General features: G+C 37.7%; 12 protein-coding genes, 5 long non-coding RNA genes and 3 other non-coding genes across 35 annotated transcripts in view; 10 read left to right on the top strand and 10 right to left on the bottom strand.

The window, feature by feature from the left end:
* LOC103452481 (protein NEOXANTHIN-DEFICIENT 1-like) overlaps positions 1–1,958 on the top strand; it is a 3,356-nt gene extending 1,398 nt beyond the window's left edge. For 6 of the 9 annotated variants that reach the window (XM_008391968.4, XM_008391971.4, XM_008391967.3 and 3 more), the window contains 8 exons: positions 186–249; positions 453–499; positions 626–680; positions 776–814; positions 924–1,092; positions 1,213–1,273; positions 1,369–1,425; positions 1,553–1,958. In XM_008391968.4, coding sequence (XP_008390190.1) covers positions 186–249; positions 453–499; positions 626–680; positions 776–814; positions 924–1,092; positions 1,213–1,273; positions 1,369–1,425; positions 1,553–1,808 — 748 coding nt within the window. In that variant the 3' untranslated portion in view covers positions 1,809–1,958. Of the gene's footprint in view, positions 1–185; positions 250–452; positions 500–625; positions 681–775; positions 815–923; positions 1,093–1,212; positions 1,274–1,368; positions 1,426–1,526 lie in introns of all 9 variants that reach the window. The other 3 variants (XM_070811046.1, XM_070811043.1, XM_070811045.1) reach the window with 1 other exon arrangement.
* Positions 1,949–4,957, bottom strand: LOC103452480 (serine carboxypeptidase-like 45). Its single transcript, XM_008391966.4, has 10 exons — positions 4,577–4,957; positions 4,361–4,462; positions 4,187–4,282; positions 3,585–3,677; positions 3,379–3,452; positions 3,023–3,304; positions 2,801–2,925; positions 2,603–2,695; positions 2,399–2,516; positions 1,949–2,297 (listed from the first exon to the last, which is right to left on the bottom strand). The coding sequence occupies exons 1-10, from the start codon at positions 4,830–4,832 to the stop codon at positions 2,148–2,150; spliced, it is 1,389 nt and encodes a 462-aa protein (XP_008390188.3). The 5' UTR covers positions 4,833–4,957; the 3' UTR covers positions 1,949–2,147.
* A 20,513-nt stretch (positions 4,958–25,470) lies between these two features.
* LOC103452479 (coiled-coil domain-containing protein SCD2) lies at positions 25,471–30,908 on the bottom strand. Its single transcript, XM_008391965.4, has 17 exons — positions 30,280–30,908; positions 29,620–29,795; positions 29,090–29,165; positions 28,913–28,954; positions 28,758–28,820; positions 28,617–28,666; positions 28,505–28,532; positions 28,226–28,300; positions 27,862–27,972; positions 27,715–27,775; positions 27,280–27,399; positions 27,043–27,164; positions 26,773–26,842; positions 26,622–26,663; positions 26,473–26,513; positions 25,939–26,065; positions 25,471–25,807 (listed from the first exon to the last, which is right to left on the bottom strand). Exons 1-17 carry the CDS (start codon positions 30,643–30,645, stop codon positions 25,686–25,688), a joined length of 1,692 nt encoding a protein of 563 aa, XP_008390187.2. The 5' UTR covers positions 30,646–30,908; the 3' UTR covers positions 25,471–25,685.
* Positions 30,909–33,037: 2,129 nt separating this feature from the next.
* On the bottom strand, positions 33,038–33,973 carry LOC103452477 (uncharacterized). The gene is made up of 2 exons (XR_011574854.1): positions 33,834–33,973; positions 33,038–33,374 (listed from the first exon to the last, which is right to left on the bottom strand). It is a non-coding gene; the product is annotated as an uncharacterized protein (transcript).
* Positions 33,974–35,066: 1,093 nt separating this feature from the next.
* LOC103452476 (RNA polymerase II C-terminal domain phosphatase-like 3) lies at positions 35,067–41,959 on the bottom strand. The gene is made up of 12 exons (XM_008391963.4): positions 40,893–41,959; positions 40,626–40,758; positions 40,471–40,526; positions 40,320–40,377; positions 38,799–40,232; positions 37,938–38,534; positions 37,709–37,855; positions 37,351–37,613; positions 37,136–37,247; positions 36,755–37,012; positions 36,418–36,464; positions 35,067–36,318 (listed from the first exon to the last, which is right to left on the bottom strand). The coding sequence occupies exons 1-12, from the start codon at positions 41,603–41,605 to the stop codon at positions 36,255–36,257; spliced, it is 3,882 nt and encodes a 1,293-aa protein (XP_008390185.2). The 5' UTR covers positions 41,606–41,959; the 3' UTR covers positions 35,067–36,254.
* A 4,181-nt stretch (positions 41,960–46,140) lies between these two features.
* LOC103452475 (transcription factor BC1-like) lies at positions 46,141–48,302 on the top strand. The gene is made up of 7 exons (XM_008391962.4): positions 46,141–46,351; positions 46,598–46,753; positions 46,931–46,996; positions 47,102–47,170; positions 47,333–47,416; positions 47,526–47,665; positions 47,878–48,302. The coding sequence occupies exons 1-6, from the start codon at positions 46,340–46,342 to the stop codon at positions 47,655–47,657; spliced, it is 519 nt and encodes a 172-aa protein (XP_008390184.2). The 5' UTR covers positions 46,141–46,339; the 3' UTR covers positions 47,658–47,665; positions 47,878–48,302.
* Positions 48,303–48,585: 283 nt separating this feature from the next.
* TRNAK-CUU (transfer RNA lysine (anticodon CUU)) lies at positions 48,586–48,658 on the bottom strand. Its single transcript has one exon. It is a non-coding gene; the product is annotated as a tRNA-Lys (tRNA).
* A 3,952-nt stretch (positions 48,659–52,610) lies between these two features.
* LOC114820681 (uncharacterized) lies at positions 52,611–56,618 on the top strand. Its single transcript, XR_003768116.2, has 3 exons — positions 52,611–52,884; positions 52,968–56,068; positions 56,211–56,618. It is a non-coding gene; the product is annotated as an uncharacterized lncRNA (long non-coding RNA).
* LOC139190691 (uncharacterized) lies at positions 55,783–59,116 on the bottom strand. Its single transcript, XR_011575037.1, has 2 exons — positions 58,424–59,116; positions 55,783–56,610 (listed from the first exon to the last, which is right to left on the bottom strand). It is a non-coding gene; the product is annotated as an uncharacterized lncRNA (long non-coding RNA).
* A 1,284-nt stretch (positions 59,117–60,400) lies between these two features.
* On the top strand, positions 60,401–62,163 carry LOC139187568 (uncharacterized). 2 transcript variants are annotated; one of them, XR_011574595.1, is made up of 4 exons: positions 60,401–60,736; positions 61,275–61,339; positions 61,466–61,763; positions 61,873–62,163. It is a non-coding gene; the product is annotated as an uncharacterized lncRNA (long non-coding RNA). The 2 variants fall into 2 exon arrangements; XR_003768154.2 differs by lacking the exon at positions 61,873–62,163 and having other exon boundaries at positions 60,424–60,736; positions 61,466–61,863.
* A 310-nt stretch (positions 62,164–62,473) lies between these two features.
* Positions 62,474–65,434, top strand: LOC139190384 (uncharacterized). 2 transcript variants are annotated; one of them, XM_070810600.1, is made up of 3 exons: positions 62,474–63,381; positions 64,839–65,087; positions 65,191–65,434. In XM_070810600.1, the coding sequence occupies exon 1, from the start codon at positions 62,749–62,751 to the stop codon at positions 63,301–63,303; it is 555 nt and encodes a 184-aa protein (XP_070666701.1). In that variant the 5' UTR covers positions 62,474–62,748; the 3' UTR covers positions 63,304–63,381; positions 64,839–65,087; positions 65,191–65,434. The 2 variants fall into 2 exon arrangements, with proteins under 2 accessions (XP_070666701.1, XP_070666700.1); XM_070810599.1 differs by having other exon boundaries at positions 64,839–65,434.
* Positions 65,408–71,160, top strand: LOC103414494 (probable disease resistance RPP8-like protein 4). Of its 3 annotated transcripts, XM_070810597.1 has the most exons (5): positions 67,092–67,740; positions 68,372–68,980; positions 69,125–69,955; positions 70,496–70,557; positions 70,688–71,160. In XM_070810597.1, the coding sequence occupies exons 3-5, from the start codon at positions 69,186–69,188 to the stop codon at positions 70,738–70,740; spliced, it is 885 nt and encodes a 294-aa protein (XP_070666698.1). In that variant the 5' UTR covers positions 67,092–67,740; positions 68,372–68,980; positions 69,125–69,185; the 3' UTR covers positions 70,741–71,160. The 3 variants fall into 3 exon arrangements, with proteins under 3 accessions (XP_070666697.1, XP_070666699.1, XP_070666698.1); XM_070810596.1 differs by having other exon boundaries at positions 65,408–67,740; positions 68,372–69,955; XM_070810598.1 differs by having other exon boundaries at positions 65,408–67,740; positions 68,372–69,955; positions 70,624–70,911.
* LOC139190778 (putative disease resistance protein At1g50180) lies at positions 65,983–67,465 on the top strand. Its single transcript, XM_070811251.1, has 2 exons — positions 65,983–66,056; positions 66,784–67,465. The coding sequence occupies exons 1-2, from the start codon at positions 65,983–65,985 to the stop codon at positions 67,463–67,465; spliced, it is 756 nt and encodes a 251-aa protein (XP_070667352.1).
* LOC139187542 (uncharacterized) lies at positions 71,158–74,769 on the top strand. The gene is made up of 2 exons (XM_070810595.1): positions 71,158–72,425; positions 73,880–74,769. Exons 1-2 carry the CDS (start codon positions 71,443–71,445, stop codon positions 73,893–73,895), a joined length of 999 nt encoding a protein of 332 aa, XP_070666696.1. The 5' UTR covers positions 71,158–71,442; the 3' UTR covers positions 73,896–74,769.
* A 1,468-nt stretch (positions 74,770–76,237) lies between these two features.
* Positions 76,238–85,980, bottom strand: LOC103452472 (protein LAX PANICLE 2). 2 transcript variants are annotated; one of them, XM_017336905.3, is made up of 4 exons: positions 84,458–85,980; positions 84,194–84,244; positions 84,000–84,072; positions 76,238–76,751 (listed from the first exon to the last, which is right to left on the bottom strand). In XM_017336905.3, the coding sequence occupies exons 1-4, from the start codon at positions 85,378–85,380 to the stop codon at positions 76,560–76,562; spliced, it is 1,239 nt and encodes a 412-aa protein (XP_017192394.2). In that variant the 5' UTR covers positions 85,381–85,980; the 3' UTR covers positions 76,238–76,559. The 2 variants fall into 2 exon arrangements, with proteins under 2 accessions (XP_017192394.2, XP_028947756.1); XM_029091923.2 differs by having other exon boundaries at positions 76,238–76,748; positions 84,458–85,760.
* A 19,277-nt stretch (positions 85,981–105,257) lies between these two features.
* Positions 105,258–111,981, bottom strand: LOC103452471 (putative pentatricopeptide repeat-containing protein At5g13230, mitochondrial). Of its 3 annotated transcripts, none has more exons than XM_008391954.4 (4): positions 109,171–111,981; positions 107,903–107,954; positions 107,739–107,788; positions 105,258–105,896 (listed from the first exon to the last, which is right to left on the bottom strand). In XM_008391954.4, exon 1 carries the CDS (start codon positions 111,751–111,753, stop codon positions 109,252–109,254), a length of 2,502 nt encoding a protein of 833 aa, XP_008390176.1. In that variant the 5' UTR covers positions 111,754–111,981; the 3' UTR covers positions 105,258–105,896; positions 107,739–107,788; positions 107,903–107,954; positions 109,171–109,251. The 3 variants fall into 3 exon arrangements, with proteins under 3 accessions (XP_008390176.1, XP_070667042.1, XP_070667043.1); XM_070810941.1 differs by having other exon boundaries at positions 105,352–105,896; positions 107,903–108,649; positions 109,171–111,965; XM_070810942.1 differs by lacking the exons at positions 105,258–105,896; positions 107,739–107,788; positions 107,903–107,954 and adding an exon at positions 108,566–108,697 and having other exon boundaries at positions 109,171–111,965.
* Positions 111,982–129,947: 17,966 nt separating this feature from the next.
* On the bottom strand, positions 129,948–131,220 carry LOC103452469 (small ribosomal subunit protein eS27y-like). The gene is made up of 4 exons (XM_008391953.4): positions 131,032–131,220; positions 130,665–130,766; positions 130,524–130,552; positions 129,948–130,404 (listed from the first exon to the last, which is right to left on the bottom strand). The coding sequence occupies exons 1-4, from the start codon at positions 131,032–131,034 to the stop codon at positions 130,278–130,280; spliced, it is 261 nt and encodes an 86-aa protein (XP_008390175.1). The 5' UTR covers positions 131,035–131,220; the 3' UTR covers positions 129,948–130,277.
* A 129-nt stretch (positions 131,221–131,349) lies between these two features.
* LOC103452468 (uncharacterized) lies at positions 131,350–134,679 on the top strand. The gene is made up of 2 exons (XR_531759.4): positions 131,350–131,481; positions 134,436–134,679. It is a non-coding gene; the product is annotated as an uncharacterized lncRNA (long non-coding RNA).
* LOC114820776 (small nucleolar RNA SNORD36) lies at positions 131,585–131,674 on the top strand. The gene has a single exon (XR_003768254.1). It is a non-coding gene; the product is annotated as a small nucleolar RNA SNORD36 (small nucleolar RNA).
* LOC139190727 (uncharacterized) lies at positions 132,458–133,304 on the bottom strand. Its single transcript, XR_011575084.1, has 2 exons — positions 133,109–133,304; positions 132,458–132,949 (listed from the first exon to the last, which is right to left on the bottom strand). It is a non-coding gene; the product is annotated as an uncharacterized lncRNA (long non-coding RNA).
* Positions 134,680–140,485: the final 5,806 nt, after the last annotated feature.

The raw sequence follows: 140,485 nt of genomic DNA, 5'->3' as shown, positions 1-140,485 counted from the left end.
CAAACTCAGAGATCACTTTTATCGATTTTTATTGTCGGGACCAAAGTGAGGAGTTATACGAATCTTGGAGACCACCTTTGATAAAAAGCCTTAAATGATTGAGCGACAAAGGAGAATAAGGTTGATAGGATTCGGGATGGTCAAAGAATCCGATCACCAAATATGTGTTGGATTACACTTTACAGGTACACTCTTGGTGGCTTCTTTCTTGCCAAGTATGATGACAGTCCAGTTGGAATCTTTGATGAGGTTCATATCTTCTGCATAATCATCACTTTACAAAGTCATACTTTTTCGGGCCTCGATCCAGAAAGCTAATGAACAAGTTTTTGTTCACTACTTTTGTTTATCGCAGGAGTAATCCATGTTTGCTTTAGCAAAATATAGATAGGAATTCTTCTGAAGTTTCTTCAACCACTCACTAACAAGACTCTTTATGTTCTCCCTCTCAGCTCGTTGTGATCGCTGGACTTGTTTGGAGCCCACCAACATCTTGCGCGTATGTTTCCTCAATCCTTTCTTTGTTCGTAATAAGCCGAAGAGCATGTAATCTTTGGGAGAGAGACTTGTTCTAGACCCTAAACCCTAAATCATAAGCATTTTTACTTCTTTTTTTGTCAAACAGCTGGGCAGCTAAGGTGCTTGTGAATAGTGATGAAGCTTGTGACCATGGACGAAAGGTGTGAGGCTGCATAAGGCACTCTGCCGCAGAGCTTGTCACAGTTTCTTATTTTTCGTATGTAATTCTCATGCTGGTTGCAGTCCCCTCTTGCAGGAAGTAGGCCTTCCAAGTCAAGTTGCGAGGTTTTCGAAGGTATGATTTGCATTTGAATTATAGACATTTTTTTGCAGCTTGCATATGGTGAACTATTCATCCTAAGGTGGGCTACAGCTTACGAAATTCATTTTTCTCTACAAAACAGAGGATTACAGCAGTTTCAAGGCAACCAAAGAGCAAAAACATTGGATTTCTTAGTGTAATTGGTAGCAGTGCTGCTTTCTGTGATCCAAAAGATTGTATGGAAGTTCAAGTGACCGAAATCAAGGCTTCATCGGTTAAAGATTCCTTTAATTTCAACCTTACTACTTTCGGTAAGTTGGTTAATCCAAATATCTCCTGTCACTAGTATACGTTGGATGTTTTTCTCCTGATTTCATCCTTTGGCGTGATTCAACCATCGATATTCCTAATTACGAGTTTGACGATGGCAGTGCCTGAATCGAATGGTGGGTGGAGGGGGCCGGCGATCAAATTGTCACTTCCAAGTTTTAGGTAAGGTTTCTCCGTTTGTGTTTTGTGCACATAATTATCTATGCTATTAGTGTATCTTTTTCCCTTATTTACTTCCTTCTGTTGTGAAATTGTAGCGGTGGCACAGAATATTATCCCAACCTTCTCAAGTACTCTTGCCGGATTGAGTGCAGGTTTTCTTTGTTTCAGTTGCTTTTTATGTTCATCAAGCTTCATAAATGTTAAACTCGCATGCTTCCATCGTTCTCCACCTAACTCAAGTGTTAATTGTTAGTGTGCTACCTGATCGATTTCTGATAGGGTACGAGCAGTGCATCCAGCAAAAGTATCAGGACCATCTCCGATGCCAAAGACCGAGACAAGACAATCATCAGAAATCCATACTAGCAGTACAAAGAACCACGCAACTGAAGAACTCGGGGATAATGGCAAGAACCTCTGTGAAGCTGTGATGTTATCAAAGCCTGTATTGGCATTGGAGTTCAGTTGTATGAAAATGCAGGTTGAAGCTCCAGTTGTAGTTTCCAACTGCAGGAACTCTTTAGCAACCTCTTGATCTTGTGTTCTTGTGTTGAGTTATATAATATTCCAACTTTTATCTTTTGGAGTGCTGTAATTTTTTTTTTTTAATATCAAACAGATCAATTATTTGAAACTATTATAAAAAAATGAATTAAATAAAATGGAAACTTGGGATTTTACAAAAGCACTTTCTTTCTTTCATTTTTTTCTTGAGATGTTTACAAAATTCTTCTACTTTCCACAGCATGGACAAACCCATGTAACCTGTTACAAATAACAAACAAATGCAATTTTTTTCATGCTCAGATGATTAAACCTTTGCAACCAAACTTCTTACAATCTCAATCTGGTCGCTATCTAACTGATCAGTAGATCAGAACACTTCTGGCAGAGGCCGGCCCTCCAAAAACGACTTGAATAGCACGAGTGATCTCTCAGGCTGCGAGAACGGCGCTTCGTGTGATGCTCCTCTAATGGTGGCAAAAGAAAGCATATTACCGTAAACTTGAGTCCATCCACCAACCTGCAGGTGATAAAAACATGAAACATGCATTCATCGCGTTACAATTTATAACAGAAGCAACCAAAAATTCTTAGATTTTAGTAATCTTGTAGTTAATTCACCTGTTGTCCTTCAAACCAGACTCTATAAGGCACAGTGGTGTTTAGTCTTAACTGCTCTGCAAGTCCATGAATTAATGTTCGACTTCCAGTCAACGGGATAACAGAATCTTGGTCGCCACTGAGTTTAAAACTTGAAAGTTTAGTCCACTGCAATAACATTTAAGATGAAACACGATGTTTTGATGCTGTCTAAAATTCTTCTACCTGTAAACTAAGACCGGTATTCCTGCTTTGATAAGTTTGCCTACGATTGTGATCGTTGGTATCTCCACATCCAGCACCTGATAACCCAGTATGCTGCCATAACACAGAAGATATTTTCATAAGCAAAACTGTTGACATGAATACTACTTTGAGGCGCATTCGAATTTTTTTAAATGTACATCTTCAGAAGAGAATTACTTGCTGCAAACTGCCCAATGCCGAACTCCAACAAGACGAGCATGAAGCGCCTTCTGCACGTCTGGCCTGTTCAGATAATTAACTACTTCATCCTCAACACATACATCTATTGAATCAGCAACTTGCTGCAAAAACGAAGTTCAATCAATTAGAAGATGGACACGAACTTTGTGAAACCAAACCAAAATTTCATGCTGCAATGGAGCAATAGAGGGTATTCACCTGAGGAAGGAGGGCTTTGGATTGGGAAAACACAGATGATATACAAACATCAAGGGTGACATCATACTTGTCAACAAATTTACTGGTTTCTCTGCTCACTTGGCTCATCACCCTCGAACAAATAGGCGAAACTGAGCCTCTGTAATATTCACTCACAAACCGCGAGTAGTTGCAAACGGAACTGAACATTTTGTAAGTTGAATCCGATATCAATCCATGAGACCAGAAGAACTCAGCTCTTGAATTGAAGTCAGTTGCATATTCCAGGACTGGATTACCCAACTGCAATGAAAACGAAAAATTTAGACCACAATCTAGACGACGAAAAGCTGGTAATTTGAGATTTTATAACTCACAGCAATTCCTTTCAAATTGAAGTGATGTTCCTTGAACTGGAGCATGAGTTCTGCTAGCTGAGGAACATAGTGACCTACAAATAAATAGATAAAATCAGTACCTCCATTTCTTATTGGGGTATTTCGTTTGAAGTCGAAAATATTTTCAACATTAGGATCGAGTCAATCAACATCGAGAAATAATCAAAAGTGACATGATGATATACCAGCATAGCTTTCTCCAGTAATATACAAGCTTCTATTTCTGTATTGTGGGAATTTTTCAAACCACTTTTGCAAGAACAGAAGATTGTCCCTGGCTGTAGATAACAAGGACAAAATTCAGAATTCACACATAGCCTGTAAGGAGTAAAGGTGAACTTTTTGTCAACCACAAGGATAGTTACAAAACACCATCACACAAGGCATATCTGTAAAGTGAATTTTTCGAAATTAAACAAAAAATGAAATTAGTGCAAACCCTGTCATGAAATATTCTTTTGAATATTTGGTGATCAAAGGAAATTAAAAGATTTCATGTGGAACTTTTGAAGAAATAAAAAGAATACTTTGTTCGTCTTTGGGAAATGAACAAAGGAAGATGATAGGAAGACAAGTTGACTTGAATGTTGGGTGCAGACGATTTTATTTTATTTTTTGTTTTTTGCTTAGCAATATTTTCTGCTTGCTGAGAAAATTTGGAAGAAATTTGGAGGACGGAAGGTAGATAAAGATTTAGGATCCGTCTTATAACCATTTCGATTTTAGTTTTTATTATTTGACCGAAAAATAGAAAATCAAATGTGAAATTGGTGATGGTGAGTCATGCCTGTGATGTGATCGGTTACAGCCTCATAGGAAGAAGTATCCGTTGAGTAAGAGAACCCCACTCCAATTGGTGTCTCCAAGTACAGCATGTTTGCTTCTGCAAATGAGTGAGCATGTCAGCAATCTGCACCGTTGGATTGTTTCGCAAAACCGCATTGATCAAAAAAGATCTCACCTCTATTCCAGCTATGCTCATTTCGAACCAAGACTTCTCCTTTAGGCCTAAACGGTCCGTTCTCAGAAAATGCTCCGACTCCAAGAGATGAACAACCAGGACCTGGAAAAATCACAACCCATCAAAAACCAAGAAGTAAAACCTCTTTTTTTTTTAAAACCCAGGTGGTAAAAAATAAAAAGATGGAAAATTTAATGGTGGGTAAGAAATGGGGACCTCCATTGAGCCAGAGGACAAGAGGCTTGGAAGCTGGATCTATTTCTGCTTCAGCAAAATAGTAAAACAGAGCTCTCTGTTTTTTCGCATCAACGGTCACATAGCCAGAATAATGCTGGAACCCGACCGGGGGCTGACCCGGCAACCCGGTAATTCTGTCGAGCAGAGAAGGAGAAGCTTCTGCTTCAATGGAGGAAGAAGTTACGTGGAAGAGAATTAGAGTGAGTACAATGGTTTTCCATGGTAGGGAAATCATGGGTTGAGTGGGAGGAGAGAGCAAAGAGCCCAGAGAGAAGGAAGGAAAGGAAGAGTGAATGGAGGTCAGCTGGGCTGAAATGTTGGCCGGAGTGGGGGCACTATATAAAGATTAAAAGAGAGGGGATATCTTGTTTGAGAAGTGTTATTCTCACTCCAATATCTTATCTTCCCACCCATCTTTTTATGAATTTTTTAATTACAAATTTATCCATTTGTAAAATGACTTAGTTACCCCCTTTTGTATTACTTTCTTCTTCTTTTTTTTTATAAAAAAGAAAAAAATAGTTTAGGAGTGATAACTATCACACTATGTTTAGAAAATTTATCTCCCTTAAACCCTAACTCATCATTCCACCAACGACGTCACAATCTTGCTAGCGCTGCTGCATTGCAGCGACGATCGCGATTCGTCTCTCGCTGCTGCTATTCTTTTTTGCTGACAGCTCACCATTTCTCGGCGGGGTGGTTCTGCTGCTGCTGTATCCGAGTGGCGGCACGTAGGTTAGCAGGCTTCAATGCAGCTATTCTTTCATTGACAGCATCCATGCCCACATCTATTAGAAGCATACAACATCCACATGATTAAAGTTGAAAATAGCGGACAGATAAATTAATTGATGCTGAGTAGCTAAACAATATTATACGTCAATGACAATGCGAATTGCTATGCATCTCAAAAAGGACGCTCAAATTGGAATTTGGAAAGGAAACATGGTTTTTTTTTCTTTTCTTTTTTCCGGTTTTTAGAAGGTTTGGTTATATTCTTTTTTTTTCGGTTTTTAGAAGGTTTGGTTATATTCTTTTTTTAAGAGAAATTTATCTCTAATTATATATATGGTTATTATATGAATAATAGTGAGTGGAAAAATAACATTTTAATTTTTTAACTTTTTATAGTAGGTGTAGATATAACGTAGGTGGGGAAATAAGACAACGAAATAGGCTTAGCAGCTCTCTCTTGTTTTTGTAATTATTATTATTTGAACTTTTGTCCCTTCAAAGACTCTGGGCCTGAAACAGAGATGTGTGTGATCATGTGTGTGAACACGGAAAATTCCTGAAACGAAAGAGACAAGAACAAACGTGCACAAACAAATATTTGTATTTTTTTGATTTTGGGTTACAATCTCTCTCTATTTTGATCCTCTGATTCGATCTCCGTAAGGTGTGTATTTGTGGATGTGCGATTGATCCAAAGGGCCGTTGGGCTTGATCTAAGGATGAACGTTCTTCAAGGGCCGTAGACTTGATCTTGAAGGTGGATTTGAACGGATCTTCAAAGGGGCTTTTGGGCTTGATCTTTGAAGAACAGTGATGAACGGATCTCCAAGGGCTTTTGGGCTTGATCTTGAAGAACGGTTGGATGTGTGGATTTGTTGATGTTTGTTGATCCAAGGGCCGTCGGGGCTTGATCTTGGATGAACGGATGATGAACGATGAACGCTTTCTTCAAGGGGCCGTTGAGGCTTGGGCTTGAAGGTGGATGATTGTTGATCCAAGAGCCGTCGGGCTTGATCTTGGAAGAACGATGAACGAAGAATGCTTTCTTGATTCTTCGGGAACCTGGATGCTTGAGAGCTTCGGAGTTTCAGAGCTTCAGAGCTTCAAGAGTTTTGCCTAATGATTTTTGGTTTCCCTTGAATGAATGAAATAGGCTTGTATTTATAGAGATTTCCAAGGCCTAATTTTGAATATAATATTCCAGATAAAATAAGTTGTTTCTGCCAGGTGTTGACACGTGTCCTATTTAATGACTTTTCCAACTTATTTCAATTTTCGTTGAGTCGCACGCTACGTGTAAAATTTATGTAATACATGAGCGTTGACACTTTAATTTATCGGTCAACATTTATTTACCGAAATTTCGATGTCTACAAATGCCCCCACTTCAAGGCACGTCGTATACATGTGCTTGTCACGTGTAGGAGATGCGTTTTGAAGTCCCTTACTGTAGATGTCGATCCAAGGGCCGTCGAGGCTTGATCTTGAATTCGGCTGGAGATTTCTTCAAGGGCCGTCGAGGCTTGTTCTTGAACTTTTATTTGAAATTTCTTCAAGTGCCGTCAAGGCTTGATCTTGAAGGTTGAAATTGGACCACAAGGAGCTTCATGTGGTAGATGATCTTTGGCTTTGGTAGTGGGTGAATCGGCACGTGTTTTGTTGCGCTTGTTGACTTTCCACAGCTTTGATCTTGAACTGGGTTGAAGGATTTTCTGGATTCCTCCAATTGTTGATTTTCCACAGCTTATTCTTGAACTAGGTTTTTGATTCAAGAGTGGTGGACACTTGATCTTGAATCGGACTTGTGATTTCCTCAAGGGCCGTCGAGGCTTGATCTTGAAGTTGGCTGGAAACTTCTTCAAGGGCCGTTGAGGCTTGATTCTTGAAGGTTGACTCGAACACATGGCAAGCAGGCACGAGGTAAATGTGACAACCTGTTTCTTTGTTCAATCTTTCTAATTCACACCTGAGCAGTTTGGTCAACGGTATGATCTTCAAGATTGATGAACTCTTCTTCCAGTTGGTGACTTGATCTTTAAGGATTCGATTTAAGGGTGGTGAATCGGCATGTGTAGCTCATAACGCCTAGTAAGCCGACCCAAGAATTTGAGGGTCAAAACAAGTTCACCGTCCTCAGGCAGATGCAGCATCTTCTCGAGTTCTTCATCTCAGACTCTTTCTGCTGAGTTGACTGTGCATGCTGCATTCTTCTCTGCTTGTTTCTTTAGGCAGATGTGGCAGCTTCTCGAGTTCCTCAGTTCGGACTCCTTCTGCTGAGTTGACTGTGCAGGCCGCATTCTTCTCTGCTTGTTTCTTCAGCACGTTGTCTCCACATGCTGCAAGGTATCATTTTTCACTTGCCTTATCTGTTCTCCAGACAGATGTGACAGCTTCTATGGAAGTACAGCAGCAGTGGGAGACGAGTACTCGAGAGCAGTGCTAGGCAGGCAATCAGGGAAGGGTTCCAAGCAGTCGGTTCCTTACCCGAGTTTGAGTGGAAGTTCCGGCATATTGTTTTCTTTATCCTTGTCTTTGTAGGTAGGAGCAAGGACAAAGGAAACGACAGGGAGAACGCATGATATGAGATACTCTTGCTTTCTACCCTGGTGATATGAGATACTTTTGCTTTGAAGTTATTGGCTTACAGAGGTACCCCAAGGAATAAGGAACACTGAATGACTCGAGAGGTTTCGTTGGGAAAGCATTTTTGGAGATGAAGAAAGGCTCTGTATGTCTGCCTTGCTATGGAAGGTGAAGGTGGACAGTTATAGGAGATCCCTTAATACCTGTAGAGGTACTATTCTTTCACTCGTGTCGGCAACTAATGCGTGATTGAACAGTAAACTTCACGTGCTTTCTCCTTCACCGAAAATCTTCGACAAATTGCCCGTGATTTGCGCAAAGTTGAGTGTGCATATGACAGGTGATGACGCGGCTGAAAAAGACTGGCGCCACTTCGATATCTGGGATCAGCGCTTCGACAAATTACCCGTGATTTCCGTAAAGCTGAGTTTACGTGTGACGGGTGCCGACACGTCTGGAAAAGCAAGATGCTTCTCCGATTTCTGAGCTTGCCTCTTCGATTTTTGAATGGCCTCTTCGAATTCTGAGCTCGCCTCTTCGATCTCTGAAATCCCGTCGAGTGCTGATTTTTTTATAGAGGCAAGCAGTTCATTTCAAAGCACACTTGAATTTTTGCTTGTACCTTCTTGCACTTCTAAGATCTCGATTTGTCCGATCTCTTCTTCCTTCAGTACTTTGAAAATGTCTGGACCCTCCGACCGTCGTTTTGACTTGAATCTTGGTGAAGAGGCAGTCCCTTCTTCTCCAGACAACATATGGCGCCCATCCTTCATATCCCCCACGGGTCCTCTTACCGTTGGGGATTCAGTGGTGAAGAATGATATGACCGCTGCGGTGGTGGCCCGGAACCTTGTCACTCCCAGAGATAACAGACTACTTTCCAAGCGGTCTGATGAACTGGCTGTCAAGGAATCTCTGGCCCTTAGTGTGCAGTGTGCGGGTTCTGTGTCCAACATGGCCCAACGCCTATTTGCTCGAACCCGTCAAGTTGAATCGTTGGCGGCTGAAGTGATGAGTCTCAAACAGGAGATTAGAGGGCTCAAGCAGGAGAATAAACAGTTGCATAAGCTCGCCCATAGCTATGTGACAAACATGAAGAGGAAGATTGACCAGATGCAGGAATCTGATGGTCAGATTTTACTTGATCATCAGAGCTTTGTGGGTTTGTTCCAGCAGCATTTGCCTTCGTCTTCTGGGGCTGTGCCGCGTAATGAAGCCTCAAATGATCAACCTTCGATGCCTCTTCTTCCTGGAGTTCCGCCGAGTGGTGTGACTTCAAACAGTCAACCTCCGACGTCTCTTTTTCCTAGAGCTCCGCCGAGTACTGAGACACCACCTGAGCAATGAAGACTCCTTCCCGTTTGTTTGCACATTTGTAAATTTTTTTTTTTTTTTTGTATGCAGAATGCAATTTTATGTAATCTTTCTAGAGAAATAAATAAAAATTCTCTCAATGCAATTATTATATATATAATTTTTATACATATTACATTATATATATATATGCACACACCGCACCATCATGACCCTTTTTTTTTTTTTTTACTTTCGGTGCTAGCCACAACCACTTTCTTTTGCCTGCACCATTCTATATCTTTTCATTATTTTTTCTTTCATGGTGCCGGCACCACCTTTGCTTTTCCCCTTTTTTTTTATTTTTTTATTATTTTTTTTTTATATTTTTTCTTTGCTTTCGGTGCCTGGTGCACCATGTCTCTTATTTTCCCTTTTTTTTTTTATTGTAATTTTTTATATGCACATATACATACATACGTACATACATATACATACATATATATATATATATAGGATGCGGGATAGGATGGAGAGAAGGCAGGGAGGAGCCTGGTGGATGAAGATGGTGGCTTTGTGGCTGCGGAGGATTGCGTGGGCGGCCATGGAAGAGCGAGGCCCTGTTGGTGCAGCTCCGTGAAGAACGCCCCGCCCCAACACTCGATGCCACGCTCACCGTGCACATGATGTTCCCTCTCATGCCGCCATCCCGCGGTCGTTGACCGCCATGAGCTTGTCGTAGTTGGAGAGGGAGGGAGCGACGATATTGGAGATGTCAAGGTGGTCCAAAGCCGAGCAATGGAGAAGTTGCTGGGGGACAGGTCCAAATGTTCCGGTTTCTGCAAGTGGAGGAAGAAGGAGGAGCACACTCGCTCGACACGGTGTTGTATCGTGAGACAACCAACGATCTGACGGTGGAGAGCAATCGGGGATTGCAGGTGTGAAACTGAAGTTTGAAGATGGTGATGGTGAGGAGGAGGTCCGATCTGCCATTGATTCTCTCGCGGTGGTTCCACGCTTCGTCGTCCAGGGACCACGACCGCTACCTGTAGAGCAGAAAAGGTGGCGTTGAGGAGCTTGGTGGAGATCCTGGTGTCACGTTGCTTGGGGCGCGTTTCCTGCTGTGACGGCGTCCTCGCACTCGGCGCTGCTGAGCCGGGTCTTCCCGAGAGATCCGTCGCTGTCGCTGGCTCTTATGGTGGACAGGCGCTGTGGCGGGTGGTCTTGATTTGGATCCGACTTGCTGCAACTTGAGAGAGGAAAGAAAGCCGGAGCGGACACCGAGGGAGACGATGGTTTGGGATATTAATGGCGTCGGCAGAGGATTGGAGGACCATGACGGGCTCCTTTTAGATCTCATGTTGGAGAGCGTTGGGTCGACCAAACCCGAGACCAGCAGCGGCGGAATCTCTTCAGGGCTGCTTGCCGTCATCTGCGAGACCTCACCGGGGCCAGCTTCTGCTTGGGGACGATCCTGCAGTGATGAAGGTGCACTTGGTAAGGCGGAGTGCCAAGACCGGCTAGTTGTTTTGACAGCAGTCAGGCGGATGATGCAGAGTTGAGATGCCTGAGCAGGTTCGAAAGCAATGGAGCTTCAGCAACGGAGGGCACGGCCATGAAGTTTGGATGGAGAACATGACGATGGAGAAGAAGATGGCTGTGGAGATGGCACGACGTGGCGTAGTGGAGTGGAGAGAGAGAAAGAGAGTGAGGGTTTGAAAATTTGGACATCGGTTGAGAACATGATTTCGATCAGGTAAGGGCGGGTGTATTTTAGCTTCTTCTTGTGGAACTGTTGCCACCAGAACTCGCCCTGCCCATCAATTGTGCCATTGTCACCTGTAACAACGACATCAGTGAGATTTGTTCCCCATATGAGACTGGTGTACCTTCCAGCTGCCGTGTTTCTTCCTCAACCGTAAGATGGGAGGGCTTTGAGCACATGCCATTTTCATTAATGTCTTGGGAAGCGAGGAGAACAGCACCCTTGTGGAGATAGAGAGTGAAGTGGCTCCGGGGATCTGTACTGGTAGAGGTTGATGGATTTGAGCCTCTGCAGCATAGACGGAGATCTGGCGAGGCCTCCGCCTTGGTGGTGGTTCTGGCGTCGCGGTCCAAGCAATGAAAGGGTTGGAGTGAATTTGGACCGGCTTGGAGTCGAGTGAACTGGAGCTGGGCCCTGATTTGTAGGTGGGCTTGCTAGGGAGAAAGAGCTGCGAGAGATTTCGGCTTTGACAGCCGGGCCTGGGCCTGGAGTTTGGGCTGTTTTTTGTTTTTGTTTTTTTTTTTGTTTTTTTTTTTGTTTTTTTTTTATTTTTTAATAATGTTTGTAATAAAAATTGACTTTCATCAGTCAAACATTTAATACAACCCTTATTATTATTATTATTTTTTTTTTTATTTTGATGTGACTGTACTTGAAGTTTTGAGGTTTCAAGTTGCCTACGTACTCTTCCAAAAAAAAAAAAAAGAGATCAAGTCATAACGTAGTTCAAATGCATACATTTTTTTTTTTTTTTTAGCGCCGTTTGCAGTTTCAGCTCATACAGGCAAGGAGCGTTTGGTGCCGTGTTGCAGTTTCAGCTCGTGCAGGCAAGGAGCTTTGAGTTGTCGCCTTTTATGCTCGTGCAGACCAGGAGCGTTGGTGTTGCCTTTTATGCTCGTGCAGACTATGAGCATTGTGCCATGCAGTTTAGGCTCGTGCGAACAAAGAGCATTTGTGAATTTTGTCAAGCAATCCGGGAGAGGCGTTCCTCACAATCTTCATAGCAAGGAGCTTTGACCGCGTGATTGAAGAAGTCTTCGGGAAAGAAATCGCGCATTGTGATGGCAACAGACGATCTTTGTGTCGTAATTTCATCATCCTCAACACTTTCACGTTGCTTTGAAGGTTGACAAGAGCTGCTTTGCCCCCTTTCCGATTGGCGGACTTGTGGAGGAGACGTATGCTTCTTGTGCAATTTCTTAGGAGTGACTTGAGTCCATCCTTCAATTTTGCTTGTCTTGGACGATGCCCCCAGCGGTTGAGGTGAAAACTTTGAGTCGGAAGAGCCAGAAGTGAAGGTGGTATAGTTTGACTTCGCCACTTCGTCAAGATCTAGCTCGATGATTCCTTTCTGAGCCAACTTCATGATGAGATCTTTCAGCACGAAACACTTTTCTGTCGGATGACTGATGAAGCGATGGAATTTACAGTATCTTGGACTGTCAGTACGATTCATCTCTTCCGGCCGTCTGCACTCAGGCAAACTGATCACCTTCTGGTCCAACAGGTCATCTAGCATGGCAACCATATCATCAGTCATGCCTCGTGTGGATATTTTGACGGGAGATGTGTTGACCGTCATCGCTTCCTTGGTGGGTTTCCATGCAGCCTTTTCCACCTTTGTCCCAAGAGCTTTGTCGTTCTTGTAGTCGGCGATCGGTTCTTTCTTCCCATGATGGGCGATGCTCAACTCCATGTCATGGGCGCGAGTGGCCAACTCCTCGAAGGTCCGTGGTTTAATGCCTTGAAGGATGTATTGCAAACCCCATTGCATGCCTTGGATGCACATCTCGATTGAAGAGGTTTCCGAGAGCCTGTCTTTACAGTCGAGGCTTAGAGTGCGCCACCTGTTGATGTAGTCAATGACTGGCTCGTCCTTCCACTGCTTTGTGCTCGTTAGCTCTAGCATGCTCACAGTGCGGCGGGTGCTGTAGAAACGGTTAAGGAATTCCCGCTCTAATTGCTCCCAACTGTTGATGGACTCAGGCTCTAGGTCCGTGTACCACTCAAAGGCATTTCCTTTCAGCGAGCGCACAAACTGCTTGGCGAGGTAGTCCCCTTCGGTTCCTGCGTTGTTGCAAGTTTCAACGAAGTGGGCAACGTGCTGTTTCGGGTTTCCCTTTCCATCAAATTGCATGAACTTTGGTGGTTGATAACCCCTTGGCATCTTTAGGGCATCAATCTTCTTGGAATAGGGCTTCGAGTAGAACAAGGAGGTATGTGAGCTCCCTTCGTATTGTGCCTAGATGGTGTTGGTGATCATCTCCTGCAGCTGCTGGATAGAAAGAGATCCCATGAGTGCCGCTGCTTGGTCTGGCTCCGGCTTCCCATCGATTTTCTTCACCGGGGGTTCTTCGTCTCCGCCAGCTCCTCCCTTTAGTGGATCATCCTCTGGGTCGGGTTTATCGCCGTCTTGTGCCTCCAATCGGTTGACTAGTGCTGCAATTTGCAAGTCTTTTTCTTCCACAGTTCGGGTTAGCCTTGCGATTGCTTCATTCATTTGAGCCAGCTGCTCATCGATTGAAGTTGCTCCAATGGTCATAACTTGCATGGCTGAACTGTCGCTTGAATCGGCATCGGAGAGCATGGATTCGGAGTATTTCCTTGGGCTTTCCCCCCTTGGTGCCCTTAGTGAGGCTAAGGTGATCAAAGGCTCGTGCCTTGGGTGTTTTTGTTCCCTTGGCAGAGTTGATGCAGAGGTGAAAGAGGCGGCAGAAGTAGCTCTTGCCATGCTTCGAGTCGTGATGCCCAAAGTGACACCAGTTGCGACGAGGACGCTTTTGTTCTTTGCGCCGGTTGCGGGAACAGTTTGAGCCTTCCTTGATGCCATTAATTTTGGAAGCGCGCTTGAATTTCTTGAACGGAGAAAGAGATGAGAGGCAGAGATTGTCCCACTGGGCGTGCCAATTTGTGAACACGGAAAATTCCTGAAACGAAAGAGACAAGAACAAACGTGCACAAACAAATATTTGTATTTTTTTGATTTTGGGTTACAATCTCTCTTTATTTTGATCCTCTGATTCGATCTCCGTAAGGTGTGTATTTGTGGATGTGCGATTGATCCAAAGGGCTGTTGGGCTTGATCTAAGGATGAACGTTCTTCAAGGGCCGTAGACTTGATCTTGAAGGTGGATTTGAACGGATCTTCAAAGGGGCTTTTGGGCTTGATCTTTGAAGAACAGTGATGAACGGATCTCCAAGGGCTTTTGGGCTTGATCTTGAAGAACGGTTGGATGTGTGGATTTGTTGATGTTTGTTGATCCAAGGGCCGTCGGGGCTTGATCTTGGATGAACGGATGATGAACGATGAACGCTTTCTTCAAGGGGCCGTTGAGGCTTGGGCTTAAAGGTGGATGATTGTTGATCCAAGAGCCGTCGGGCTTGATCTTGGAAGAACGATGAACGAAGAACGCTTTCTTGATTCTTCGGGAACCTGGATGCTTGAGAGCTTCGGAGTTTCAGAGCTTCAGAGCTTCAAGAGTTTTGCCTAATGATTTTTGGTTTCCCTTGAATGAATGAAATAGGCTTGTATTTATAGAGATTTCCAAGGCCTAATTTTGAATATAATATTCCAGATAAAATAAGTTGTTTCTGCCAGGTGTTGACACGTGTCCTATTTGATGACTTTTCCAACTTATTTCAATTTTCGTTGAGTCGCACGCTACGTGTAAAATTTATGTAATACATGAGCGTTGACACTTTAATTTATCGGTCAACATTTATTTACCGAAATTTCGATGTCTACAATGTGAGGAGGAGACTCTTGGTGTGAATTCACCGAATTGGTCACTTTGGGGTCCTCACAACTCACAAGAGAAATTCTTTGGTCCGACTGGTGTACCGCATCATCCGTCAATTTCAATATTTAGTACTTTACATCTTTATACGTTTAATTATTTTATAAAATTGACTGTCAACATGAAATGTGATTTAGTATTTAGTCGATGAAATTGACGGAAAAGTTAAATTGGTGCAATTCAAAAACCAAGTAGTGTGAAATGCAAAAATTAAATCTCATAGCTCATTTTCCAAATAACTCTTAAACCTTGTAATGGAAAGTGCAGTGAATCCAAAATTGAATTAAATAAATCTTTTCTATATGGAAAGGAAAAGGAGCCATAAGCATGGCATCACTCAAGAGTTGAAGGTGACAACCAACCAGAGTAATTGATAATTTTGTCTCTACGGAAATGCACTACAACTTTCTAAACTTCTAAGAAATAGTGAGGGTTGAAATGAGTGATGATTTAGGTGGTCAATGCCAATAGTAAGGGGTCAATGCCAATAGTAAAGACTTATCGCATCGTGATTCATGAGCTACAATAAAAAAAAAATGCATTGTGCATTGACGATCTTAACATAAATCATACTCCAATCTATATTTGACTGCATTGAAGATTTTTAACGTAATCCAATCTATATTTAACCAATTCTCTAAAAACATACACACGTATAAACGACTGATCTTAGTACAACATGCAGTTTTTCAGCAATAACTTATTCAATTAGTTATCCTAATAAATGATATAAGATTGTATTTGCGCGTGGGCCGTACAGCACTCAGCCGCTGCTGGCTAAGCTCCTTTTTTCCACGGTTGATGGTTCTGTGTGACATCGGACAAAACATACTCCATGTCTTGTTTGCTTCTTCTTAGCCATCGAGCTCGACTTAAGGTAAGGTCTCAATCTTTGCTCGTGACAACTTGGAAACTGGTCCAACTTATCATCCATTTTATTTTTCCACACAAATTAAACCCTAGTTAATCCGCATGCAAATTTTTGTTTTTATCGTCGCCAAACAAAATATGCTTACTTGTTGGCTGTCGCAGCAGCTAGCATCTCTGCAATATTTAGGTCACTTTTGAAGAAAAAGAAAATAGGGTTTCAATGAAAAGTGCATGTGCCAGTGCTCAACTTTGGTTGGGAAATGTGCCTAAAAATGGAAGTGGAGCAATGAGCATTCTGTGAGTCTTCAAATGGAAGCAAAGGTTTACCTTGATGGGTTTCTTTCTTTTGATTATATTTTAGTTGTTTACAGGTGGAAAAGCTAGCCAACTTTCTGGGTCGATATTATCTATTTTTTGTTTCTTAGATTGGCCTAGAGGCTAGACAAGCATGGTTAGAACCCATAAATTTTGGTTTCATATTCGATTAGGGTTTCTGTGTGTGGACAAGTAAATGACAATGGATTGAGTTTTTCATTTCTTATTTGAAACCCTTCAAAATTTCAATTTACATTATTCTAATACTTAGAAAATGTAGTTTATAGATGTATACAAGTCGTTGGTAGTTAGTTTGTCTCAGCAATACGTGTATTACAAGTAGAGAATTCCTAAAGCCTATTATGACAATTTCTTATCTAGCAAGTAACCTACTACTTATTATACTGATATTGTACATATTGTCCTAAACTTAAGCCTATTACAAGGATCTTGTATCCAACAACTCAACCTTTATTTGTGCAATCAATAGGTGTTAGATTTTATCATTAAAAACATCGGTATTATTAAAAGTTGAATCAGTTTATATGTTGTAGTTTATTTAGTTAATACTCCAATATTTGGCCTAGACACACATGTTAGAACCCATAAATGCTGGTTTTCACATTTGAATTGGTTTTCTGTGTGTGGATAAGTGAATGACAATGGATTGAGATTTTGGCCTCTTTACTCCATTTATTTTTATTTATTTAAACCCATTCAAAGTTTCAGTTTATATTCATTCATTCTAATACTTGGAAAGCTACTTTATAGATGTACACAAGTCGTAGTTAGTTGGTTTGTCTCAGCAAAAATATGTATACAAGTCAGAATTCCAGAAGAAATTGTGAAACCCTAAAGCAAAATTTGTTAACTTTGTAAAAGTCAGACCAGCTTTTAACTTGACAAAATGGATGAATTATTGACACAGGTGAAAACTATAAAAAAAAGAAAGATCTATACACTGAAAATCTCTCTCTATCATGAGTGTTTGTGTGGTGATGATGGGGTCAAGAGGGAATGATTTTCACTCGAGCACGTTGGAGAAAATATTTGCGGTTGACATGCCTTCAGGCAAAACATGCTATGTAATGTCACATTTAATTTTGGGAAAATTTGAAATAGATCTAATTTTTAGTTACTTTAGACCCATATCAAAAGACCTCTTTAATTTTTGAATAATGGTAGGAAGATTAAATTTATAGACAAAGTTTTAAAAACTAAAGGACGTAGAAGTTGATGATTGATTTATTACTTACACGTCGATAAACGTGCTTATTATTATTGGTGACACATCATTTAATTTGTAAATTTAGTTTCCAAGTTTGATCTCCTTAGCATTATTCTTAATTTTTTTTTTTTACCAACCCTAGACCACCCGTTTTGTAGACACAAAAGGCAAACCCTACCAAAAGCCACTACCTTGCGAGAAGAGATCCTCTCTGGATCTCTTCCACTAAGATTACCGGATCAAGTGATCCGAGCCTTTGAAATTTCATCCTACGGTAAAAAATTATTATAGCTTTTAAAAAGTTAAAATAGGTAGGCCGTTTGGTGAAATTTCAAAGATCCGAATCATTTGATCCAGTAACCTTGGTGGAAGAGATCCGGAGAGGATCTCTTCTCCTGCCTTGCCGCCCACAGTATGTCTCTACATTTTCATCTTGGAAACCTCCTCCCCCCACCCACCATGTTTGCCTTTTCTTTTATTGCGGTCCCATCTCAAGCTCAACTACCTTCCAAAGCAATTGTGGAGAGAAAAGTATGAGAGTTCCAACTCCAAGCCTCTTAACCAAGCATAATCTAATCCAGTGTAATGATTTCAGTGTAATAATTATGAGGAAAACCATGATAGATATGTCCATTTGTAGGCTAATCTTTAAATTTCAAGGTGAGTTTACACTTTATCCTTCTAGTTTTGGATCAATGACAATTGTGATCATATTGTTCAAGGATGCTTTTTGATCTAAACCCAGTCAATGATATGATATGTGATGAAACGAAACTTGCATATCTACACTAGCAATATGATCCATTTAAGCAACCGGATGATAAGAAAAAGGATTCAGATAAGCAAATTATAGCTCAATACTTTTTGTACAAAATACAAGGATTGTGGTCAAATAAACAATCGGTTCCATTTTTCAAAACTTTCCATGCATTTTCAATATTTGCTATAAACATGTTTATCAATTAAACTTTTAATTCAAACAAGCAAAAACATGACCTAATATAAAACTCCAGCTAACAAAACAAATTCCATAAATTATATATGGACCATTTTTTCCTTGTACGGATGTCAAAGATAATATGTAGACTAATAGAAATCTTTATGAGCAAGAAAATAAGAGCCTTTCCAAAGAAAGAATTAACTTTATAGATATAACGTAATGGACATTGACTTGTGTGACATTAATTTGGCGTCCATGTAAGTTAATATTAAGTCGATTAAATGCTCAAAAAAGTATCGACTTAACAGTTTGACAGATTGATAGCCCAAGGTAGATCAATTTGTAATTTTAGGGTTGTTTTTTTGCTAATTTTTGTAAGGCAATGCATGTTGATTATTGACTCAAACATGTAGTCAAAGTCCAAATCTTTGGGCTACTTTTGTGGTCAAAATTGTTGGATGGCATGCTACATGTGGGAAACCAAAATTGGATGCACTTATGCCTAATTCTTTTTGACTTGATGTTAGGCCTTTGGCCATTGATGTCTTTGAGAAGCTTTTCTTTAGCTATAAAAGGAGAGCAAGGTGTAGCTCATAAGCATGGAGAAGTAGAGAAGAACAAGGAAGAGAGAAAAATAGCAAGAAGCCATTTGGCATAGAGAAGAATTTTCTCAAATTGTCTTGTTTTGTATTTTTGGTTTTCTCTTCCTATTGTAAGTGTGAGAGCTTGGGGTTATTTGGGTCTTTGGGAAATTGAGTGATAAACACTATTGTATGTTCTCATTGATTATAGTGGAATACTCCGTCGTCTCCAAACTGGATGTAGGCATTGCCGAACCAGTATAAATCTTGGTGTTCTTGTTGGTGTTGGTTTTATTCTGTTCTGTTTTACTATTCACTTACAGTCGTACGCCGCTTCCGCACAACAAGTGGTATCAGAGCCCAGTTCTGTGAATAGTGTTGGTGCTACAGTTCTGTGAACAGTGAACTGCTACAGTACCTGTGAACAGTGCCGTATTTGTGAACAGTGCCGAGTAGATGGCTGGAGATAAAGACGAATCTGTAAAGAAGGGGTCAACATCGTCTTCGTCTACATCCAATAGACATCCAACCACTACTACAAGGTTAGAGGTTGATAAATTCAATGGCTCTAATAATTTTGGTATGTGGCAATGTGAAGTTATGGATGTGTTGTATCAACAAGAGTTGGATATGGTTCTGGAAGATAAACCAGAAGATATTGATGACAAGCAGTGGACGCGAATTAATCTTCATGCTTGTGCTGCTATTCGATCGTTCCTTGATAAGGAGTTGAAATACCCGTATATGAAGGAAACTTCAGCTAAGGAGTTATGGACGAAATTGGAGGATAAGTATATGACCAAGAGCGCAGAAAATCGTCTCTTCTTGAAGAAGCGACTCTTCCGATTTCAGTATCGTCCAGGTATCTTTATGCACGAACACCTCAATGATTATAATAAAATACTTGCTGATTTAGCAAACCTTGATGTGAAAATTCCTGACGAGGACAAGGCACTATGTTTGTTAAATTCATTGCCTGATGATTATGATCATTTGACAACTACTCTGTTGTATGGAAAATCCGAGGTGAAACTTGATGAGGTGTCTGCGGCATTGGTGAATCATGAGTGTCGTAAGAAGGAACTGAAGACTCACAATTCACAAATCGAGGCATTTGTTGCAAGGGGTCGAATAGAGGAAAGAAAATCTGGGAAGTGGGGAAAATCTCGTTCAAAGTCACGAGGGAAGTTTCCTGCTAAAGATGAATGTGCTTTTTGTCGCCAAAAGGGGCATTGGAAGAAAGACTGCCCCAAATTGAAGAACAAAGAGAAGGAGAAAGCGGGTTCTGAAGCAAATATTGCAAAATCTGAAGATGATGATTTCGAATTTGCTTTGGCTAGTTCATATGCTGATGGTCACTCAAATGAGTGGATTTTGGATTCAGGTTGCACCTATCATATGTGTCCCATTCGGGAATGGTTTTCTAATTTCGAGGAGCTGGATGGTGGAGTTGTTTTGATGGGTAATAATAATGCCTGCAAAACACAAGGGATAGGCAAAATCTGTTTGAAGATGCATGATGGAACAGTCAGAGAATTAAGTGATGTTCGGTATGTACCGGATATGAAGAAAAATCTTATCTCACTGGGTGCATTGGAATCCAAGGGTCTCAAGATCACCATGGAGGGTGGAGTTCTTAAAGCTGTGTACGGGGCACTGGTGGTGATGAAAGGTACAAGACGAAATAACTTGTATTTCTTGCAGGGGAATACAGTTATTGGTGGAGCAGCTGTCACCGAAGCTGCTGACGCAGATAGCACAGACACCACGAGGTTATGGCATATGCGTCTTGGGCATGCTGGTGAAAAAGCGTTGCAAGGATTGGTGAAGCAAGGCTTATTGAAAGGTGCAAAGGCATGCAAATTGGAATTCTGTGAGCATTGTGTGTTGGGTAAGCAAACTAGAGTAAAATTTGGCACTGCTATTCACCACACTAAGGGCATTCTTGATTATGTTCACACTGATGTTTGGGGACCTTCCAAGAATGCATCTTGGGGAGGTAGCCATTATTTTGTCTCCTTTGTTGATGACTTCTCTAGAAGAATATGGGTGTACACCATGAAGCGTAAAGATGAAGTCTTGAAGATATTCCTGAAGTGGAAAAAGATGATTGAAACGCAAAGCGGTCGAAAGATCAAGACTCTCAGATCAGACAATGGGGGTGAATATAAGTCTGATCCTTTCTTGAAAGTTTGTCAAGATGAGGGTATTGTGAGGCACTTCACGGTTAGGGAGACACCGCAACAGAATGGGGTGGCGGAGCGCATGAACCGTACTTTGCTTGAGAAAGTTCGGTGTATGTTGTCTAATGCTGGATTAGGCAAGGCGTTTTGGGCTGAGGCACTCACTTATGCAAGCCATCTCATTAATCGATTGCCAGCTGCTGCGAATGAGGGCAAAACGCCCATGGAGGTATGGTCTAGTAAACCTTGTACTGATTACAAGTTTTTACACATATTTGGTTGTTCTGCTTACTATCATGTCAGAGAAAGCAAGTTGGATCCAAGAGCAAAGAAAGCTCTATTTATGGGCTTTAGCATTGGCGTGAAGGGATACCGACTCTGGTGTCCAGATGAGAAGAAATTTGTTGTAAGCAGAGATGTGACTTTTGATGAGGCTGCTATGGTTAATCAGAACAAGCATGAAGGTGAAACTGAAGCGACCAAAACCATGAGGAGCTCAAAGCAGGTGGAGTTACTGAAGACTCCAGTTGTTCCAGTAAGGTCTGATGTTTCAAACACTAGTCCTACAGTTAATTCTGATGATGAGGACGAGGATGATGAAGAGGAGGCACCTACCCAAGAGCCTCCACAGCAACAAGACTATATTGCAACCAGAAGATCGAGAAGGGAAATCCGAAAGCCTGCTCGATTTACTGATATTGTGGCATATGCACTTCCCGTTATTGAAGATGATATTCCATCCGCCTACAAAGAAGCTGTCATGAGTTCAGAGTGCGAGTTGTGGAAGAAATCTATGGATGAGGAGATGAAATCTCTTCATAAAAATGAGACTTGGAAGCTGGTTCAGTTACCAAAGGGGAAGAAAGCAATTGGTTGTAAATGGGTGTATGCCAAAAAGATGGAATCTTTGGGAAAAGACAATGTAAGATTCAAAGCCAGATTGGTAGCTAAAGGCTATGCTCAGAAGGAAGGCATTGACTACAATGAGGTATTTTCTCCTGTAGTAAAACATTCTTCTATTCGTATTCTGTTGGCTTTAGTTGTGCAGTTTGACCTTGAGTTGGCCCAACTTGATGTCAAGACTGCGTTCTTACATGGTGATTTGGAGGAAGAGATTTATATGTCTCAGCCAGAAGGTTTTAAGGTTGCTGGAAAGGAAAATTGGGTTTGCAAATTGGAAAAATCATTGTATGGCTTGAAGCAGTCTCCAAGACAATGGTACAAGCGATTTGATAGATTTATGATCGGGCAGAAGTACACAAGAAGTCACTATGACCATTGTGTATACTTTCGCAAACTACAAGATGGAACCTTCATTTATCTGCTTTTATATGTTGATGATATGCTTATAGCATGTAAGAGCAAAGTGGAGATTACAAGGTTGAAGACTCAACTAAGTAATGAATTTGAGATGAAGGACTTGGGAGAAGCTCGGAAGATACTAGGTATGGAAATTGAAAGAGATAGAGCGAAGGGCAAGATTAGTCTGTGTCAGAAGCAGTATTTGAAGAAGGTACTACAACGTTTCAGGATGAATGAAAATTCAAAACCGGTTAGTACACCTCTTGCCTCTCATTTCAAACTTAGCGCTTCTATGTCTCCTAAAACTGTTAAAGAGAGTCAGTACATGGCTCAAATTCCTTATGCAAATGTTGTTGGTAGTTTGATGTATGCTATGGTGTGTACTAGGCCTGATATTTCACAAGCTGTTAGCATTGTCAGTAGATATATGCATAATCCAGGAAAAGGGCATTGGCAAGCTGTGAAATGGATTCTACGGTATATTCTGGGTACTGTGGATGTTGGTTTATTGTTCCAGCAGGATAAAGTTACTGGTAAATGTGTTGTTGGATATGTGGATTCTGATTACGCAGGTGATTTGGACAAGCGTAGGTCCACTACTGGTTTTGTATTCTCTATTGCTGGAGGTCCAGTAAGTTGGAGGTCGATTCTGCAATCTACAGTTGCTTTGTCGACTACTGAGGCAGAATACATGGCTGTGACAGAAGCTATAAAGGAAGCCATCTGGCTTCAAGGGTTGCTTGATGACTTAGGGGTTCAACAAGACCATGTGGATGTTTATTGCGACAGTCAGAGTGCTATACATTTAGCAAAGAATCAAGTTCATCATGCACGTACGAAACACATTGACGTGAGGTTCCATTTTGTTCGTGAGATTATTGACGAGGGAGATATTCTTCTTCAGAAGATGGGGACCGCTGACAATCCTGCGGATATGTTAACGAAGCCAGTTTCGTTGCACAAGTTTAAGCACTGCTTAGACTTGATTGGCGTTTGTAAAATTTGTTGATTGCCCCATGGGGGATTGGGAGACGACTATTTGGAGTTCTACTTAGAGGGTTTGAGTCAAGGTGGAGATTGTTGATTATTGACTCAAACATGTAGTCAAAGTCCAAATCTTTGGGCTACTTTTGTGGTCAAAATTGTTGGATGGCATGCTACATGTGGGAAACCAAAATTGGATGCACTTATGCCTAATTCTTTTTGACTTGATGTTAGGCCTTTGGCCATTGATGTCTTTGAGAAGCTTTTCTTTAGCTATAAAAGGAGAGCAAGGTGTAGCTCATAAGCATGGAGAAGTAGAGAAGAACAAGGAAGAGAGAAAAATAGCAAGAAGCCATTTGGCATAGAGAAGAATTTTCTCAAATTGTCTTGTTTTGTATTTTTGGTTTTCTCTTCCTATTGTAAGTGTGAGAGCTTGGGGTTATTTGGGTCTTTGGGAAATTGAGTGATAAACACTATTGTATGTTCTCATTGATTATAGTGGAATACTCCGTCGTCTCCAAACTGGATGTAGGCATTGCCGAACCAGTATAAATCTTGGTGTTCTTGTTGGTGTTGGTTTTATTCTGTTCTGTTTTACTATTCACTTACAGTCGTACGCCGCTTCCGCACAACAATGCATTGTTACATACTATAAATCACAGATATGCAAATGTAATTAATCACCATAAACTTTAATTATAAAAGAGGAAGATTCTAAATGATGTAAAACATGTAGGGTTGTGTGTGTAATGTGTGTAGGGTTCATAGATTAGGGTTTATAATAATCCTAAATTAGCAGATAAGGGACCCATTGCACAAAATGGGAAAGGGAAAAACCGATAGGGTAGGGGAATTGGGTCAAAATTACCTTTAGAATTCCAGTGTCTTTACTCTTTCTTTCGTATGTATGCGCACCTTTTCACCAAAAGAATGCTTTGTTTTTTTTCTTTTTTTTTTACTGGGGTGGGGGTAGGCAATGGGGAGTCCACCAAGAAGGCCATGGCCCCAATGGGGGGCACTACTTACTATCATATTCAAGTGCACATGCTGCCTATCCTGCTAAGTGCCATCCAATCCTCCACAATACAATACAAATTGTAGACATCTCTCTCTCTCTCTCTCTCTCCTTTGTTAATTTGGTCCCAGTTGGTTGATCAGTTGCCCATACTCTCTTGTGGTAAGCTTATGTTATGGCCCCCCCGGTGGACGCTTGTAATATTTTAGTTACAGTGGACAGTGGCCAGTGGCTTCAGCAAAACTTGCAGAGCGTGCTAAGTGCCATGGACCGCGTGACAGAGACTCCAGTGAGTGAGAGAGAGATTAGGAATATTTATTATCCTTCAACGGCCATTTTACAACGTTCCATCTGTGAGAGGACAAAACCATTTTCCTATTGTTATTCTTTCTCAAGACCCAAAAATGAAGTGAATCATCAATCATGTAAACAGGTATTTCACTATGACCATTGCAGGTCTTGTGTGGAAAATATAATTCACAAAGTTAAATTTTTTTAGTCCAGATTGCCTAATCACGTGACATGTTTAACCACTTAATATCAACAAGCGTATTGTCATATTATCGACCTTGATTACATAATTGTCAATATAAGTTGTTTGCACATTTCACTATTCACAAACATTATTTTGACAAACAATAGAATAATTACAATAAATTATTTTTAAATTGCAAGATGAGAGATTCAAACTTTGTTGTACAAAATGAAAGACACTGCAGCACTTGGCCTACCTGACAAAATTCACACATATTACCATTATTACTTGGTCCAAGTTTCATCTCATAATTCTGAGAAGGGGTGGTTGTGGGTGGTTGTGGGAAAAAGATAACCATAGTCAGCAGAAAGAGCCGTTGAAAGATAGAGTGGACTTTTCTGTATTGCTTCAAAACTACATACACAAACATACACAGAAGCATCGGAACGGACGATAGGAATCATTGTTATACCTATCAAATACTGGCATGAAAATTGTTGGTGGACAACTGAATGCCGGAAGGTAGGAACCAACAACAGTAGATGGTGATGCTCCGATCAGCTCCGATGCGTTCAGAATTCAGAGTAGGAACTTAATTGGGTAGAATTAAAAGAAAAGAACTTCAACGAAAAGCTCACAGTACTGTTCACTTTAACGAAAAACCATATTTTTACACTAAAAAATCAATTATAGTATTATTCACTTTACCCTTTATTTTGTCCTTATCTTTAAAACTCAAAGTTTTCAAGTCATTTTCATTAGTTTTTCTTTAAAAGAAACGTAAATAGCGTATTTGAATTTCGATTTGTACAAAAAAGGAACTCTTTGATCGTGATTCGTGACCATATAGACGTATTACAAGGGAGGAACTCACTTCTCATGTGTATTAAGCAGAAGCTCAGATGGAAATTGCTACAACAAAACCAGTTAACACAAATAAATGAAGTAAACGTAAAATCTCTTGCAATAGGTTATACATCAAAGAGATCTTTACTTCCAGAGTTTCAAGCACAGGTTTTTCACCGTGGAGCAGATTTCTGTGCAACAGACACGGAAGAGTCTTGATCAATTGCTTTGCGGGATTCTTCCCACAGCCGGCTCTCAATTCCCAACTTCCTGAGTTCCATCAACCCTTCCTCAACTGATCAAAAACACGGGCATAAAAAAAACCCCATAACGCTGTAATACTGAATCTCAAAAAGAATGCAATAGTTTTGTGTGCAAGGACCGAGTGAAACGTAAAGTTTTGAGGAAAAAATAAATAAAACTTACCATCGACAGCATCATGTGAAGACGGTGCATGCCCACTTCGGTTAATCCAAAACTGAACTCTTTCCTTGGCAATGTCCTCCTCTATACCAAGAACTTTGGCTCTTCTCCAAAAATAAGTAAGCCATGCCTGTGACGGTTGAATATGTTTGATATCATTACACTAACAATAATTAATATCATGTCCTTGTGAAAAATGATTTGTAACAAAGAAACGCATAGACAAGTATGTTTATTAGACCAAAAATGAAACGACTAATAAGTTTGAAGATTATGACAAGTAATTACCTGAACTTTTTTTATTGAGTTGCTATAAATCAAATGTATGTGGCAGTTGATTAACAAGCTGGTATATTTTTATGGATAGAAACCATATTATTACGTTGAATATTTAGCCACAAAGGTAGGTCAACATAGTATCCGTTAAATAGAATTTCAGCAATTGAAGTGTACATGTAATTACGTAAATGCGTATATGGAAAGAATGATTTTGTATGAATGGGACACAAATACGTAAAAAGAAAGGAAATTTCAGACCTCTTTAAAAAGAACATCCTCTGACTCCTCGGGACTCAATTCTGCAAGAAACCATTAAGTTAGTAACAGTACCAAATTTTATTTGTTTATTTTCAAATATGGCAAACTATGGATCACCCAAAGACTTGATATATAAGAAAAATGCATACCAATAGCCTCCGTAAACTTTGGATCAGCAGGTGATTTGATATCTGAAAATACCCGTATGTGTCAAAAGACAGTAGGAACTTTAGATGATAACAACTACCAGAAGAAAAGCCAACCAGCCAAGCCAACATGATATAAAAACACAATGCATACCCGAGAATGATAATCGAACAGAGTTTGGACGCCGTTGTTGAGCCAATGCAAGCACAATTTCATTCTCAACCTTCGTTGAACAAAACATCGTATATTAGTGAGAAAAAGAAAAAACAGCAGATTACCGCAAACAAAACACTGAAGCAACCTAATAAAGACTGTAAAAAAGAGACAAATGCTAATCTAACATGGTGAGTCTGAGTCGGAGAATAACAAAAGAAAATAAAAAGTATGAGAACAAAATAAGACGGCAATGCATCAAAAGTGCACCTTCAAGGAAGAAAGTTCCTTCAATCCCATTTCAACTGCAAGCATACTCTCAATGTTTCCTTCTCCAGTAAGATCATTCAAGTCTTGCACCAGTTTGTTTCTCTTCTCAAGACCACCATTACCTGTTCAATATAAAACGAATTAGAAGCATGCCATAACTACAACGAACTACTCTTGTCACGGAACCGAACAATACAAAAATATATACTAAACAAAAAACTCTGCAGTGATGATTACTAGCTTTTTCCCAAAGTTCCTCCTTAGCCCTTTGTCCTGCAGAAATGACGACCTCAAATGGGAGAGGAGCTAATGATGACCAGTATTCGTACTTAGCAACTGCAATATCTGCACATATACCTACAAGGCACAACAGAGATTGAGTAAAATTGAGTCATACGAAGGGTGGGCATCATGAAATCCTATTATGCTGGTAACAGCTCTGACTACTTAAGAGATTGCCCTCTTTTTATTATCTTGTACAAGTTTTCATTTTCATTACCGAATTTAGTTTATTTTCTATAACATAAAATGCAAGCAAAGGCAAACAAAAGCAGATATCAATGGGAAATTAATTGTCAGAATTAACGTAAAAAGAAAATAAAAACATATAAATGTATAATGAGTTCCTTGCCAAATGCTAGAAATTACGACATAGCATATCATGTAGAATACCAAGCTTTGCAGCTAAACCCCAATTGCGTGCAAGCCAACACCTCTTGAGGACTACTTCTTCCTGAAATATGGATATGCTAAATAATCAGAGTCCCCAGATGGCTACTAATATGCTCTATCAAGTGCTTATAGTATGTGTATACATACCATTTCTTCCTGAGTCAATATCATTCTTTGTGTCATTGACCGTAGAGATTTCACTTCAGATTCAGCTCCATGGAGTTGTCTCATAACAACTGCACTCGCTTCTTTTGCTTTCTGATCCAAGCAATTAAGTTAAAGACAAAAATTAAAAGATGTTGCAGTAGTAGCAACAGAAAATTCCTCAAAGATCCAATGTGCAATAAATCATACTCTCAAAATACTAATCAAAGCACTTTCCCGAGTACTGTTTCCTAAAGTTATATATTTGTATATTGAATCTATATATTTAAAATTTTGTTATGCTTCAGACTTGAATTTAGAAACTCTTTTTGGCAGACTGACAATGACCTAATGGTAGCATGCTTACCTCAACTTCCGACCGAAGGGATGCAACCTCCTTTTCGGCCCCATCTTTTGATTGTTTTGCATCTTTTAGTGCAACCTATAACAATAAAAAGTCTCTTTAGCTTTATTTGTTTTGTTTTCTCTAAAACAATTCATGTGAATTCTGGTTTAGCAAACTCCAGATTAAAGTCAGATAAAAACAAAAAATTTCAACCAAGAGAGTCACCTATGAACAAATTTTAAGTAGGTTTGACTTGTAATTACGTGGAGCAAACATAAAACATTCAAGTTTCCTAATTACCTCTTTTTGCCGCAAGGCAGCTTCCTTTCTGCACAACAATGAGAAAAAATGTCATTAAAGGAAAATGAGAATGAAAAAGGCAGGCGAGAAGGTTATGTGAACTTTAGTACACCTGCTCAAGAATTTAGCATCCAAAGACATGCCTTCTCCAAATGCAGCAACCTGAAGACTCACAAACATATAGGCAACTTTGTATTTAATAAAAGCACACTCTCAGACATTATGCAGCTGATTATTGTATTATAGAACTTACCTGTTTTTCAAGTTCTCTAATTCTAGCCTCTGTCTCATCGCATTTCTCTTCTTCATGTCTAAGCTGTAAGATAAATTTCACAGTGGAATCAGTCACAGATAAGGTCGGTTAAACTAATTACTTAATTAAGAAAAGGAAAGGATGACTTATGGTACCTTATCAAGAATATTCTCATTCTCTTCTTGTAGCATTTCAAGCTGCATTTTAAAAAGTAAATAAATACCAATAGGAAATAGAAAATAATACCATATTTATCTAAAGTAGTATAAAAATGGCACATATTCAGATGTTAGGGGCAAATAAACTGAAATAGATGCAATTCATTGGCATACTTCATCACGGAGTGCAGAAGCATCACGTTGATCTCCTGGATCTTTTGATTTGTAATTTCCTATTTCTGATAAGAATCTGCAATTCGTGCACATCCATTAGCTTCACTTGTTGTATTATTCAATCAAATTGACTGTCCCACAGTCATAGAAGTGAACACATAAATCTATTTAAAGTACGAAATAAGTTGCAAAGATTGGCATATATGCATAAAGTATTAATTTTTTAGAAAGCTTGTTCACGTGTAATGAGGCCACAATCGCAAAAGCCCATAGGAAGTTCAGTTTTCCATCCTTGTTTAGGGTTATATCAACCATAAAAATGACATTGTTAGCAAGATATTAATCGGATTCCTTACATAGTATGTATACATTTGAAATCCCAAAAGAGAATGATAGTCAAAACCAAGGTAAACTATGATATGAGCAAGGCATTGATAGAATTCAAAAAAATTATCCCTTTACTGTATTCCTAAACCTCTGAAACACAGAGTTCAACTATATAAATGACAGCAGAGAGAAGATTTTTTTACCGATTCTCTTTTTTGCTATTAGTGATGGGAGGGTCCAGTGGTGGCATGGAAGTTGCTGTCCTCGGTGTTGTTCTATTGGGTGGTACCAATGGAGGTGCTGCACGAAGAGACATTGCTGGCCTTCCCGTTGATGTTGAGCGAACCTGTGGAGTTTCGTCCAAAGAGGTCCGAGCTAACTAATCAAAACATCCAAAAATTCAATTAGCCATCTGCATTGAAGCCTGAACCTCCCCATCCATTCACAATACCATTCATAGACACACACACACACATTCCTTGCTAAATACAAAAAAGTAAATTTCTACTAATCTAAGCTGTGTATGAACAAATCTAGACGTCTTAGTTTCTGGTCAACTCACTCACAGTCAATCAAACTTTCCACTCACTGGTCTAAATCCCCACAAAAGGCAGCCTTTTTCAAACAGAAGACGGCAGAATTTCACAAAATTCATAGTAAATTAGAGTACACAGAGCAATGTGCAACCAGAATTCAAATACAACGAGCAACTAAATCCAAGTTCAGTTCCCTTCCTCTCAAATTCAAGCACGATCTGATTGCATTTCGACGAATTCATTCAACCACTCAGCACTCACAACCGGCAAATTTCAAATTCCAAAATCTCAATAAAATTTTTCAATTGGGAAAGCTCAGAGATTTACCGCGGGCGAAGGCGATCTAGTAGTGGCCCTCAAAGACGGAGCCGCAGGCTTAGCACCGGGACTGTTAGCATTCCTGGAAAGAGAGAGCGGTGGGGGAGCACTGTACCGGAATCCTAGATCATCATCTTCGTCGTCGTCGTCGTCGGCGGTCTGAGAGGCCATGACCTGAGCGAGGCGCTGGGCCGCGGCCTTGGCGGCAAAGTTCTGAGTGCGTTTGATGTTGGAAACTCCGCTGGCGGAGGAGGACCGCGCGTGGTGGCCACGAACCGGCGACATTGCCGGAGATGTAGCTCCGCCGACAGTGGTGGCGGACTCGCTCGTCCACTGGCGGGCGTAGACCGGGCTGTCGGTTCGCCTCCGGTCCATGGAGCGGTAGTTAGTCAGTCAGTTAGTTAGGGGCAATGGGAGGCCTAGATCGTCGTGCGGGAGGTAGGGGTGGAGTTGACACGAAGGCTCCAAGGTCGGAGCTTTTTTCAGCTGAAGACTGAAGAGAGTGGGGTGGGAGATATTTGGGTCTTTGGATTGGAGACCGCTGTCTGTAAAATCTACCATACCATACGTTAGTCGGACGTTGCATTACGTCACGTGTACTCTGTAAAAGTAGAGTGATAATTTTGGTAAAAGATAAACAAAATGTCACTTAAACAAAAGATGATGATATATACACATCTATTTTTACTTTTTACATATTATTTTTACTTTTTAAATGTCTAATCGAAAAATTTAAAGATATCAATAAATAAAAATTAACAATAGTGTATAGAAGGTAAAAATAAATACGTAAATAGAACTACCCTAAACAAAATGTCTTGCCAATTTACTATCTTAATTCCACTTTACCCCTCTTTGTTAAAAATTCTATCAAAACAAATCATATGCTGCTCATTTGAGAAGAGATTTTTTAATGTGTCAAAAATATGATCTAATATACCAAGTGTTATAACACAAGTAGTTGAATACTTATATATCGAACTGTGTTCTTGGCACACTAAAAAACTTTAGTCCACTGAATTTTTACCCCAAGCCATAAACTTGAAAAATGGGCTCACGTGATTTTAAAAAAAAAATACATTTTGACCAAAATTTGACAAAATTAATAGAGGTGGGTACACTAAAACATGAGTTTGGTGGAAAATTTGCAATTTTTTTTTTGTTTGGATGGTGAAATTTTCTAACCATGAACAACTTTTCTAGGGTTAAAATTCACCCCGAACAAAAATAAGTAAATTATTTTGATCTCTAAAACCAATTCGTTAACAACTTCATGTGTATAATGATAAGTTAACAGATACATTAATACATTTGAAATTTTCTTAAACGCTACTTAGTTAAGTTGAAAAACCGGTTAATCAAGATCAGTAACCAGTAGTCCATCCAATGAACATTCCAAGGATCGATGCCCCCCCATAGATTTTGACCTTGACAACATATCAGATCTTGCATGATCGGCGTTACGGCTTGCCAGATGACTCTTCAAAATTCTGTTATCATTCCTTAGCCTATGTACCTTGGACGAAAGCCGCTCAATTATTTTACTCTTATCCATGTTTCTCTTGATCAACTCAGCATGGGTCTGCATAGTTTCGTCGATGAGCTCCAACATCTTTTCGTTCCACAAATTTTGTCTCACCAACATTAGCATAAGATACTTCGTGGAATTCTTAGTCTGTCTCAAACCATGTCTTGAGAGCCTTACGGTCCATGGTCTCAGCAGCGGGATGACCTCTCGAGATTGTCCTCCAAAGCCCTAAACCCTAAATCAATCAAGTATTTTGAGACAAAGTGTATAAGAGAGCTCGAGTGCTTAGAATTAATTGACCCCCTCGGCCATGAGGCCTTTATATAAAGAGAGATCCAATAACCCTTATAGAACTAGGATCCTTTGGATCTCAGCAGGTACGGGATGACTTAGCCTATTTGGGTCTATAACTCTTTTTCGGGTAACTAAACTTCATACCTTAGCAAATCTGAAATATCTTAGCCTTTTCAGGACGGGGAGGAAAAATTCTAACTTGAGACCTTTTCCAACATTGACAAGGTAAGTTCCACTAGACTACTCCAAGTAAACTTCGACTCCAAGCTATCATATTTAAATTTAGGGTTTCTAGCTACGGTGGAAAAAGTCTTATCAAACCGACGCTCATATTTATTAGTATTTAGCAGTATACAATACCACATGTTATAACTGGCGTGAAAAAGTACACCACATGAAGGTGTTACTGTTACCACATTTTTCTCATAAAATGAAACAAGTAAACATTCCAGCCCTCTAAATCAAAATATTAACAAATTCTTTATAAGGTGCCAAAATCAAAACAATTGTCATAATTTACTCGGAATATTCATATGTATTATGAAAACATATAAATAGATACATTTGAAAACTTAAAACGCTACTTAATTAAGTTGAAAAGTAACTAATTAAGATCAAGTTCCAGTGCATCCAGTGAGCCTACCAAGGAAAGATGGCCCCTTGGATTTAGACCTTGAAAACTGAGGCTTGTTTTGCCTTGTAATTGTATGATCATTAGCATCCTTATGGCTGCCCAGATGACTCCTTAAAATTCTGTTCTCATCCGTTAGCCTATGCACCTGGGACAAAAGCCGCTCAATTGTTTCACTCTTCTCCTTGTTTCTCCTTATCAACTCAGCCCGCTGCTGCATATTTTCGTCAATGAATTCCGAGCTCTTTTCGTCCAACATTTTATCTTTTCCACCCACATTACCATCAGATTCTACACCCTGCTCAATATTCTCCTTTTCCATATGTGTTCTTCGAAGGATTCTCGGTCTGTCTCAACCTGTGCCTTCAAAGACTTGGCTTTCAAGTAAGTTGAAATTTCTTCTTCACATTTCTGGATGGTTTGGACTTTCAAGGAGTTTAACGAAGAAAATGATCTCAGATGAGAGACTTGAATCAGTTCAGATCTAAGCTGATCATACTTCTCGGCGAGCGAACGGTACGACTTGTAAAAGTCCTCTAACATCTTTATGAGCTTTAGGTTTTCTTTTGAATAACATTTCAGCCCTCTTTGCAAATGAATCTCCATCTTCTTCTATTATATTTAGCATTAGTTTGGTCTTCTGGTTCAACTCTGCAACAATAATAGCACATCTTTGGTTAAAAAACCAGTCCTTTGTTGGAAGTGAATAATTCAACTCATGTACTACTTTTCTTTTCATATTTTCTTGTGATCCCAAAAAATAATATTAGTACGGATACTGAATCCATATATATATATTTAGGGATTTAAATTGTGAAAAATTTTGTGCTGAGAAAGAGTACCAAAAGATACAAAACCTAGATTCAAAATGTTATCATGCATTTTTTCTTATTAATTTCTAGATTAAAGGGAGTGCACGACGACAATTTTAGAATGCCAACAACCGTACTCTCTAAACCCTTAACCCTAAACCCTAATCCAGCAACGAAAGGAGTAATTATGCAATAGTATGGTGATATACCACGCAAAAGCTGATTTACTATTAACTGGGTTGGTCATACTCAAAACCCTAGATCAGGAAGATGACATGAAGTAGTTGTATTACTAAACCTGAGAGAGTAGCTTCAAGCCACTGAGATTGATTGGGACGATTATGGCTATCCCACCACCATGAAAAGGAGGCAGCCTGGTCTTCCTGCTTCTTCACCATCTCTTCTGAAATCGAACCCATCGTCTTCTCCACCGCTATATGCTGGCACTGTTGATTGAAGCTATGAAGCCAGAAACCCTCCTCCCTCTTTTACACGCTTTGTCAGTATCCCTCCTGATTTTAAGGACTTTAAAATAAAATATTTTCGAGAATGTGACGCATCTTAACTCTTAATAAAGTTTAAGTTTGAAATTATATGATTTTGTGACCTTTAAAATATTCGCCATGCATTTTAAAAAAAAATAAAAAATCTTATATTTTTACTACGTTATTCCTCCTCACTGTAAGTTAGAGGTTTTTTAATCGATTATCATCAGAGGCGAATTTGAACCACATTATTAATAGTTCATCGTGAAGCAAAACTCATCCCATTCCGTTAGAGTAAATAAATATTTTTTGTTCAAAAAAGGAAATTACGGTATTAGGTTGAATGTGATAGAATCAAAACCGTAGTTTCAAAATAATTATTGAATCAAAGGTTCTTATTTAATGTCTATAATATATTATATTATTATTTATTTTTTCAATATCAAATTCGATAATGTAATTAATTTGGGATGATTAATGTGAAATTGACCGAAATTGAAAGAGTCGAGAGAAATCTTGTTAATTTGGGAAGTCAATCTATCGATTTAAATATGAATCCCTTAAATAGTCACTGCAAATTTATTATATTTAATTTTCACTCAGTACTACGACCTAGTTGTATTTCTTTTCGCTTAAAAATGAGAAATCTTAATGTTCAAATTTCGTAGATGGAGAATTCGATACTAAATTAGGTTGCCCAATGTGTGGCTTAACCGAATTCCCCCTTCCTCTAATCTAAAAATATCTATGTACTAAAATAAATAAATAAAAAAGATCAAGCCAACAAAGAGACTCTACCTCAAAAAACATCCTTCATAAAAAGGTGGGTTAAACCAATTGATAGGGACAATGCATCCGTCTTTTACACGCATATTCGACCCTCTCCCCAATCCTCACAATTTTTTTCGTTTATTAGAAGTATTGTGTTAAAAATTAAGAGGAGGAAGATTCAAACCCAAAACATAGTAAGTTAAATAAGAAGACCATGATCACCAGTTCAATTTACCACTTGCAGTTCAACATCTTTTTTTTTTAAATATAACCACTTGTCATAAAAATATGGATTTGGACCATTGCTTTTGCATCAAATAATGTTGCTTTAAAGTATAGGCAACCATCGCGTTTGCTAAATAATAAAGCTCACGTCCACATTCCCTACATAACCATGCAGAAGTGCTAAAAAATGTAATCTCATTGAATTCTTGACAACTACTCGAAATAGCCTCCTAAACTTTAATGCACCAGCAACCCCTCAACCAAAAAAGATTTCTGAATTAGCGGACATTCCTCCCTGCAGAATACAGATAGTAGTTGTCCTCCTTAGGTTTACCAAATTCCATATGTTAAGGGTTCAGTACCGTTAGTGTGTATGTCACGTGAGAAGAAAGATACAAAGAACGGGATTTAGTATCGAACTATATGTTAAAAGTTAGAAAAATATAAAAGGTGAATTCAGGCAGAAAAATCTTCTGCAACATACTTCGTGTGCATGAAAATCCGTTAACTCGCTTATCCTCGATGTTTTCTTTCTTGGAAAACCAATTTTAATTAGGAGGTGAATGCGATAGCTAAATCATAAGTTAGCTGATTAGGGACAAGGATTAACTATAATCAGGCACCATCACAACCAGCCCAGCCATTTTTCCCACCGTACCAATATCCAAATGCTTGCCTCAAGCTTTGGATGACCACTTTCTCCCTTGCCAGACTTGGTCTTTCGTACCCCATATATACAGTTTTGTATCCCCGACAACCCCCCACCGCCACCTTTCCCTTCATACGCTCATCATCCTTTACCGAAATTTACCTCCTAGCACAGCCAATTTGCTCCATCACTAGGTTTCAATCTCTTATTTTACGTTTTGGATCTAGAAAACTTGGCATTTGCAATCCTTGTCCCCGAAGCGACCATGTCTGGCAACCAATCTCTTACTTGATCAGGAACAAAATGTGAGACAGGCAATCCTCAACACCCAACCAGAACCATCGAGCCCAAACAGAGCCACTAAAGCTCGACCAGAGTTTACCACCTCATTCCTCTTCTCACAATGAAACCGACCATGAAAGCAAAACCTTGGGGGGTGGAAAACACGAATCAAAACGACGCCGACCAGTGTCAGGCCTAGGGCTTAGCTGCTCCCAGCATGATCTAAGGTTTCCATCCCGACTCCAATGCGACACCTGATCCTATGTTAATCAGTTTTAGTTATCAGAAGGGTTAGGGTGCTGATTGTTTATGGTTTAATGGCAAAATCCTGCTCATTTGCCCTCCTGTAAAGCAAAGCTGATGCTTCCACCCTGGTTAATTAGGAGAGGGAAAACCATGTCGAACTCAAAATCCAAAGAAATTAACAAAGACGAAGAAAACATATGAACAAACAAGATATAATTTCTCACCAGCCAGGATGGACAACAAATTTCCCCGAAGAAATAGCCCAATTCACCTGCTCAAACAATTAATGTCATGCCTCAACGCAAAAGAACGTAGCAGAAAGGAAAGCTGAGAAAAACACTGAAGTAAGATTTCTAAAAGTTAATTTTTTTTTCGGTTTTTTCAAGGCTTTTCTGGCAGAGGCGTCAGAGTTTTGGGTTGTTCTCTCTCTTTGTTTCTTTCTTTCTTTTTTTCTTTTTCAGGTAATCAAGAGTAGCTGGGAAGGCCCGAAAATCATATTTCTAAATGATATCAAGTCTTAGTAATTCGTTCTCATGGCATAGATTATGGGAGAAACAATACCTTGTCAGTCCCGAGGGAATTGGCAACTACATGGGTGACCTGGTCATCTATATAGTTGGTGCACACAGCACCAAACTGTTCAGCTGTCTGCCACAGCGGATGTAGGTGAGGATTGACCTCACCAACTGGAAATACCCTGCTAAATACTATACGACAACCGTTCAAAATCTTCCGCTGCTCAGAGGCTAGAATATTTCTAACATCTGCTTCATCTAGGGAGGGATGGGAGAAAAAGATCTGATGCATCTTCTCAATAACCTGTACAGACAAAATAACAGATTATTGATTACTCTCAATGAACCAGAGAAGCAAATGAACAGATAATCAAACAGAAACATGCAAAATTATCTGCAGTCTTAGAAAGTTGAGCGGCATCCTCACCGACAATGAGGATGCCAAAGTCCCATCTTCTTGTCTCTCATCATGGTCAATCTCGAGCAGAGAGGGACCTAAAAGTCCAAATTGTCGTCTGCTACAAGGAAAGTACGTATACCTGCAAAAGCATTCATACATAAGCATTAGGTAACAAGGCAAGCAAGCCCATCAAAGTACAGAGACAGTAAGGATTATTATATCTTAAATTGAAGCATGGTTACCGTTCCACAACTATCAAGTTCATTTTGTTATGCGGCCAGACCCTCACAGAATCATCTATAATCACAACAGCTGATTCCATACCCAAAACTCCTTCCAGATCCTTACTCTTCGGAGCATCACCATCATCAGGATCTCCATCGTCGCCTCTAGAAATAACTCGTCCAGCAAAAAGTACCCCTGTTGGATCTAGCACCTTTGCCATTTCCGTTGCATATAGCTTGTTCCCCATTGTGTAAAGATGCAACTCAAAAAGTTGACTAGCCTGATGTCCAAAGAGGCAATGCAATGAATTCTCCACTTTCAAATAAACCACAAAATGAGAATTTATGCCAAAATAAATTTTATATACAAAATTACCCTCTCCAAAAAATTCCAAACCCCAGGACGTAATTTGGTCCACATTCCCATGTGATGGAATCGAAAGAGATGTCGCTGTGGTTTTTCACGATCCTGTTCCTCTTTCTTTCTCAAAATCTCATCATGCACTGGGTCTACTTCAATAAACTGAAAAGGATAATATAAGTTAGAACAAATTTACAGAGGAAACGGTCCCTTATAATCACTGGTCACAAGGACCAAATCCTACCTTAGCTGAATTAAGAAGTGTGTGATCTAGATCCAAGACGAGGCAAAGCTTGCGAGCTGCAAACATTTTCTTCTGTTCTTCTATCCTCCTTGCTCTCTCTCTCTGGATAGCGGCTTTTTGCTGGTCATCATATCCTTCAAACAGATGTTCAACATCTCCCCACATGGGGGCAGAAGGAGAGGGACATGCTGCAGCTGCTTCAGAAGCAGAAATACTTCCAGTACCCTGCTCCTCAGTCTTTGGATCTATTCTCTCATTCTTGATTGGAACTGGTTGGGAAGAAACACTCTGAGAAGCGATTGCTGGACTCGTTGATCCATTAGAAACAGACATGATATCAGCAATATTTTTCAGATTCTTTGTGAATTGGCGAGCAATGTCAGGGGCCTCTACTGATTGAGAAGTGACTAGCTTCATATCCGCCTGACCATCGTGCTCTTGGCCATTAAGATTATCCTTATTCCCCTGGCTGCTTGACAGCGGGGTTACAATATTTCTGAACTGCTCTTGTCCCAGACTCCCATTCTTTTGAAGTGCATTAGCATGGAGAACACGGCGAGGGTCACGGGGTTTCATGCGGACTTTCCCTGACTCATCCTGCAAAATTTGCAACGCTAAGAGTTTTTATAACTTGTAACATGACTTATGGATCTAAATAGTACAAAAGGTTATCCAACAACCCATCCGTTAAAAACAGAACATTAAAAAAGAGAAGATAAAAAATTAAACTAAATCAATAATTAGGAAAACTGAAATATATCGGGGCAATCATACAGAATAGGAAGAAATTGCAAAAAACACATGCTTTAGTCCATTCTAAAACAACAGTTAGGAAAAGGATATAAGTACACAAGCACTAACCGTCGGAGCTTTTTGTGAACTAACGGGAAGTGTTCCTGCTAGTGTCTGCAACATGGCTGTGGTCTTTGAAGGAACACTCACCGATGCATTTGATCTTAGTATTGAACTTGAGCTTATAGGATTTGTCATGCTTTTTTCAGGATCAGCAGCCTTCTGCTGGGCTTCTGCAGCTAACCTTTGCTGCTGTCCCAGCTTAAGTATGTTTAACAGCATGGTTGGATTCACAGCAATATCTTTAAATATTGCAGAATTCACAGCAATGTCCTTAACTAACGCAGGCAGGGAAGCCGTGCTTAAATCCATCACCGACAAAGGCTCATTTGAACTGTTTGGGCCATTGGAGTTTCCATCAGCAGTACTAGAACTACTTACATCATTAACCACCTGTCTGGGATCAGACTGTGTGTTCTCCACTGTCTGATTCTTGCTAATTAAATGAGGTCCAACACCACCAATGTCCTCCAACCAGCCACCACTTCCAGAAGCAGTTTTTGGATCTTTAACAAAACCTGAGTTATCCAATGTATTCCTTTGCCTCTTTAATGCAGGACCATCAAATTTAGAATCCTCAAGGGGTTTTTGCTTTCTCGAGCTTAACGTTATAACTGAATCTACTTTAGGTGCACTATGCACTGTCAAGGGCTGTGGGTTGAGATTCAAGGCACCCATATCAGAATTGGACAACCGAAGCCTAGGATCTCTATTCCTAGTTGGAGCTTTTATGGTGATATTAGATCCAGAACTTGCAGGGGCAGCACTTTTACCTGTAAATCGTTCTTGCATGCTGGAGCTACCCACAGGAATAGGGAAGGGAGAAACAACTTGCTGTCCCGAAATAGGAGGACCTGTTCTTAAATTACTAGCACAAGAACTAGAAATCTCTCCAACAGTATCATCATCCCCATTATCGCCGTCTTCTGATGGGGTTGGACTTGGAAGTCTTTCGCTCATGAAAAAAGAAGTCCGATTAATTTGTTGATAAGTGGATACAGCTTTAAGAGCATCAGTATCATAAGGATGCAATCCAGAACCTCCAGCATTTGGCGTCACCCTAGAGGTATCAGGCTGTGGTTTTACCATCCTATCAGTAACAACCAATGTGTTCTGAACAGGAAAACATGATGGGGATTCTCGTGTTGGAGAAGGAAGGCTATCTGCATCATGATCCTTGTGAGTGTCTAACAGGGGAAGCACGACCCTCCTACCCTTCAAAATAGATACTCCTGGTCTTGGTACTTCGGACAACACAAATGGATTGCTATAAACCCCAGATACAACAGTGTCTGAAGCAAAATTAGCTGAAGAACCAGCATGTACAGCTTCAGAATTCTTATTATTAACCCCACCAATAACCTGTATCTCATTATCTGTAATGGCTGCTCTAGTTTGGAGGAAAACATCAGGGGAATCCACAGAGGATATCATGACCCCTATCTGGGAGAAATTAGAAACCGTGTCAATACTTTATAACATCAACTAAGTATACTAAACTGATTACACTTAGGACAGCAAAAAATGCACCTCTTTTATCTGCTCAGGGGCAAGAAGAGGAGGATCATTCTTCACAGAAGAAAGTACCCTGTTACCAAAAACAAAACAAAGGAAATAACTCCACTATCGACGGGAATAGAAACTCTAATAACAAAAAAAAGAGCATCGGACTCATAAGAACCTTGATATAATATCTTTGTTTTGTTCCTTTTGGTCAGGTCTCATTGAGCAGAACACCTGCAACAAACAGCAATCAAACCTCTACAACTTCAATAACCAGAATCTGGAAATATCGGGACAGAACAACATCAATGTGAGCAATTCTTAGTGGCTTACAGAGCTGATAGCTTGTACTGCAGTGAAGGACGGTTGAACAAGAGCTTCCTTTGTGGAAACATTAGTTTCCGAAAGCACTCCGCGCAAGCTCTCCAAAGTGTTGAGTAACTGGAGACAAACATCCCCAAATGATCTACAAAACATAAACCAAACTGTAAGAAAACATTGTCTAACAGCTACAGAGCAAATTACTCAAACTGGGCAATCATCATTTCACTCCCACAATTCACCAATCAATCGGATTTCGACAGCAATCAGTTCACTTACTTCTCTGCTTCATTTACAGTAACGCTTTCCAAAGCCTCCCGAATCGAGCTCACTCGCTTCTTCAAACCAGTCTCGGAATTATCAACATCCATATCATCACAAACCAAAACACCATCTCTAGCCTCCTCAGCTGCCGCCGTGTTTTCGCCATCGGCAGGCTCCGAATCCAAATCAATCTCGCCCTCCTCCAACTCCCCTTCCTCCTTCTCAGCATCCATTTCATCACCACTATCAACAATCACCACTCCATCCACTTCCTTCGCGTTGCTCCTTTCGGACGAAATCAACGACGGCGACGACGACGATCGCTTCAATTTCTCGTCGGGGTCATTCACCTGCAGAAGCTGATTGAGCGGCTTATTCTGTACGGCCTGAGCCCAAGCGAGGTTAACCAAGCCGGACCTGTACCCCCGAAATCCCGGGTAGTTGTAGATGTCGCGCATCGTCCAAACCCTAGCATCATCTCCGCCGTTGGATTTAGACTGATCCTTGGGTGGCGGCGGCAGCGGAACCACCACCTTAACTTCCTGCTGCTTCTCCTGCTTGACAAAATCTTCCTCACTGATCTCCTCCACCGAAGTCGAATCCGAAATTTCCCCTTCTTCTACATCTTCAACCACTTTCGCACTTTCATCGTCTTTCCCCATCACACCACCCCCTAAAATTTCCTCGATTTCTATGAAATTGTTCCACCCAAATCCACCAGCGACCATAAATCGCTAAAAAATTATCCAAATTTTCCCACCACCAAAATAATTTCCACAGACAAATTACATAATATCTTTCGCTTACACAAAATTGACTTTTAGGGTTTAATTTTTCCTCTTTTTATATTTTTTTTTTCCAGAATATGGAAATTTAACGCCGTAAATTACGATCGGATTCAAGAAATGAAAAGAATCTGAATCTTTCGTAGAAATTTCTGGGTTTTCAGATCTGTTTGGCGGAGTTTTGAGATCCCGATCTTTGGGATTATTTACGCTTTCCGATCGGGAGAGGAAAAAAATATTACAGAAAAATAAGAGAAAAGGACGAGATGAGAGATGAGAGATGAGAGATTAAAGAGCAGAAGAGGCGAAGGGGAGAGAGTTTATAAGGACGAGGGAATCTAGTACACGCAATGAGTTTAAATCTGGACCGTCCACGTTATCAATCCGGAAAAGCTAGGTGATCCTTTTTTCTTTTTGGTCGTAAAAAGCTAGGTGATCCAGGTGAGGGATTTAAATGACAAAAGCAAATTGGCTCCATTAGGAATAAATTGGTAATTTTGTCTCGGTGGGAGTTTGTTTCATTTTGGATTCTTTCCGGATCCATTCTTTTAAATCTATCAAATCTGAATATCCGAATCGTTGAAATTTAATCTAATTTGTAATCTTAATTTGTACCTGTTAGATCAAATTTTAACGATCTTAATTTTCGAATTTAATGAATTAGAATGAAGAAATCCGAAAAAGATCCTTTCCTCATTTGACTAGTTGTGGGTTATGACCTGGACGCTTGGATGGATCGCCGCCCAAACACTATTCCATTTTCTTTTTCGCCTCTTTTGCCGTCACATCAATTCATAAAAAATTATTAAAATTGATGTAATAAAATTAAGAGTAAACTTTTGAAATATCATATAAACTTGTATTCATATTTTTAATTTATCGTATAAATTAAAATTTTAAGCGATTTATCGTATTAAGTTTCAAAAATTATTAATTGGTCATCGGATCCTATCTGTATTAAGTTTTCTATCTAAAAATTAAAATAAATCATGTGCAAGGTAGATGACTTATTTTCAAGATTATTTCAAACATTTCAACTTTTCATTCTGGTCACTTCCAAGATTATTTTAGAGATTTTAAAGTTATTTCGGATATTTCAACTCTCGTTCTTTTTAATGAAAATGATCAGCCTTGATGAATTTTCAAAACTTGTAATTAGTTAAACTCTATGTTAGTGAGCTTAATATACATTTTAGTAGTTCACCATAAGTTTTAATAATTTGAAAACCAAACTTAATCGAACCAAGTTCCATTACAAGTTTTACACTTAACCAAGTTCTATTACAAGTTCTATTATAAAGTTTTACACATAAAATGTTGTTGCTGTTTGTGATTCGTATTTTCTTGCTATTAGTGATCTTTGTGTTCATTAAGGTATCGTTTGGTATGCAGACGGGACAGGACAAGACAGGACGGAACGGAACGGAGAGGGAACAAATATACCCTCAGATGAAAACAAAGGAAGAAGAAGGAGACGGAGAGATTATAATTTTGTGTTCCGTGAGGCGGAACGAAAATTCACTCAAAATTCGTCTTGTGGAACATCGCGTTCCACCCGTTTTAGGCGCACCAAACATAGAACGGAACGCCTCGTCCGACTCCGTTCCTTCCCGTCCCACGTACCAAATGGTACCTAAGTAGTCGGTTTTTTCCATTGTTTTTGGTGTTTTGCTTTTTCGGCACCAACATTTTCCCGGTTTTTATTTTGCAGCAAATGTGATTAACTATTTGTAGTATTGAACGCACTTGGTCTAGCCAACTATTGTGGGTGCAAATATATATCTGTCACAAAGCTTTATGATATGTAGCCAACTCAAAGTTGAACAACTTGAATTTCAAAGGCAACATGGAAAACAAAAGTACACCAACTTCATATAATCTTTTTGGGATAAGTCTTCAATAGCATATTCATAAGACTAACAAGTAAGCAAAAACAATATTTTCTCAATTTAATCATGACGGTTCATTTTCGTATTATTGAGAAGTCCGAACTATTGAAGAAAATTTGATTTTTTTTTACCGATGGAAGAAAATTCAAATTTGTAACGCTTCTAATTAGTTGTAAAAATAAATAACTCGAAATCTGATGTGAGTTACAAATTCTTAGGAAAATGCATGTGCTAATGTCATTGGACAAGTAAGCATTGCTTCCTCTAGTGGTAAGCTGGGTGTCGTTGTACATTACACTCCCCGGCTCCAACCACATCACTACCACTTTGAGGACAACACAGCCAACACTTGAACATGGTACACTCCCACAAAGTACACACAACCACTTCAGTGTTCAGACCGAAGAAAACCAATGTAGTAGATGGAGGAGAATTATCTCCCTTCCTATTTTTATTCTCGCTTACCCTCTTTTTTTAATCTAGATTGTTCAAAATAAATCTGATGGCATGGAATTGTGCCGCATATTTGATGAGGCTCTTTAAATATGCGGTAAAATTTCAAACGGTCAGATTTATTTTAAATGCTCTAAATTAAAAAGGGAGGACGGAAGGGGACATAAATGAAAGCAGAGAATTCAAGCTCGTAGTAGATGGAGAAGAGATGTTTGAGCCCATAGTTATGATGAAATGAACAAATGGGGCTCCAGCTGAGACGATTTAATCTCTCCTTATTGGACCGATTATTACTGGGTTGTTTGAGTTTGAATTATGAGGTCCCTAAGCAAAATTCATCTCAAATACAAAAATAAAATAAAATAAACTAATCTCTACTAATTAATAAAACACTCATTGTCAACCAAAATTTTATGAAATTATCAGTTTATCATTTCAATTAAAACAGAACATGAATAAGAAATATGGGATAGAAATGTAATTTCACACAACCAAATTTTGTTGTTTTTTTTTCAAAGTCTCACATACATATAATCATAATATATCTCTAATTAAAAAAAAAAAAAAAAACTTCTCACTCCCACATTCTCTATCATTCTCTCCCTCTCTCCTTCTATTTCAAAAAATAAAAAATAAAAAAATTTCTTACACGCTTTGTGTGTGCCCATATTCTAGTAATAATATAATATAAGAAATAAAAAGGTTTATATTGGAAATTCGGTTACTAAAAATTCGACATTGTATTGTATTGCTTACATTGCATTGTGTGATCTTTTAAAGTGTCATATATGATAGTTTTATATAAATTTATTTAACATAAATGTTAGCATTTTTCTCGTTCTATCTTCTGATTTCTTTTATGATTTTATTAGCAATTGCCCACATGCTATGCGTGTATAGAGCATTTGAGGGGAGTTATTGCAAAGAAAACATGTGAGGAAAAAATGAGAATTGGAGATTGTTTTATATTTTAATAATTCATTTGCAGTTTTAAATGAATATCATTGATAATTAAAATTGTTAATACAGTAAGTGCTAGGGACATATGCCTCACAATTTTTTGAAAGAGGTTTAGCATTTTCTTAGTAGTATAGATAATGTTGTTTAATGATCATAATTGACTTTTTTTAAGTTTATGATTACCAATTATTTTTAAAAATTAATTAAATTTGAAATTGTTTAATTGTCGAATTGTTATATGAAAAAAAAAAAAAATAGACCACACTTTTCAATTAAACATTGAAATTTTATAAATTAGTCAAACTACTAAACGATTTATGACTTTTAGTTAATCTTTCACATCATTGATCTTTAACGGGTGACAGAGAAAATATAAGGTTTAATTATTAAAACGTTGCAAGATTGCATAAGTAAACGAAAAGAAAAATATAAAAGGTACATATGAAAATACTGCTAACATAAAAGACTTTTTTGTTTTATTTTTCTTGACACAAACGATATATTTACAATCATATATGAGAGAATATATGTACGAGGATCTTCTCCGGATCCTCTAATCGTGTTCGTTTATTGTTCATCGTGTGATCAATTTTCATCAGCTACTGTTTATATTCAATTTTGAATAAAAAAAATTTACAAGAATTTATGACCGCACAATATACGATGAACGGATGAAATTTAATGATCTGAAGAAGATCCTCTTTCAGAATATATTAGTATCGAATTCGTTTTCACAATATTTAAATGCAAAACCTCTCGTTCACAACTGAAAAGAAATAAGCGAAACATCACAAACTTTTAAATTTGAAACAATTACATGCATGCGTTGATACATAAAAGAATAAAACTTCACATGATGTGGTGCTTTCCTCTGAGTCTCTCTGATTCTCAAACAAAAGGCCCACTCTCCCTCTCAGTCTCATCAGCCAACGTATCTATCACATGTATCATGAAGAACCAGACCCATCGAACTTTACAGTTCAACACCCAAGCTACTCATAATTTTGCAGCCTTTGGCCTTTTTCCCCATTACCTCCCCCACCCAGATAGCTCTCTCCGCTCGTATTTCGTGCCCCAAGAGCCAAGAAACTGTCTACCCCATTTCGGGAAACAAAGCAACCGATCCCTATCACCGCCTGTTTCTCTCCAATTATACTAACTCAGATGGGAGAAAAACCTCAGGAGATTCCCCTGCGTGTCCAAATCCATGAAACCTTATAAATTGATGAGCTTCTCGATACTCGAAAGCTGGCTCATGGGGCATATTGGATTAGTCCCTTTCAGTGCTACATGCATTGAAAGTTGAACTACTTGAAACATACATGTCGTGGTGCTCATGACTCAAAAACCCTAGTGGAGAAAACAGAGGAAGAAAATGGTTTCGCAGGTAGCATTTCACGCTGCATTTGGGGAGTTGGGTTTTCATTTTCTTGAAAGTTTGGGAATTGGGTTTTGTTTTTTGGGTGGTTTGGGATTTTTTTTCTTCCTTAAGCAGCAGAAGATTCGTCGTTGGGTCAGGGTCTTGTTCACAATTAGAATGGTTGGGGTGGTGATTTGGGAATTGGGTTTTATTTTCTTGTGTGAAATGATGCAATTAACACTTAATTAATTTTTTGTGGTTAATCTTGGTTAGGAAGAAGAGAAGCTCGCCAAACAGATGAGCAAAAACAGAGCAAATAAACAGAGCAAAGTTGCTGCTGCAGATAAAGAGGTCCAATTCCAAAGAGATGGGGTTCGTGTGAAAGCAAGAAGGGGTCAAGCAACTAATAGTCACAGCCTTGCTGAAAGGGTATTTTATTTACAAGTTCTTCCTGTTTTGTTTTGACTTCGAGCGATATTCTATCGAATCTAAACTGCTAGAGCGATGTTCTAATCTAGTCAACTTGGCTACGCAGAGGCACGACTCTCCCATATTTTTTTACGAAATAACTTGAAATTTACGTAAATTTAAAGTTTGATTTTCCAGGCAAGAAGGGAGAAAATCAGTACGAGAATGAAACTTTTGCAGTCCCTTGTTCCTGGTTGTGATCAGGTACGGACTTATATTCAAGTTTTGGGTATTTTTCACACGATTTTCTCAGAGAAAATTAGTAGTTGAGAGTTAAAATCTTTCATTTTATATGCATGACAATTAAAGATAACTGGCAAGGCTCAGATATTGGACGAGATCATCAAATACGTCCAGTTACTGCAGAATCAAGTCGAGGTAATAAATTACTATTTACTTCCACCTTTAATTGCTAGAAGAAGCTTGCTTAATCTCCCGTATTTTCGATTAGATTAATTAGAATATTGCTTGAATTAAAAGGAAAAACCTGGTATATATACGATCACTAAAACAGTCCAGGTCTTGTTTTTCCTTGCGCAGTGCCTCTCTGCGCAGCTTGCTTCGGTGGATCTCATGCTGTACATCTGCGAGCTGAACCAAAGTGCAAATCCATCTGCTTCCGAGGTACTAAGCTGGAAGATTATTTATCATTAATCATTATGTTGTTAAACTACATTTTGAATCTTCTGAACTGTCCTAATTCCTACATCATATACATAATAATATACCTCAGAGACCATGTTGCTTGGAACCTCAATTTTCGTCTGCGCTAGAGCCTAGCTCTACCCAGTTCGGGTCTCTGGCGGACGCTACACCGACTTCCGCTTCCATATTACTTACAGAGGAACACAGAAAGCCAGCTTAATCCGTCAGGTAGTGACACTTGATCAGGAACAGAAAATTACTTCGAGGATGCAGGATTAGTCAACTCCTGCACCCTCTATAACCTTGTTAAAAATTCGAAAAAGGTCCTCTATGAAATCGGTTAAGCTCTTAAATGCCCAGTTCCATTGATTAGAAAACCAAATAAGAAAAAGGTCCTCTGTATATTTCTTACGTCATGTTTTGAATGCTTTTAATTGCAGGCAACCTGGGAAAAGAAAGAAAATAGCGAGATGGGAAAGAGACTCGATTAGTTTACTATTTGTGGTTAAAAGCACGAACTTTGTGAAATATGTAGGAGCTGTAAAGTAACTGCGTTAAGTTTAACTGGGCAGTGTGCCCTCTGCCGATTCTGGTAGAAATCAATGAGGGGAGTATCACTATCCTGCTGTATTGCATCGGAGAGAATGTTGTCTTCCCTCGACTTTCATCGTATAGTCTATCTAGTCCATCACCTCGACTTTTTTCGGTGAAGAGCTGCAAATGCACACACGCTACAACTATTCGCACTTAGTGCAGCGAAGCGACGAAGAAAAACAGCTTTAGTTACCAACCATCAACCTTTGTTTTGAATTTGATATATGTATCAAGTCAACTACAATTTCAAGGTTCTTCTTCTTAAAACCAACCGAACGAGTTTCCAGTAGAATATGATTTGTTGCCAGCAGATTTCCTTTGGCTGAGACGCTGCCCAATTGTTGCCAGCAGATTTGGTAATTGTATGGTGACTGGTTCATGAAGAAGCTCTGCAATTTTCCCATTTTTTGTAAATGGTAAAAAAATTTCTCACATGAGGAGGGAGGCCACATAGTTCAAAGTGACCTAACTACCGAAGCCCCCATAATGCTATGTATTTTTGTAATTTTGGCCCATTGTTTATGAAACAAAAAATAATGCTAAAAATATTTTGGCGCCCACCGTGGGGCTCGAACCCACGACCACAAGGTTAAGAGCCTTGCGCTCTACCAACTGAGCTAGACGGGCTTGTTGACTTGTTCCTATACAAACCTTTTATCGATGTAAAAATAAGTTATACATCAGAAAGATATAGTTCCACAGATACGTCAAAACAAAAAATCAGCAAAGAATACATCCATAGATACACTTATCGACTTACATCAAGCCTCTCGTCTCTTTTCGTTGTGCCATTGCAAGCATGAAAATTTTATTTGGGTGACGAGAAGTTGAAGTCAAAATCCATTTGACCCATACCAACGTTCCAGAAGTCGTCTATTGGATTGCCAAGTTCATATGAGGATCTAGAAATATCACTGCCAAATAACGGTGATAGTGACGGCAATTTAAACGAACTATGGTCATCCAAACTAGGAAAAACCATCTCGTTTGCAACATTTACGTTATCACTAACGTAATTGTTCGCATTTATCATCATTGTTTGATGATCGTCCGTAACTTCAGCTGTACCAACATCATTGTTCTCATTCACCGTAGTTTGACGATCTTCTACAACCGGAGCCACTGCCACCTCAACGTTGTTGTGCTCATGCACAGTCGTGCGCTGATCCTCTTCAGCTTGGACACTGACTTGATTGTTGGTGCTAGGACTCGCATCCGTAACCCCGATGTTGACCGCAATGTTCTCTATCGTTTGATGATTATACTCCAAAACTCGCGGTACAACAAATAAGTTGACCCCAAAATCCTGCAACGGGTCACAAGGTAATCTTTGGGGTAACTGAACGGGGTTGTGTGTCGTAGGATGAGCTAAAAGTCGCATAGCATCCCTTCTAGCTCGGATAAGCTGCAAAAGTGTTAAACCAACAAGCAATTAAGTCAATGAATTACCTTGATGTGGTTGTACATATTATAAGAATGTACATGAATCACTCACGTAGGATCCAAGACGATCATCTTTAAACAATGTTATCGTATCCCCGGCGTCCAAGCCATGCGTCTGAATGAAGCTCCCTGAAAAAATTATAATGATCAGAATATCCTCAAAACAAATCTAGCCATCATAACTATGCTAAGGAGAGGTGGTGCGTGAAAATCAGCTCTGTTAAGAAAAAAACGTGGTCTGAGGATGTGATGATATGATGAATTGTGTAGTTGAGTTAGAGCTTAGGTTCACTTGTATGATCAAGTATATACATCCTGCTCCTTTCGTTGGGCCAAAACCTGCAAAAAGATTCGATAACATTTTAGAATTTATTTAAAGCAAAAAAGAAAAAGAAAAAAGAAGGTTAATAGGGAGTTGGCTTGATATTAACCTGAACCTGACAGTCCAAACTTGCATATAATCCATATCGTCCAAGTGCAGCCACAGTCCTCTTTCCTTTGATACGAGGACAGGGAAATGGCTTTCGGCTTCTCGCTGAAGCAATACATATATGGTCATGATACAACTCAAGCAGAAGCACATTCCTATTATATACGTACGTATGATATCAGAACTGAAATTTAATACATGGTTCTGATCATATGTACATTATTTTGTTCTAACCTTTGGTACTACAATGCGACCATTTGCCTTGACATCGCTATTCTGTAATTTTTTCTGGAACAAAAACCTCATCTGTTGTGGATTGAATAGCTGAAAATAATGCAGAAGGATCTACCAATAAGTAATCATTTGTGAATGTAGACAAATAATAAGCAAAATTACACTTCAACTCATTTAAATATGTGTGCATATAAGTATGTATACTTCAACTCAGTTAGGTAATACCGTTGATTTTAGACTGATTTAGTGTTGTTCTTAAAGAGTTCGTAAATTGTATTGTGCCACTTGCCATCTATCGTATGATATATAAGGCAAGTTAAGTAATACCATTGATTTTAGACCGATTTGGCTTGTATATAATTTTAGAGCGTTTACAAATTGTTTATGCCGTGTATCAATTATATGATGAGGTCAGTTAGGTAATATCGTTGATTTTGTACCGGTTTGGCCTGTGTTTTGTTTTCAAGATATTTGCAAATTATTTTGTTTCATGTGTCAATTATATGATACAATAAGTTAAGTTATATCATCGATCTGCAACTTATCATATAATTGGCACGTGACACAAAACAATTTCCGGACACTACGAGATACATGAACCAAAATCAATGATGTTATCTAACTTAACTATATATCATACAATTGACGATTCACGACACAAAACTGTTACAAACACTCTGAAAACAATATACTCGCCAAATTGATCTAAGGTCAACGCTACCATCAAATTTATCTTTTATAAAATTGAGACACAACACAAAATACTTGATGAACGTTTAAAAGTCATATACGCACCAAACGTTTCTTAAATAATCACTATTATGCCTACTTACCTTTTTATAATTGACACGCGACATAACACTTTTAAAAATTTAGGCGCGAAACTACTCTAAAAGCGACACTATTATCTAAATTGAAATATGTAGATGTCGTGCTTTTGTAAGCGCAAATGTTTGTGAAAGTATTATAAATTTACATTATATTTCAATTATTAGAAATTTTCTTATTCATCACAGTTCATGTGTAATTTCAGATCAGAAAAGAAAAGGAACTCAGTGATTCGTATATGAGAAACTTAAGATTAAGAGGTTAGGTAATTCATATCAGATCAAGGCATGACATGTATATATTAGTCATGAGAAACATAAAGTCAGCTATGTAAGAAAAAGCATTTCTTGAGAGAACCCAAATATCATTATGTACGGTGAAAAAGCTACAAGGACATCACAAGGCAAGTAATTAGCTTACACGGGGATCTGGAGTCGGAGGGGGATAAGTTAAGACAGGGGGTTGGCGAGCAACTGGTTCGTGAACCAGCGGCTCATCCCTAGGGTTCCATCGGTACGAGTTCTCGCTACGTAGAGGCCCGCCACTTCTACTGCTTCCGGCCAGATTATCTTCAGCAGCAGATGCTGCAACATTGTTTTTCTCGTGAACACCGGCCATTTTTGGTTTTTAATAAATTTTCAAAGAATGATATGAACTAGTAAGTTAGTAACGCCTCCCCACGCTAAACTGCTTTCTCTCTAAAACTCTCACTCTCTAAGCTGTATGGTCATATGAAGGCAAGGCCTGGGCGTTATAAAGAGAGGGAGGAAGGTGTTAGACTCTTCGCTGGAATTGTCAGTTTCTAGGAATTGGCGGATCAGTGTACGCCTGGAGGTCTCGCTCACTGACGCCCGTCAACCACACCAACTATTTGAGTGACACCATTTACTCAGATAGATAAACTCGGGGTCTTTTCGTCACCACTCTCATTTCACTTTAATCAATCTCTCTCTTAATAAGATTATTATATGTAAGTAACGTTTGTTGATATGGTTCATGGAATCCAGCTCTCTGAGCTAGCAAGCTGCCGTTTGCATTAATTATTTAGTTTCTTCTTTTTTGTTTGTTTGTTTGTTTGTTTGTTTTTTGGGTTTTGTTTCATCATTTTATGTACATATAATTAAGTGTGATGAAGTTCCTGGGATATAATCAAAGGGGTAGTACTAGATGATGCTGTGTAGAAACGGACAGAGTGTTGGAGGGATGAGAAAATTGTATTGACATGGGAGGAAAAAGTTGGGAAGAAAATAAAGTGGGCAACAGGTGTTGTTCTAGTTCTCATTAGGAGGACATCAATACAATTAATGGTGCAAACCAGTAGAAACGTGATTTTTATGCACCACCTTCTTGGCACTCATCACCTTCTGCCAAGCGAGGGAAGAAGACGACCCTTTTTTATTATTATTTAAGTTTTTTATTGATTTTTTTTTTTATGGGTCTACCGAATTCTAAAAACCATCTTAATATTCTATATAGGGCTGGGCACAGGCTGGGCAGGGCCAACCCAAATTTGGAGGAATAGGATCTACCCGTTTTATAATGTAACAGGCCGGGCCAGATAGAGGGATTTTGAGTTTGAGAATCGGACCTAATCTGGCCCGTTTGAAACGGACTAGTTCAGGATGGGTCCACGGGTCTAATTACTTTTTTTTTCTTTCCGATTTTGGGCATACTGCTAGTGTCTTTTTTCTTTATCATCTTCACATCATCTCCATTCTCTCTCTATCTCTTTCTCTCCTCTTCCCCTTTCCCAAATGAAAAACTGAAGAAATCACCATTTCCCGATGGTTGCATCACTTGTGCCTCTACCACTGCCGATGTCTTCAACTTCAATCGTCTCTCTGTCTGCAACTTCAGTCATCTCTCTGTTTGCAACTTTAATTGATCTCAATGCCGCCGCTTAATGATGCGATGACAGGTTTCCACCTTTTCCAAATATTTAACTCCTTTGCACTTTCTTTCTATTTAGTTCGTCGGATCTAATGGTTTCTCGACTTGCAGGTGTTGAGAGGTGGCGGATCTACGATATTGTTAATATCTTGGACTTGGGACTTGGGAAAGAAGGAGAAGGAGTCGAAGAGGCTTTCAAGTTGGGAACTGAAATGGCTGATTAATGAGGGTTATGAAGACAGGGTTTGTGGCCGTGTACGGGTTCGACTACCAACTTTTTTGTATTTGTTATTTTTGATTTTTTTTTTCAACCATGTTTCTTTCATAGAGTAAACTGTCATTTAACCCCCTGAACTATCACGTGAGTTTCAATTTCCCCCTGAACTATTTTTTCAGCCAATTGACCCCCTAAACTATGTTAAAGTGGCCAATTAACCCCTTACCGTTAAGTATCTTTAACTCCATCCAATTTTCTGTTAGAAAGTGTCATGTGCTTGGCACATGACCACCTTTTTACATTTTATGTCTAAATCTTTACAAAGAAAACATATAAAACAAATATTAAAAAAAAAAAACATACAAACCCTAAACTTAATCATTCAAAATAATAGAAAAGGTAAGGCTTTTTATATTAACACCCCATAAAATGTTGAATGCACCCCATATTAAAATTTAATATTAAATGACTTATTTATGTAATGACAATTTTGACCTTATTAGGTTTAAAAAAAAATTATAAATACACCCCAAATCACTTTTAGCGTATTATTTATCTTCTCAACTATCAAAACCCTCTCATCCTACATTGTTGAAAATAACTCTAACCAATGAAATTACAAACACGTTGATTGAGAAAAATTGTTTTTGACGAATGAAACACGAAATCGATGTTTTTGAAGCTTCACATGAGGTAAGACTTCACATTTTTCATTGTTTTAGTGATTTCGATGACATCGATAATTATTTAATCTTGCGTTTGCTGCATTATTTAAACTTATATATTCATATTCATATTCATCTTTTAGGGTTCATATTGAAAAATAATGCAGCAAACGCAAGATTAAATAATTATCGATGTCATCGAAATCACTAAAACAATGAAAAATGTGAAGTCTTATCTCATGTGAAGCTTCAGAAACATCGATTTCGTGTTTCATTCGTCAAAAACAATTTTTCTCAATCAACATATTTGTAGTTTCATTGGTTAGAATTTTGTTCAACAATGGAGGATGAGAGGGTTTTGATAGTTAAGAAGATAAATAATACGCTAAAAGTGATTTAGGGTGTATTTATAATATTTTTTTTTAAAACCTAATAAGGTCAAAATTGTCATTGCATAGTGGAGTAAATAAGTCATTTAATATTAAATTTTAATATGGGGTGCATTCAACATTTTGTGGGGTGTTAATATAAAAAGTCTTACCTTTTCTATTATTTTAAATGATTAAGTTTAGGGTTTGTAAGTTTTTTTTTTTTTAATATTTGTTATATATGTTTTCTTTGTAAAGATTTAGACATAAAATGTAAAAAGGTGGTCATGTGCCAAGCACATGACACTTTCTAACAGAAAATTGGATGGAGTTAAAGATACTTAACGGTAGGGGGTTAATTGGCCACTTTAACATAGTTTAGGGGGTCAATTGGCTAAAAAAATAGTTCAAGGAGGAAATTGAAACTCACGTGATAGTTCAGGGGGTTAAATGACAGTTTACTCTTCTTTCATATTGGCCTTTGGCCATGTGCGGGGTAACTATTTGGGGCCTTTTTGAGCTACACTGTTTTCTATTTTATTTATATTTTTAAATATTTTTAGTTTAATTTCATTCATTATAAAAGATAACTTTTGCTAATAAATTTGTAGTTAGGAATATCATAATAAATTAAAATTCTTAAAAGTCCAATATAATTTTTAAAAAGCCCCCCTTTCTTATATGATATCATTTAATAGAATACATGTCATAACCAGAATTGTTTATTCTTTTTGCCATCGTTTAAAAATCATCTATTTTTCATTCCATTTGAAGACTATTTAGTCATCCATTTCAAAAAGAAAATTATAGTACAACTACACCTACTGTTAGATTAATTTGGTTTAATTGTTGAAATTTTAACTAACTCGACAATCAACAGGAGAGGGGGAAAAGTATCATCCTCACTCTAGGGTGTGAGGAAAAATGCAATAAAAAAGGTTCATTATAAGATGCTACTAATATCATAACTAGTTATTAGTTTAGCACATAAATTTTTCTCGAAATAAACTCTAGATGATAATAAGAGCATTAATGGTTCTGATCATGGTATTTGTATTTGTATGGTGATATGATAGGTACATAGTCATCACACCATACTTTTGAATTTAAAAAGTAAGAAGATTTGAATAAAAAATATAGAGAACACAAATAGGTACATGACCACCACATTATGCTTCATTTTTCTTTATTTTCTTTATTTATTTATTTAGGCATTATATCTATTTATATACAATAAAAAATATAAAAGAAAATATAACAACCAAAACTTTTTAAACCATGTAAGGGCCTCCGTTTGAGTCTTACTCATGACCTCCAAAATCTCATGACCAACCCTAAAGAGGAGCATGCGAAAGGTACATAGATGTGTGTGGATAGCGTTACCTTAAAGAATAAGGTATCATTACCATTTGATTTGAACAATAAATTGTAGAGTAATACTAAATAGACTAAAATTGCAAATTAAATGATGCGTCACCAGTAAGAAATAAGTACATTAATCAACACTTAAATAATAATCCAATTATCAACTTCCATATCATTTAGTTTACAAAAATTAGTCTACACATTTAGTTTCCTTAGCATTACCCTAAGTTGTAATACAATAAGGTCCAACTATAATAAACTACAATTAATTAACATGCTTATTTCCTGTTAGTGACACATCACATTGTTTATAAATTTGGTCAAAAAAATTGATCTACGTAACATTACTCATACATTTCATTTACAAATGAAGAATAATTAAGAAAAATACACTTATCGACTTGCATCAAGTCTCTTGTCTCTTTGTTACGCAGTTCCATGCATAAAAATTTCATTTGGACAACGAGAAGTGATGAAGTCAAATTCCATATGATCCATACCAATGTCCCAGAAGTCGTCACTTGGATAGCCAAACTCATAAGAGGATCCAGAAATATCACTTCCACACAATGGTGAAGCGAAGACAATTTAAACGCAGTATGATCATCTAAACTAGGAAAAATCATCTCATTTGCAACATTTACGTTATCTCTAACGTTGTTGTTTGCATTTATCATCATTGCTTGATGATCTTCCATAATTACGGCCATACCAACATTGTTTTTCTCATTCACCGTAGTTTGATGATCTTCTTCAACTGGAGCCACTGGCACATCAACATTGTTGTTCTCGTGCACAGTTGTTTGATGATCCTCTTCGGTTTGGACACCTTCTTGATTGTTGGTGCTAGGACTTGCATCCATAACGCAAATGTTGACCGCAATGTTCTCTGTTGTTTGCTAATTATACTCTAAAACTCGCGGTACAACAAACAAGTCGATCCCAAAATCGTGCAAAGGATCATAAGGTAATCTTGGGGGCAACCGGTTGTGCGTTGTTGGATAAGTTAATTGTCGCATAGCATCCCTTCTAGCTCGGAGAGTCCAACGTCGTAAATAATCCATGTCGTCCAATTGTAAGTGGAGCCATACTCCTCCATCCTTTACTTCTGGGATATGGTAATGGAATTCTGCTTCTCTCTAAGAAATATTCAAAACAAGAAAATTAATATTATACTTAGAAAAAGGCATAAATAACATGCCAAAAATGAAAACCTCCAACAAGTAAAGGGATAAATGTGGAAATCAATATATAGAAAAATTAAAACAACGACATTTAAATTGAGTAAATAGAAAAACAATTACGGTATCAAAGCTCCTTACTCAAAGTTTGAAAGGGATCGATAGCAGTTTATTTTTGGGTGCTTTAGATTTTGACCCTTGCAACTCATTATTTCTAGATAAAAACTCATCTATCTTTAAAGATCCAGTTTAATCCCAAATTTAAAATTTGCAAACATATGGGAACACTATTAACTTATTAATACAATTTATTTACACCCACGCCACTCATACTTTATGATCTCTTTTTCAAATTCCTAAATTTATGCCAAATTAAAAGTAGTAGAAAAAGTGAAATAAAATGTACAAATTGTATCCATGTCAAACTATAAAAGTAGTTTTTTTTTTCGTGATATATTTTGTAGCAATTTTATCTATATTAATTGGTTGGTAAATTAGTTTGTTCCAATTATTTAAAAAATATACTACACCTATATTATATATTTTGAATCAAATAACATTCCTCAAACTTGTAGGTAAATTGTTTTCTATGTATTATTATATATGTTAAACACGTTTTGTTGTTGTATAAACATAAGTGGAACATAATATTGTTGATTTTATACATCAAACTGCATTTTTTTTTGTTATAGGTAAATTATTTTTCATGTACAAGTACTTATGTTAGGCACGTTTTGTTGTTGGTACATACAATATTTTGTATCATTGTAAAGAAAGATATTACATTACACCCATGGTATAATTGTTGTAGGTAAATTATTGGAAATTAATTTGTAGTTAGGTAATGAACATTTTGCATCATTGGAAATGAACATTTCAAATAGTAGGTAGGTAAATTAATTTGTTCTAATTATATTAAAAGAAATTACACTACACCTAGTTATATTTAATTTTTCCAATTACTAAAAAAATTTATACCACACCCAACCAAATAACATTTCTCTAACTTGTAGATAAATTATTTTCCTTGTATTGTTAAATATGTTAGGCACGTTTTATTGTTGTATAAACATGGGTGTAACATATCGAACTACATTTCTTTTTAATATAGGTAAATTATTTTCCATGTATTAGTACACATGTTAGGCACAGTATTTTGCATCATTGTAAAATAGAGATATTATATTACACCCATGGTATAATTGTTGTAGGTAAATTAATGTGCATGCAGATAATGAAATATAGTGTTCTAATATATTAATAAAAAAATGATAAATTCAAAAGTATTCAAGAGTAGGGTGAAAAAACTAAATTGAATAGTTTTATGAAAATTCAAAGCCTTTCTAAAAAAATATTATGCAATAAATTTTTAACATTAATGTCTTGTTTTTTATTATTGCAAAATCATTTACTCTCTTCTTACAATTAATTGTCTACATCAAATATGTAATAGGGGTATTTTAGGCATGTGAAAAATGTAAAATGTGTGAACTAATATGAAATTAATGAATTTGCTTATGTGGATGAGTAAAAAAAATATGTAGGGTTTTATACGAAGAAAATTGAGTTTGAAGAGCTAAAATCATATTTTCAGTTTATTTTTTTAGCCCCTTACTATATATAATACGTCATTGTTTAAATTTTTTTTTTGCAAAAGGCATTAATGTTTAGTGAAAAGAAAAAAATGTGAAAGAGGGCAATATCTAAAAAAAATTTCTTTGAGAAAAACCCACAAATTAATATGTATTTGAAAAAACCTATTCGACCTTACCTGACGTAGAGACAGAGGAGGATCAATCGAGACAGGCGATTCGTGAGAAGCTGGTTGTTGAACCAGCTGGTGAGCGATTCGTGAGAAGCTGGTTGTTGAACCAGCTGGTCATCCTCAGGGTTCATTTGATACTGCTTTCGTCTACGCATACGCCCGCCATATCTGCTTCTTTTGGTCGAATTAAAGTTAGCTGCAGCTGTAAACTTGTTCTTGAAAACATCGAACATTTTTTGTTCTTAATTAATTTTCCGAAAAAATATATGAACTTGTAACGCTCCCCATGCAAACTGTTTTCTCTCGAAAACTCTCACACTCGGTGCAGTTTGGGATTGAGGTGATTAAAAAAAAAATTGTTATAAAAAAAAGTTGGGAGTTTTTTTGTGTTTGGTAAATATTCAGCTTCAATTTTTTTTTCACGGTTTTGGATAAAAAAAAAGCCAAAAATAAGAAGATGCAAAACTCAGCTTTGAAAAATCGATTTTTTTTCACATCTGTTTTACATAAAAGTTTACCAAACAATATAATACTACTTTTTTTTTTACAAAAACATTTTTACAAAAAAATTTACCAAACACTCTACAGATTTATTTCACAACCATTTATTCTTACAGCACAATAAAAACTATTTTTTTTCAAAGCACATTAATATCAAACCACCCAAACCACCCATCTCTCTCGCGCTCTGAGTTGTGTGGTCATATGAAGGGCAAGACCTGCTTTTAAAAAGATGGAGGAAAGTCTGAGCTGGAGATTGGTGTACGTCTAAGGGGTCTCACTAATTGACAGCTGCAACCACACCACCTATTTGAGTGACACGGTTTACTCAGATAAGTAACGTCAATTCATGTGGATCTTGACTAGGTTCATGGAACCTAGATCTTTGAGCTAGCAAAGCTTAAAGATGATAATTTTTTTTCCATAGTACGGGTCTTCGTCGTGGGGTTTTGCCTCAAATGGAAGAGATTTTTCAATATTATCGTCATATAAAATGGTATATCATAAGTTGTTATATAAATGATACGATATGTGTATTAAAAATTTAATAACATAAAAAATAAAATTTCTCATTACTTATATAAAAATACGTAATGTACCATCAATTTTTCCGTCATAACTAAAAATTTCTCTCCTAATGGATTGTGCATGAAGAATAGGAAAATGGAGAATGTAAACGGGTTTGAGAAATTTTTTATCAAGGTGTTTGGGGCGGGACAGAGATGGTATTTTCACCTTCGATCCAAACCCGCCCCATCAGCACTTCTATATGTACTCAATGTTATCGGTCCCTTTTTTTTTTTTTTGTAAATTTCATTAATGCTTTGTTCGTTATTTACATATATATTTGCTATAGTCGAACGAGATCGTAAAGAAAGGTTCGTATATATTGGAACACTCAAGGATTAACCTGTTAGGGCCAGTTTAAGATTTTGTGCTTTTTTAAGAGATAGATTCTTGTATGCTTTAAGAATAATTAATCATAAAATAAATTATTCGCGTTTGGTAAAATTTACTAAAAAATAATACAGTTGTGTGTAATGATAAAAATAGACATAGTAATGGGATGGTGGTGACTACAACAGTGGCAACCATGGTTGTTGAAGTGATAGGTGATAGTTGTTACTTTTTATCTTTCTTTCTTCTTTTTTATTTTTTTATTTTTACTTTTTTTTCAACAGAGGAAATACATGTGTAAAAGTAAATAATGTCATTTGTACAAACTATTGAACGTACATATTCATTAGCGGCCTAGCTCTAGTTTGAATGAAAGCATGATTTTAAAACTAGGATATTTTATTACTAAATATTTTTTTATTGCTTAATTTCAAAGTGAAGTAGCTTTTTAGTGAAAAAAATAGCAATACCAAATTGGTGTGTGACTTAATGTGACAAGTGATTTTTACATGCTACGTCAATTAATAAATTTATTTTATTGAATGTTGATTGTATTCATAGCTTGTCACATCAGATGATACAATTGGGCCCAGTCAAAGATCTAAACTGTTTATTTTCAGACACACTGGTTTTCTCCAACGAAGGCTTTCGTCATCTTGAATGTCTTTCCCTTGTTTGCATGTATGAGTTAAAGGATTTGAAGGTGGAAAGAGGAGCCATGCCGAGCCTCCGCCGATTGTTCATACAAGATTGCTACAGATTGACCGAAGTTCCAAACGGGCTGAGGTATCTTACTACGCTCAGGGAGTTAAGCTTCGTAAGGATGTCTACGACATTTCGTAACAGGCTCCAGGTAGGAGGAGAGAATTTTGATGAAGTCCAACACGTGCGTTCCGTTGTATTTGCCAACATGGGGGACAGGTACTTCTGAATTTGAAAATCTCGAGGTTACTTCATTTGTGTTGTGTTTTCTTTTAAACAAGTAAAATTACAGCGAGGATCCGCAGACGGATTTCATTTGTGTTGTTTATTTCAGCAGCTTCATATTACCTTTTTTTCTAAAATTTATTGATCTTCTTTAAATTTTTACTGTTATTCTCCATTGTTGGTTCTCTGTTTTTTGCTGTTCTTCTACTTCATGTTCATGCTCCTACTCCGACAGTCTGACCTGCCCCTTCTTATGTACTGCTTGTTCTAATTTCCGATTCACTGTGTTTCGCTAAATTTTCAATAATTGTAACCTAAGCATACCAGATAGGGAAATTGTTGGTAATATAGTACTACCGTTCTTTGAGCGGCTAGAAAGAAGCAATTAAAAGGAACATCTCTCCTACAATGCACAGCAGTACAAGCTGCAACTGATCCAAATTGTGTTATTAGCTACTTTGTGGTGTGAAAATACTTTATTTGTTTCTTGCTTTCTTGTATAAGCTCTAATATTTTCTCAATTTGTTATTAGTTCTGAAGTCGCGAAACTCCAATCACGGCCGCCGCGTAGATGGCCTTCTGCCCAAGACTGGCCAGGTATTTCAGTATAGGGGTTTTCATTTTGCAATCCAGTTCTTTCTTTTAAAACACGTATAATTTCTATCCCAGTGTACTGACTATTCTTGGTATGTTGTTTTGCTATTTTGATCTAATTCATTCCAGGAAAAACTTGTTGGGGTTGATTGGATACCAAGGCTTCCATAGATTCAATTGTGAGTATGAATAATCAAGTGTGACGAGAATTCTCAAATCGGGATGTTTGAGCGAGAGGCAAATACTCCTCCTCCGTCGGCGCCTCCAGTTTCAGATCTGGTGCTTCTGGATGCGCAACATGGTGGTGCCATAATTGTTTGAATACAACCTGGATGACTTTTACGTGTGATTGATTGAGACTACTTCCATTTCAAAATTGTGATCATCTTCTTTTGCCATCAGCGATCGTCTGTCTTTGTGATTGTTGGTAACTGCTTACTTTGTTAATGTTTATGCGATCTTTCGGCTACAAGTTTTGTTCAAAATTGGCTACTAATTAACTCTTAATCTAGTGATATTTCTTTCGATTTTTCCAGCATTGGAACAAGTAGTGAGTTCAAAGTTTTCCTCCATCCGTAGAAACAAAGTTGACTGGAATTTGTGGTCGTGGCTTCGAGGCTTCAAGTTCACGGTAGTGGTATGAGATTGAAAGGTTTGATGGGAAGAATGAATTTGAGGTGTGGTAAGAAAAAGACAATTCGGACATTCACTGATTGTTGTAGGTTCCCAACTTTTATTATATCAATGTAGATTGCCTCGCAAAACAGCAATAGACCTTTTCTAGACATTTGTAATTACTGATTTAATTAGACAATACATTATTCGAATATAGGAGTTGCTAAGAATACAATTCAAGAAAAAAAAACCGATTGCATGTAAAATATCTCAAGAAGTTATGCAAGGACATCCTATATTATTATTCAGGTAGGCTATTTCCAACCCATTTTAGTAGAAGGACGGTTCTACATATGAGTCCATAAGGCAAAGCAACGGCGCGCTCCAGGCCCAAATATTTAAAAAGTCCCATCGCCCCTACCTCCGCCGTTGGATTATCAACCAATAATCCTGATCCAACGGTGGACATTGAGACATGGATGCTTATCTAGAACTAGCAGATCCCTTATCCTACGCGCACTCTCTGTACCCTTTTCCCACTTCACTCTCATGGCAGCTGAGCTACAAGCACCGGAAGCTCCAATCACCGCCGGCCCGACAATTCCAACCACCACAACGACACAGCTGATAAATACAGGAACATCCTTAACTGCCACAACGGCAATAGCAACCACAACGGCCGTACACGCCGCGGAGAACCACGGCCCCCAATTGGGCCCCAAACGGCAGCGACCCCCAATGTCCGATTAGGCGAGATCGGCGACCAGCCCTCCGCTACTGGCTCATTTGAATCACATATGCGACGAGCCAGACCCGGCTGGAGGCTCCCCAAGGACTCCAAATCGGTCAAGGCCCGGTCAATCACCAACCTCGTCAACGGCAACGAGTCCAACGAAATGACGCCGCCCGATGAGAGGAACCAAAACGGTGACGGAGGGTTCGAGTTCGGTAGCCGGAGAGTCAAGGCGAAGCGAGCCACGGGGACCAAGAGGATCCGATCGAATTGGGCTTCCAATTCGAAGCTCGACAATGGCGGTAGCAGAGAGGAGGGAGGCGAGTGGTTCAGCGCGGATCCCGATCAGGATAGTCCGGTGAGGGGCAGCACTCCGGTGAACTCGGGGGACGACGCGGGGGAGGATATGTGGGATGGGCAGAGGAGGACGGCGGGAAATTGGGCTAGGGCGTCGGTGAGCAGGGAGAACGATGCCGTTGAGGCGGATAGCATGCCGGAGTTGAATTGGAGTGGAGTGAGGTCGTGGCTGATAGAATTGGGGCTGAGCCGGTACACACCGGTGTTCGAGATACGCGAGGTGGACGACGAGGTGCTGCCGATGCACGTTGGAGGAACTTAAGGATATGGGTATCATCAACGCCGTCGGTTCACGGCGGAAAATGTACGCCGCCATCCAGAAGCTCCGGAAGGGGTTCTCGTGAGTCTTGCTTTCCTTGTTCTTTTTTCTTGTCTTTTTGGTTTAGTAGAATAGTGTAATCCTTTTGTTCTTACAATAACATAATCACAAGAATGATAATCATAGTTTGTGTTGTAACATTACCTATTTGCTCATCTTTTTGTACTTTAATTGTTGTTTTCCCATCAACGCAATGGGACTTTTCTTTAGTTTTTGAGCTAGAGTTTCGACTTGTAGTTTGTTGATGTAACGCTACCATATTTTGATTCGAATAAAGTTTATGTTAAACGAGTAATTTGGAACCGGCCTTCATTTCACCCTTCCTTTTGTGATGCCCTTTGGTTCTTGCATTTATTGCATGTTCGTAGGTTTCTAGCAGCATGTTGCAAATTAAACTAGCGTGGCAGTTATGTTGTTGTCGGTTGAAATGATACATAGCTCGGATGACAGGATTGTATTCTTGTTTGGGTTGGATGATAGGATCGTTATATTGGTATTCTTTTGAGGTTCTTTCGTTTATGTCAGGAAAGCTTTGGTCTCCATACTACTGTCTGTAACCTGGTAACTGATAGTGTTGGCTTCAATGCTCAGTGTGATGACATACTTCATACAATATAGTTTGGGTGATGGGAGGACAGGGTAGGAACCATTTGGTAGGGGTTATAAGAAATGAATATTGATGGTTCACTTGTTTCTAAGCATTAAAAGGGGTTATTAATCATTTGTTAAGAAGGATGCTGTGGTGGATTTGATCCGAAAACTCAAAAGTAATGCCTTGTGTGGTATTGCTTGTCTGGCAAGAACTGAATCTAGTACCTTAACCCGACCCCAGTACAGCGCAAACATAACAACTGATTGTGAATTTGGTTTTTGTTGTGTTTGAGTACATGGTCTAGGACCAACAGCAAAAGAATCATAGTTTTGCGAGCTACGCTAATGTGTGCAAATAATCTTTGATAGATAGTTGGGTGGTCATGCAGTCTACACAGAAATCGCATGTTCCTTGGCTGCATAATTGATGATGTAGGAGTTGTTTCTTTTAAATGATTGTGGAGGTGGTGAAATTTGAGTATTTGAGTATTTGAGAAACAGGGGTGTTGTTAACCTACAGACAGTGCACTTGCGGTAACATATTTGGTGTAGCGTATTTTGCCTTGTCAGTTAGTCTTGTACTATTTCTACTGGATTTTGCCCTAAAGCTTTTCCTAATCCGTAATATGTTTTAGGATGTTTTTTCTCTTTGGCCCAACAGTTGTAATTGGTCTCTGCTGCAATGTTTCATAATACTTGACCTTTTTAAAGTTCGTTGTGCCATAATATGATCTGGATGTTCGTATTTCTTATGGTTTGGCCTTGTTAATCTTGTCACCTTGTTTTCCTTTAGCATTTTGTACGTAGCTCTGTCATACTCTCAGTCTTCGTAGGTTCAGCTTCGGTCTACATCTCTTATGATTCTCAAGCTAACTTTCTTTCTTTAGGAGGAAAACTGTATGCACTCATCTGGGCTGTGTGCTTTGAGGCCATGGCAATTTCTTCGAAAGTCATCATCGGTCATCGTCAACTTCAAGCAATGCCAAGGTCTCTCGATATCTATGAATCCTTACGTGCAAAGCCGGTTCACAAGCACATTCACTTTGTTGGTAATCGGGGCAGAAGTCATTGCCTGCGTTCACGAAGTTGAAAATCCAGTGAATGTCCTAACTTTCTTTCGTCGGCTTCAATTTTCGGTTAGTAACGCACAACTATCTTTGTTGTATACCTTGAGCCGGTACACCGGTGGCAGTTAGTCTTGCCTTTTTGAGAGTTTTAAGGAAGATGTACTTGCAGCAGATTCACGAGAAAATGCTGGCATCATATTCTGAATTAATCCAGCTAAAACAAAAGGATTGGAGCCTCAAATTCATCTATGTTGTGGGCTTGTCTTGGATCTTGAAGCCCAACAAAGCAATCCAAGTCCTAAGTGCATTGGTGATTACGTCACATACTACTTTATTTCCCATGGTTTGGTTTGATCATTAACAACAGATAAACCAAATTAGTATGACATCCTCCAAATCATAAGCAGCATTTCTAATTTTTGCGACCAGAATATGTACCGTTTCATCATCTCGTTGCCTTACATCTGCATCTTTCAGAAAACCCTGCACTAATTGTAGCTCAGTTCGTGCAGCCTCAACTTGATCGCTGACTTCATGCAAGAACTTCGATTCTTGAATGATTAAGTCTCCAAGCCTTGCAACCACAACGGAAACCACTGCCTCAGCCATATCGGTCGCGCGCACTAGGAAAACAACTTATAGACTTTAAGTTTCAAAGTATTTCTATTTCATAGAGTTCTGAATAAACAAGACAATGTACGTAGGCAAACAAGTAAATGGTTACAGGCAACCAAAACTTCACTCCTCGAAATCGTGTGTTTTCGAGGTTGTTTCTTCTTCAAACTTGTCCTAGGAGCCTCGGGGAGTTGTAAGGAAGCTCCTACAACCTTCAAAATGTCGTGACTCGGCCGGGATCACGTCGGAATAAACTTGTCAGAGTCGGACCTTCTGAGTTGACGAGTCAAAACTCGTCTGTTTCACGATCTGGTTGTATGGTTGGGTTCGTGGAGACGAGGGGAGTACGATGGTGGAGTTTTTAAACTCGATCTGTGAAGATTTGGTGAAGGTCCTTGTAGTTGCAGAGGTGAAGACGCTTGGGTGAGGAGAGATGGGGAAAAGATGGCAGATGGGGAAAATGAGTTCTGATTGGTGGAAAAGGAGGAGGGACAAGGATTGTCTACCCTCCACTTTCGGTGCCCTCCTGGTGCCCTCCTATTTTGTGTGGTCACGGTTAAGCTACGTCAACATTTTATATTGTTTTTTAATGGATATAATAAGACAAAAATGAATAGTAATATAAAATGTTGACGTGGCTTAACCGTGATCACACAAACAGGAGGGCACGGGGAGGGCACCGGAAGTAAAGGGCAGACAATCCTTGTCCCTCTTCCTTTTCCACCAATCAGAACTCACTTTCCCCATCTGCCATCTTTTCCCCCTCTATCCTCACCCGAGCATCTTCACCTCTGCAACTAGAAGGACCTTCACCAAATCTTCACATATCGAGTTTAAAAACTCCACCATCGTACTCCCCTCGTCTCCACGAACCCAACCATACAACCAGATCGTGAAACGGACGAGTTTTGACTCGTCAACTCGGAAGGTCCGACTCGGACAAGTTTATTCCGACATGATCCCGGCCGAGTCACGACGTTTTGAAGGTTGTAGGAGCTTCCTTACAACTCCCCAAGGCTCATAGGACAAGTTTGAAGAAGAAACAACCTCGAAAACACACTGTTTCGAGGAGTGAAGTTTTGGTTGCCTGTAACCATTTACTTGTTTGCCTACGTATATTTTCTTGTTCATTCAGAACTCTATGAAATAGAAATACTTTGAAACTTAAAGTCTATAAGTTGTTTTCCTTGTGCGCGCGACCGATATTGCTGAGGCAGTGGTTTGTGGTTGCAAAGCTTGGAGACTTAATCATTCAAGAATCGAAGTTCTTGCATGGAGTCAGCTATCAAGTTGAGGCTGCACAAATTGAGCTACAATTAGTGCAGGGTTTTCTGAAAGATGCACATGTAAGGCAAGGAGATGATGAAACGGTACATATTCTGGTCGCGAAAATTAGAAATGCTGCTTATGATTTGGAGGATGTCATAGAAATTTTTGTCCTCCAAGTGGCCTCGAAGAGGGAAGGAGGTATTAAGAACGTTCTGAAAAGGTTTGGTTGTGTGCTGAAGGAAGGAGTTGATCTTCACAAAATTGGCTCAGAAATTGAGAAAATTACCACCCAGATTTCCAATTTCAGGTCAAGCTTGCAAATGCATAACATCATGGAAATAAGGGACTCTAGAGGAGCCACTTCTTTGTATGAGAGGCAGCAACAACTAAGAAGAAGCTATTCTCATATTATTGATGGTGATGTTGTCGGGTTAGAAGCTGACATACGAAAATTGGTTATGCATTTGGTGAAGAAAGAGCCCAGACACCAAGTTGTTTCTATCTGGGGAATGGGGGGGTTTGGGAAAGACAACTCTTGCAAAACAGATTTATCGCCACAATGAAGTTAGACGCCATTTTGGCAGCTTTGTTTGGGTATGTATCTCTCAACAATGTTTGGGAAGAACTTTTAATTAAACTTCTTTCTGCTACCACCGTGCAAAGAGAAGAAATTGCAAAAATGAAAGATGATGAAATAGCCAAGAGAATTTATCTTCTACAGCAAGAACATAGATGTTTGGTTGTCATCGATGATATTTGGAGCATCGAGACATGGGAGTCTTTGAAAGCTGCATTTCCATTAAATCAGAGAACAGAATCTTCGGAAGAGAAGAAATAAGTAATTTCTCACCCCATTCTATTCTCCTGGATTACTTTAATTTCTTATTTCAATTGATTTCATATTCCATTTGACACAAATTAAAAAGAAATACGTTTTCAAACCTCCGTGTATGCTAAAGATTCGAACAAGGAGGACATGAAGAAAACAAATGGGTTTCAAACAATTTCTTGCACCGTTGCACGTAGATATTTCAAAACAATTTCACATGTATAAGTACATCTAGTTATTTCAATTACATTGCTCAACGATATATGGGAGACTAAACCTAGTTGGAAGGCTACGTTTTGTACCAAATTGATGTTCGATATTCTACAGCAAGGGAAGAGAAAAAGGTTTGAATGCATGACGCAATAGGTTTAAGAGGAAGATCCTAACCACTAGAGTAATTCACCATTTACCCTGGTATATATAGATAAAAAGATAGTATCTAACATAAATTATATTGTTTTTTCAGTTATCTAGAACTATATGTGTGTGTGTGTGTATTTGGTGAGATATCTAGCATCCGTTTACTAAAACCATTAACTTATATTGTATGTATTTGATAAATTCATTTCTTTAACTCTCCATTAGACAATGCAGTTGTTAATATGACAAATAATTAATGTGGTGTTTCATTATTTATCAGCCTCGGAAGTTTTCGGAAGGATGAAAGAAATAGGAAAGAAGATGCTTCAACATTGTGCCGGGTTGCCATCAGCTGTCATTGTGATTGCAGGACTCCTTGCTAGAAAGGATACAATTGAAGAGTGGGATACAGTGCTTAACAATGTTTATGCATACATAAGAAGAGGCAAAGGCCATGAACAAGAATGCATGAGTACATTGTGGGTGTTGTCATTGAGTTATGATAACTTACCCTATCACTTAAAATCATGCTTTTTGTATTTAGGCATTTTCCCGGAAGATTTTGAGATACCAGTGAAAAGATTGACTCCACTGTGGATGGCAGAAGTTTTTATATCTATGCCACTACAACAAACACAAGGTTTAGTAGAAACAATGGAGGACATAGCATACAACTACTTAAATGAACTGGTGGACAGGTGTGTGGTTCAAATTGGGGAACAGGGTTCTGTTAGAAAGATCAAGTCTTGTCGTCTTCACGATCTTATGCGGGACTTGTGTTTGATAAAGTCAGAAGAGGAGGGCTTTCTCCGAAATGTCAAATCACTGCACAGAAGTGAGACTATGTATTCTCCTCCTTCTCTGATGATAGCCAAGGCAATACCAACGGGTAAGATTCGAAGACTTGCCATCTGCTTGGATGAAAATGTTGATAAATTAGTTCCATCAAGTTATGAAAGTTGATAAAACGGTTGCCATCTTCCCTGGGCAATTTGATACTTTTGCAAACTCTGAATCTTCGCTTTCGTAATAGGTCGGATATGTTACCAAATGTATTTTGGAAGATGGTGCAACTGAGGCATTTGTAATTACACATGTATTACACCGCACGTGGTAATAGACTACACCTATCTACTCTTCACAATTTGCAGACTTTAAATTATGTTTCGAGTCGCTGTTGTGAGTTGAATGATCTTGCTGGATTAACCAGTCTCAGAAAACTGGCCATACAATTGGCAAGCCCCTTGAAAAATTTGGAGGAAACCTTGAAAGGTATAAGCAACACACTCAATGGCATTCGATCTCTATATGTGCACAACTTACTTGGAACTGACAGTGGCACGGAGGTAACACAAATAGTATTCAGTTGTCGTCATGTGTACAAGCTGAAATTGAATGGTCGAACAGTAGAGTTACCTGGAGACCTTCAGCACTTTCCAAACTTCACTAAGTTATCTCTGTGCCGGTGTGATCTCAACGACAACCAAATGGCGGTACTAGCGAAGTTGCCAAATTTGAAAATCCTATGCCTAATGGAAGAAACTTTTGAGAGTTCAATTTCGGACACACTGGTTTTCTCCAACGAAGGCTTTCGTCGTCTTGAATGTCTTTCCCTTATTTCTATGTATGAGTTAAAGGACTTGAAGGTGGAAAGAGGAGCCATGCCGAGCCTCCGCCGATTGTTCATACAAGCTTGCTACAGATTGACCGAAGTTCCAAACGGGCTGAGGTATCTTACTACGCTCAGGGAGTTGAGCTTCGTAAGGATGTCTACGACATTTCGTAACAGGCTTCAGGTAGGAGGAGAGGATTTCGATAAAGTCCAACTCGTGCCTTCCGTTGTATTTGCCAACATGGTGGACAGGTACTTCTTGAATTTGAAAATCTCGCGGTTACTTCATTTGTGTTGTGTTTTCTTTTAAACAAGTAAAATTACAGCGAGGATCCGCAGACGGATTTCATTTGTGTTGTTTATTTCAGCAGCTTCATATTACCTTTTTTCTAAAATTTATTTTGATCTTCTTTAAATTTTCACTGTTATTCTCCATTGTTGGTTCTCTGTTCTTTGCTGTTTTTCTACTTCATGTTCATGCTCCTACTCTCACAGTCCGACCTGCCTTTTGTTATATACTGCTTGTTCTAATTCTTGGTTCACTGTGTTTCGCTAAATTTCAATAATTGTAACCTAAGCATACCAGATAAGGAAATTGTTGGTAATATAGTACTACCCTTCTTTGAGCAGCTAGAAAGAAGCAATTAAAAGGAACATCTCTCTTATATTGCACAGCGGTATAAGCTGCAACTGATACAAATTGTGTTTTTAGCTTCTTTGTGGTGTAAAAATACTTTATTTGTTTCTTGCTTTCTTGTATAAGCTCTAATATTTTTCTCAATTTGTTTTTAGTTCTGAAGTCGCGAAATTCCAATCACGACAGCGGAGATCGCATTCTGCCCAAGACTCTCCTGGTATTTCATTTTGCAATCCAGTTTTTTCTTTTATAATACGTATAATTTTGATCTAATTCATTCCAGGAAAAAACAAGAAAAAATAGACGCTTTAGTTCGGTACTCAAGCAAGGTTAATTGGCGCCTACAGTTTCAGATTTGGTGCTTCTGGATGCGCAACATGGTGGTGCCAAAATTGTTTGAATGGAAGCTGCATGACTTTACGTGTGATTGTTTGCAACTGCCTACTTCGTTAATGTTTATGCCATCTTCGATCGGCTACAAATTTTGTTCAAATTTTTAGTTGGTATCTGATCTTCAAGTTCAAAATTGGCTACTAATTAGCGCTTAATCTAGTGATTTATCATTCGGTCTTTCCAGCATTGTAACAAGTAGTGAGTTCAAAGTTTTTCCTCCTCCGTCCGTGGAGAAAGGAAATTGACTGGAATTTGTGGTGGTGGCTTCGAGGCTTCCAGTTCACGGTGGTGGTATGAGATTGAAAGGAGTGATGGGAAGAATGAATTTGAGATGTGGCCGGGTGATCTGTGATTGTCGTAGGTTCTTAACTTTTATTATATCAATGTAGATTGTCTCACGAAATAATAATAGAGCCTTTTCTAAACATTTGTAATTTGTAATTTAATTAGAAAATACTTTGTTCGAATATAGGAGTTGCTAAGAATAAAATTCGAGAAAAAAAAAAAACCGATTGTATGTAAAACAATAAAATATCTCAAGAAGTTATGCAAGGGCATCCGTACTATTATTCAGGTCGGCTATGTCCAACCCATTTGGGTAGAAGGACGGTTCTACATACGAGTCCATAAGGCAGAGCGACGGAGCACTCCAGGCCCAAGTATTTAAAAAATCCCATCGCCCTTACCGCCGCCGTTGGATTATCAACCAATGATCCTGATCCAACGGTGGACATTGAGACATGGATGCTTATCTAGAACTAGCAGATCCCTTATCCTACGCGCACTCTCTGAACCCTTTTCCCACTTCACTCTCATGGCAGCTGAGCTACAGCCACCGGAAGCTCCAATCACCGCCGGCCCGACAATTCCAGCCACCACAACGACACAGCTGATAAATACAGAAACATCCTTAACTGCCATAACGGCAATAGCAACCACAACGGCCGTACACGCCGCGGAGAACCACGGCCAATTGGGCCCCAAACGGCAGCGACGCCCCAGCGTCCGATTAGGCGAGATCGGCGACCAGCCTGCCGCTACTGGCGCATTTGAATCACATATGCGACGAGCCAGGCCCGGCTGGAGGCTCCCCAAGGACTCCAAATCGGTCAAGGCCCGGTCAATCATCAACCTCGTCAACGGCAACGAGTCCAACGAAATGACGCCGCCCGATGAGAGGAACCAAAATGGCGACGGAGGGTTCGAGTTCGGGAGCCGGAGAGTCAAGGCGAAGCGAGCCACGGGGACCAAGAGGATCCGATCGAATTGGGCTTCCAATTCGAAGCTCGACGACGGCGATAGCAGAGAGGAGGGAGGCGAGTGGTTCAGCGCGGATCCCGATCAGGATAGTCCGGTGAGGGGCAGCACTCCGGTGAACTCGGGGGACGACGCGGGGGAGGATATGTGGGATGGGCAGAGGAGGATGGCAGGAAATTGGGCTAGGGCGTCGGTGAGCAGGGAGAACGATGCCGTTGAGGCGGATAACATGCCGGAGTCGAATTGGAGTGGAGTGAGGTCGTGGCTGATAGAATTGGGGCTGAGCCGGTACACGCCGGTGTTCGAGATACACGAGGTGGACGACGAGGTGCTGCCGATGCTGACGTTGGAGGATCTTAAGGATATGGGTATTAACGCCGTCGGTTCACGGCGGAAAATGTACGCCGCCATCCAGAAGCTCCGGAAGGGGTTCTCGTGAGTCTGGCTTTCCTTGTTCTTTTTTCTTGTTTTTTTGGTTTAGTAGAATAGTGTAATCCTTTTGTTCTTACAATAACATAATCACAAGAATGATAATCATAGTTTGTGTTGTAACATTACCTATTTGTTCATCTTTTTCTACTTTAATTGTTGTTTTCCCATCAACGCAATGGGAGTTTTCTGTAGTTTTTGAGCTAGAGTTTCGACTTATAGTTTGTTGATGTAACACTACCATATTTTGATTCGAATAAAGTTTATGTTAAATGAGTAGTTTGGAACCGGTTTTCGTTTCATCCTTCCTTTTGTGATGCCCTTTGCTTCTCGCGTTTATTGCACGTTCGTAGGTTTCTAGCCGCATGTTGCGAATTAAACTAGCGTGGCAGTTATGTTGTTGTCGGTTGAAATGATACGTAGCTCGGATGATAGGATTGTATTCTTGTTTGGGTTGGATGATAGGATCGTTGTATTGATATTGATATTCTTTTGAGGTTCCTTCGTTTATGTCGGGAAAGCTTTGTTCTCCATACTACCGTCTGTAAACTGGTAACCGATAGTGTTGGCTTCAATGCTTAGTGTGATGACATACTTCATACAATATAGTTTGGGCGATGGGAGGACAGGGTAGGAACCATTTGGTAGCGGTTATAAGAAATGAATATTGATGGTTCACTTGTTTCTAAGCATTAAAAGGGGTTATTTATCACTTGTCAAGGAGGATGCTGCGGTGGATTTGATCCCAAAACTCTAAAGCAATGCCGTGTGTGGTATTTCTTGTCTGGCAAGAACTGAATCTAGTACCTTAACCCGACCCCAGTACAGCGCAGGCATAACAACTGATTGTGAATTTGTTTTTTGTTGTGTTTGAGTACATGGTCTAGGAACAACAGCAAAAGAATCATAGTTTTACGAGCTACGCTAATGTGTGCAAAAAATCTTTGATAGATAGTTGGGTGGTCATGCAGTCTACACAGAAATCGCATGTTCCTTGGCTGCATAATTGATGATGTAGGAGTTGTTTCTTTTAATGCTTGTGGAGGTGGTGAAATTTGAGTATTTGAGAAACAGTGGTGTTGTTAACCTACAGACAGTGCACTTGTGGTAAAATATTTGGTGTAACGCATTTTGCCTTGTCAGTTATTCTTGTACTATTTCTACTGGATTTTTCCCTAAAGCTTTTCCTAATCCGTAATAGGTTTTAGGATGTTTTTCCTCCTTGGCCCAACAGTTGTAATTGGTCTCTGCTGGAATGTTTCATACAACTTGACCTTTTTAAAGTTCATTGTGCCATAATATGATCTGGATGCTCGTATTTCTTATGGTTTGGCCTCGTTAATCTTGTCACCTTGTTTTCCTTTAGCATTTCGTACGTAGCTCTGTCATACTCTCAGTCTTCGTAGGTTCAGCTTCGGTCTACATCTCTTATGATTCTCAAGCTAACTTTCTTTCTTTAGGAGGAAAACTGTATGAACTCATCTGGGCTGTGTGCTTTGAGGCCACGGCAATTTCTTCGAAAGTCGTCATCGGTCATCATCAACTTCAAGCAATGCCCAGGTCTCTCGATATCTATGAATCCTTAAGTCCAAAGCCGGTTCACAAGCACATTCACTTTGTTGGTAAGCGGGGCAGAAGTCATTGCCTGCGTTCACGAAGTTGAAAATCCAGTGAATGTCCTAACTATCTTTCGTCGGCTTCAATTTTTGGTTAGTAACGCACAACTATCTTTGTTGGATACCTTGAGGCGGTACACCGGTGGCAGTAAGTCTTGCCTTTTTGAGAGTTTTGCAGAAGATGTACTTGCAGCAGATTCACGAGAAAATGCTGGCATCATATTCTGAATTAATCCAGCTAAAACAAAAGGATTGGAGCCTCAAATTCATCTATGTTGTGGGCTTGTCTTGGATCTTGAAGCCCAAACAAAGCAATCCAAGTCCAAGTGCATTGGTGATTACGTCACATACTACTTTATTTCCCATGGTTTGGTTTGATCATTAACAAAAGATAAACCAAATTGAAAAAAGTAAAAGATGCATATTCTTTGAGTTTAAACTAAAGAAAACTAATGAAAATAGCTTGAAAACTTGGAGTTTTAATGATTAGGATAAAATAAAGGGTAAAGTGAACAGTATTATGATTGAATCTTTAGTGTAAAAATGAGGTTTTTTGTTAGAGTGAACAGTACCGAGAGCTTTTCATTAAAGTTCTCTTTAAACTATTATGTATTTGGTTTTTAGTTTATTTTTTGTTAGTAGTGGATAATGGAGAATGATAAAGATAAAGGAAGGTGGTGGGAGAAGTGATGGAAATTATATTATATGTATATAAAAAATGGAGATTGAAAATAGCTCAAAATTGTTTTAGTTTTCGTTTTGTTTGTTAGTTCATGTACATTTCTTCTGCATTTCTTATTTGGGATGTGCTATCCACACACCATTTTTTACTTCTCACACACTCCTTGTTAATTTATGTCCATTGATCTTCTTCAATTCATCCGATCCGACGGTCGAAAATAAAAAAAGGTATGGAAGAAGTAAAAAGGAGTATGTGGATATCACATCCCTTCTTATTTTTCTCACATACTTTTTTCTCTTTCTATGACATGAAAATGAAAACTAAAACTTAAAAAACAAAAAATGAAAATACTAAGCAAACCACCTTATTTGAACCACATCTCTAAACCACCTTATGGGGCATGTGATGTTGAATTTCCAAATCATTTGAAGCAATCTACATGTATTTTAAACTTTTATCAACATAATCAATTAAAACCAATTACCAATAGTCCCTTAGTATTACGATTTAATGATATTTTTCTTCACTTATAAGTGAGAGGTTTTAGGTCACTCTTCCACCCCCTTAATATAGATACTATTGTTTGTTTAGAGAGTAATAAAAAATAAAATTAAAATTAAAAAAAACCCAATTACCAAGGTAAGCAGTTAAGTTTGGGAACCTATAGCTCCTCGACAAACCACCACCCACGCCTTTTGCACCGCCGCCGGTGTTGCGGAGACCCTCAGACTCTAAAACTCCTTCTGTCATCTCTCCTTTCAATGGACGCTAAGGATATTGGAATGAGAAATAAGACAATCTTGGTTTCACGTCAATGGATGTTGGGATTTACTGAGATCTTTTGGGGAATTGAAGTGTTTTTTTGGAATATTTTTTTCTCACCATCTTTTAAGTGTTGATGATGCTTACAAAACTATTTATCACCGTTTGATGAGTTTAATAAAGATATGTGTGATAGATATTCACAAATTTTAAAATTTAAACTCGTTCAGTGATGATAAATAGATAGATATGTGATAAGCATTACCATCACTTGAGTCTAGGGAGAAAAATGCACTTTTTTTTTCTTTCATTGTTTCCCCTGGGAATTGATTGTGTGATGAGATTTGGGTTCTATCAGTATCCTTGTTAAAGGTTGACTTTCCTAGAGAGAGAAGGGTTGATCAACGATCTGGGGAGAAGACGGCAGCGTATGAGGAGATTAAAAGATGAAAATACATTTAATTATATGAAATGACATAATATATAAATGTCATCTACTACATCATGTGGTTTAGGATGTGATTCAAATAAGATGGGTTCTTAACAAAATAGTAAATGTCACTTAATATTACGATATAGTGATATTCCTCTTCACTTGTAAGTAAGAGGTCTTAGGTTCGATTTTCGCCAAAGACGAATTTAAACCATAATATTGCTAGTCCATGATGAGGCTAAGCCCATCATCTTCATCTTAATGTAAATAATATCATTTGTTAAAATAAAAAAATAGTACATAGTCCCTCTGGAGCTTGTACTAGTTAACATAAATAATGAGAATAAATATCAATAATCCCGTCGTAGCTTAGAGATACAGTTGGATTAATTAAGGTCATTAGCCCCGAAACCGTATAATAAATACTGATTTTGGGGTATTGTTCTCCAACAATTAGAGAAGTGAGAAGTGAAGAGAAAAAGAAAAAACCATTATAAATTAAGGGGGGGGGAAAGAGTAAAAGAATGCCAAAACGAGGAAAGGGCCAAGGGGTTTTGCATAATTAAATAAACAATGATACAAGAACATGGGACCCGAACGATCGATCAAATTATGGGGAAAAACTCTCAATCGAGGAGTAGCTTTAATCAAGCGGTTGTAGTAGTCGTCGTCTTCGTCATCGTCGTGGTCCTAGCATAGTTCAGCACCATGACATGATCAGTGGTTGAGGAGTCTGGAAGCAAAGTGAGTGCGTCCCTTAGACTCCAGATGTTGTCTCTTACATGCTGCAACGTCAAGAAAGGTAGAAGCTCCTGTCCTCTACATGTTATCTCTACCTGCTAACGTTCATATCAATCCCAATCATATATATGTATATACACCCACATACATACATGTACAGACACTTGCGCATATACACGTAAATTTATTATTGAAGAACTAATTACATGAATTAATAATGATAATTAACAGAAACAAACAAGTAAAGAAGAAACAAAACTAATTATTAGTAACGATGGGATTTCACATGCATGAAAAAGTGAAGTTCGTACTTGCAATCATATCATACGTGCATAATTATTGTGCATGCAAGGACAACATTATGGTGCAACTCGCTTTTTTTCTTTTCTTTAGCTAAGTGTAATTGATAGCCATGCAGATTTTAATCGAGCATATAATAAACCCTAGAAATTAGGTGCAATACGCCCCTGCCACACAAAACACAAAAGACTCTACATTGTAATTGATTATATAACGTTTTAGATTTGTTTATCGATTTATCTTATCACGTCGGATAACTATGTATATTTCACTTGAAACTATATTTATTGAAAATTATATGAGTTATGTATTAAAAATAAAGAAGACAAAATCCCTGAATATTATGTAGTGTTGAAGTCATGCTTTGTCACTAGCTTACGTCTATTCCATGCTATGCTCCATACAAATCTTTGTAACGTCTACTTTACCCATAAATCTCTCTCAACTTTTTATCTCTACTCCAACAGATTCTTCGTACCCCACACCCACAGTCCCCGTTGATATATCTTCATTCCAAAAAATATAAAGGAAAATAATGATATGTGAAAAACCAAAGTATCACGGGCAGTATGAGGGGTTGCCCGCCATGAAAATCGACTGTATGAGGAGCTGCCCGCCATCCCACCATCTTAGACTTCCCGGATTTAATGATTACAGGACCTACTCAGACTTTGCTGGTAAGCCAAAATAATGACGCTTTGGACTTTAATATTATACTAATAAGATACATCAAATAATATAAATGATTAAAAATAAATCCAAAAAATCACGTAATGGATCCAAAAAGCACGGCGACGAATAGGCACTACCTATCTTTTTATATTTTCGAAAGGGCCCAAAGCCTAACTATTCCAACTTTCCAATCCAATTTCATCTTCATGCACGTCTCTTTCACGTTGCTTCTGAAAACCCTAATACGAAAGGTCAATATTCCTTCATGAAGTAGCTTCCACCGTATGTTCTTCTTTGGCTAATAAAATAGACGTTTTTTAACTTAATATTATAATCTCTAATACACTGCTTAAATTCTGGCAAAACCAAGTTGTTAAAGTGTCGTTTTTATATTAGCTAACAGGGATTATCCTTGTATTTCTTTAGTGTGCATGCATCGCATTCACAAACTGTAAAGTATTCATTAAACTTCATGGTTCTTATCTGTCTCTCGTGATTTTATTTTTGTTCTTATATGAACAACTTGATTGGAATTGTTCAGTTGCAGATTTACTCATTAACTCTTATACTACTATATATAAATTAATATTTTGGGTCTATCTATTCAAGTTTGGTTTGTGGATGATGATGATGGGGTGTCTTTTAAATTCCATGCAACTAAGTGCAGCACTTAAGGTTTTGGAGGACCTTTTTTTAGCACAAACAGTGCAAATTTAGGAAAAGAATGCAAATTAGAAGGCCCTACAATATTAGCTTTCGAATGGAAAAGATGATAGATGAGTTCAAAGAAACGAAAGCGTGACGAAAGGAAAACGAGAGAGAGAGAGAGAGAGAGAGAGAGAGAGAGAGAGAGAGAGAGAGCATGCAATGGGTTTCGAGAATGACAGGGTCCACGTGTGTTTTTTGAAACCCTACGATATAATTTAGACCGACCAATATGTGTTATTATCGACACTTTTTCGTATGGTAATAAGTGTCAAGTGGGCACGATAATCCAAGATGATCGAAGATGTTTGATTTGCAAGAGCTTAAAGTCAATGAAGGAATTACAAAAAAGAAAAGGTTGGAAAAAATCCCACCTCTGATTATTGCACTAGATGTTAAATATTCATGTCCATAAAAAATAATTTATCATGCAAATGGATTGTGGCTAATCATCACAAAATATATTAGAGATATATATGATGCATGCCTAGCTAGCTAGTGTGAAAACAAACCAAAGAACACAAAAGATCATATCTTGATCATCTGAGAATCATATCATAGAAACAATCCTAGTTTACGCAAGAATCATTAGAGGTTATATTTTTTTTAAAAATTTTATACATGAAGTTTATTTTTATGTAATAAGTTAAATGGAGTTCATCTTTCACACCCTCCAATTATAAACCTAATCATTGGGTATTTAGTTGCATGCCAGGTGTGAAGGGTACGAGTTGGCTTTCCAGGTACGGCATAGAATTTAATTAAATTTGAGAGTTTTAACGAAAAGGTCGTAGTACTGTTAATTTTAACGAAAAACAACATTTTTACATTAAAAAGTCAAACCTGATACTATTCACTTTACCCTTTATTTTATCTTTATCGTTAAAACTCAAGGTTTTCAAGCCCTTTTCATTAGTTTTCCTATTAAATTTCTCCCTACTAAAAGTATGCAGCAAGGGATTCACACCACTCTGGGCGGTGGATCCTAATGAACAAAGAAATTGCCAATTCAATGGTGTGTGATTGACTTATATATAACAAAGTACGAGAACTAACCAACTTATATTAATAAATAAAAGCAAGGAGAGCATGTTTAGTGTGTTACACATCCTAAATAATTGCTATATTTTATTAATATGGTATAGAATTAATTTGGAAATATATGGGTGCATGAAAACACTATCTGCAAAATTTGATTGTTGGTCGTTTGCACACAGATTAGCTGTTTTGTGAGGATTGATTATTATTATTATAAGATAGTGTCTCCATCTTATCTCCTAACTTAGGGGCATGTTGTACAAAGAAATAATTAAGTAACGTATCAAATCATCGTAAAATATTGACCAGTAAGATTCATATACGTGTTGTTGGTTTATCATTCTTTCAACTATTTTATATTTTCGTTTAACTTAAAACTGTTAAAGGTGTGGAGTCAACAACTAATTTGTATGAATTTTAACAAAAAACATACCGATCGAACTTGAATTGCAAAACTTATTTATAAGAAAATTGGCATGTAGAGTATACAGATCAAACATGTATCCCTATCTATATATCATTACTAAAAAATTTAACAAGGTAACTAGACATCGTATATGCATATAATATAGGGGTGTGCTATCCACACACCCCTTTTTACTTCTCACACACCCTTGTTAATTTATGTCCGTTGATCTTCTTCAATTCATCCGATCCGACGGCCGAAAACTAAAAAGGTGTGGGAGAAGTAAAAAGGGGTGTGTGAATATCACACCCCATAATATATAGTTTTTTTATATTTAAAGATGCAGATGATATATAATTTAGGTCAAGAGAAGACAAATTCAACTACACCACTACGTGGTTTTCGTTATTAAATTATATTCCTTCAGTTATGATTTCGTTTTGTATTCTTAGTTTCTTAATGAAGAGATCCTATACACTAAAAACCAATTTAAAATTCACGAACCATGACAAACTCTTTTTTTTTTTTTTTTTTTTTTTGCTTTATTAAGTTGTCAAATATTTTAAGCCTATGATCTAAACTAATATAATTTTATGGCTAATATGCTTTGGTCTTCACAGGTACTCAAACGAGAATCTTTATTAGGAGAGCAGAACTGGTGTCATATATATGAAGGTAATATCATTTTTTTTGTCTTGCTTCACACATATTATGAAATTATCGTAAGTACATGGTATATAAATGTATCTTTGAAATGTATATAGTTTAATCCTGGTGGATAGGGTGTTGGGTTCTACATATGCGTCTCGAGTTTGAAATGAACTAAGTTCTTTTATTATATACATTTATTTTAGGAAAAATTAGTATTTGGTCCATAGTTACTAATGTTCATTGACTGGAACCTTATTAGTATTTAGATTTTAATCGAAGTCCCTAGCATTAATGTAATAATGAATTTACATGTTAGTTACTTAATTTTTTGAAATAAAAATAGAAATTAATATAGGTTTTAATACTCACACCTTCATTAAACTCCTAATTAATTTTCAATTAAACAAAATCCAAAATAAAAAAAATAAAATTAGAACAAGTTTGTAACCCATTAGTTTTTATAAAAAGATATTCAAATTTTGTAATCTTAAATGTACCCGTTCTTAAATATATCAATTTGCTGCATGTAAAATGTACCTTTTTTTTATATAAAATTAATTCAATTTTCAATTCATTGATTGGAGAATGTATTCATGTCAAGTTTAATTTAAGAAATTTACTAATGTTATTAAACCTAATATCTTTTTTTTTTGTGTGTGTGTGCTTTTGAAGAATGTACCCATGTTTTGGTACAATAATTTTTTTGTTGATTTTGATGAGTGCACCCATGTTTATGTACATACAATATATTGTAGAGTGTAATTTATATTTTAATATTTTTAATCGCACAAATTATAGGTTTTTTTTTAAATCTCATTAATGTAAACAATTACAAATTTTAATTTTTGGTTTAAAAAATATAGTAACCTGCATAGAAATACATTATCATATTAATGTCAGGAACTTCGATATGCAGAAAACCAATAAGATTCAGTCATAGAACATTGATAGCCAAGGATCCAAAGTCTCTCTTTATTTTATTTAAAAAATAATAATGAGTGTTCTTAGGCCTACCACATAATGTATTTCAATAACTTGAACCGCATAATTTTTTTTTTAATGAATCTCTAATTTTTAGATCATTCTTATGTTATTCATACATTCGGTTTAAAACCTAAATTCAAGTACCTAATATACGATCAATACGTGGGTAATAACTTAAAACCGTTTTTGCTAGGACCTTCGACATTTTATTTTTCCATTCCAACACTCTTCGTATACCTAAAAGCAAACTGGCATCCCTGTATAAGTCTATAATTTATTTTTCTTAATTATTTTTATGTTGTTGACGTATATTACTTACAAACCAATTTTATTCTTCCAGGCAACTTCTTTTTTATTGATTCACTCGATGATCCACTCAGTTGTTTTAATTTGAATATACATACTTACTGAAGAACCGCAAATAACTTAGCAGAAAATTGTAAACAACGACCCATTAAGCCATTTATATTGAGAAACACAATTTGCTAAACTAAGGATCATACTTTTTTTTATTTATGTGTCTTTTCTTTAATAAGAAGAGACGTATGTTTCTTAGATCAATGAGGACAACTAGATATTAATTATAACTTAAAACAATCGCTTATAGCTTAAACTTGCATGCACGGAATTTAAATATATCATAAACATATATATATATATATCTACATGCATATGCATTATGCCTCGATTTTTTTTTTCATGAATTATGCCTCGAGTTTCAAATAATAGATATATAAGCTGGCTTTAGAATCATTTAGGCCTCCGCGTAACATTTAGTATTGAATACAACTGAGGCTTCATCTTAATTTTATCTACAATTATGTCTTACTCTTTAAGCTGTTAATCTAAATTTCATCATTAATTTTCTTTTTGGTCAAGATTTTTTTCCTACGATCCATGATCAATGAATTAAATTAAACTTTGCTCATTGCATAAAGATTCAATAATTTTAAGAAACCTGCCTTGCTAATAGTCAGGCCATGACTTCACTAGTGCAAAGCTTAAGCCTGCTTATATTGGTATACGTTATAACATGAATTGCATACACATATTTTTAAGATACGGAAGGAATTTTAACTTGAGCATAATTATTAGGAAACATATATGGGTACTTCATGATGAAACGTGTGTTAAAAGAGTTTTGTAAAATTATGTGCCGCAATAATGTGCACATCATATACAAATTATCATTTCATGATGTGCATTGCATTGCATCTCATTCACCTATATAATGCTTTCTGCATACTACTACGGTTAAACCTAATTTTTCTATACCTGTTTAATACCAGTCATGGTTTCTCTTAACAAAAACATTAATACTTTTTGCATGCGGAAAAAAATAGAGGGAGTCGCTAGTAGGGAACAAATAGTGAAGGGGTACTGGCATATATATATATAGGCTAAATTTTTTTTGGGGTCTGGATTTAAGCTCAAAGTGTTCAAGTACTGCATCTTATTTTATGACTTTCAGTAATAGATATTACAAAAACTTACTGTGAAATTTTTATTAAATTTCAGTATATTTAATATATCCAAAAAATAGTTTACACATCAATCCAGGACACCGATACTCATTCCATCTATTAGAAGTGAAAAAACTCCAAGTGAACGTCTATGCTCAATATGCATGTACACGTATATATTAGTTATGATATAACAAAAGAAAAAAATATATATTAGTTATAATATTGGGGAAAGCACTGGTTTTGATTTGCAGCGACTTGTTAAACCAGTCCTCAAGTAACAACTAAAAACCATTTCTCATATAGGGTTTAAGTGTAACAACTCCACTGCAGGCTCAATCACTGTCTTAGTGTGTGGATAAGAAAGAGTTGTTTTAAGTGTGGCAAGGAAGGGCTTACATCTATATATTGTTTGCTCATCTTTTTTGTCAATCCATTATTTCTTTGTTACCGTCTTTCTTAATAGTGGTGTTTCTATCTTTGGTATTGATAATATACATTTTTTCTTTATGTTTTTTGAATATTGGTTGCTTTATTCTGCTTTCCATGCAGGAGTATTGCCATTTCGATGAAATGTTATTTTCATTATTTTTAGATATGAAAGAGAAAACCTCTTTATCGAACCATTAATTTTGAGGTTTGAGCAAAAGCGGTGGTAGGTAAAGTACCTCTTGGCCAGTAAGTATGTTAATTTCCATCACCAATTAAACACTCCGTAACTAACTAAACACAAGCAGATGACCCATTTTAGTTTTTCCCTTTAATAGAGAAATAGATGATTATGAACAAAAAAAGGGAAGACCTAAATCTACTTACTACCTAAATATGGTTCTATGAGCATAAGAAACAAATAGCACTACAGAACCCCATTTTAGTTCTGCTGTTCCTATCATGTCTCTAACACCATGTGCTTACTGCTTATACCTAGTTAATTGATAAAAACAAAAGGTCAGTTTTCTGTATGTTCTTTATTAATGTTTGTCATCATATTTGCTTCTTCATGGTGTTAATTAAGTTCGTAAGCAACTTGAATATTGCAAGGCACTAACAAAAATTAACTAAAATTTTCTATAATTTAATACTTTTCGATTCAATTTATATTGAAGTGTGTATGATGATATACATACCTCTGATTCGCTATCCAATCTCAGCTTGTTAACCAGATACTTCTTTATCAACCGAACTGTCATTCTTCCATCCCTAAAGTTTCCACACACAAGAAATTAATAAAAATCGAACTAAGTAAAGGAAAATAGTAATTAATTGAAGCTGAGAAAATGAAAAAAGAACTGGTAGGAGATGGAAAGATAGAAGATGTTACTTGATTCTTAAGTAGCTTTTGGGTATCTGGGGCAAGAATGGTTCTTTTGCTCTGCATTGACAAACCGATTAATTGAAAATGCAGTTTCATCATCAATATTTTCCAAATGGATTAACGAAGAAACAAAAAGGGAAGAAAATGAGTTCTAGTACTAATAAACTTTTTTTTTCTAGCAAACCTCGATGTCTGCAGGAGGGGGAGTTTTATAAATTCAACAAAGAAAATTACACCTACTCAGGGGGAGTTTTATGCAATAATACTTACTGATTTTGGGATGCTTGGAGCGTAAACCAAATGCCAGATTGGGGCCTTCTCGGAGGATCAACAACTCTGAAATCTAAGCTCGGTCCGGCGACATTAAATTCATGAAGAGGATGGTGGAACGGGCGTGCAAAATAGGATGAACCCAGTTGTATAAAAGAGGAAGCAGAAGAAGATGAAGTAGAAGCCATCATCCCTATATTATTATGAGGGATTGCTGGCCTAAATGCCCAGTTAACGTCCTGGTGAGGAAATAAACCCGACGAGGAGCTACTCATTCCCGGCCCCGGTTGCTGGAAGTATAAAGCCGTAGCGTTACTCGAATTAAACGGAGGCCTGAAAGACGGATTCGAAGGAGAAGCACGGAAAATATTTTCGTGTTGAGAAACATGAAAGATTGGAGGCATATGTGGCATGGACCTCACTTGCCGTAATGACGAAAAACCACCTTGATCATGGCCTGGTGGTAATAGATCAAGATCAAGTTCAACCAATCCGGGACGGGAAGGAGTAGTACTACTTCGTAAGCTTCTGAGGGTTGGATGTTCTGTAGTCGCAGGTGGGTGGTTGTTAGAGCCGCCGCCTATAGTCAATTGGAGCCATGTTTTGTTATCTTCCGGAGCATCTTTAGAACTCGAACCTGCTTCGTTTACGCTGTTAGTTCTCGACTCATCCTCGGCCATTGAATCAATTCCCGCTAGCTGCTGCTGATGATGATGATGATGATCAGATTCAATAACAATATTATTGCAATAATTGTTATACTCATAACCTTCTTCTACAACTTGACTAGTATTCATAAGACCGAAATTGCTGATCTCCGCCGTGTAATTGGAACCACAACCACCATAACCGCCGTAGAGATTGTGTTGTTGTTGTTGGTTGGGTATGTTTTGATGATGAGCAGCAGGAGGAACCATGGTCATTTCGGACTGTTGACCGACCCCAAATAATAGAAGTTTGGATTGTTCTTGAGATTGCAGGAATATTGCTTGGTGGTCTCAAAGACTTGAGCCATGGAATATTAGTAATAAAGAAAATGATTCCTGAATCTGGTGTTTATGTGCCATGGGAATGTTTTGAAGTAGTGATTGTGAGAGAGACACCCATGAACGTCCTGCAGCTGACCATGTGGGTTTGTGTTTGCTGCTGTTTCATCCTAGAAGAGAATAAACCCTGCAAATCTCACTTTCCATTAATTCTATTTCTTTGGAAGCTTGTGGACATATGAAACAGTTGCGCAGAGAGAGAGAGAGAGAGAGATGGAATAGAAAAAAGAGAGCAGAGATGGTGGTCAGTCAGGTATATTATATATGTATATTTGTTCTTCTATATATTCTACATATGCTGAAGGAGCTAGAGGTCGAACTGTTCCTTTTTTTTTTCGTTTCTTATTTTTTTACTTTATTAAGAAAAATACACATTCACCTGTTTTCTAATAAATTATTCGTGTAGGAAATATCAATATTCATGTGTAACATATATGTACCTATACAGGTAACATAGTTCATTCTTATGCTAAGTTTTGCAACACTAACTACTGTATATACATACATACATATATATATATATATATATATGTTGTTTTGTAATAGAACGATATATTTAGGATAGTGTTATTTACACACTCAGTTTTACCTCCTACGCACCCTTGTTAGTTTTCAACCATTGATCTTCTGCAATTCATTTAATATGACGGCTCAAAATTGTGAAGAGTGTGTGAGAAGTAAAAATGAATGTATGGATAGCACTATTCTATATTTATATTAAGAGACTGTAAAATTGAGATTAAGGTTAATCATACTCTTTGCTGACTATGAAAATTAGTATTGAACTAGTTATCCATAAAAATTAGTAAAAATTAGTATTGAACTAGTTATCCATAAAAATCAAACCTTATAATAAGAGAGAAGTATCACTAAATCATTATTTTAAATGACTTGAATATTGTATATTTAAGTTACTATTTATCATTGATCATGAAAGTTACAATAGTATTTCTACTTTTTATTTCACAAATTCGAGATAACACCCATTGAACCCATGATAATAATAATAATTACATGTAAAGTATAAGTATCTTTATCGATCGGAAAAGTAAAAAGTAACAAGCTAAATTAATGTTTGTGCATCTCTAATTGCAAATGTTGTGTGTGCATCAAAGAATTGCCATATGTTCCAAAGATAAAATGACATAACGGCTCTCTCCTTTTGAGATATCTCTAAAAGATCCCTTTCTAGGCTTACATAGCAATGGTGGATTTATGTGCTAAAGCCATCACTGCTGCATATATTAGGCCCCATAAATTATACATTTGCTTTTCAATTTGGTACTCTTATCATAATCATATATAAGACATATCAATTATGCTTTTGAGAATCATTATTTTGAAAATATCCACGAACTCGATCATCACAATATTCTGATCGATCATCAATATGTCCTGGGGAATGTTAATAAAGCGACACCACCGGCCTTATTCAGTTATTTAGTTGATCAAAGTTTTGTTTCTCGATCGTCTATATTTCCAATTACTTAAAGAGTAATCCCAATAAATGTTATACTAATTCATCATTACTAGCTCTCGAAGACTCAGCTCAGACTCGAGGGACTTTTGATGTATTCGGAACACCGTTACTTGGTGTTATAGTTTTAGAGTAATACTAGAAAAACTAAATTTGTAAACTAAATGATGTGTCACTAATAGAAATAAACACGTTTATCAACGTTTAAGTAATTAATCAATCACCAACTTTCATATCTTTTAGTTTTCAAAACTTTGTCTCCAAATTTAATCTCTCTAGCATTATCATATAGTTTTATTCAATTATAATACATATATTTACTTTATTTACATAAATAACATGTATCAATCTTATTGTCTACTTATATTATAAAACTAAAATAAAATAAATATTTTAGATACACATAAATTTTTCTCAAACTCAGCTTGTTCTAGTCAAGGGTTAGAATGCAGTTTTGGTGGGTACGTACTTTTGAAAGCTTAATTAATTAAGTAAATGGCTGAAATTGAGAAAAAGAGGGGAGTGGCAGGGCATAATGACATTACCTGTCTGTGTCTGAACAAGCCTAATTAAGATATTAATACACAGAGAGCACATTGGACTGAGTTTTATATTTAGAGGTAAGAGGTAATTATCTATAAACAAATAAACATTGGGGACTTGGGCATGCATCTATGATGGTGTTTTGCTTCCCCACAACCCAAGAATCGAAACACTGCGACGTGGGCTTCAACTGTAGGAACTAGGAAATTTAGAATATGTAATCCCTCCAAAACCCATGTGCTTCCCACCCTCTCTCCGGTTCTCCTGTACGGCCACTGATTTGTCAAATGTAACTCTCTCTCTCTCTCTCTCTCTCTCTCTCAACTCATCTAATTAGGTTTAGTTAATTTATTTTCCAAATTCTATTTGCAGGATGCTTAGTGCTAATTGGTTAAACTTCAAGGATCAGGATCCTCTCCTGAGCAAATGGAGAGGATCCTCCTGACCAAGTTCATTGAGCCGTTCAAATTTTATCCAACGATTACAAACAGGAGAATTATTTAAAAATTATAATAATTATAACCGTTGAATAAAATTTGAATGGACAGATGGATCTGATCAGAAGTATCCTCTTCATTTGCTCAGAGAATCCTGATCCAAACTTCAAGACACTGACATTTTAATTAGACACATATATGGTGTGGTTGTTGGCTTGGCTGCCTGATCGTTTCTGAAAAGCTGACCAGTTTTCTTTCCAGCCATTCAACATGCTCTCTCTCTCAAAGAAACCCTTTTGTATATGTCTGTTGTTTTTGACACAAAGGGGACTTTTCAAAGACGCGTCAATCAGCGAATTCTCTTGAACCCTGGGAAGAGAAATATATGGCATGCCAAGGAACATGCAATTTAAATTAAAATTGAGCGCCAGCGCCCTACATATATTTTTCATCATTATATATGGATATGGCTCATGGCGCACTACTAGTACTATAGCTGATGAGACTACTCTATACCCATCCAATCCTTGCATATCAATCTTCATGAAGACTGTATTCTACCCAATAATCAAAGACCCCACCAATGAATAAAAGAACAAAGAAAATTCAAATGAAGTAATTGTAATTGTAATTGTAATTGTGGGCAGAGTAATTTAAGGCGGTTTGATCATCATTTTATTTTTAATTTTGTCTTGATAGAGACATAGGAATTCGAAGAATGAAGAATAATAATGAAGAGTGGAGAGAAAAATGAAGGGAATGTAGGAAAGAAAAACTAGAATGATAAAAAACCTATTAAGAAGTGTTTGGTGTTTAGTTTTTAGACATCTTCTTTCTCAAAAAATTGACAACTAAACATTAAAACGGAAATATTTGTCAAACAAACTCTTAAGTTCATCCACTTTTGTTCATCTCTCTTTTCTCCCTTGTATTTCCCTATATTTTAACAAAATATTAAAACTTTAAAAAACTGAAATATGTATCCAACAAATCTTTGGGCCATCTTTAAGTGATACATGCATAATCAAATCAAATGATACATTTGCCTCAAAACTTTACTCGATGCCTAGAGCATCTCTAATTAATGCAAGACTTATATTTGAGTCTTAAAAAGGTGGTGCCACTGCCACCGAGCTTTTTGATTTTCTACTTCAATGCCAAGAATTATGTATATATATTCTTAGATTTGTATTGTTGTGGTTTGATTTTTAAGATTTGAATCTTTCAATGGAGAAGAAAATATTAGAGTCAAAATTTTGATATTGGCATTGAGGATTGTTGGAAACAAAATTCAAATGTTAATAAGGGTTTTACCATGGACTAAAATCTGGGTTTTATGTTTTCAGTACATCGAAAATGTTTTGCCGCATATTTGAAACCAAATACAAGATTTTAAGTACTAAATCTCCGGTGCATTAAAGAACTAAGAGTTACACCCTCGTGGCCCATTGTAATTGTTTGATATTTTCCTTCTCTGTTTCTCCAATGGCGATGCAATGTTGTTATAATTTCATAATTAATAATCCTTTTGTGCTGTTTATGTTGACAGTATTAATTAAGATAGAATGTTGTATATACTTATAAGTAAATTGGGCTACTTTTTATTTTGTCAATTGGTTTTAAGATGAAACCTCAACTTTTTTCCTGATATTAGAGCAAGTTGTGCCTTGTGTAAAGCCTAACGGATACATGTGCTCGACGTCATTCAATTTGTGTTATCCACGTGTTAGGCTTGAAAATTCACCACACGTAAGAAACTTGAAAATTCAACACATGCGAAGACGCATATGTGTCTAAAATATAAATGCCACATCGGAAAAAAGAAAAACTTTGATTATGTTATAGTTGGACTATTTCTCATCTTTTAAATTAAATTTACGATAAAACCTTAACTTTTGTCAATTTACTATTGTACAATTGAAAAAGTTGTTGTCGTGCATGTACATAGGTAGATATAGAGTAGTGTAGAGAGAGAGAGAGAGAGAGAGAGGGAGAGAGAGAGAGGGCAAGTAGCTAGTGTGATGATGCGCTTTGATTTATGGAATCAGGATCCTCTCCTGAGCAATTTCTTAGGAATCCCGTAATCTTATCCGTTCATTTTATATCGTACGGTCAGTTTTTGTTAGGTACTATTTATATTTGAATTTTAAAATTTAAATTTAAAATGATTTCTGACCGCCCGATATACGATGAACGGACATAATTGCAGGATCCCTAAGATCCCTAAGAATTGCTCAGGAGAGGATCCTGGTTCTGATTTATGGGGTTATATATATAAAAGGGGAGCAGTGGTGAGATGGCATGCCTGGCTGGTGACAGTGCATGGCCATGGAATGACTTAAGCTTCGAATAAAAGAATGGAAAGCAAAGCAAAGGTGAAACTTGAAAGGCCATTGACAGAGACATTTTTCTACCCAAAATTCATCCGCAAGATATTGCCTAGCTAGTGCACTCAACGGCCCTACGTCACGCCGACTCCTCTATTTTTATTAATTTGGACGATCGATTATATGACATATGGACAAAAATGTTGAGAGTTAAATTTATAAAGTATCTTAAACCGGAATAAAATAAAGCATGCAAAACCATGGCTATGGTCTCTAATTAAGGTATACCTTCATCGTCACTAAGCTAGCTCGAATATTGTTCAACTTGCTGTATATGGAAGTCCTCGCAGAAGACTGCAATTTCAATTCGAACCCTGGTCCCCTAATGTTCTGGTTTATTACTTAATTTGAACCTTAAGATCCGTAGAAGCATTTATGCTTAGGAGCAATTTCAATAAACACGCTTCTATTACAAGCACACCGAAATTTTAGTGTAAGTGCAAGTGCTTGCTGAAATTAAAGCGTTAAACAAAACAAAAGACGAGAAAAGGACAAATTAGGAATTGCAAACTTTGAATCTTATTCCATGGAAAAATAAAGAGCACTACAAAATTATCAAGAATGCTACATAACCCAAAAAGACTACACAACTTGCATTACTTATTTCCTACAAAGTTAACAAGAGGTGAATTTACAAAGAACTAATCCTGAAACAAACAGGACATGAATCTTAAACTCTAATAAAAAAGTAGAAAAGAAACCATGATCCTTATCCTACAAGAAAACCTTAAAACATAAAATACCAAAATATCATAATCTTTATATATCCTTCGAGTTCTTTTTTAAACCCAAAATTAACAATTTTGATGAACTAAAAGCAGTTTTGATTATTTTAAAAATACTTTCAAACAAGTTTTAGTGGTCACAACAAATTTCATCAATTGCTTAAGTATGTGTAAGTGTTGATTTAATCTATAGCAGATCAGTTATCTATTGTTTTTGTTTTTGGTCAACTTATATGAGTTATCCATAATTTTGCCCAATTGGGTTGGACTAAAGATTTTGTTATTATAGCTCAAATTGTGTGTGAAATCAATAATATTGCTAATTATATATACATTTCACATAGACAGTATCCATAATGTACATCAAGCTTTCTTGTAGTACTGAAAGAACCAGGACTTTATTGGGCAAAACAGTTGGAAAAATATCTGAAAGACATCGCTTTTGCCTTTCGAAGGGTGGAGAAATATGAAAGAAATTAAGCACGAGGAATACGTAATAATCATGCATGGGATGCTCTGCAATTCTGACTTCAGAGAGAGATGTGATCATTTCATGCATTAGAGTCCATTGGTTTTGATTAAATACCGTACTAAGAGGCTGGGGACCAAATAATGATGGCTTTCTAATGTGCTTGTTCCCATTGCGAGAACTGGGTTTTGTTTTGCGTTCTCAATTCCCTTCCCAATTCCCCACTAATTGTTTGGGAATTGTTGGATGTTTCTACTTGAAAAATTGGGAGGAAAAAAAAAAACTTGGTAGGCTTTAATCTCGTCATCATGGCATCATCAATGCCATCATCAGAATGCTCCTAATTCACCCATGCATGATGGGTTTTCTTTCTGTTCTTTCCTTTGTTTTTCTATAAAATAAATACTTTAGGGTTCTTTCTACTTTTTATTGGTCAATAATTTTACTAGCTAGGGTTCTTGTTTAAACTAAATGTTTGGTTGTGTCTGTCTGCATGTGCATGTGGTGTAATGAGTGCTGGATGTCAGCCCATCTGTGCATGCATGTGATTGTGAGAGCAAGGGAATGGATAATTCAAGTTTGATGAAACCGAGAGAGAAAAGAGTGCATGGCGTATATGGGGGTTTGTCAGGTATTTTATAGCACGGCACAAACTGCTTCCTCTGAGTCACCTCGCTTTAGTTTTTACTTTTGGGTTTGAATGCATTTGATGTGAGAAGTCCTTCCTTCCCATCCTATATATGATATCTTCTACTAATTAAATTCAGAGCCCGGTCTAGTTTAGTCAACAGATTCCTCATCCGCCTGCCATAGCTACAGGGGTGTGTGGACATTTTTTATATTTAATTTCTGTCGTTTGATCTTTTTAATTTATTTGATCCGATGATCGCAAATTAAAAGAGTGTGAAAAATAAAAACGGATATACGGATAGCACATTCCTAACCATATACCTTTTTTTTCTTGCAAAACATTAATCATATATAATTAAACAATTGATTAAGTCTGTGATCTCAACTCTCAAGTCAATTGGGCCAAAGTTATGTCTTTTATTTTTGGGGTGATGGGGCTTGGCAAGATCTTCAACTGCATTTATGACATGCATAATTTTTTTTTAAATGCAATTGGAGGAGCTAATACGACAAGGAAGAATTTGTCGTTTATTAATTTGTAAATTGAAATTGAATTGAGAAGAATTTGAAATGAGGAAGAGTCAAAATTAAAATCGAGTTGAAATGCATACAAAAATATTTATAAAATCGAAGTAAGATTAATATAAAATCCGTATAAGTTATTTACTAAGGCCTAGTTTGAGATTGTTGTGGTTTCTAGATAAGCTTTTTTTTTTAACATTCTATAATGGGGGAGGGGGAAACGTTTGTCAAACACAGAACTTCAAGTGTAAAGACAAATATTTATTAGAGTTCAATTCCACTTTTAAATAAATCAGCTTTTAAAATCAACATATATGTTTTAAATATGCTATGGAAGGCCATTGTTTCTAAAATAAATAAAATCTTTAATTTCTACAGACAATTTTTATTATTTAACGGGTAAAGATAAGGAATTCTGAATTCCTTTCTCCTACATGGAATCAGTAGGATTCTTATTTTGATTCCATATTGTTTGGTGAACAACCTTAATGGGAATACAAATTGAAATTTATCATATGTCGTAAAGTAAATTGACAATATAAAGAGCAACCAAACTTAATTATAAGACTATGTAAGGTTTCTCCTTTCATCGGTAAGATTCATTCTCAACATGCTCTCTCACATTTTTAAGTCTAACATGTGAACAACAAAACAGCGTGCCGTGGAGCACGTGTGATTATTGAACTTCACACACAGGATAACCTGGCTTTGATACCATAAAGAAAGTTGAGGCTTTACGAGATTCATTATCTAACAGTTTTGTATACGTACAAAAATTTATCCTCCACAGGAGCTATATAAACCCTTCATGGACTGTATATTGGAGCTAACCCAAAACAGAACATTGATCATGAGGAGTGAAGACTTTAGTTTGGATTTTTGTACTGTACTCTATCACCCGATATATACGAGCCATCATTCATACACGTTCATTGATGGAGATGACACCATGTATAATAGTACTCCCGACTGGTGATGACCGTACAAATAATCAAGTTAAGAGTTGATTTTTTTTGTGGGGGGTCGGGGTCAGAAGTTAAGAGTTGATTAATTAGGATGTCAAATGTAAAGTAATTAGGATATCAAACGTAAAGTAAGAACCAACTTGATTGTCCAAAGAATATTGCTCTAAGGTTCTCATGAAACAATTATGTAGCAGTAGATCAAATTTCTGTCCTTCCCTCCGTGTATTGCTTGCTTGGTGGGCAATTCAGTTCTCCAAGTATTGGGCAACCTTTTAATATTAGGTCATAGTGTGACAATAGGTAGAGTGATCTCTGTCTCTCCCCATAAAACTCATCACACAAAGAAGGGAATGAACAATATAGCATATGACATACTTTATTTCTTTTACAATCTTGTAACAGGGACTGTTCTTAGAGAGAAAAGGAACGTAGGGTTTGGGTTTGTCTACTTTGTTGGTGGAAAATAAAAATAGAAAAAAGATATTATATATGTGAGCGATCAAGGAGAGATGTCTTTTGTAGACTTGTTGGATAGCTTTTGTCTTGGCTTAGGCGCCTCGATCTCTCTCACATAGTGGCCTGTGGGGGTGATCTAGTGGAGAAATGCTAAGAAGATTCACTTAAAAGTGGGACTTCCTATAAATTTTTTGTCACTTCATATTTTTTTGTATAACGTAATGTTAGCACGAGAATTACTATAAAACTGTAAGATGTCAGAAAATTCATAAAAAATCTCACTTTGAGAAATTCTCCTTAGCATTTCTTCAAAGTGAAAAGGGGGACAACTTTCTATAAATTCCTTCGTCTTGGGTTACCACTTTGCATTGCATGTTCCCCTTGGTAGCGTTTGGTATGCAGAGGGGACGGGACGAGACGGGACAGGACGGAACGGAACAAAGATTCATGTCATGTTTGGTACTGACAAGATGGAACAGAACGAAACTAGATTAAATGACTAACTTACCCTTTTTATTTGACTCTCTCTCTCTCCCGTTTCTCTGCTTTCTCTTCTTCCATTTGACTCTCTCTCTCTCTCCCGCATGCTCAGATCTCCCAGTAAAAATCAAACCCATACTTTCTCTTCATTTCATTATCTTTCTCTTCAATGCCAGTAAATCAAATTATTTTTCCCCAATTTAAAACCAATGATATGAAATGGCTAAGGGAGGCGAGTGTGGACTGAGCTACACAAACTATGATTTCCCTGCACTTCGCAAACGCCGCGTCGTTCCGGCCAGCGCAAACGCCAAGTTTTTCCCTAGAAGGAAGTGCATTTCGGTCTGTTTCGCTAGTATTTCGAGGGTTTCGTCTCCGACTCAGCCTGGAAAGCCCGAAATCGAGCTCGAATTCATCTGGGTTGCTGGGTAACGAAGCTACGTTTGGGTAACGAAGCATTTGGGTTGCTGGGTTTGTGGTGGAGGAGGAGGCTACAGGAGAGAGGGAGGGTAACGAAGCTACGGGAGAGAGAGGGAGGGTAGACAAGTGGAATTTTTGTGTTCCACATATGTGGAACAACTCGTTCCAGGGGGGAGGCGGGACTCAAAAACACCCAATTTCTGTCCCGTGAAACAGCGTGTTCCACCTATTTTTGACATACCAAACGCAGAACGGAACGCCTCATCCCGTTTTGTCCCGTCCCGTCCCGTCCCACGTACCAAACGCAGCCTTTAAGTGCAAGAAAAGCTTCTCGCTCGCGTCTACAGAACATTAATATCTTTGAATATATAAAAACCGTTATCTGCCCACCCCATTTTTTGGTAAATGGGGCGCACCCTTTTAATTAATTTGAATAAATATAATCCGTTCCCCACTTTATGGACTAATCTATGCATAATCACTTGTTAATCAAGAAGTTAATCTACTCCAATGAATTTTACTCGGTTTAATAAATTTCTTGATTCACATGTAAGTGTTCACCGTGCTTAAACCCTAAATCCTAAAGATAATAATTATGAGCTAAATTTAAAATGATGGGGCAGTAGTAGTACTACGTATATATGGTGTAGTACTATTTAAGTGAAATCGGTAAAGGATTGCTGGGGCTGCAGGCTGAGTAGCTCAAGAAACAGAGGTCTTGTTTTTTCATACATGAGAGCAGCGAGCGCAGCAGGCACGCTTAGCAATTTGATCAAAAGCATATATGCATGGGAAATTACGAATGAAAAGAGAGTACTTAGCAGTAAGTAATTATAAACCAAAGATTGACAGAAGCAACGAAATGCGCCAGCTCTATGCATGTCACCAAACCCTAAATATTCCATTCTTTTCTATTCCTTTTTTCTTCTTCACTGCTTCCCACTTACCATGATTACTACAAACCTCATCATTTTCCAACTCTTTTTCGTAGTCCTTGATTTTTATACATTTTCTTGGCTTGCTGGTTTTCAGAGATAAAGCTTTCTTTACAAACCTACCAACTTTCTTCCCTTTTATCATTGTTTTACTTCCGTCTGTGCGATTATTAGTTTTACTACCAAAAGGGTACTTGCAATTACTCTCAAATTGACTTGGAGATCACCTTTTGTGCTTTTTGTTTCTCACTTCCTTTTCCCCTTTTTTTTGTAACTTTCCAAATGGGTCTGAGTCAGGTTAGCTAGCTTGTTAACCTCTTCTTAAAACATGTTAATTAGTTAGTGGATTATATTACAATTTAGTATGCTTTTCCCTTCAAAATGTACATTTTTATTCAACTACATCCAAGAAATTTACCCAACTATTAGGTCATCTCCAATTATTTTTTATAAAAATGGACAACTACTTTATCAGAAGAGATGGGTATAAAAGAACAAGATAAGAATGTATGCAAAAAGCTAAATTACATTTGCCATCTTAAGTTTTCACTTCTCTTTTCAAAATTGACACTTATCTTGGTGTTGTTTATGAGGAAGAATATTTTGTATGACCGTATATTTTTTTGTCCATGAGAAAGAAAAAGAGTAATTCAACGGATTCCACTTTAAAATTATGATTCTGTCTTTGATATCACTAGTAGTCACAAAAGCTACATATGGCACACAGACTGTGACGACCCGTCCCTAATTTTCCTATGTAATTTCTTCCCGAGTATGTGTATTGACTATTATGTCCTTATTGGCAAGTGAAGTGGACATATTCATATCGCTTTTATTTTATTTCTTGCTATTGCATTTAAATTGTACACGTTGTTACGAGTGCATGTAAATTTTTATCAGTGTGAAAACACTATTTCGGATAGATTTTCAATACCATTTTATGTACAAAATCAAAACTCTATCCCTAGCCTTCTATTTAGACCATCCCGTGCACTCCACCAATCCCATCCATTCCCTCATTTCTATCAACCAATTAGAAAAAAGAGAAAAGGGACTCTCTCTCTTCCTTCTCTCTCTCTCCGGTATACTCTCTCTCTCTGCAAATCCCTTGAACGAACCCTAAACCTCTCAGATTGAACCCAAAAACTACCCCATTGTACTCCTCTCATCTTCACGATCACAACCATGTCCTTGAACCCCGGAATGGACGAGTTTTCAACGTCGAACTCGTGAGATTCGAACTCAGTGACCTGAGTTCATCGGATTTCAGGCCAAGTTAAGGAGTTTTAAAGGTAGAGGAGACCTTCCCACAACTCCCCGAGGCCTCTAGGATATTTTTTAAGAAGCTTGGACATCGAAACAATCGAGTTTCGAGGAGCTCACTTTTGGCTGGAACTTTCGAGGCGTTTTCTGGCGACCTTCGTCCACTTTTTGGACTCCAAACAGGTATAACGCGATTCTACACTTCACTAGCTTCAAATCCATATGAAGTACGTCAAAAATGGTTGAGAAATGAAAAAGAATAGTGAGTTTGAAAATTTTCCAGAAAACTAGCGAAAAGTCAAGTTGCAGACGGCAGCGGACAACAACGACGACGAGGACAACCTGAGAAGGAGACGGAATATTCCTGACGGCGTCAAGCTAGCTGGCGGCACTGGCCTGCGCGTGGGGGCACGTGAGCCGTCCAAAAAATATTTTAAAAATTTGGGGATGTTTGTGACGTTGAATAGGTTACGATGGTATATTTAAACCCTAGGTTTGAGCAAACTATGAAGATTTTATTTAGGTTTATGTATATGTGCTTTAATTAATTCGAAATTAGTTATTTCACATATAGGGGGAACGTATCCCAATGACGTTTGAGGACAAGCTAGGCTCGGGGGCTACGACCCAGCGACGTACTTGTGAGTGGGCAATTTATTTTATATCTATACGTATTTATAGTTTCCAAAATTGCATAAATACATCACTTTACGTATATATTACCAAATAATTGAGAACTGCTATATAATTGTGATAAATGATGCTATATGGTTAGGATATTACTGTCATGACATTAATATATATTTGTACATGCTCATCTTGCTGCGTTGGTGTTAGTACTCGCCCCAGGGCCAACAGGGCCAACATGGCCAGTCCTTCACGTGTATGTTCACATCACATTGTTCACTCTCCTTAGATCCAAGTTAGGTGCCAATCCTATCGGGTAGATAGGCAATCCAACTTGTATGTGATCGTGCTTCTGCACCAGCCTTCACGTGATCCTAGTACTAGAGCATATTGATTACACCCAGTCCTGTTCGTGTTAGAAATTATTTGTTCGAACTCGTGTGTCAGCTTAGATGGATGAGCACTTAGCTATACTTGATTATCACATGATTATATTATGGTAGCATTTGATAGATCATGACTTGGCATATTTCTGGTTATAATACAGTTATAATATTGTTGATTTATAGTTTACGTACCTACGTAGTATGTTTTAAGGAAACTATACTTGTTTTACGGTGAGGGGTTAGTATATTCGAAAATAAAGGATTTCATATAAGCATTGTTTTGTTGACCCACTCAACTTTGTTTTTCGCTCCTCCAGGACCTAGATAGCTATACTCTTTGTGGCACTCGAGGAATCCCAGCAATTCTGACATTCTCTTATGTTTAGACGTACGAACTGATCACTGTTATGTAATAAGTGTACTTTAGTTACTTTGCCTACTCTTCTGTAGTCTCACTATCTATTACGATCTGAATAATTGTAGTGGGTTCTCCCCACGATTGCGCACTCTTTCACTATTTAGTATAATTAGTTCTAATTAGTTTTAAATTTACTCACTTTTTACATCACTTACCCTTATGGTTACGTCACCTCATGGTGACGGTCAACATGCTTCGACCTTCCCAAGTCGAGGTGTGTTAGCGACTCCAAAAAAATTATATTTTCCGGTTGAGAACATATTACTTTGCGACAATGTAAATGTTGTATTGTGAATTTTAATTATGTTGATTGCTTTAGATTCTAACTTAAAACGTAGGGTTCATGCAATATAAGCGTTTTTATGGTAATTAAGGTATAGGTACTATATACATGAATGGACACTCTTGCATGTAATATATAAAAATTATGAACATTTAAACTTTTTGCCACCTTTGCGTGTAATACTAAAAATGAGAAATTAGGTTCATATCTTTCTTTTTGCTACTTCATTGATTAAAATCCTATTCATTTTCAATTTTTGATAAAGGTCATTGGATATTAGTAACATCATTAATTATTTGAATAATCAAATATTTTTATTTTTAAATATATTCCTTTAGTGTTAAAAATGTTACAATTAGTATATTTATAGTCTTATTATATTAACACCCCACAAATTGTTGAATAAACCCCACATACTTAATACACCCCACATTTACTTTTTCAATTAAAAATTATCTTTATATGTGTTTGTAATTTCATTATTAGTTAGGATTTGGTTCAACAATGGAGGGTGTGATGGTTTTGATAATTGAAGAAGATAAATAATATATTAAAAGTGATGTGGGGTGTATTTGGAAATTTCTTATTTTTTTAAAAACTTAATAAGGTCGAAATTGTCATTGCATAGTAGAATAAATAAGTAATTTAATATTGCATTTTTTGTGGGGTGCATTCAACAATATGTGGGTGTGCTAATAAAAAAAGCCTATTTATATTTATGGCTAAATTTTTTTATCATATATTTTCATTTTTAGTTTGTACCTATTTTTAATTTGTACCCATATATTAGTTTCTTTTTGTGCCCATATTTTTTAAAGTTTTATTTGTGTTTGTACCCATGTGTATACTGTCACGTGACATTGTATATTTAATCAATGATAGAAAAATTACATATGGTATATTTATGTTTTATGCCAAAACTTTGTATCATATATTTATATTTTTAGTTTGTACCCACTTTTAATTTGCAACATTTTTTTAAATTTGTAGTATTTTATTTTTAGTTTTATTTTGTACCCATGTATTAATTTCTTTTAGTGCCTATATTTTTAAAAAATTAATTTGTACTCATAATTTTTTAATCTTTTATCTGTACCATAATTTATTTATAATGTACCCATTCTTCTTTATTAATGTACCACTTTGTTATATGTGAAATGTACCAATTTGTTTTGTAAAATATACCAATTTTTTTAACACTATGGATACATTCTTTTGCCATTTATTATTTCTTATTTTTACATAGTTTTTATCCATTTATTCAATCAGAATGTTTGAATTTTTTTATTGTAACTGTTTCTAATAGTATTATAATTAGGGATTTTAAATTTATAGGATTATAAATCTCATAAAATATCAAACAATTAATGTCAAAACTATAAAACTATAAATATTAATTGTAATATAATGAGATGTACAAAGTCAAGGGACTTTGATCAAACTTTGAATACCAGTAAGGTTTTAGCCAAAGAATGTTAAAAATTAGGAACCGTATCCAAAGTATCCCTATTAAAAAACTATGAACTTTTAATTGTTTACCACTTTTGCATGCCAATTGATGACCTTGGAAGGCAATCAAACCTTTTTTCGCTTTCATTTTCTCTCACTCATATTTGATGATGGTACCTTTCATGGCTGCTAGCCAGCTCATCTTTTGCGAAGACAACGTAACGTATTGAAACAGAATTTCATTAATACATCCGCAAAATACAAACTGTGGACAAAAAAATTTCCAAAAACCAAAACAATTTAACAATTCTTGGACACTCCAATTCCACCACCACCAAATTTTAATATAGCTCCAATGATGATGATTTACATGCATAGCTCCAACTTTATTATATATGGTTAACAACTTGCATGCTAATTACTGGTTTCCTTAAAACATCAAGGCATTTTCTTCGGGTGTTTTAATCCTTAAATTTTAAAATTTTAAACAAAAATTTAACAGTTAAAAGATTCAAGTATCTCATACTCCAGAATACCATAAAAAATATTTGTATATGTACCTGAACTAAGTCTTGCTTTGTTGCTTTCATGTAACATTAAGAGAGAGGGCCCATATTTTCTCCCTCACCATATCGTTTGATGTTTAGGATTGACTTGGTTTGGACAATTCATTAAATTGAATGTTGAATGTAAATCTGGATATGAACTTGCATATTTTTTTTCTAAATGAAAGTAGAAAATGGATAAATTATGAAAAAAATGTATCCCTCCTAATCTATATAAAAACGGTAGGATTGAGAGAGAGAAGTTTCTTCATGACTTCTCCATCTTCTATCTTCCGAAAGTAAAACTTCAAAATCAGAATATTTTTCGAAAAACTGGAATGCATTTTCCGATAATTCCAAATTTATGATCCATATTTTTCTGAGGTGTTTCGAATTTTTTTTCCAAAAGTTCTGTTTTTTTGTAATTATTTACTCAAATTATGCATTTTGTAATCACAATTTATATTTTATTGTTAGTTTTAGATACCCTTTGTTCATTGATATTAAACATACAATAATACTTTAGAAAGGATAAGGATACTGGTATACCAAAAAATTATTTCAATTTTTACACAAGCATATACCATATATTAAGAAAGAACAATAACTTGCAGACTTTTTAGCAAAAATTGTCCCTTAGATTAGTATATATCATGTATGTATATATATATATTAATATTTCAATACTTGGAATATAAAGTACAATGCTATTGAATAAAATCTCTCCTTTTTTCAATTGGAAGAAGTTATATATGTGTGTGTGTGTGTTACTGATATATATATATATATATATATATATATATGATTCCTTGCAATTTTTTAGGTTAGGAAAACTAATGAAAATAGCTTTAAAACTTTGAGTTTTAACGATAAAGACAAAATAAAAAGTAAAGTGAATAGTATTGGGATTGACTTTTTGGTTTAAAAATATGATTTTTCATTAAAGTGAACAGTACCAGAAGTTTTTTCTTTAAAGTTCCCTTCTTTTTATTGTTTTTGGGTGGTATGTATCGATATTCAGATGGAAAAGAAAGTAAGTTGGAAATCAATGGCCAATTGCTGTTAACTCGTAAGGAGTAACATATGTGAAGCAAGGCATGGAGTCGTTAGCATGCTTAAAGCTAACCTATTCTATGCAGCAGATTCCCTTGGCAGCATAGCGTAGTACCCGTCTCTGTCTCTGTCTCTGTCTCTCTGTCTCTCTCTATATATAAATATATGTTGTTTAGGGTTAAAGTTGAGCTATCTTGTAACTTGTAAGGTAGGTTGGTTAATAAACTTGGAAGGGCAAGAAAGCTGAGAGGAGAAGAAGAAGCATGATAATTCATAATCAATTGGCAGCCAACGCCATGCATGCGCATGCATGATACCTCTATCTATGTGTGTAGAGAGAGAGAGAGAGAGAGAGAGAGAGAGAGAGAGAGAGAGCGCTTTCTATTTATTATGGTATGGGGTGCGTGCAGGTTCACGATAACAGCGATAGCCCTTCGAAATTCCCGACAAGACAAGGGCTGCCTGGGCCATAAAATTCCACGCTCGCTCTCTCTCTCTCTTTTCTGATTTTTTTTGTTCTCCCTTTTGCATGGACTGAGGTGTGGGCCTGTTCCTGGGTCCCCACCTCCTGACTGCGCGTGCAAAGCCGGACTTCGTGGGGGGCTCTCCTGTGGGCCCCTGGAAAACCCTCAACATGTATTCTCTCTTCTCATATTTCTATTACCGCCATCATCACCACCACCTTCTTTTACTAATCCACATTTGGCCTGACTAGTTAAATATTTCATTAAACTAATCCCCGTTTGATTGTTCTCTAATTACTGTATTATTTTACAACCGGCTATCATAACAATGAAATTTCTTTTGGGGATGGGTTGCATTGTCGTGGTTGGGTCACGTGGACGTTTGATTATTGATGAAAAGTACTGAAACAGTTACTTTGTAATGGGAAATTGAGTCTTCTTGCTACCTGATGATCGATGATTCAATGCCTCCGCACCTACAATGGAGAGAGGAAAAAGTGAGAGAGAACAATAATTACCTTTTAGAAATACTAAGGAGATTATCTCAAAATGAGATTCTTTATGATATCTCTACTATCTAACAATTTAACGTTAATTTTTATGTCAATATTATACATCATTATACAAAAATACATAAAGTAACAATAAATCTCACTTTTAAGAGAGTCCTATTCTCTTAGCTTTTCTTACATCGATCATTCGTCTTGTAATTCCACTACTAAGATCTTGACAAGATGGCTCATATGCCTCATCATCATTCATCCACCTTTATATATCTACATGGTCAACTGGCTCAGACATATATAGATTAATCACATAATAAACACCTTTTCTTTTCTTTTTTTTTCTTTCCAAGAGGTTGAGCTCGCAGCTATAAACCCTAACTTTCTAGCTACAGTTGATTTGGGTCGAACGAATTTGAATTGTATATTTCTTCTGTTCACCATGTAAACGTACATTTTGTTTTGCAGGGGTGTGCATTGCAGATTTGCAGGTTTCAAAACAAAAAGGTTTTGTATTACGTACATGAACAATAAAAGAAAAAAGTGTTGGTGTGGGTACTAGGCTAGGCTAGCTCTAGTTTGCTAGGTGTACGTGTACAAACAAACAAAGTGGAAGAGAAGTGATGAGTGCACATGTCAATTGTCAAGTGTCAAATAAGACAAGCTCATCGTGTTCAAATTCCTCATCGGATTATAGTTTTTGAAAAAGTAAATTATAAGTTTATGATGTTTAATTATGTTATGCAGATTAATTGTTATTTATTTAGTTTTGTAGGAAAGGTGACTCTTCACATCAACATATTATATGTTAATTCACCACACTTCATCCATGATGTATTGTGTTTATGCATGTCGATCGAGAGAGATTTTTCAGTGTGTAAAAAATATGGTCTGATATAACAAGTGTCGTAAAACAAATGATTAGATGCTAGAAGAAAAAAACTGTAACTATTTATTTTATGATACTTGGTGTATCGTGTCGTATTTCCAGTACACTAAAAAATTTATCGTCGATCTTATGGCTTTACCTAGCAATTTTGTCCGCAATTATTCACCTACACAAATAGACCAAGTGCGCTAAAAATGAATTTTCAACCATATCATGTATTTTAAATAATACAATTTTATATTATAGCAGGTTCGTTCTTCGTTGGTTACACTTTTGTGTCATTGGGTAAAAATTATTGCTCTTTGAGATATTTTACACTGAACAATACGAATGCGTTTTGTTAACTTTAATAAATATCGAAGGAGGATTAGAAGTTCTTATCCAAGCAATTCCGTAAAGCCTACTAATCTTGAAAGTCATAGTTATTGAGAAGCTAATACGACGGTCGATGAGTTATTAAGGTCACAACTACGATCACTCATATGCATCTAGTTAAATGATTTTTCAAATATAATCTTGTCAAGATTAAAGCTTGACTTTAATGTTTCTCTGATCTGTTTCTTTTTTCTGTGGGGTCGTTTCATTGGTCGAGTGCTTTGAAACTTCAAACGTAGGAAAAATATATTCTTCCTCAGCAGGACCGGATGGGATGCGAGCGTTCCAATTTCGTCGCGACGATTCTGTGTTTGGTAGGTTTCATAGACTTCCAACGTTGTGGCCCTTGCGGCTGCATGTTTCTTATCCACGAGACACACCCCGTGCCTTAATTTCTCCCCTTGTGAATGAATTTTTGTACGTAAACAGTACACTCCCACGATAGTTATCATTCCATACTCTTAGGAGATACTGTGAAACTGTAACATTTAACGGTTGAAAGAGTTTATGTATAACATACATTGTTGTATGACATAATTTTCCCTCTTATTTTTTTGTTAATTATTTTTAGGGTTTTGAAAATCAATAGAAATGGTCTTTGAGTTTGTCCAACCTAAATCATTTTAGTCATTCCGTAAAAAATATGTCAATATGCTCGTTAAATTGTTACATGAACGATTGCGTGACCACCTTTTAAAGGGTATTTTTGTTAAATCAACTCCACTTAACGAGAATATTCGCAAATTTTTCATAGAATGACCAAAATGATTTGCGGTAAGACCAACTCAGGGACCATTCCTATCGATTTTCATTGTCAAGGACCAAAGTGAGGAGTTATGCCAATCTCAAACACCAATTTAGCTAAGAAGCCAATTTTGATTGAATGGATTATAGTCTCATTTTAAATTAATTTGTGGTAGTGCATTTTCTACTTTTAGGTTCTGCTTTTGCAAATGTTTAGTTAATTTAAAGCAATGACTGATCAGATGGGCTCGCGTACAACTGAAGACATGGCCCAAGGAATTTTGTACAAGGGGAACCGTGAACAAATGCTTTCTCATGAATCATACATATATTATGGAAGTTGAGGACAATTTGTATCATCTTCTCATGTTCTGTTAGGAAATTCACTTTTAACCACCAAAAATGGAAACATAGAAATGCCACTTACAAGTTACAGCGTACATTCAAATCTCTGAGAAGAACACGATTCTCCTACGTGATGCAGCACGACGTAACCATGAGCAGGAAACGTAGGCGCCACATAATCACAACTGAATTTAAGGAGGGTACAAGAAGTTTGAATTCAGACCAGTATAAGTAATAGTCACACATTCAAGATTTATATATCTGTACCTTGAACTGCTCGTAAAACTGTATCTAAGTATTCTCATACAGAAAAAATATGGTTCCGAATAATTGGCAAGACAGGATTTTGACAAACTCAAAAGCAACTTTCTAACCTGATCAAAAAATTGATGTAAGCAATCTCTGAAAAGGGAGTTTCTTTAGACTTCTAAAGTCACCTTCCTCACCTACATTCTCAGAATCAGAGTGGTCTTAAGTATCACTGTCAAACAGAGGCCGCTTGTATTCTCTTGCTTCGACAATGGAGCACACTGTGTAGCGCTAGCTTACAAACTACTGCCGACATATCAAGCTCCACGTCTTCTATAAATTTTAGATAGACATCTAAGTCGAGCACAAAACAAGATTCAATAATAGTTAGCATCAGCAACATGAACAATGAAAAAAAAGGTCGTACCCAGTGCACAAGGCTCCCGCTTTACGCAGGGTCTGGGAGAAGTGAATGTCGGCTAGCAACATGAACAATGAAAGCATAAAGTAAAAAAGATGGAAACAGTAATTATGCACACAAATAATTTGGAAAAGAAGATGAATGTAAAATCAGTTTCTGCTTGCAGCGAGATGCTATAGAAATTGGACGACCAGTTAAAAACTCTAGCTTTTGCTACAGTAAAGACGTGAGATTAAAATATACAAGTTTATAGCTATGTACCCTGTTATTTTATAGATTCGGTGACATAAAGTGTCCAAAATTAAAATTTGGAAAATATTAATCTTAGACATTAGCTTGTCCTCGCTGATGCCAAAAGCAAGTTGAGCCATTGACAAGAGCTCCTACTTTTGCCAAGTTCCCTATAAACGCACACGAGTATATTATAAGACAACCTGACATGTACGCAATCACACACAACTGATTCGTTTAGGAATGTTAGGCATTAAATCTCTTTCAAAGTGGTAGACAAAAAAGAAAAACAATGTCCAACCTTTGGTGCACCATCTGAAGGAAGAGATAAAAAAAGGTCTCAGAGGAAAAATGAAAACGGTCAAAGAGTAATTCGACCAACCGGGAAATTGGAACAAGACAAGATACTCCTAGGGATAGTAGGAAATAAGTAGTTGGATGGTCAGTTCTCTTTTGAAGCAAAGCCTTACTAATAAACTATATTGTTTTTCAGTAAGATGAACTGTTGCTTTCTCTGAGCTAAAATCCCTCAAATGGAATGTAAATAGTTCTAGAAAATTATAGATAAATTTTCTCCCAGGGAAGCACAAAGACAATTGACAATGTGATCCAAGGAAATGAAAAAAACTGCAGCTAAGATGCAATATGTTTCCAGGTTAAGATGTACTGTGTTTCCTGCAAAAAAGGGAAAAAAAAAACTGACACATAGTTGAGGTTTGTAAGCACAAAGAAACGATCTCTAGACCAATTCTCAAAATATTTCTTCATCAGTTGATTTCTTATCATACACCTGATGAGTCAGTAGCTCGGGTAATACAGTGCATTCCTGTTTTATACTCACAGTTGCCGCCCCAAGCTCTGTTTGTATAGTCATATCCTAATATGTTTAAACTCACACTAGCCCCAAGTTCCGCTAATTTAGTCATATCCCTGATGATGAGTCCCATAAAGTGAGCAATTAAGATCCGTGCAGCAAATAAATGGAAGGATATTTCATACTATCCCAGGCTTAGACATGGTTATGCAACTATTGTAGTGATCATAGCAATAGTAGCCTAAGTAGTTGGTGATGCCGTCACAAATGATTTTCTAAAGTGAAGATCCAAAGGCTAGACTTTCACCCTAGCTTGAAAAACCACTTGCAGTTTATGATGATTCGAAGATAGGGAAATATGCCTTTTTTCCCGTTGATCTTTCCACGTAGCAATTACAGATATGCTTACCTAATTCATAATGAGATTTACGAATCCACTACCACCTAAAATGCTATCGACAAGATGAGAATCAAAGTCAAAAAAGTCATGATTCAGAATCGCAATGTTAGACGATTCAAAAGTTGAAGTGCTAATACAGAATATTTTAAAATGTGACACGATGTCTAATTCCACAAATGACTAGGAAGTTTGATATGACACGCAACATATAGAAGATATTTGATGGATACCGCATATCACCATGAACATAAGATTATACACGCTTAGATTAAAACTAAATAAATGAAAAATGCATCATGCTCTCAAACAATCAAGGGAAGGCTGACTAACCTTTCTAAACGAATCAGTAATCTCTGCCTTACGTCGGTGAATAAATAATCCTGAATAACAAATATATGATATGCATTCAGCTTAAGCAACAAATTTGAAATAAAAATCAGGAAAGCAAAAAAACATGTTTCCAAGGTAATATATCATTTAGCCTGGAACAATACCAAGTGTGCGACGTCCTTGAGGATCTTCATCATTAAAAGCCTGAACGCTAACCTATAAATTGGAACAGAAAATCCAATCTGTCTGAGAGCATGGAAAATGGAAATCGGAAAAGCATCACCACATATGTAAATCTTATATTGAAAAGAACAATAAGTTTATACTCAAACACCTTCCACAAAGAACCCGCAAGCCCACAATATAATAACCTCTCTGATGCTATACCATTAAATTTGAATATGGATTAAGGTCATAAATATACAAACATATGTATAAACTATAATTTGGTAAAATACTAGATACACATGGGTGCATGAACTCAGATTTTAATGGACAAAATCATTACATCAAATGGTAGGCTAAATTATAGTGAGATTGAAAATTTTCTTTCAGTTAATTGTTCTGAAACTAGAAAATGGAAGTAAAAAAACAATACAATAGGAACAAGAAAGTTTCTAGAGTAAAAAAAGAACAATGAAAAAGGAAAAAAATATTCCCGAGTATCAATGAGAAAGCAATTAACAAGTTCAGTGGGAGTTGCAGTTCACATTTAGTGTCACATCCCGGCCCGGGCCCCCACCACATCCCCGGCTCGACTCTACCGTAGCACGATATTGTCCGCTTTAGACCCCGACCACGCCCTCACGGTTTTGTTTCTGGGAACTCACACAAGAACTTCCGAGTGGGTCACCCATCCTGGGAATGCTCTCGCACGAACTGGCTTAACTTCAGAGTTCCGATGCCTCGTGCTAGGTAGAGATGAGAATATACATATAAGACTTACATGATCCACTCCCCTGGGCGATGTGGGATGTTACATTTAGACAATTGTACGAGTCTTTTAATGAGGAAAATGCTGCAACTTTCCAATCAGCAAAAGAAATGTAAACTTCTTTATGATGATTATCACAAAGGCCAAACTAGAAAGTTAATCCCTACTAAAAGGCTGCAAACGTTTTGAGAGAAATGATCAATGAATGAGTACTGCATTCGTTTGGATTGATAGATGTTGAAGATACAGCCAATGGTCTAAACTTGACACAACTTTTTCTTCTTGGTCTAGAATTACTTGAAGATCAAGAAAAAACAGACAATAAACAAGTGGGTGATACCTTTGTGCACAAGTAATGAAATCAGCATAAGGTTTTAATAGTCAATTTCTAGCCATTAAGAACTGCAATGGAATAAATTAGCAGATAAAACATACAAGATGTGAAGCAAAGCGAAAACTTGGTAAATTTCATGTACTTGGTCACGGATATGGAATTACCTGGAAGGGAGTGAACCCTTGAGGACAAGGACACTTCAGTTAAACCCTCGAGGAACCATAGATCCGAATAAAGCAGATCAATCACCAGTAATCACCACAAGAGCAAACTCCATCCTGAAAGTGATGGAATCGATTGAGATCTCTAACAATAATATCTCGCTGCACAATCTTTGATATTAACTTCACTGTGGCATGGCAATCCATACATATCCGAAGATTTTTAATGATACGAATGGGGCTCCCAGATGGTGCTCTAACCAGCCCAAATGCTAGAGCTAATCTTTCACTGTGTACCCACAAGAGACGCTCCTTTTCATCCTCTGCCACATCAAGCAAAATGGCATTACAATTGGGAACATGTCCTGCCTTCAAGGTTCTCAATTTCAACCATTCCAGCATGCCATTGATCAGTTTCATATCAGGATGTGAAGTATCGCCCACAGCGAAATAATGAACTGTGCCCTGGTTCTCAATCCAACTTAAGCCGGGTTCCTTCTTTACTCCTTTCCTTTTCATGTTTTTTCTAACATAAGCTACATTATCCCATCTCTTCGCGGTGGCATATATGTTTGACAATAACACATGGGTCGCCTCATCCTGAGGATCCATTTCAAGAACATGCTTGGCAGCCGTCCTTCCAAGTTCGACATCATTATGGATAACACAAGCTCCGAGCAAAGCACGCCACACCATAATACTAGGTTCAAATGGGATTTCATTAATCAACTTCACGGCCTTATCAAGATGGCCTGATCGCCCTAAAAGCCAGACCATACAAGTGTAGTGCTCTATGCATGGTTCAACATCATAGTCTTGTACCATAGAATCAAAATAAGCTTGTCCTTGATCTAGAAGTCCTGCATTGCTGCATGCTGACAGGACACCAACAAAAGTTAACTTGTTTGGTTTGCAATTTGTTTCCTGCATCATTTCAAAAACTTTTAGAGCCTCAAGGGCAAGGCCATGCATAGAATACCCTGAGATCATGGTATTCCATGAGACCTCATCTCGTTGCTTCAACTTATCAAACACCAGGCGAGCATCTTTAATGTTCCCACATTTGGCATACATATCTATTAAAGAATTACCCACTACAGTATCCTTGTCATATATGGTTTTGACTGTTACAGAATGTATCTGAACTCCTGATTCCAACGCTGCTAGGCCAGAAGAAGCATGGAGAGCACTAGAGTACGTCACTTCTGTTGCCTCGACTTGGCATCTAATCATACCTGAAAACAACATCAACGCCTTCTCTCCATCACCTAACTGGGCGTACCCAACAATCATTGTGTTCCAAGATACATCATTTCTATTTGGTGATTCCACAAATAAGTCCATAGAGTCATCTATCTTTCCACATTTAGCATAGACACCCATGAGGGCATTTGAAACATAGACATCTGAATCAATACCAACCTTGGTTACATGGCAATGGATTTGCATCCCAAAATCTAAATGCTCCATAGTTGCACAAGCTTGCAGCGTGCTAGCATATGTAAACTGGTTTGGAACAACAAATGCTTGCCTCATCCGACAAAACAAGTCCAGAGCCTCTTCACACCGGTCACTCTGAGCATACCGTGAAACCATGAGGCTCCAAGGAACCACATCATTTTTGGGCATCTCTTGAAATACTTGCCGAGCCTCCTCAATATCTCCAAACTTGGTGTACAAATCAAGTAATGCCGTACCCACATACAGATCCCCTTCATAACATGATTTTATTACACACCCATGGACACTCTTCCCTCCATTTAAGGCCTCTAATCCCGCACAAGCCTTAAGCGCACCTGTAAAAGTATAATTATTAGGCCTGAACCCAATCACCCTCATTTGAGAGAAGAGTTCGAGTGCTTCTTCAGAACAACCATTCTCAGCATAACATGCTACCATCCCAGTCCAAGCTACCATATCTTTACAAACAACCTCATCAAAAACATCCCTAGCAACATTAACGTACCCGCAAACAGAGTAGGCATCAATGAGAGCAGTCCCAACGAAGGCACTAGACCCATGCGCAAGCTTATGAATACAAGCATGAACAGTCCAAACCAGCTCAGCCCACCCCGTCCTCACAAGCAACTTCAAAATCGTAGTAAAAACAAATTGGTTAAGCTCATGGCCTTCTCTATGCAGCCCACTAAACAATTCTACAGCATCAACAAAACGCCCGTAATCCGAAAACCCCTGGATCAATGTAACGAACGAAATAACATTTCTCTCGGACATTTCATCAAACAGGTTAGCGGCATCAACGAGCATACCCGCCTTCACATACATATTGAGAAGAATGTTGTCAGCAAACAAGTCCAAGCAGCCGCCTTTCTTCAGAATCTCGCAATGAAGACCCATTGCGGACCTGGCGTCGCCGTTTCGGATGCAGTGCTGGAGCACGACGCCGTATGCGTGAGAGTCGAACTCTGAGCTGGGAAGCTTTGGGTGGGTGGTGAAGTTTGGTGGGGGCAGTTGGGCGGCTTGGGCTGCGAACCCACATCGTGAAAAGGTTGTCAGGGCGGTGGTTTTGGAGTGAGAAGCGAGATTTCCAGAGTGCAACGTTCTCTGGGAAAGCAATCTAAGCATGCCACCGAGATCGAAAACGAAGAAATATGTAGAGTTGTGAACTTTGGCTTCCTGTAAGAAACTGTACTCTCCGTTGAGAGTTTGAAGGAGGGCACTACGTTTCAGCGGGAAGGCTAGTCACCTTCGCGGCATCAACCGCTTGACTACGTCAAAATTCAAAGACCCAATACACAGACCTCAACATACCCACCATTGCACCAATAAGTTCTTGTAGCCCCAAACCCACTCATCCTAAATTATTTTTGAACAGAAAGTGTTAAGTTCGTGACCTTCGTTAGATTGCTCCGGTCACTAGTGTTGATAAGTATGCAAATGGATAGAGACGGGGAAGCAAACACAAGATGTACGTGGTGTTGGTATATATGATCCAGCCCATGATCAATGTTCTAGATTATTCTAGTAAGCAAGTGAGGTGGCTGGAGAATGCTAGACAATTCTAACATGTTATTAAGTTGATGGAAGAAGCTAGAGAGTACTAGCTTCCTTGGTTGCAAATAAAAAGATCTAGAAGCTACAATTTTGTGGCTAGTCTAGAACTCTCTACGCTAGAGATTTGAAGAATACACTAAAAACTAGTAGAATGTCAAACCCTTACCTATAAATATGGGTGTGATGTTGTAGTGAAGTAACCAATTAAGAACCAAGTGTGAGTAGTAAAGGATCAAGTCCAAAGCTAGAGTTCCACTCCAAAAGTGAGAGTGAGAGTGTTCCACTACATATTGTGAGTGAAGTTTAGAGTGATAGAAAGTGTGTGTCATACTTTCTTGTATCCATCAAGCCTTGTCTTTGGCTTGGTAAGACTACTCTTGTTGTACTCATCTTTTTCATATAGTGAAGATTGATAATTGTTTCATGGACGTAGGTATAAATTGCCGAACCATATAAATTCTTGGTGTCAATTTTCTACTTTACCTTGAACATTCTCTATGTTGTAGTACCGACATTCCTAACAAGTGGTATCAGAGCCTGGTTGGCTCGTACTACGAGATGGAAGGAAGTGGCACTATGATCAAACTCACCAACTCCAATTGGGTAACATGGAAGCCAAGGATGGAGGACATTCTCTATTGCAAGGATCTGCATAAGCCAATTGAAGGAGATGCCGCTAAGCCCGAAAGCATGTCCGATGCCGAGTGGAAGAAGATGAATCGCAAGGCTATTGGCACAATTAGACAATGGGTGGACGACAATGTTTTTCACCATGTGTCTAATGAAACCAATGCTCGCGAGTTTTGGATGAAGCTTGAGTCCTTGTTCGAGAAGAAGACCCCAGCCAAGAAAGCCTTCTTGATCAAAGAGCTTATCAATGTGAAGTACAATGATGGTTTAAGTGTAGCAGAACACTTGAACAATTTCCAAAATATCATCAACCAGTTGGCTACTATGAAAATGACGATTGAGGACGAGCTGTAAGTGCTATTGCTACTTGGATACTTGCCAGACAATTGGGAGACCTTTGTGGTGAGTATAAGTAACTCTGCTTCTAATAGTGTTCTTACCCTTGATAATGTTAAAAATAACATGCTCAATGAAGAAACAAGGAGAAAGACTTCTGGCACAGATAACAGCCAAGTATTTGTCACAGAGAACCGCAGAAAAAGCAAGAGTAGAGAGCCTAGAGGTTATGGAAGGAGTCCTAGCCGATCCAAGTCAAGGTTCAGGGGTGCATGCCACCATTGTGGCAAAGAAGGCCATATGAAGAAAAATTGTCGAGTTTGGAAGAGAGAGCAAATGGAAAGAGACAATCAGAAGAAAGATGATACTGGTAATACCACTGCTATCATATTTGGTGATGTACCAGAAATATTATCTGTTGGTGAATGTCTGCATATGGGCAACTCTGACAGAGACATTAAATGGATCTTTGACAATGGAGCTTCCTTCCATGCTACGTCCAAATGGGAGTTCTTCAATACATACAAAGAAAGTGACTTTGGCATAGTGAAGATGGGGAATGAAAGCTATTCCAAAATTCTTGGAATTGGTGATATCTGCCTAAGAACTAATCTTGGCTGCCAATTGATGTTGAAAGATGTGAGACATATTCCTGATATACGTCTCAATCTGATATCCATCGGTACCCTTGATCGACAAGGATATTATCACCATATGGGCGAAGGAAAATTGAAGCTTACTAAAGGCTTAATGGTGATAGCAAGAGCACGACTTTGTTGTACGTTGTACCGGTCAAATGCCAAGGTTTTGAAAGGTAAGTTGAATGCTGTGGAGGACTCATCTCTAGACTTATGGCATAAGAGGCTAGGCCACATGAGTGAGAAAGGCCTACAAGTTTTGGCAAAGAAGTCTCACATTCCCTTTGCCAAAGGTACGTCATTAAACTCTTGTGAGCATTGTTTATTCGAAAAACAAAGAAGAATTAGTTTTTCTGTTCCATCTACAAAGAAAGGAAATTTGTTAGATCTTGTTTATTCAGATGTGTGTGGTCCTATGGAAGTCAAGTCACTTGGAAGAAATAAATATTTTGTTACTTATATTGATGATGCTTCACGAAAGGTCTGGGTGTATTTGTTGAAATCCAAAGACCAGGTGTTTCAGACATTCCAGGAGTTCCATGCCATGTTGGAGAGGGAAACTGGGAAACCTCTTAAGTGCCTTCGTAGCGACAACGACAGCGAGTACACATCTCACCAGTTTAGAGAGTATTGTGTGAAACATGGCATACGTCATGAGAAGATAGTTCCTAGAACTCCACAATATAACAGTGTTGCTGAAGAATGAACCGAACCATCATGGAGAAAGTCAGATGTATGCTGAAGACTGCAAAGTTATCTAAGCAGTTCTGGGGTGAAGCTGTAAGGACAACTTGTTATTTGATCAACCGATCTCCATTAGTACCATTAGGTCTTGATGTTCCGGAGAGAGTATGGACTGGTAATGATGTGTCTTATTCTTATCTGAAGGTGTTTGGTTGCAAAGCCTTTGTGCATGTGCCCAAAGAGTAGAGATCGAAGTTAGACTACAAAGCTACACCGTGCATCTTTCTTGGTTATGGCGGTGAAGATTTTGGTTATAGATTATGGGACCCATACCAGAAGAAGTTTATCCGAAGTAGAGACGTGGTCTTTTATAAAGATCAAACAATTGGGGATTTGGATAAATAGGCACAACCAGATGGCGTAGTCAGAGGAGTTGATCCATTAGCTTCAGATGAAGAAAGTCACGATGACATCCCTGAAGCAGCTGCCAATGAAGTGCTTGCAGAACTAGATAATGCTGATCAGGGGGAGCCTGATCAAGATGAACCAGACTATGGAATTGCTGATCAGGGGGAGCCTGAAGAGCAGATTCAAGAGGAACCTAATCAGGGAGAGCCTCCAGTTCCGTAAGAGAATGAAAACCAGGTCAGAAGATCCAGCAGAAGTCGAAGACCGTCTACCAAGTATTCTTTATCAGAGTATATCATGTTGACTAATTATGGAGAGCCCGAAACTTATGAGGAGGCCAGAGTTCATAACGACAGTGATAAATGGATGAAGGCAATGAAGTCAGAGATGGATTCCTTATTAAAGAATGATACCTATGAGCTGGTGGAGCTTCCAAAGGGCAGAAAAGCGTTGAAAAACAAATGGGTGTTCAAATTGAAAAGGGACGACAACATGACAAGGTACAAGGCTCATTTGGTTGTCAAAGGTTTTGGTCAAAAGAAATGAGTTAACTTTGATGAGATTTTCTCACCGGTGGTGAAGATGACTTCCATTTGAGTTATCCTTGGTATGACAGCAATCATGGATCTTGAGCTCGAGCAGTTAGACGTTAAAACTGCATTTCTCCACGGCAACTTAGAAGATGAGATATACATGGAGCAACCCAAATGCTTTGAAGTCAAAGGTAATGAAAATTTGGTATGCAAGCTCAAGAAAAGCTTATATGGTTTTAAGCAGGCTCCGAGATAGTGGAATAAGAAGTTCAACTCATTCATGGTGAGTAATGGGTACAAGAGAACTCATGCTGACTCTTGTGTCTATATCAAACAATTTTCTAGAGGTAAATTCATCATTTTATTGCTTTATGTTGATGACATGTTAATTGTCGGTCAAGATGCTTCTATGATTAAAAAGCTCAAAGAAGAGTTATCTAAGTTATTTGACATGAAGGACTTAGGGCCAGCCAAGCAGATTTTGGGCATGGAGATAATTTGTGACAGAAAATCCAAGAAGTTGTGGCTGTCACAAGAAAAGTATGTTGAATGAGTGCTTGAAAGGTTCAACATGAAAGCAGCCAAATCGGTAAGCTCACCTTTAGCCAATCATATCAAGTTGAGCAAAGAGTCGTGTCCAAAAACATATGAAGAAGTATCATGTATGCAATGGTGTGTACACGGCCAGATATTGCTCATGCAGTAGGTGTGGTGAGCAAGTTTCTCTCTAATCCAGGGAAAGACCATTGGGAAGCTGTTAAGTGGATTCTCAGATATTTGAAGGGGACTTTTAAGATGTGCTTGTGCTTTGGTGGTTCCAAACCAATCTTGGAAGGATTTACAGATGCTGACATGGGAAGTGACCTGGATGGTAGAAAATCTACGTCTGGGTACTTGTTTACTTTTGCAGGGGGAGCCGTGTCTTGGCAATCCAAGTTGCAAAAGTGTGTTGCTTTTTCCACAACCGAGGCTGAATACATAGCCGCTACAGAAGCATGCAAGGAGTTATTGTGGCTGAAGCAGTTTCTACAAGAGTTGGGTTTGAAGCAAAGTGATTATGGCGTTTATTGTGATAGTCAGAGTGCTCTGGATTTGAGCAAGAACACTACATATCATTCACGCACTAAGCACATTGATATTCGTTATCACTGGATTAGAGACGCTATCGATAATAATTCTTCTGCATTAAGGCTGCTGGGATGGATTCCAGGTAACTTGAAGTCATGATCGGAATTCCTCCCCCATGGACTGGAGGGGGAGATTGTTGGTATATATGGTCCAGCCCATGATCAATGTTCTAGATTATTCTAGTAAGCAAGTGAGGTGGCTGGAGCATGCTAGACAATTCTAGCATGTTATTAAGTTGATGGAAGAAGCTAGAGAGTACTAGCTTCCTTGGTTGCAAATGGAAAGATCTAGAAGCTACAATTTTTGTGGCTAGTCTAGAACTCTCCATGCTAGAGGTTTGAAGAATACACTAGAAATTAGTAGAATGCCAAACCCTCACCTATAAAAATGGGTGTGATGTTGTAGTGAAGTAACCAATTAAGAACCAAGTGTGAGTAGCAAAGGATCAAGTCCAAAGCTAGAGTTCCACTCCAAGAGTGAGAGTGACAGTGTTCCACTACATATTGTGAGTGAAGTTTAGAGTGATAGAAAGTGTGTGTCATACTTTCTTGTATCCATCAAGCCTTGTCTTTGGCTTGGTAAGACTACTCTTGTTGTACTCATCTTTTTCATATAGTGAAGATTGATCCTTGTTTTGTGGACGTAGGCATAAATTGCCGAACCACATAAATTCTTGGTGTCAATTTTCTACTTTACCTTGAGCATTCTCTATCTTGTAGTACCGACATTCCTAACACGTGGTTCACCCAGATTGGCTACGTCCACGGAGTAGAGGAGTTCTCATTAATTGTGAAGGGTTTACATAAGTACATAGGTTCAAGCTCTCCTTTAGTGAGTACAATTGAATGATTTAGTACAAATGACATTAGGAAATATTGTGAGAGAATGATCTCTATTTATAGAAGAGAGTTTCTAGTTTCATTCTGACATTGACATGTGTCGTGTTGTGATTGGCTTTTGATGTTAGCACGTGTCGCGCTATGATTGGCTTCTGATGTCGACACATGTCGCGTTGTGATTGGCCTCTTGGTTGGAGGGAAACTTTTCTGGGTCCTTGACGGTATAACGTTGATTGGTGCTCAGTAGTTTCAGAATTGGTCAAGTATGGTACAAACAGTGCTCCCCTAAGTTCCCGAGTGAGGGAAGCTCCTCGGTTGGGGATGTAACGCCCTGCCCTGAATTAATTCTTTAATTCCAAAAATAATATTATTATTATTGATAGGCCCAAACTAAAATCCACTTTATTTAGCAAATTTTAAATCACAAATCTTTATTTAAATAACTCCTTCACCTACGAAACCATCAATATTAATAAATATTAAAAACGTATAGTTACCTTACCAAATTTATGTACTGAAATTTATTTCCTATACTTTATAAATATTTCCATTTTCTTCCAATTGACCAATGCTCTCAAAATAAGAACAATTTTCAATTAAAGTGAAATTCTCGATTATTTAAGGCTACATCTAACACTGTTAGATTGCCTACGTACCCTTGAGCGGGATCAAGCCTCTCTTAGTTCACATATCCCAAAATTAAACAAAATCTGAATATATTTCGTTAATCCAACATATACCAAAATCGTATTAATATTCAAACCACAACAATTTGATAAAAAAAACATAATTAAGATAACGACATTTCCATAAAGAACAATTGTTGGCTCCCTGGCCGTGCGCCGCCGCAGATGGCGGTCGACCGCCTCGACTCGCCGAAAAATTCAATTATTTCTAAAAATTCTCAAAAAATACAGAAATGAAGATCTCAATGATTAGAGCAACTTTTATACCTGAGACCAAGGCTAATTTGGCTGGGAAACACCTCAAAATGGCCACGAATCGTCGGAAACTCTTATTTTTGGGTGTTCTTGATTCATCTCCAAAACAACTCCGACGGCCCAACCAATGAATGAGCTTTGTTCCAGACCTCAAGGGGAGTCTAATGGTGGTACTAATTTGATGGAATCGTTTCAGAATTGGGGAAACAAAGGCACGGGTTCATCGCACCCATCGGTGCGGTTTTACCAAATTAAAGGCCAAATTACAGGGTTTTTGGGATGTAATAGGAAGATCGAATGATTGGGTTTGAAGTAAGGATCAATTTGGCACCCTTCCCGTCGTTTAAGGTGACCGAAATCAAAAGATTCGACTGGGTCGGGTAGTAAGTATAACCGGGTTGAAGGATCCGGTGCACTTCCTTCCTCTCATTTCCCCTCCTTTCTCTCTTCTCTCATTAGTCACTCTCTCATTACCCCTTTTCTGATTCGCTCCTCTCTCCCTCATTTCTCTCCTTTATCTTCCATCTCCACCGCCTAACTTTTCTTACTTTTAATCTGGGCCACACATGTGGCCTTTCGGTTTTGGCTCCAAAAATCTGGAGCATTCTAGAATTGATAAATTTACAATTTTATCCCCGACTTTAAACGTTAATAACTTCTTCGTTCTAACTCCGTTTCACGAACGGTTTGCACCTACACGTTCGTGAGGTCGAGCTCTATTCAAAAATATAAATTTTGACCTCAAAAGGTCTATGTATTTTAAATAATTAAGGTCCAAACTTTAAACCTCGTAACTAGTTTAATTTAAAACTAAACTTACACAAATTATTATAAATTCTTGAAAAATCATATAAAAGCTCAATAATACAAATACGTTGATTATTATAATTTCCGGAAACAAAACTTTAAAATTTCTCGATTAAATTCTTCATAATCATAAATCGATTTATTTTCGATTTTCTCCACATATGCATAATTATGAATATATAATTCATATATTTAAATTTTCAGGGTATTACAGGGGACTTGCAAGATCCAAGCTATTGAGTAATCACGAAACTTCTAACTACCGAAGTGTGGTATCATTTTCACTTGCCTTATCTGTCTCATATGTAGATGTGGCATCTTCTTTGGAAGTACTTTTCCTCCATCCAGGGGTGGTATCTTTAACCGATGAAGATGCACAAGGTAATGTATCAATTTCACTTGAAGCTAACTTGTAGTTTCGGGCTTGGTCAAGTGCGATACAAACCCTATAGTAGGAGTTCCCCAAGTCGCCGAGCTAGGAGATTTGCCGAATAAGGTAACAGACAAGGTAAGCAATTAGATTTCCAAGCAAGCAACCTGGATTGGAGGCTTCGGCTTCCGGTTGATTGTTCTCATTCTCCTTGTGTCATAAACAGCAACAAGGATAAGGAGAAGCAAATGGAGAAGAGATGATATGAGCTACTTTTGCTTTTGAATAAGTAACTTTCCACAGGCTTATTCTTGAACTAGGCTGTAGGTTTTCTGGTTTCCTCCAGAGTATAAGGCCGACTCAAGAATTTGAGGGTCAAAACAAATCTATCAAATCTAGAGTACGTTCGACCCTGATGATATGAGATACTTTTGCTGTTGACAAAGTAGTGGATGTATCGGCACGTGTTCTGTTACGCTTGTCTCCACATGCTTCCTTGTATCCTTCTCAGTTGCCCTATCTGTTCCTCAGACAGATGTGGTATCTTCTCTGGAAGCATAAGATGTTGAAGATAAGTACTCGAGAGTAATGCCAGGTAAGTAATCAGGCAAGAGGTTCCAAGCAGTCAGTTCCTGACTGGAAGCTTGATTCCAAGTGCTGACTGATTGCTCTCTTTCTTATTGTCTTGCAAGTAAGAATAAGGCCAAAGGAAAAGACAGGGAAAAAGCATGATATGGGATACTCTTGCTTTTAACCCTGATGATATGAGATACTCTTGCTCTGGTGTGGCTTATTTGCAGAGGTATTATCGGGAGGAAAATAAGCTGAGTATTTCGAGAGACTCTGCTGAGAGTGCCCTCTCAGATATGAAGAAAAGTTGAGCATTTATTTATTTATTTACAGGTCTGCCTGGCTGTGGAGGATGGAAGTCGACATATATAGGAGTTTCCCTAACAACAAGTAGTAGTGCTATTCTTTTACCCTTTTTGGTCATAGCAATGTAGTGGGAGCTGCAAGCTTCATGTGTTTTAACTTTGTCAGAGCACTTTGAAAAAGTGGTATATGGTATCTGGTATCTGGAAAGCTGATGTTGCGTGTGAAGATTGCAGACAAGTTTTATCCAGGGAAATCTGGCTCTTGAAGTTCGGAAAACGGTGCTTATTCGGTTTTCGAACAAGCAATCCTGTCGGGGATCTAGCTCTCGAGTTTCAGAGAACGGTGCCTCTTCGATTTTTGAGAAAGCAATCATGTTGGGAGTCTGACTCTTGAGATTCGGAGAGCAGTGTCTCTTCGATTTTTGAGAAAGTAATCCTGTTGGGAGTCTGGCTTTCGAGATTCGGAGGGCGGTGCCTCTTCGAGTTTTGAGCACGTAATCCTGTTGAGAGTCTGGCTCTCGAGATTCGGAGAGCGGTACCTCTTCGATTTTTGAGAAAGCAATCATGTTGGGAGTCTGGCTCTTGAGATTCGGAGAGCGGTGCCTCTTCGATTTTTGAGAAAGCAATCCTGTTGGGAGTCTGACTCTTGAGATTCGGAGAGCAGTGTCTCTTTGATTTTTGAGAAAGTAATCCTGTTGGGAGTCTGGCTTTCGAGATTCGGAGGGCGGTGCCTCTTCTATTTTTGAGCAAGCAATCTTGTTGGGAATGTTTTCTCGAATGTGAGTAAATGTTGGGCATTTTTGCTAGTCTGCCTTACCACGGAGTACGGAGGTTGACACACATTAGGACTTTCTAGTTATCAAGCAGTGGTGCTATTTATACCGATGACTATTGTCGACACTCTCTAAATGTGAAAGTCATTGTAATTCTTTAATTTAAAAAAAAAATTAAAGAGAGTGCAGAATGATCTTTTTGGGATTTATGTTTATAAGTAAATGGTGAATTGCTAAGTTAGTTTCTGAATTGTCCCTTAAGTAAAAATTAGTTTTTTAAACTTTTTTTTTATAGAAAATCCAGTCAATTGAATTATAAAACCTGTCAATTACATTCATAATATTATATTCGAAGCTATTGTATGTCAATTTAAGTCATGTTAATTGCATATGATACACATTGGAGGGTAGATTGGTAGTTTTCATAAATAAATTATGTGAAATCCCGTCCTCGGATATCACTATTTAAAATTACATATTTTGTATTCTTAGTTTCGACGCATTTGTATTTGCGGTGTGTAATTTTTTTTTTCAATAAGTAACAGGATGAAATTGCCCTTATTGTATTAAACGGGATTCTTCGTGAACGTATTTGATTCTTTCATGATTTTTTTAGATTTCTTTACATATTCGGATAGTATGTCTCCATACGGACGCGTGGGCGTAAATAAAATCTAATTTGGAGTTATAACGAAAAAGTTATAAACGAACGAAGTTGAGGGCAAAATGGCCATTTGACCATAAATCTAGAAGGCTTATCAAATATGATGTGCCACGTGTGTGGCTGTGATTGGAGAAGTAAGAGAGAAGGGAGAGAAAGAAGGGGATGATGCCCAATCAGAAAAGAAAGAAAGGAATGGAAGGGAGAGAGAGAAGCATGGGATTCCTCAACCTGTTTCCTTTTGCGACTTGACCCGGCGGGAACCATGGAATCCGATGTTTTCTTCTGCCAAAATTTGGCGAATTACACCGAGACAGCACTTGGGAAATAGTCCATGACCCTTCCTTTACTAATTTCATCCCAAAGTCGATAAAATTGGGCTCAGATTCATGAAGAACCGCACTGGTGGGTATGGTGGTTCCACGACGGTGATCCGTCAATCTCGAAGTTAAGTCCATTGATTACCACCACCAATCCACTTCCCCTAACCTTAGGAACAAAGCCCAAGCAGTGGTTGAGGCGTTGAAGTTCGTTTAAAGGTCGAATCGAGAACATCCATTTCTAGGGTTTCGATGGATCATGGGTAATTTTAGGTATTTCATGGCCGAATTAGATTTTGGCCCGGGTATGAAAGTTTTTCCCCTTGTTGTGCTCTACATTCTTACAAAATTTGGTAATTTTGGGAGTTAGGTGAACTTTCTGGCGAGTCGAGGTGGTCGGTTGCCACATGCGGTGGCGCGTGGCTTGAGGACCCACTTGACCCTTCTAGGCTAAATTTGATACCCTGATTCCACATGTGACATCCGATGGATGAAATCCCATCGTTCGAACATAGTTTCGTTAAGGTTCGCCTCTTGTTCATTATAACCATCGACAATCTGACCGTTGGATCGTCACCAAACTTTAATGCATTATAGCAAGTAATATTTAAGGACATTAGAAATTGACAGATTGGGAAGCCGATGTATGGAATTTTTAAGTTTGTAAAACCAAACGTTGACCGTCACTTAATTTTAGCGATTGGCGGAGATTCGACCGTTGGATCATTTCAAAAAATTTAGGATATTGTTCTAGAAGACTAATGAGACTCTTGGGAAATTACGGATCGGTAGTCCGTTGGCAGATATTCCGGATCAAATTATGTAGGGTTGTGGACCCCACTGTTAATTGAGAGGTGACTTTTGGTCAACATGTCTCGAATTGTTTTAAATACTAAAATTAGTACTACTAGAGACTAAGTGAAGTCTAGTGGGTCTACATTGGTTAGTGAGTGACTTTAAGATATGTGACATGATTCTTACCCTGATTTCGTATTTAGTATCCTTTGTCGATATGACTTGGTTTTGATAAATGTAATTTCTATTAAAATGTGATTGTTAAATGTTTAGCCATTGATCTATCATTATGAAATGTGATTTGACTTGTGTATTAGAAATGTTTGTGAAATGTGATTTGAAATGCATGTTGAATTGTTTATGAAATGTGAAGGCTAGAAGTGGATTGTTAACCCATTGTGATGGGGATTTGTTGCTTAGATATTGTTTCATTTCTCGCTTCGTTGACCCGTTCTAAATTTAGTATTTGTGCTTGTTTCATTTCATTAAGCCTTTATGAATTGAGTAACTTGATTCATGTCTTGTTTCTTCGAGCCGTTGTTATGTTCATTGGACTTCTGCTCAGTTCCATTGAGTTATCCAGAACTGGGTTTTGCTGAGGTTCTGTTGAGTGGTCCGGTTCCCTGCTCCTTAGGATTTCGTTGAGTGGTTCGGAATCCCTCGTGCTCCGTGATTTCGTTGAGTGATCCAGAATCGTATCCTGCCTTGGATTTCGTTCAGTGGTTCGATATCCATTGTACTCTGTAATTCCGTTGAGTGGTCTAGAATCGTATCCACTAGGTTTCTGTTGAGAAGTCCGGAATCCCTTCTACTCCGTGATTCCGTGGAGTGGTTCGGAATTGTATCCTGGTTTGGATTATGTTGAGTGGTTGGAAATTCCGCTTGGAATTTTGGTTCTATTTAGTGGTCCGAAACTCAATGTTGTTGGATTTCGTTGAGTGGTTGAAATCACATTCTTTAGAGATGTAGGTTTCGGCCGAACTGTGTCACTCTAGCCCTGCATTGTATGTGTTATTCATTGATGTGATTGTTGAATGGTGTTAGAAAGCATATGTGTTTGTGAATGGCATGATAACAACTCTTGTTTAGCTTATGGTTGATGTGTAGTGTGGTACTTTATGTTTTGTGCTAGAAAGTGTTTTACGGAAAGTTCAGAGCTTAACAAATGGTGAACTACGAATAACTTGATCCCTATTTAAGGTACGTAGGTAGTCTAACAATGAGGTTAGATGCAGCAATAAGGTATGTTTGTACTATACTTAGGGTCTCTGTATTTAGATCTCGTATAAATACTTGGAGGGACTCAAATGTAATTATGTAATAAAGGAATGGGTAAATATGTAATAAGTGAGAAGCCCTTATTCTATAAAAGGACTTATCACTCTCTTCATTAAGGGAGGCTAATTCCTAGTCCATGAGAGAAGCCCCTTCACCCTCTCAAAGCTCTCATATTCAGAGCAAGCCCTCTCACCCTCTCAAAGCCTCACTCTCACATTACAGAGGCTCTCTCCCTCACAATCATCTCAGAGAAATACAATATCAGTGTGGACGTAGCCCAAACATTGGGGTGAACCACGATACATCTTGTGTTTTTTACTTTCTTGAAGATTCATGATCAGATTTACGTTGTTCCAAGACCCCTTCGGTTTTGTGCATTAACATTTGGCGCCGTCTATGGGAAACGATACGAAAAGTTGTGTCGGTTCTTTTTCATTTTTTCACCTCCACCGTGAATCTGCAAAATCCGTTTCAAATCTCCAAACACCAATCAATACAACTTAAGAAAACCTCAACTCATCGTTGTTTATTTCACAATGAGCTTCTTTGCTACTTCAATCTCTACCGTCCATCACAACATCATCACGGGCCAGAAAAAGAAAACCTAACTGAGAAATAAGGAGATACAAGGAAGATGAGGAGGGAGAAGAAAATCCAAGTCGAACCAAAGCTAGAGAGAGAAAGACTTTTTTTTGCTTGTGGATCTGGCTGAATATTGAAGACACTGCCAACCAAGGAAGCCTTACTATGTTTAGTTGATTCGTCAGGACCTGGAGCTTGATTCTTGGTGAAAAGCATATCTCTTGAATCTTTTAACTCTGGTTCTTAAACATTTTGAAAAAAGGTCATAAAAGAACTTTTGGTGAACTTAACCAAATCATCAATAGCTTGAACTTGATAACTGGCCACATGAATGTGCACCAGTAGCAGAAATAGTGGCAGGTGGCACCAGTAGCGAAACAGTGGCACCAGCTTCCAACGCTGATGGTTCCGACTAAGGACAGAGATGGCCACCTCGCTCTGAACGAGCTCCACCCTACTGTCACCAGTATTGGCCTTGCTCTTGGCTTGCCGGCTCAGGGTTTATCCCCCGACTTCGATCCACACCGTATGGACATGGGCGTGACGCCAGCCGTCCATAGTTCAGGTCTTTCTGGCCATCGTTTCGGGCATGACGACGCTGTTTCTGCTCTGATTCATCTTCTATGATCATGACAATCTCTTCGTTGCCGCTGAGGTTGTGCACTCGATCGGAATCTTCGTTCTTATCCATAAGCTCGTGGGGGACTCCCCCAAGCACATTTGTCAGTGCTAACTGAAACGCCTGACCCGAAATCCAAGCTCGTGGGCCAGGTGCAGGGGATGTAAGGGTTATCCGGACATCAAGAGTTTGGGTTTACCTACTGATCAAAATCCCCAATCGATCCTAAAAATCGAAGAACCGATTGTTCGGAGCTGCTGGGTTTCTCTCGGACCTTTCTTCTTCCCTATTTTCTGGGAAAATGTCAGAAATTGGAAGAAAAATGAGGGAGCAAGGAAGAGAGAAAAGATGTATGTTGCTCTTACAAGCTCGATCAGTGGCGCCAAATGTTCGATTGGGCCTGAGATGAAGAAAAAGATGACGTTGAGGGGGTTCACGTGTTAGTCTCAAGCAGCAACTGCGGTGTGCATGTCTGATGCTCGCTCAGTTATCGTGCCATCGCAGACTATTAGCGGAGGCGGGTTACGATTCACAATGAATTTTGGGTTACAAAGTGACAGAATGGACACAATTTGGTTGGTCATTTTCTGGTCATTTCTCTATTTTCCCGATCTTTGAACTCGGCAAGTCGAACTCGGAGCCGCACATCGCAGCTGCTTTTGACATGATCCGACCAGATCCGATGGCATAGCTGAGTCGATTCAAACAACTTGGACGAATTATGAAGCGGAGACACTGAGTTAAGCCGGCAAGTTTTACACTTAGAACTCCATATTTATACAGTTGAATGATAATCATGTGCTATAGGTCATCTTTTCAGGAAATGAAAAGAAAAGGCAAGGGATGTCTGGAGAAAGCAAAAGAAAAAGCAAAAGAAAAAGAAAAAGAAAAGGGAGACCACCAGTAAAGCTACAGGAAATGAAACAAAAGCAGAAAAAAGAAAGTAAAAGCAAAAGAAAGCAGAAAAGGAAAAGCCGAAAAGAAGATGCTCCACTATTCCACGATTCCACTATCCCACGGGATAACTTGATTAAAGATAAGAAGATGCCCACCAAGGTTCCCCGTCTCCACTTTCTGTTGGACCAGAAGATGCCCATCAACATGCTGAAAACATGTAATTTATTTTTCTTATCTTTCGGAGACAATCTGTATAACCCCATCAGAGGGTAATAAAAAAAATAAAAAAAGGGCAAACCCAAAATAATGGGCTGGAATGTTATGTAGAGGGTAAAGGCCCATATGCCCAAAAGAGCCAGGCTCTATGGGTCCAAAATTATTCGGCATCCTGCCGCTATTATCACTAACCAGGTGATCAAAAGTACGCCTAGTATTCCAAAATTATTCGGCAGCCTGCCACTATTATCACTAACCAGGTGATCAAAAGTACGCCTAGTACTCCAAAATTATTCTGCATCCTGCCGCTATTATTACCAACCATGTGATCAAAAGTACGCCCAATACTCCAAAATTATTCGACAGCCTGTCGCTATTATCACCAACCAGGTGATCAAAAGTACGTTCAGTACTCCAAAATTATACATGAGCATCACTCATGTCAATCATACATAAACATTCATGACCATCATTCATGTCAACATTCATGAGCATCACTCATGTCAACATTCATGAGTATCACTCATGTCAACATCCATGAGCATCACTCATTTCAATCAACATAAACATTCATGAGCATCACTCATGTCAATCAGCTTCGAAAACTTCATTTACAGAGCTCCAGCTTCGAGAGCTCTAGCTTTAAAAGCTTCATTTACAAAGCTCCAGCTTCAAAAGCTTCACTTGCAAAGCTTCACCTACAAAGCCTCAGTGTAGGGTATACAAATACCACATCCAAACAACCGCCACTTCGGCCCATACATGGATTCAATTTGAAGTTTTCATCCAACATACTTTATTGACTGAAAACTTGGAGGACTACATTATGTACCATATATTGGGCCTCATGAAAAAAAACTTAGAGGACTTAGCCCATTATTTATGTATTGAGGAGCGATCCCTTATTCTATAAAAGGGACTCCTTCACTTTCATTAGAAAGCACCCATTATTCATGTACTGAGGAGCGAGCCCTTATTTTATAAAAGGGACTCCTTCACCTTCATTAGAGAGCATCGCCGCCAGTTGAGCAACTGCTTTACTGCGAACATCATTCATAACCCATTATTTATGTATTAATGATCGAACCCTTATTCTATAAAAGGGACTCCCGCACTTTCATTAGAGAGCACCCATTATTCATGTACTGAGGAGCAAACCCTTATTTTATAAAAGGGACTCCTTCACCTTCATTAGAGAGCATCGCCGCCAGCTGAGCAACCGCCTCGCCGCGAACATTACTTCTAACCCAGTATTCATGTATTGAGGAACGAGCCCTTATTTTATAAAAGGGACTCACTCACCTTCATTAGAGAACATCGCCGCCAGCTAAGCAACCGCCTCGCCGTGTGCATCACTCTTAACCCATCACTTATGTATTGAGGAGCGAGCCTTTATTCTATAAAAATGACTCCCTCACTTTCAACGCCATAAGCCGAGCCAACCAAGGCAACATAAGCCACAAGCCGAGCAACCCCGCAATATGTGCTACTTCTAGTTGAGCATCATTTCACTTTGAACACCGCCTCATATCAAGTATCAGTTCAAGACGACATCTAGTTACTTCGGCCCACACATGGACTGAATTTCAAGTTTCCAGCCAAAAGACTATCTTGACTGAAGACTTGGGGGACTACTGTTTGTACCATACTTAGGGCATCCGTATTTAGATCTCGTATAAATACTCAGGGGGACTCAAATGTAATTATGTAATAAAGGAAGGAACAAATATGTAATAAGTGAGGATCCCTTATTCTATAAAAGGACTCCTCACTCTCCTCATTAAGGGAGGCCAATTCCTAGGCCATGAGAGAAGCCCCTTCACCCTCTCAAAGCTCATATTCAGAGCAAGCCCTCTCACCCTTTCAAAGCCTCTCTCTCACATTACAGAGGCTCTCTCCCTCACAATCATCTTGGAGAAATACAATATAAGTGTGGACGTAGCCCAATCATTGGGGTGAACCACGATACATCTTGTGTTCTTTACTTTCTTGTAGATTCACGGCCGGATTTACGTTGTTTCAAGACCCTTCCGGTTTTGTGCATCAACAAAGTATATGAAAAATTACTACGCAATCCGAATCTTGAGTTGTGCTTTGTCCATATCCCGGATGCAGGGTATGTTAGATATACGAGTACTTGGTGATGTCACATGTCGATCCTGGACGTATGTCGGGATCGGGACGTGACAAATTAGATGTTAGATTCGTAACGTATATGAAATGTTAAGGGCTTATAAGTGAGAAAATGACGGTATTACACTCTAAGTATGTCAAATAACTTAAGTTAATGAAAAATTGAATAAAATAATTTTAAATATAATAGTAAGAATGAAGTTAGCAATTTTTAATGAATTTAAAGACTATTCTATCGAAAAAATATTTCCGCGACCTAATTTTCACTAAAATGATAGTTCAATGACTAATTCGGCACTTCACCCATATGTAAAATAATCTTTTCGAAGTGCCAATAACATTTTACGACAATCCAGCACTAGATCGTGATGAATAAACAATAATTGAAAGATTTAGCATCAACCATAAAAGGTAAAAGCCGGCGGGAGTTTCGTCTAGCGAAACAATTCACTCCGTACACTTTAGATTTTTTAGATTAGAATTAGGCATTTCGTTCTGCATAAATTGAAACAAAGAGATCGGTTGTATTGAAGGACATTTCGTTCTGGATACAATGATATCCTAACAAATCTGGTTTTACGTATTCCGGCAAATGATAAGTTACATCCAGGATTGTGTTGCAACGATTAGTAACATGGACATGTTCTGGCGTTTATCAACAAAAACATAAAATCTGCAAACAAACCGTTCATATCAAATCACTTACAGAATACTGAATTCATCAAGAACAAGATGCATATCCAATGCAATTAGAGAAACATTCCAACATAAAGGTTGCAAGGTTTATATCAATACTTGCTCCAGTAACAAGGATCGCTAATGCAGTATTCAAGGATAGTCGAAAATGATAACACAGCGTTATGCAGCACGAAACACAAAGTCTGAAGCAGCCAAAGACACCGTTGTGCAGACAAGATGAAATCTACAAATTCCCCACTACTCAAATGCCTAAAATCATAAAAGGAGTTGTTTGTAACACCCACCCCTTGATTCAGTGTCGAATATGTAATATTTCTCATGCACCCAACTACAAGACATGATCCAATTCTAAGCATCAGAGTACTTTCTCATAGTACCAAAGGGTTATCGCTATGCAAGTGCGATTCCAGATTGCACTTCAGAAAAGTTCACTGTATACACTAAACATAACATAGAAAAACAAAGCATAAGCTGAATCAGCGATTCAATATTCGTCCCTCCTAAATAAAACAAACTACAACCCGACATTCGAGAACAAATCAGTTCAAAATCATTTGAATATCAACACCCAAAATTCGTTGAATACAAATTTGCGCATCAAAGGACAAAAGTAGCAGCTATAACATTTCCATGACAGAGAAATTGATCACTGATAATCCGTCAATGAAACTTAAAAGGGTAGACACATGAGCACTTAAAACAATGCTTCATATGAAGTGCAAAAGATAATGTTAACCACCAAAATTAACTAAACATTCATAACATAACACTCCCATGGTAAGGTCCAGAACGCTGCCCTAACAAATTACATACTCAAAACACTAAAAAGGCAAAGGTTAAAACGAGGATAAACCATATTTCAACCTTGAAATCAACCCCAAAAAGCTCTTCTGCAATTCCGAAATAAATGTAAATGCGATGAAAGCAAGAGCATCAGTCTCCCTTTCTTCTGAAGGAGCAACCTTCGGTGAGCCTGGCACGTCCTCCAGTAGGCTGGCACAACACCGTCTGGCAGTTACCGCACACCACAACTGTTTGTGAGTGACTGAACACGGTGGTTCTGCACAAATGATTTTCCTTTCGTTATACTTTCATTCAAATTTAAACCATATACAGAAAACATATATATAATCATCACAAAGTCAACGAGAAAATATCAAAATGAGCAGCATTACTTACATGCTGAAGCATCCTTGGCACTTAACATCCTGCCACATTAAAAACAATCAAAATCAACAATCTTTACCCAAAAAACCAACAATTATACGAACACGCAAACGTTGAAAAAACCTTCGTAATCAAATAATTACTAATAATTACCATGAAAAAAGAGTTGGGAGTCTGCACAAGCCTCTTGAGCTTGTGCTTCCTCTTCTCGAGCTCAGCTGGCGGGTGAAGCAAATCGATATCGTTCTGAAGCACCTGTTTACAACAAGCCATCAAAATCTACCACTAAGCGATCCATTTTCTCACAAATCCAATACATTTCCCAATTAATATCACAAAAACAGAACGACCCACGTAAAAAAATAACCCATTCAGTGGCATTCAAATATAATCTACACTTTAAACAGGCGATTTGCAAAAATGGGGATAAATCTGTGAGCCTAATGAAAATAACGACTCATATCAGAACAATTGGTTGATAAAATATGAAAAACAACAGATTTAAACGTTGGGTTCTAACCATGTTGATCAATGCAGATCGTTGCAAACCCAAAAAAACCAAAGAGCCGCAAGAAACCCCTGGAGAGCTGGAGTGCGAGAGAGGGAGCGACCGAGAAGATTTTAGGGTTCATAGGGCTATGAATATAAACGAGTGTCTGAGCGATGTGGGCCGTCGGATCCAACACAAACTTAGATCTCCGCCTTCACCCCAACACGGGGCATTATCGTCCTTTCATCATTATAACCAAGACGAAACGGCGTCGTTGTGGTTGTCGGCAAAGGAATTAGGGTTTCGGGGTTCGATTTAGCTCCTCCCTCCCTATATATAATGCGTTCTAGAGATGCTTCTGTGTTATCTTCCTCCTCCTGCGGCCGCTCTGGAGTGCACAATGTGCGGCTCAAATTCATCGTTTGTCGCCGCAGTTAGATGAATTTGACTGCCGGTAAACACATCTAACGGCAATCAATGGTGAGAGAACATGCACTCCTTTTCTCCCAATTATTGTATTTTTCGTTTTTTTTTTGTTCTTTCGAAATTTTGGTATTTATGTTTTACATTGAAGTGTTGGTGAGAGCAAATGATGAGAAACATTTGGAATTGAAAACTGATTGGCGAAAGCCATGAAGCTTCCAAAATTCGAGCTTTTTAAAACTGATGCTCCTTCAACTCCTCTCTCTCTCTCGTTTCTCTTACAATATTTAGCTTCTTTTATCGAGTTTGTTCTTAAATCTGATTAGGGTTTGTGTTTGATTGATTGAATCGGATTAGAGGTCCAAAATTGCCTATGAGAGATCCGAGCGAACTTAATTGTCATGGCGCTCGAGTTCCGTTGCGGGCATATAAAAACCCCAAAAAGTAAGGCCTGCCTTTGAGTGAGAAGGTGTTTGCATTCTTCTCTTGCGTTGAAGGAAGGTTTTATACATTATTTTTCGGTCATTTTTCCTTTTGACAAATGATTTAACGAGTAAAAACTTGGAAAAAAATAGAAAACTCCGGAGCATAAAAGAAAATTTCTTGGGCCGTTTCAAATGGGTTCTCGATTTTTGATACGAGATCTCAATTTCACCCGGCCAATATGTGATATTATTATATGGGGCAGTATCAAGGTTTTACATGTGTTTTTATTCACCTTGTAATTCAGGTTACTACCCTAAATTTGTATTTCTTTCGGATCGAGAATTTTACCCCTAAAAGTTTTAACCAGGAACAATATGTAAGTGTGAGGTGAAATTATTGGGAGTATTTTTGCTTAGTGTATACTCACCGAATTTTGAGATTCGTGTAATAGATAGGAACAAATTTTAAAATTCAAATTCATCTAATACAAAATGATGATGAGCAAAAGTGCACTTGAAATTATTAGGTGGGAATGTTATACTTTGATTCAAATTTCGCCTATTGTTATAATCCTTATACAGCTGGAATTCAATAACTTTAGAATAAATTTAAAAAATGAAATCGCGGTGCATCTCTGCAATTTTCTCAAGCACCCAACCGGCGGCAACCCGTAAGATGCTGAAAAAATACAGTCAGAGTTGGCAACCATCTAGATTATCTCATGGATTAGAATTTGCAATTTTCTCAAACACTTATGGCGTGTTTACATACCGGGGAAGGATATGGTGGAATGGGAATCATTCCCCATTCCTGATTATTCATCTGTTTACCAACTTAAGCGGAATGAACAGTTTCGTGGGTTCCACGTAAAATCAGGAATTCAATTCCTGATATTGTCGGAATTGGATTACCTAGAAGGAGGTAGTATTTGGATTTCGGGGAGAAGGCTCCATCCGGAATCAGATTTTTCTTCCCAAAATGCCCTGCACCTTCAGTACTCCTCTCCATCTTCTTGTTGTCCTCCGCCATCCTCTCCAGCAGCTCTTTGCTCATCCGCCACCTCCTCTCACTCCACCACCTCAAAATCCTCCACGTCCTCCTCCATAGGATTCAGCACAACAAAATCAACCCAAAAATGGCAAGCATACCCAAAGCAAAACTCAAATATTTAGAAAATCCGAACCCAATTGCCACCATTGATAATAACAGAAAATTCAGCAACAAAAGGAAATGGAAGTGACGGAGAAGAAAGCGGTACCAGAGAGGTCGAGGGAGAGGAGCGGGTTCAGGTGAGAGAGACCTGAGAAAGACCTGAAGTGGCGCTCGGGTTTGTGGAGTCCCGCACCGAGGCACAGGCTTCGACGCCCCTACATCGCCGAAGAAGAAGCGGCAGGAACGGCGAAAAAAAAGAAAAAAACTGTCTGCCAGGATGAGGATATGAGCCGTGGGTTCCAGAATGCCAATTTGGATGGGTTAGTAGATAAGCACAAGAATCCCATTAAAAAATCCAAAAATAAAAGCATAAAAGTTTTACTAAAAAATAAAAAATAATAATTGTTCTCTCTTCTAAAACAAAAAATGAAAAAATAAAAGATTTACTAAAAATAATTAACATATAAAATACATTAATTAAACTAGGGGTATTTTGGTAATCACAATAGTTTTCATTCCGATTCATGTGAATTAGTAAATAGTTTATATAGATCAATGTCATTCTTATTCCGATTCCAGACAGTTTTAGTAAACAACTTCAAAAGGAATCTGATTCTGATTCCACCTCAATTCAATTCATCTCAATCTGATTACGGATTAGTAAACGCGTCCTTAAACTTTGTATTGAAAAAGGCAGTTAATGGACTTGATTTAATTTGATATCGTTCCATTGTATTGTTGGTAAACCTTACCATGTGCTGATGCGGTACTACCTAATAATTTCTCATATGTTAGAGCTTTCGAAGTAAACAATCAATCCCTTGTTACAAATTAATTTGTGAAAGTTAATGTCACATATGAATTATTGTGATGTTAACGTGTCACTAAGTCTTTTGCAATCCTCATAAAAAATAGTAATGATTGGATTTGAACTCTTGATGACATGCTTACTTATGTGAAATGCTTGCACTTTAAAATTCAAAATTTGTAATCTTATAACACATAAAACTTGGAAAGATCAATTGGAGGATGAACTCTTGGACCTCTTAGAACCACAAATAACACATGTCATGTGTTATTACTTGCTTACAAATGATTGTATGTTTTGTTTGAGATACTGCTTCTATATGTTTTGGTCCATGAAATTCCCTTCAATAGTAAGGCAAGGCATTCCTATATCTAATGATTCATGGATACAACAAATGGATGGAGAACCATCTGTTAATCTTGGGCCTGTGGGCATTGCCCAATAACTTCGTTTCTCTAGCACACTGTTGGGCTCTCACTTTACCTATTTGTCCAACCTCCCCTTGTCACTCATTTTTTTGTTCACTCACCATTCTAAATTCATTTGCTTTTACACCTATAATAGGTAGAGTTATACATTTATTTTTATTTTTCACACATTTTTTTTTTTAATTTTCGACCGTCAGATCGAAGGAGTTGAAGGAGATCAATTGTAAAAAAACAAGAAGGGTGTGTGTTCGGCAGTCAGATCGAGGGACTTGAAGAAGATCAATGACAAAAAATTAATATGATATGATAGAGCAAAAAGGATGAACGAATTGACCATTTTGTCGGGAAAACGGTTTTTTAACCGACAAAAACTGTTCCGTCGGGCCAACTTTTGTAAAAAAAGCCCTATTTTCTGTTAGTGATAGCACATTACATAAAGTACTCATACATCCACTTTGCACAGCCACTACGACAATGTTTGAAAACAAAGAAGGCATGGCTCTATTTATAATAGAAAAGTCGGCTGCTAGATTTACAGACCAAGTAAACATATAGTAAAATATAAATATCCCCTATGTTAACTTTAAAACTATCCAAATGGGATAAATAAATCATGTTGAACACTAATGGAATTGCGCATGGCTAATGTATGTATTAGGGTTCGACACTTGGTATACAAGTGTCATCATGATATACATGAAAACAAAAGATTTTTAATATGTATTTTTGTTAGAATTCTAGAAATAAATGAGTGTATAATAAGGAGGAAAAGTCTATTTTGATTAACCCAACAATTCGGAATACAAATATTATCATGGAGTTGGATTTCAAAATTTGCGTAGATTTCATCAAATGTTTGATTCCTTAATATTTAGTAAACATCAGAGTATTCTGTAATCGAAATTCAATTTCGCTTTTTGATTCCAATTACCCTTACTTGAATGTGCCATTAGGACTGAATGTGACCCATAGTTCTTGGCTGAAGATGACCTAATGCGCACGAAACTATATGTTTCTTTTTCCGTGCCTATACTAGCTACTAGGCAAATATTGACTAATCTTCATGTATTTAATTGTTTGTGTTAAGAGCTTTAATAAGTTGTTCTCTCTCTCTCTCTCTCTCTCTCTCTTAAGTCTTTGAATTCTGTTCAGTTCTTGGTTTTTATTGTTCTGCAGAAACTTATGGCATTCCCTCAAATTTCCAAGTCATACAAGTTTTGGAACCCTACAATACTTCATAAACCCTCCACTAGCTAGCGTTAAATTGTGGTCCAACACGATTGGTCTTCTCCAACATAATGTATGGGATAATGGCCATTAATGGGACGGTGAGGAAGATGAACGGTGGAATGTGAAAGAAAAAGCATAAGTAAAAAAATAACAGAAGACAAAGGTTAAAAAAGGAAAATAATTTTTACGAGTAATTGCAGGTTGCATGGGAACTTTGAAACACGTCGTACGTGCGGCAAGGTATTAGGAGTGGTTTAAAACTGATGCTCCTTCAACTCCTCTCTCTCTCTTTTCTTACAATATTTAACTTGGTTTATTGGTCTTGTTGTGGTTCTAATACTTTAATTTGTTTGATTAAGGAGTGGTTTAAATCTGATTAGGGTTTGTGTTTGATTAATTGAAACTGATTAGAGGTCTAAAATTGCCTATGAGAGATCCAAGCGAACTTAATTGTCATGGCACTCGAGTTCCGTTGCGGGCATATAAAAACCCCAAAAAGTAAGGCCTGCCCTTGAGTGAGAAGATGTTTGCATCTCCTCTTGCGTTGAAGGAAGGTTTAATACATTATTTTTCGGCGTTTTCTCTTTTGACAAATGATTTAACGAGTAAAAACTTAGAAAAAGTAGAATACTCCGGAGCAAGGCCGAAAATTCCTTCGGCCGTTTCAAATGGGTTCTTGTTTTTGATACGAGAGCTCAATTTCACCCGGCCAATATGTGATAATATTATATGGGGCAGTATCAAGGTTTTACATGTGTTTTCATTTACTCTATAATTCAGGTTACTGCCCTAAATTTGTATTCCCTTCTGGATCAAGAATTTTACTCCAAAAAGTTAACCAGGAACAATATGTAAGAGCTTTCGAAGTAAATAATCAATCCCTTGTTATAATTTATAAATTTCTGACGGGGAAACATTGATCTGATCCTAACTAAATTGAGCTATCTGATGCTTGTACATTTCGAAGTTAATGTCGCATGTTGATTATTGTGATGCTGATGGTCCTCCCAGCATTGGTTGGGAGCTCATCCGTCGACAGTGAGCTCCTTGTGGAGCAGTTTCACTCTCTTTGCCATTTGGCATTGGTCATGAGACTCACTTTTTTTTTTTTCTAATTTTTTTATAATCCTCATAAAAATAAAAAAAATTGTATTGAACTCTTGATGACATGTTTATTTACATGAAATGATTCTCACATTAAAATTTAGAATTTGTAATCCAATAACGCATAAAATTTGGAAAGATCAATTAGAGGACGAACACTTACCTACACTCCCTTGAGCTTCTTAGAACCACTAATAACACAATATCATATGATTTTACTTCTTCACACGTCATTTTGTGATTTGTTTGAGATACCGCTCCCGCTTGTGTTTGACCCGTGAATTCCCTTCAATCGTAGGGCAAGGCATTCCAGGCATTCCCACGTAAAATAATTCATGGATAAATCAAATGGATGGAGTACCGTCTGTTAATCTTGGGCCCGTGGGCAATGCCCAATAACTTCGTTTTTCTAGCACACTGTTGTGCTCTCACTTTAACCTATTTGTCCAACCTCCCCATGTCACTCCTCTTTTTTTTTTTTTTTTTTTTTTTTTCACTCACATCTCTAAAATCATTCACTTTTATCTCATGGGAATGATTATTTACATACTTATTTTTACTTCTCACATACCGTTCTTAATTTTTAGTCGTCAGATCGAATGAGTTGAAGAAGATCAATGGTAAAAAATTAACAAAAGTGTGTGTTCGACTGTCAGATTAATAAATTAAAAAAATATCAACAACAAAAAATAAACAAGGTACGTTATAGGTAAAATGGGTGTACGAATTGAATATTTCGTTGAGTAAACGGCTTTTAAACCGACGAAAACTATTCCGTCGGGCAAACTTTTGTAAGACAAGCCCTATTTTCTAATAGTGATAGCACATTACATAAACTACTTACACATACACTTTGCACAGCCCTAGGGCAATGTTTGAAAATAAAGAAGGCATGTCTCTATTTCTAGTCGGCTGCTAGACTTACAGACCAATTAAAAATATAGTAAATATAAATATAGGGATAATTTTTTTTTGCAGGAGGTGTCCTAATCTTATGCAATGCACGAAACGAAAAGATATCTAGCACTAGGGTTTAAAACACACACACACACATGCATACATATGTATAAATTAGTAAAATTACATGGAAAATTAACAAACATAAAATAAAAGATTTTAATATGATATTTTCTTAAATACGGGTCCTCACAAACTCAAATTGCTTTTAATATGAAAGGCAATTTTAGAGCTTTAGATATAAATGAGTTTATAATAAGGAGGAAAAGTCGATTATGATTAACCCAACAACTCGGAATACAAATACCACCACGGAGTTGGATTTCAAAATTTGTGCGGATCTCACCAAATCTTTGATTTCGCATTATTTAGTAAATATCGGAGTATTTTGCAATCGGAATTCAATTTCGCTGTTTGATTTTGATTACCCTTACTTGAACGTGCCGTTAGAACTAAATGTGACCAATAGCTCTTGGCTGGAAAGGACCTAATGCGCACGAAACTATATGTTTCTTTTTCCGTGCCTATTTTAGCTACTAGGCAAATATTGACTAATTTTCATGTATTAATTGTTTGTGTTAAGAGCTTTATTAAGTTTCTCTCTCTCTCTCTCTCTCTCTCTCTCTCTCTCTCTCTCTCTCTCTCTCTCTCTTCAGTCTTTGGATTCTATTCAGTTTTTGGTTTTTATCGTTCTGCAGAAACTTATGCACTCCCTCAATTTTCCAAGTCCTACAAGTTTTGGAACCCTACAATACTTCACAAACCTTCCACTAGCTAGCGTTAAATTGTTGTCCAACACGATTGGTCTTCTCCAACATAATGTATGGGATAATGGTTATTAACGGGACGGTTAGGAAGATGAACGGTGGAATGTGAAGGAAAAAGCACAAGTAAAAATATAACAGAAGACAAAGTTAAAAAAGGAAAATAATTTTTATGAGTAATTGCAGGTTGCATGGGAACTTTGGAACACGTCGTACGTGCGGCATGGTATTAGGGTTAAAAAAGGAAAATGATTTTTATGAGTAATTGCAGCTTCCATGGGAAGTTTGAAAGCCATGTAAAGAGAGTTGAATCTTCCTTGGGAACCGGGAAAATAATTTTTACGAGTAATTGCAGCTCCCATGGGAAGTTTGAAAAGTATCAAGCATGTTGTGCCTCGCTTAGAGCATCTTTAAAAGAAATATTAAAATCTTAGGTAGAATATGTTATACATATTTGACGACTTCAGATTTGTTATCCTTTTTTGTATGCCTCGTTTGTATTTCATTACTAATATTTTGACATATGTTCTCTAACTTAATTTAATCTTAAACTCTGTTAACTTTTTATTTAACATTTAAAAGTAAAAAAAAATCCTAAATAATCTGATTGTTGGGTTAACGAGGTCTGCAAATCCAAAATAGAATTCTTCCTGTGGCTGTTGGGTTACCAACGTAAGCAAACTTCTTCCCAATTTTTCACCATCGTTGTACTGCTTCTTCACTTCTTTCCAAGCCAGCTCTTGTTGAACTTGGATTCTGTCCAGTTGAAACTTAGCTTACCATGAGACCCATATCTTGCCAAGTGCCAACATTTCTCTACCGAATACAGTCCGTCATACACATATGTACTAGAAGAAAGCTCTTATAGGAGTTCGTTTTCTCCATGGTTGTACTGCGTTTTCTCTATAGATTATCCTTGAGAAGTTAACCAACGAATCAGGTATAGGATATATATATATATATATATATATATATATATATATATATTAATCATTTATAGTTTTCTTGCTTCTTATCCATATATAAATTTGACTCTCATATTGTATTTTTCATTTTTCCTCAAGGACATGGACGGAGAAAATAATCCTTGTGAAGCCAATTGAACTAAAGCATATGAAAAGTACCAAAGAAGGATTTAGGCTTTGATCAGCTCTCAAATGACAACCACCACAAAGACTCATGATAATGATACGAATGTGCAAGATGCTATGAGAAAAATGCTCAAGGAATTTACTCTGTTTTAGGACTAAAGTTTCTGTTAATACTTTTTATTAAAAAATAATTTTATTTGGTTTCTTGTTTGGAAAGTAGTAGCGAGTATCAATTCTTGTGATTTTCTGATGACTCATAAAATAGTTTGATTGAGAAGAAAGAATTTTATTTTGTTTTTAGAGTGAAATTCATTTGACACCAAGCAAATGAACCCCTGCAAGAGCTTTCTTCGAATCATAAATCAGTTCTTGCATTTAAAGGACATACAGAGCAGTACAACTGTGAAGGATGATTTCATATTTGTTGTAATCTTAGTCACCTCAAACTGAGATTTTCTGCACGACAATAACAACAACAACAACATACACACAATTGATAATTAATAAAGCCCTCCGTTCGCTTATTCAACTTTTCACCCAGTAAGCTTGTCCCACTGTTTTGAATCGTTTCCATCTTCACTAAACAATTTCTACCTCTTCTTCGATCCAGAATTCCCAGAAAATCCTTGATCCCTAGAATACAATGGGATTTCACACCTGAAAAATCTCTCACTCTACCACTTCTTAGCAAATCCATATTTCGTGATCTTCTCTTTGACTTCAGCCAACAGCTTTCGGCATATGTTAGAAATGTTGGCAGGATATGGAGTCTCATGGTAAGCTTGTTTTCAAGTTCAACAACAACAACAACAACAACAACAACAACAACAAAGCCTTTTCCCACTAAGTGGGGTCGCTATATGAATCCTAGAACGCCATTGCGCTCGGTTTTGTGTCATGTCCTCCGTTAGATCCAAGTACTCTAAGTCTTTTCTTAGGGTCTCTTCCAAAGTTTTCCCAAGTCTTCCTCTACCCCTTCGGCCCCGAACCTCTGTTCCGTAGTCACATCTTCGAACCGGAGCGTCAGTAGGCCTTCTTTGCACATGTCCAAACCACCGTAACCGATTTTCTCTCATCTTTCCTTCAATTTCGGCTACTCCT

The sequence above is a fragment of the Malus domestica genome, chromosome 13 (assembly GCF_042453785.1).
Source record: "Malus domestica chromosome 13, GDT2T_hap1".
Taxonomy (NCBI): Eukaryota; Viridiplantae; Streptophyta; class Magnoliopsida; order Rosales; family Rosaceae; genus Malus; species Malus domestica.
Note: the sequence above shows the minus strand (reverse complement) of the source record. Positions and strands in the feature narration are given on the sequence as shown.

What these genes read in the sequence shown, in the direction of transcription:
- LOC103452480 (XM_008391966.4), bottom strand. Translation starts at nt 4,832, where the DNA reads ATGATTTCCCTACCATGGAAAACCATTGTACTCACTCTAATTCTCTTC. An exon ending in TGTCCTCTGGCTCAATGGAG is followed by an intron (nt 4,463 to 4,576) that starts GTCCCCATTTCT and finishes TGATTTTTCCAG; the next exon opens with GTCCTGGTTGTTCATCTCTT. An exon ending in TCTGGTTTGAAGGACAACAG is followed by an intron (nt 2,298 to 2,398) that starts GTGAATTAACTA and finishes TATCACCTGCAG; the next exon opens with GTTGGTGGATGGACTCAAGT.
- LOC103452479 (XM_008391965.4), bottom strand. Translation starts at nt 30,645, where the DNA reads ATGGACCGGAGGCGAACCGACAGCCCGGTCTACGCCCGCCAGTGGACG. An exon ending in AGGAACTTTCTTCCTTGAAG is followed by an intron (nt 26,843 to 27,042) that starts GTGCACTTTTGA and finishes TGTTCAACGAAG; the next exon opens with GTTGAGAATGAAATTGTGCT. An exon ending in AGGATGTTCTTTTTAAAGAG is followed by an intron (nt 26,066 to 26,472) that starts GTCTGAAATTTC and finishes CAACCGTCACAG; the next exon opens with GCATGGCTTACTTATTTTTG.
- LOC103452469 (XM_008391953.4), bottom strand. An exon ending in CTCCCAACTCTTTTTTCATG is followed by an intron (nt 130,553 to 130,664) that starts GTAATTATTAGT and finishes TTAATGTGGCAG; the next exon opens with GATGTTAAGTGCCAAGGATG. An exon ending in TGCCAAGGATGCTTCAGCAT is followed by an intron (nt 130,405 to 130,523) that starts GTAAGTAATGCT and finishes TCATTTGTGCAG; the next exon opens with AACCACCGTGTTCAGTCACT.
- LOC139190778 (XM_070811251.1), top strand. Translation starts at nt 65,983, where the DNA reads ATGGTGGAGTTTTTAAACTCGATCTGTGAAGATTTGGTGAAGGTCCTT. An exon ending in GCAGAGGTGAAGACGCTTGG is followed by an intron (nt 66,057 to 66,783) that starts GTGAGGAGAGAT and finishes TCTATGAAATAG; the next exon opens with AAATACTTTGAAACTTAAAG.
- LOC139190384 (XM_070810600.1), top strand. Translation starts at nt 62,749, where the DNA reads ATGCGACGAGCCAGACCCGGCTGGAGGCTCCCCAAGGACTCCAAATCG.
- LOC103452476 (XM_008391963.4), bottom strand. Translation starts at nt 41,605, where the DNA reads ATGGTCGCTGGTGGATTTGGGTGGAACAATTTCATAGAAATCGAGGAA. An exon ending in AACAAAGATATTATATCAAG is followed by an intron (nt 40,378 to 40,470) that starts GTTCTTATGAGT and finishes TTTTGGTAACAG; the next exon opens with GGTACTTTCTTCTGTGAAGA. An exon ending in AACTTGATAGTTGTGGAACG is followed by an intron (nt 37,248 to 37,350) that starts GTAACCATGCTT and finishes ATGCTTTTGCAG; the next exon opens with GTATACGTACTTTCCTTGTA.
- LOC103452475 (XM_008391962.4), top strand. An exon ending in GTCACAGCCTTGCTGAAAGG is followed by an intron (nt 46,754 to 46,930) that starts GTATTTTATTTA and finishes TTGATTTTCCAG; the next exon opens with GCAAGAAGGGAGAAAATCAG. An exon ending in TTGTTCCTGGTTGTGATCAG is followed by an intron (nt 46,997 to 47,101) that starts GTACGGACTTAT and finishes TGACAATTAAAG; the next exon opens with ATAACTGGCAAGGCTCAGAT.
- LOC103414494 (XM_070810596.1), top strand. Translation starts at nt 69,186, where the DNA reads ATGTATTACACCGCACGTGGTAATAGACTACACCTATCTACTCTTCAC. An exon ending in TTTGCCAACATGGTGGACAG is followed by an intron (nt 69,956 to 70,495) that starts GTACTTCTTGAA and finishes ATTTGTTTTTAG; the next exon opens with TTCTGAAGTCGCGAAATTCC. An exon ending in TTCTGCCCAAGACTCTCCTG is followed by an intron (nt 70,558 to 70,687) that starts GTATTTCATTTT and finishes TGGCGCCTACAG; the next exon opens with TTTCAGATTTGGTGCTTCTG.
- LOC103452472 (XM_017336905.3), bottom strand. Translation starts at nt 85,380, where the DNA reads ATGACCATGGTTCCTCCTGCTGCTCATCATCAAAACATACCCAACCAA. An exon ending in CTCCAAGCATCCCAAAATCA is followed by an intron (nt 84,245 to 84,457) that starts GTAAGTATTATT and finishes TTGTCAATGCAG; the next exon opens with AGCAAAAGAACCATTCTTGC. An exon ending in GATTGGATAGCGAATCAGAG is followed by an intron (nt 76,752 to 83,999) that starts GTATGTATATCA and finishes TATGAACGTTAG; the next exon opens with CAGGTAGAGATAACATGTAG.
- LOC103452471 (XM_008391954.4), bottom strand. Translation starts at nt 111,753, where the DNA reads ATGCTTAGATTGCTTTCCCAGAGAACGTTGCACTCTGGAAATCTCGCT.
- LOC139187542 (XM_070810595.1), top strand. Translation starts at nt 71,443, where the DNA reads ATGATCCTGATCCAACGGTGGACATTGAGACATGGATGCTTATCTAGA.